The sequence below is a fragment of the Lemur catta genome, chromosome 17 (genome assembly GCF_020740605.2).
Source record: "Lemur catta isolate mLemCat1 chromosome 17, mLemCat1.pri, whole genome shotgun sequence".
Classification (NCBI taxonomy): Eukaryota; Metazoa; Chordata; class Mammalia; order Primates; family Lemuridae; genus Lemur; species Lemur catta.
This window is the reverse complement of record NC_059144.1, coordinates 18,707,314-18,851,492: the sequence shown is the minus strand read 5'-3', so window position 1 is coordinate 18,851,492 and position 144,179 is coordinate 18,707,314.

Here is a 144,179-nt window from a genome sequence, read left to right as displayed (position 1 = left end):
TGAAAGCAATATTTTATAAATAACTATAAATGGATCAATTGATAGAATGGCTGATTGATTAGAATCTAGTTTTTAAAAAATCTCCAAGAAAGATTACAAAGACAGCTTTGGACATGAAATTCAGACTATGTCATCATGTCTACAGCAAAAAAAAAAAAAAAAACAAAGAATAAAGAAAAACATTGAAGCCATTAAGTGCACAAAAATGTTTACAGGTTGTCATCAATATGTTTAATTTTGTAAGAAAAAAAGATCTTTTAAAATACAAAAGAATATTTACCTTTATAATGAGATAGAGTGATAATAAAAATATTTTTAATGTAGTGAAGAACTTAAAAAAGCTGCCAGATTTGAAATTATCTATTTTTCTTTTATAAAGTGACAAATTTTCCAAATTTATTAAACATTTTTTTCTGCTATGAGAGTGCCTTTCAGTATAATGTCATCTGGCAGATAATTAAATAATAATAATGATGCTAATAATAGTAAATAATACATATAATCTCTCACTTCAAGATTAAGGAGACATTTTAAAAATATGGAACAAAATATCTGCTACATGAGTGAATAGATGTTTGGAAACATCTACTTTGTTATAAGATTTTTTTGCTTAAAAACAATATAAATGTATTAATTTCAAGAACTTTCATATTTACATCCCTTAAAATATTTAAGTAGAGCTGTTTATCCTGAATAAAATTCTTCTAAACAAAAGGTTATAGTGGAATTTAAAGTGTTTGCATTAACATATGGGGCAACATCTTCCGATTATTTTCTAAAACCACTAATTGACATTACCGAAGATAGATTTTTCTAGATTGCAATAAAACCTGTTGCATAATTGGTGCATAAAATAAGATGGACAGCAGAGCCTGGGTGCCCTACTTTTGCATTTTGATCTGGGTGTCAATTCCAGTGATCTATTGCTTTGTGACAAACCACCTCTAAACTTTATTGTTATCTCACATGGTTCTGGTGTTTGGCCTCAGCTACACGGTTCTTGCTTAGAGTCTCTGGTTCAGTTGCAATCAGTAGGGTGGAGTTAACTGAAGGGTTCTTGACTGAAACGTCTGATGCATGGTGTGAGGTGGCTGAAATGGCTGGGTGCTGGTCGAGCGTCTCTCTTTCCAAGCAACCACAGAACTAGCTTGGCTCCCTTACAACATGGTGGATTCAGGATACTTGGACTTCTCACATGGTGGTTGGTTTCCCCCAGCAACCAGAGAACCAAAGGACCCAAGTGGAAGCTCTAAATTTTCTTATAACATAGACTTGGAAGGCCCTGAAAGTTGCCTCTGCCACATTCTACCAGTCAAGAAGAACTCTAAGGCCAGCCAGTCTGGGTACAAGAGGAAGGAAATTAGACTCCATCTCTCAATGTAAGGAGCATCAACAGCACACAGAGAGAAGGAACTGAAGACACCATCAACTTCAGCATGAACTGAGATACTGTATCTGAAAGCACCTGCTACTATTCCTGGTATATAGTCAGTTCTTAGATAATGTAAAGAACATGCAGTCAAGTATTTTTTAAAATTTGAGCACAGTTTATGCAGTTATAATGACTGATTCTTTTTCTTATTGGCTTTAAGATATACAGCCTGACAAAGGATTTTTGGTTTTCCTTCTGTTTGGGGAACAGAATACTAACAGGTAATGTTTATTGAGCATTTCTGACATGCTGAGCTCTTTTCACAAATCGTCTAATTTGATCATCTCCACAAACATTTTAGGTAGGTAATCTGTGTAGCTGGAGTCTGAAAATAAGAGTAAGGCTCAGAGAATTTTGTGACATTTCCTGGGTTACATAGCAGATAGGTAGCAAGAAGATAAGAACAATCCAATTTAGTTAATGGCAGCCACTGAGCTTTGAACTGTCATGTATTAGAAAAATCTGTAAAGATAAACAAGTTAAATTACATTTTCTTACCTATTTCATTAATTATAATTTTTAATGTTTACTAATTTTTGAATTATTTTTTATCCTTGTTTATTAAAATATACCACAAAATAAATTTTGCTATATTCTTTCTATGAAATAATACATAACTGTCACAAAGAATGAGGTAGATGCTTATGTATGTTTTGAAAACAAAGTTACAGATACATATAAAGATATATATATACACACATATAAAATATACACATGTGTATGTGTATATATACGCAAAGAAAGAGAACATTTCACAAGATACATCAGAAACTGTTATATGTAGTTAACAATGGGAAATCAGATTCGGATTTTTTGACAGAAAGTAACCATTTTTTTTTTTTTCACTTTATCATCTGGTGCCTTCACAGATGCTGTCCCATCCCTGCTTGTACCCCGTCAGCCATATTCCCTTAGCCCCCTAAGGTTGTCCCCAGCTTTGTCTACAGTCCCCATATACAGTATGTGACTTTATATATATGAATACATAACTGGCTTCTGACCTCAAGTCTCTCGTATCTCTCTTCTCTCTCTCCCCTCTCTCTATCTCTGTGTCTTCCCCACCCCTGCCATCTCTCTCTATATATATTTCCTCCTGCTCTGCTGACTTGGGGCGGATCAGAAGTGTCTGGAAACAAACTTGAACCAACGAGGGACGGCAGTTGTGGGCAGATACCCTGACCTCCCAGTCAGGCAGCTCCAGGGTGCCTCCCCAGTGTCTCGCCAGCCCAGTGGGAAGGAGCACCAGTTGCCCACAGCAGTGTCCCACTCCCCATCCTCCCTATTCGTGTCCCCTTTCCTGCCTCACCCCCCACTCTTTGGCCACGTGTCGTGGGATCACTGCCCAAATTTCTGTTACATCTAGACCCCTATCTCAGCATCTACTTTGGGGAGAACCCAAACGAAGACAAATGATACCTGAACTTTTGCTATGTGTCCACATAACTTTCACTCAAACAAGCAAACAAAATAAATCTCAGTTTCCATTAATAAGATCATCACAAAGTGCTTTAAAGCAGGTTGTAATATCCTTGATGCACGCACTGGGCTGTGGCTGCCGCTCTGAGGACCCCCGCGTCCCACTCCTCCCCACCCCTTCTAGCGATGGAGGTGAAGACATTTCAAGGACCTCAGCTGCGTTTGGGGAAAACTGAGCCCGGGGAGTGTGACGCAGGGCTTGAGGTCAGAAGCCGAGGTCGTATGTATAAAGTCACAGACCGCATACGAGAACTGTAGACGAAGCATCACGCAGGGTCCCTGCGCAGAGGGTCTCTCCACGGAGGCTCCCACGTGCGCGCCTCTCTGTTCCCCACCGGCCACTGCTGTGTGCTTGTCGCCATGCAGGTCCTAAGGGCTGCTTGCCGCGTACGAGCGCTCGGGCTGGGCAGAGAGATCCCGGGATTCATGGTCGGGGTCTAACGCAGCGCCCCGGGGCCCCCGCCCTGGGGAGCCGAGTCGTCCCAAGATTACAAGCCATTTCAGCCCGATCAGGGGTTACGGCCCCTACTTTTTAACATCCTGCTTTTATTTGCAGGCTATGAAGTGTAATAGTTCACCGTTTTGGTTTAAATATCACCATAAAAGTCAGTGAGATGGAACAGGCAGTAAGTAGTTCTTTCACATAGCGTGGCTGAGGCTGGGGGCTGACGTCTTCATTAACCCGCAGAAGCGGCTCGGGAATGCAACGCGGGGTGGGCGCTGCCTGGAGTCTGCATGGGTGGAGCCGAGCCCGGCTCCTTGTGACCCCACGTGCCTCCCTTTGTCGCTTCGTGCCCCTGGTGCTCAGCAAGTTGGAACAGCAGGAAGGAAAAGAGCAGATGAACTTCATAAGAGCGATTCTCAGTGTGTGGATGAAACACCCAGCTTTGGGATAAAAAGTGAAAAACTCCTCTCGGTGCAGATGTGTTTGCCCTGCAAGACACCTCTCGGTACCGTCCTCCAGGCATCACATATTGTGGGTAGTCAAAGTTCCCCATCACAGCGAATAAGCCTTTCCACTAAAATAAATGAATAACTAAATAATAAAAATAAAAGGCATTGGTTAAGGGAAAATGTTAAATGTTAATGTCCTCCATCAAGAATCTGTCCCAGAGGCATAGTATGACAAGAACAACTTTATTCTGCTAATCAGGGTGGCATGACAGTCACTTATTTCAGAGTTCCTGGTGAGATTTTCTGCAGAACACCCATTCTATGGTTTTATTGGAGGGGTGATGGTGGGGGAAAGAGTTTCTCAGTGAAATTATTTGGGAGGAAATGTTAACTGAAGATTTTTCACTATGTAGAATTTAGGATTCAAAGAGCTTAAATATGTTAGTATGTATACAAATTGAACAATAAAATAACTAGGAATATATCTAACCAAGGAGGTGAAAGATCTCTACAAAGAGCACTATGAATCACTGAGGAAGGAAACTGCAGATGACGTAAGCAAATGGAAAAACATGCTCATGGATCAGCAGAAAAAACATTGTTGAAATGTCCATATCACTCAAAACGATTTACAGATTCAATGCAATCCCCATCAAAATACCAATGTCATTTTTTGCAGATCTAGAAAAAATAATTCTACACTTTGTTTGGAACCAGGAAAGAGCCTGAATAGCCAAAGCAACCTTAAGCAAAAGAAACAAATCTGGAGGCATCATTTTACCAGACTTTAAACTACACTACAAGACCATCATAACTAAAACAGCGTGGTACTGGCACAAAAATAGAGACATAGACCGATGGAACAGAGCAGAGATATAAAACCATCCACATATTGCCGTCTGATCTTTGACAAAGTAGACAACAATATACACTGGGGTAAAGAATCCCTGTTCCATAAATGGTTCTGGAAAAACTGGATAGCCACATGTAGAGGATTGAAACAGGATCCACATCTCTCACCATTCACAAAAATTAATTCAAGATGGATAAGAGACTTAAATCTAAGACATGAAACCATAAGAATTCTAGAAGAAAATGTTGGGAAAACTCTTCCAGATATTGCCCTAGGCAAAGAATTTATGAGGAAAACCCAAAGGGAAATCACAGAAACAACAAAAATTAAAAAAATGGGACTTGATTAAAATGAAAACTTCTGCACAGCCAAGGAAACAATCAACAGAGCAAATAGACAACAATATTTTCTCCCTACAGAATGGGAGAAAATATTTACATGCTCTATATCTAATAAAGGGCTAATAACCAGAATCTAATCTAAAAAGAACTCAAGCAAATCAGCAAGAAAAAATTCACGCAACACCATTAAAATGTGGGCAAAAGACACAAACAGAAGCTTTTCAAAAGAAGGTAGACTAATGGCCAATAAACATATGAAAAAATGCTCAGCATCACTAATCATCAGAGAAATGCAAATCAAAACCACAATGAGATATCACCCAACCCCAGTGAAAATGACTTTTATCAAAAAATCCCCAAACAGTAGATGACATCCAAGAGATAATACATATTAAATTCATGACAACCAAAATGGGGCAAGTCCATTCTTTCATATTACTAATTGCAAAACCAACTTAGTTTATAAATAGAGGCAGCTGATTCTGTAGCAGCTCAGATTCTATTCTCAGCAAGGGTGTAACTTGAAGTCACCCTTGGAACTCACTGACCACTTGGAGTTAAAGAAGAGAGCTAATATGGTAGCCTTTATCATCACACACAGAAGATTCAGACCCTCAACCCAACCGTGATAACTGAATACGTGAACACAGCAGAGCCAAGCACTCCAGGGCTTCAATACACGACACCTTTCTATGCTGTTGCAGTCGTTACTCATACACTACGGCTTCTATCTCTTTATGCCAAATGCTTGGCTCCCTACTTCTGAATGATAGGACAAGGGTTGTAACCAAGCCCCAAACACTAAGCTTCCCTAAAAGCAGACCTTGATCACATTTGGTCTGCATGGCCCTATTTCAGATTCATTCTCCTCTAGCCATTTATTGCCTTTAATTCCACTCTCCCTCAAATGGTTCAACAATTTTTCCTTTTCTCCCATTTTTGCTTTCACTTTGTTTTTCAAACTTTACATTTATGTACTGTTGACTCACCCTCTGAAACTATCCCAATATTCCTCTTAGCTGCGGTACCTCCATCACCTGTGTGGATGCCTCCCTGGGCACTCTCTGGTCTGTGCATGGAGACCAGGGAGCTATTTCTTGGCCAGCCACTTACACACACTTCCCAGGATGTTTCTCCAGCATTATTTTAACTGCTACTTTTTCCTTTTTGTCAAGAATAACATTCCTATTGTATGAATAGCAGCAGATCCTCCCCAGAAAAATTCGTAGGGCTCTCACCAGAGGACCATTTTATTGTCCCTTCCCCCAAAGTGTTACCTTTGTGGACACCTGCACCAGTTACTATTTTTCTTTGCACTTGAGGAAGTTTGACTTTCTTACCTTTGAATCATTCCTCCCGAACAGTTAGATGTGCCTTTGGCTTCATAGGTGCAGAGTTAGGATAGTACATGTTCTCAAAGGATTAAGGATTGAATTTGCCACTGTACATCCCCAGGTTACTAGCGTGGGTTGGCTTGTGTCCCCTCCATGTGAGACGTTCTGAAACACATCAAAGTCCTCCAGAATATGAGTGTCGTAGTCCATTTGGGCTGCTATAATGAAATACCTGAGACTGGGTAATTTATAAACACCAGAAATTTGTTTTTCACAGTTCTGGAGGCTGGGAACTCCAAGATTAAGGTAGCTATAGGCTTAGTGTCTGATGGGAGCTTCTCTCTGCTTCCAAGACAGCACCTTGTTTCTGCATCCTCTGGAGGTTAGACTCTGTGTCCTCACATGGTGAACTCGCCCCCTCAAGCCTTTTTGTAAGGCACTAATCACCCCCTAAAGTCCTCACCTCTTAATACTGTTTCACTGGAGATTAAGGCTCAACATGGATTTTAGAGGGACACAAACATTCCACCCGTAGCACATGACTAAGTCTCAGCCTATTCGCACTCCTTCTATATCACAGCACAACAAAGACCTTCTTGAACTGGTGACTTTATGATGGTGATCAACTGTCTCAGACACTAGGACAGAAAAACATCAAGACAGGCAAGGCAGGGCAAAGGGCAGTGGGTGTCCAGAACTTCAAGCAACCACCACAGTCTTCCTCAAGTTAACCTCCTGAGAACTCCCTAGAATGATTAATTTTGTTCCTAGGACACAGTTATCTTTATGGTACTCTCATAACTGATATGCCACCCCATAGAAGTAAATGTTCGACTGCTGATTTGTGGACACTTTATTGCTTGATGTGCTTCCATCTGTACCCATATATTTGTCTGTCTATCTCTCTATTTACTAAATGATTTACCTGTGTACTACTCCAGATGTTTGGGATCGCTGGAAGTCTGAATTCTGATTTACAGAGGGGCTGTTATTTAATTCAACATGATTTAAAGTGTCGCACAATCTGTCTATATTTGGAAATATCTACTCTCCTGGCATCGAACAGACCCAGACACAGCCTAAGGCCTTATGTTTCCTGTTAACTTAACAACCTGCACAAACATCTCTTGTATGTATTATCAACGTGTCTTTAATAGTCTTTGCAATACTTGAAGCAATCTCAGTTTGAATAAGCAAAATTTTGCAGGCTGTGGTATGTAAGGATCCAACTGGCTCACACAACCAAGTAGAATTTCAAAATACACATACTAGCCCAGAACAGTATCTCTCATGCCTTTTAAAGAACACACATGCTTAATTGTTGCATTTGACATGTGTTCAAGAATAATGGTCTGGTAAGGGATCTTTTCATGTTGTTTTTATTTTTGTTTTGACATGGGATGGGGTGTGGGGTTCTATTTAGTAAGACAACTCAGTAAACTACTATAACAACAGTAAACTTTCTTTATTTACTATGGCATATTGTTCTCCACTCTCTCTTGATAAAATATCTGCTACAAATAGTTTCTACAACCCTCCTTGGAGGCTTCCAACAACCACGCAGATGTCTCTATGCACACGATTAGCTGTGGAAAGAATAACTAAGTTAAAGAAGACATTTTGCAGTTACGGGGAAAGACAGACCTGCTTTCTTCAGATAAAAGTATTAAGTTGTGAGTCCCATCGGGGTAGCCTTGGTAAGCTCCCAAGGCCATCGATTCAGACACCCAACGGGTATCATGTCATATCTGCCAAATAAATGAGCTATCAATGAGGAGTAATATGAATGGAGCTAGAAAAAATGGAACAAAGAAACAAGATGGTCAGAATTATTCTTCAGAATGGATAATATCATCCCCAAGATCACTCATTCCCATATTCTCTGAACAAATATTTAATGCCTCACTTAGTTTTTCCTGAATGTTGACACCATGAAAGAAGTGAGGGAAGAGATTCTTGACAACAAGTAGAAATAATTTCTATACCCCAAATGTAGAAGTGACTCTGTAATTTGATTCACTGTTATCTGGTTTATACATCTATTGTTTATGAGCTTGATTATTGTGAGCTGGTTCCAAGAGTTTGTTCATTAGGGGAATAACAACCAATCAAATCAATTTCAGGACATTCAAATCTGGGGAGGCTGTCAGTCGAGGGCCCTTCTTTACTATGACCAATTGGACTCCCTCTCTGGGGGAGTTTGAATCTTGAGTGATTATATAAAAGTTCACAAATCATTGGTATTGGGTATTTCTGGAGGTATCCTGAGACTTTCCATGAGTTGCTGCCACTGCGATCCTCAAGCTGTCCTGGTATTTTTCTGTTCTCCTTAAAGCCTGACAGTTCAGCTTTTTTTCCCTTTCTTTCTTTTTCTTTTTTTTTTTTGGTGAGCTATCCACTATATACTTCAAAAAATGTAGCTTTTTATGTACTTCCATTAGCCTGATTTGGATTGCATTTCTTGCAACTCCAAGAACATAAGTCATTCAGGAGCCAGGAAGCCTTTCCCATCCAGGTACAAATTAAGGTTCAAGGAGGCCACGATGTCTTTAACTGGATTTCAGGACCCAGGGACAGGATAATTAACCTTTTATTAGGGAGGGTATGAGCCTTGTCTCCTCCTTCCCAGGCAGAAACAAACAATCCTCCACCCAAGCCTGACTGAGCAATGCGACTGTCTGAGCGCACACGCATTTGCACAGGAAGGAGCTGCTGGAGCTTGCCCAGCCAACCCTGGCCAGCCCCAAGCGCTGGAGGGCCCAGGAGTAGGGCTCCTGCCTCGCCCTGGGCGGTCGGGTGGAAACACACTGCGTCTACCGCCTGGTTCTGGCAGCAAAAGCAGCACCAGCACCAGGGAGGGTTCGGACTCCAGACCCCCCGAAACCAGGAAATTCCAAGCTAGAGCTAAAATTGTAGCTGCCTCCTCAGTCTCGCTCCCAGCTGGAGGCTCTGCAAGCCCCAGCACAGCGTGTGTCCACACAGCAAGTCACCACGTGGGTTGAATTATGGAGGCACAGAACTGCCGAGGCCAAGGCCCTCCAGGACTCGCCCACCCTCTGAACCCTGGGGCAGAAAGGACCCTTCGCCGTCCGTTTGCTTTAAGACTTGGACTGAGCTGGCTGTTAATTTTCACCGTGGCATCAGAAACAGAAAAAACTAACATTTGTTATTGTGGGCCAGACACTGAACTAGCGATTTAATGAAAATTATCTATCCATTCTTTCCAGCAACACTTTGGTCAAAGTAACATTATCCCCATTTTACAGAGCTTGCCCTGGGTTGCCTGATGTACACGTGCCAGGTTCGGAATTTGAGCCCAGAGCGCTAGTCTCTAAAACCCTAGGTAACTGTTTGATATTTTGTAACTGATGGAATCAAGAGAGAGTTTGAACTGAGGCTAGTCTCAAGTGGCTTTTAAAAATTATAAAACCAGACCGCACCACTATACTTGCTTGATAGAGCCAGGAAATGCTCTCTTCTAAGCCAGGAGATTTTCCTGTCTGTCCTGGCAAAGTCCGTTGTCATTAGTAGGAATGACCAGCTCACAAAGGATATGACTTGGAGGAGAGACCTCTGGATTGAGAAATAGGAATCCAAAGCCAACCCTTAGCTATGTCAGCACAACGTGGGTTCAAATACTTGCCTTCTTTGTGTCTTCAACCGTTTCAGTCATAAGACAAGGCCTAGCAATGTCCCCTGCAACGGCAGTATAGCGTGAAAATAAGGCAAGGACTTACCAAAAGAGGAGAGTTGTCTGCCCCAGTGGGGATAATTTTCTATCACTTATGTTATTTAGACTTGAAAATAAAGGAGGAACTTTAGTTTTGTTATTGTTTTTAAATCCTCTATAAACAATGCAATCTTTCTGACCTGCAGGGATAGGACCCTCCCGAGCCTTCCATGTCTGCGTGCCCCCAGATCAAGGAACTTACCGGAAAAATGCAAGGCTGCTACTAGAAAGAGACTTATAGACCATAAACATCAAATCCATCACTTACAAATCTAGAAATTGATGCCCCTATGAGAGAAGTGACTTGTCTAAGATCACATAGTAAATTAGTGGCACAGTCAAGGCTAAAGCCAATCTTTCTCAACATAAAAAGGAATTGCAGTATAAATACAAAGTGATATTATTCCGGTATCTTATGGCCATAAAATGACCCCAGATATTTTCAAGGAATCCAGGTACTTTAAACTCTCGTACTGGGATGGCATTTACTCTGATGGAGGGAATGCAGGACTTGGATTCCAGAGATTTGTGCTCGAGTCTTTGGGTGCCAACAACCTACTGGGGAAGGAAGACAAGCTATGAACAATTAATTCTCACTGTAAGGTGGAAATGACTGCCCAAGACAGCAACACAAGACATGTCACAAAGCAGCCCATGATGAGTTGTCCCATCAGTGGAACAAGGAGGTGATGCTCTGGGGTGGCAAAGGAGAACCCCCAGTTTGCCTTCTCCATGAACCCGTCCCAGCTCTCCCCATGTCCTTGTGGCTTCCTAAGCCCTTAATCAGTAGCCTAAACAGGTGATTTTCTTGATAATTATATGTTTACAAAACATGATGTTCTGGGGAAAGAATAAGAGATTTGGAGCCAATAGACCTGTGTTTATAGCTCATCTCTGTCATTTGCTTCTTGAATGATCTTGGACAAGTTTCTTTGCCTTTGAGACTGTGCTTTCTCTTCTGCAAAGAGGGAACAACAATTCAGACTTCTCGTGGCTGATTGGGAGTTAAATGAGCAACTACATAGAAAGCACATAGCACCATGTTGAATGCAGAGGAACTTCGTTGTCTTCCATTAGACTGTGAACTCCTTGAGGGTAAGTTTGGGCTGTGTATGATGTGACATCTCTCATGGCTCTTCATAGCATATTGGAAGACATTACTGGTTTCAACTGACTCAAAGCGGCCAGGACAAAGGAGAGGAGAGTCCACCTTGTAACAAAAGAAGAAAGTTAGATTTACACTACCTTTTAATGAGTATTGATCAGAGGGTGAGTTAAGTTTCTTACCAACTCTTCATGGCCTTGGGTCCATAGTGGGGCTCCATCGTCAATCCTGATGCAGAGTAGTGCTAATCACCAAAGAAGAAAAATCACTCCAGCAAACATCTCTGAACCCAGGTGGTCTTACTGGTGACCTCTTTAAAACGTCCATATGATGAGCTCTACAGCATATTTATTTTCACAGGACATATAAACTGATAGAAAACCACGTAGTTTAATAAAATAAACAAGATCCTCATGGCAAAATCTGATAAATTAATCACCTAAAAGAAAACTAACATTTATCATTATAGACAGGAGTGCGCCATAGCAAAATTAGTTAAAAGTATTGAACATCTTATGAAAAGGATTATTTTTATTATTTATTACCATAAAAAGAATGCTTTATCACACACTAAAGAGTTCTGTGTTGGAGGATACACATATATACTAACAAATAACTATATACAGAAATATAGAAACTATTTTCCACATACATATATGTCCCAATATATTTTCCACATTCTGTAGAATTCCCATCATAATCAGAAAATAAATTAATGCTTATTTTCATTTACTAAGATGACCAATATTTTATGTGTGTGTGTGTGTATATATATATTACATTAATTTATTTTCTGATTATGATGGGAATTGAAGAAAATGTGGGAAAAAATACATCAGTTAGGGTCCAAACAGGAGACAAAAACCATATAGCAATTTGAATAGGAAAAGTTTAATACAAAGAATTATTAACTATAACATGGTTTTACCTGCTTAGGTGTAAAGAGAATTCCAGAAAACACAGGCATGGTAGAATAGGAAGCAGCCACTAGCTCTAGGACTGAGACGAAGAACCCAAGGAAGCAACAAATCTGGAAGATGTTCCCCCCTTCCCAGAGCTGAGATCCACATCTGGTGGGTGGTGGTTCTGCTTTGGCCCACTGGATGGTAGAGAAGTCCCCTGAGGTGTGCACCCCTGGGCTTCCGGGGGAAGCTTCCCATGGGAAAATGCCATGCCCCTGGTGGTACTGTGGCTGAAACTCCCTGGAGCTGAGTACAGCTGTGTGTCCCACTGGTCACCTCCCACCAGCTGCCTCCAGCCCCAGAAGCAAGACTCAGTAATAAAAGCAGATGAGAAGCCCAAGTCCAGTGTCTCTCCAGCGCCCTCTACTGACAAAGCATATCACTGTCGGCTGGCAAAGGAGAGGTTCCCCAGTGTCATAAGCAGATCAATGAAGGGTAAATGCGTAGCTGAGAGGCATAGATCGGTAACAGCACCTATAACAAAATATAGGGAAAATGATATAGATCACCAATAAGCTAACAACCAAAAATAAAACCCCATGTTGATATTTCAATAAATATTTTTCTAAAACCTTTATTTACTTGGATGGGAAATGTCTTTACATAGTTTTTTAAATAACTAAGATTATACTTTAAATATAACTTAAACACGTTTCTTTTTTTACTTATCACAACATGTCATGTTTTCATTAAAAATTCTCTTTTATACCATTTTATTGGGTGCATAATATTCCACAGTGGAATATATACCCTTCTATTGTTACGTATTTATATGTTTTTATTTTTTTATTACAGATAATGAATATCTTGGATAAATTATTTAAAATAAAGACTCAGAATAGATTTTCAGGTTTAAAGTTTCAACTATATTTAAGATTTCTACTATATACTTTTAAATTATTGTTTATAATTATAAAACCAACTTACATTTTCACAAAAACATGGGAATGTCCATTCACTACATCCTTTTCAGCAAAGAGCATTATTGTATTTAAATATGTCTTATTAGATTTTTTTAAAACATAACTTAATTCTTACATTTTTGATTACTAGTGAGGTTTGCAATTTTTTACATTTAGTCATCTATTTGAATTCTTGGTGCTTTCATTTTTAATACATGAAAAATAAAAAGTCATTTGTTGAAATACCAAAACAATTAATCAAAATATCAAAGGAGAGAAGTAAACTGATACTTTTAACAATGATAAAGGATGCTTTTAGCATACATAACAAATTCAATAGTTGTGACAATGATGAAAATAAAAAGTTTACATCTTTTATTTCTTAATTTCTTTCATAAAGATACATTATTTCTTATAACCAGGAAATCTACACCTTAAAAATAAAAGGGTGGGCTGGGTGCGGTGGCTCATGCCTGTAATCCTAGCACTCTGGGAGGCCGAGGCGGGCGGATTGTTTGAGCTCAGGAGTTTGAGACCAGCCTGAGCAAGAGCGAGACCCCGTCTCTACTAAAAATAGAAAGAAATTATATGGACAACTAAAAATATACAGAAAAAATTAGCCGGGCTTGGAGACACATGCCTGTAGTCTCAGCTACTTGGGAGGCTGAGGCAGGAGGATTGCTTGAGCCCAGGAGCTTGAGGTTACTGTGAGCTAAAATGACACCACAGCACTCTAGCCTGGGCAACAGAGTGAGACTCTGTCTCAAAAATAAATAAATAAATAAATAAATAAATAAATAAAAATAAAAAGGTGTATTATTCTAAGTTATATCTATGATTATATTTCATGGTTAACACTAGAGATACCCCTGCTAAAAATCAGTAACAAAAGAACAATGTCCACTATTATTAGATAACATTGTTGTGGAAGTTGTGACCAATGTGAAAAGACAAACCAGAAAAAAAAAAAAGAGGTAAACAGGAAGGTAATGAAAAATGAAATTATTATTTTTTCATTATATCAGCAGTCCCCAACTATTTTGGAACCAGAGATGGGTTTCATGGAAAACAATTTTTCCATGGACTGGGGGGGCTGGGGGACAGTGAGGATGGTTTCGGAATGAATCAATGATTCAGTGCACAATTCAAGTGCACTACATTTATTGTGCACTTGATTTCTATTATTAAGTTGCAATATATGATGAAATAATTATACAACTCACCAAAATGCAGAATCTAATGCTGCTGCTGGTCTGACAGGAGGCAGAGCTGAGGCAGGATGTGAGCGATGGGGAGCAGCTGTAAATACAGATGAAGCCTCACTCGCTTGCCCACTGCTCACCTGCTGCTGTGCTGCCTGGTTCCTAACAGACCACAGACCAGTACTGGTCTGCAGCCTGGGAATTGGAGACTGCAGCATCATACAATTCCAATAATAATGCAGAAGGATTTTTGTCTTGAGACAAATTCTAACATCTGTATATATGGATGAATAAGTCACACAACAGAAGAAAATTTCGGAAGACTAATAAGGGCAAAAACTAGGTTGTGGCCAAAAGAAAATTCTGCCAGTATATACTAAGGTTTAACATATATTACATAAAGCATCGCAGTTCACTGGGAAGAGCAGAGTTATTCTATATATTGCTAAGGTGACTTAGTTTAAATAAACAATTTCTCTCCTCTCATACCATATACCAAAAATACATTTTAGATGGATTAAAATGTCAACATAAAAAAAGCAAAAGCAAAAACTGGTATAGCATAGACTTGCTAATTTGTTAAAATCTTGAAGTAAGTGACAAGAAATTGGAAAACTGTAAAGGTAATTGAACAGATTAAATATTTCTCTATATCTTAAATATGCAAATTTAGAGATGTAGAAGGTTATGTATAGTGAAAATATACATGAAGCAATATGGCAGATGGAATAGTTTTCCATTTATTTGGTTAATGACTTAGATAAATCAATAAGAAAAACCTAACACCCTAATAGATAAAATAGCAAAAAACACGAATGGAAGAACTATTCACTAAATATGAACTAGAACCATTAAGCAAAGACGAAGAAATACGTTAAACCCCATGAATAATCACAGAAAACTCTTCCTGAAGCTGGGCATCCGCTTGTGACCAAACTAGATTTTCTTGTTAGAATGATCTGAGTTACTACTCAAATTGGTTTCAGACAATGACAAATTCCTCAAGTCCAAATCATGTTTTACTTCAGATGAGAATGGCTGTAAGTCACAGTTCCTCAAGGGTCTGTGTGTGGGTGAGGGTGACGTGGTGCAGCTCTAAATAGGCGCCGGACAGATGGGAACCACGGGACGACCTTCATCTCTCCCAGGGCAGCCTCCAGCAGAATGGCTTGGATTTGTTTTGAAATGTCTTCTCTGGAGGAGGAGTCCCAAGAGGCATCTCGTAGACTAAACCTCTGGCTCTGCGTGGCATGAGGCCTGCAGCGGCCAGGCCCTGGGAAATGCTCAGGATCCCTGCAGGGGTGGTGAGACCCCAGAGAGGGGACCCAGCTCCAGGCCCACGACTCCTAATTTATGTTTCTACTCCGTCCTCGGTGCTGTCCCTGCTGTGGACAAAGAAGGAGCCGCAGGATTTATTTATGGAAAAGCCTCTCCACTCCCCTCTGCACCCACCTCCTACATTGTTGGAATCGTGGAAAGAATGCGAGTTTTGGAGAATCCCAAGTTCCTTCACTGGGTAAGTTATATGAGTCCGTGAATGTTGACCTTCTCACTTACATTATGGGGTCCACACTTGCTTTCCTTAGGTTCCTGGATTCTTGCGAAAAATATGGTTAATTTAGAGGCAGTCATGCAAGATGGTTGAGGCTCTGAGACATATCAGACTTTCTGTATTCAAATCTGGTTTCTACACTTTTGCATCCTTGAGAAAGTTCACTTCGCTTCTCTGTGCTCAATTTCACCATTTCTAAAATGAAGACTATTGCCTGTAGAATTATTGTGAGAATTAAGTTACATTAACACATGCAAGCGGTATAACAAGGCCTGGAAATAGCATCGTTATTACTAGCACTGCCAGTTCAGAAAGCCCTACTGTTCAAGCATGCTTTCCCATGTTCTCCTGTTAATTCAGTCCTGTCCAACATGTTCTCTTTCCCTGTTCTGCTAAGTAGCATTTTGTATTTTATGTTTATTTTTCCTACATTCCATGCCATCTGATATAATGAATGGCATTTCCCTAGCATAATTCTCATCTACCTGAGGCCCAGGACCACATTCATTCACTCATTCATTTATTCATTCAGCAGATATTTATCCAGCACCTACTATATACCAGGCCTTGTGCTAGGCCCTTGAATACAATCATGACTTGAATTCAGTCTGGATCATTTAAATCCTAATGCTCAAGTTCTAACCTGGAAGTCAGACAAGTAAACAAAGGATTTCAGATCTAAAACAAATATCCGGAAGTAATAAGTAGATACTAAAGCCACGGACAAAGCTCTATGGGAAACAGAGTGGGATGGGATTAGCTCTTGCTATGGGGATTAAGAAGCCTCCGCCAGGTCCTCTGCGCAGGGCACTGAATGTACCCGCAGGGAAGGGGAGGAAGAGTACCCCGGACCACAACAATGGGCAAGGGCATGGAGGTGTGAGCGCGCATGACTTTTTCAGGGGAGGCTGTAAAGGTGACTCTGGCAAAAGTACAGGGTATGTCAGAAAGAATGGCTGCCACCAGTTTTTCCAAACAGAAAAAAAGGCAATGACCAGAAGAGACTTTGAAATTGGGTTAAGGAGCTGGGACATTTTCCTAGAAATTCAGAGTTTTAAACATGTAGTCACTGGGCAGACCTGACCTAGTCAGGTCTGTGGTTTACAGTTTGCACTGAATGTGGGGCACGTGCCACCAATTTAGCTGCAGAACCCACCAAGCCATATTACTGTGTCTTGCACTGAATCCCTTCCCACATACCCTGATGGATTTGAATTTGCAAATTCAAATTAGTCTTAGTGAGTTGCTCAAGGGTTGATACTGGGCAATGACTTCATCCAATCCCTCTGGAGGTCAGCAGGAGAAGCTACCGTATATAATAATAGGGGTGTGAGACTGTAGGTAGAAAGAACAGCCAAGAAATTATCACAATAGGATGAAAAAGAGAGAAAAAATGTGTTTGCAAAGGCATGGAATAACCAAAACTCTCATATGCTGTAACTTCTGGAATGGCCAGTTTGTACAACCACCTTGCAAAACTTTTTAGTAGTTATTTATTAAGCTGAACATCTGCAGACCCTATGACCTGGCAATTTTATCCCCAGATATACGCCCAACAGCTATGGGTATGTGTGTGCACACAAAATCACATTTAAGACTGTTTATAGCAGCATTATTCATAATAACTCCAAAGTGGGTACTACCCCAGTGGATAGAAGATAGTGGATAAATAAATTTTAGTATGTCATTACTATACAACTCCATGCGCTATACTTATGCACTACAACATGGATAAATCTCATAACACAATATTAAGTGAAAGAAGAAAAACTCAAAAAGATATATGCTAAATGAGTCTGTGTATATAAAGTACAAAAACAGGCAAGACTAAAATTTGCTGTCAAATAATGATGACCATTGAGCAGGCAGCAATGTTTGTCTCGAAGAGGGTGACAAGAGGACTTCTGAGAGGCTGGTAATATTCTATTTCTTGATTTGGGTTCTGGTTTCGTGGGTATACTCAGTTTGTAAAAATTCATTGAGTTGGGAACAGTGCATTTATGATATGTGCACTTTTCTGAAGATACTGCAATAAAAATGTGTTTATGAATTTAAAAAATAAGTTGGAAGTTATCACAAATAATGCTATTGTAGTAGAGAAACCGAAAGTTAATGAGTCCTGAACCAGGGGAATAACTGTATTAATTCCTCATTTGCTTATCTATTCATTCATTCAATTTTTATGGGTTTACTATGCATCAAACCCTTTACTCAGTGCTGAGCATACTATGAATAAAAGCTACAGTACATGGAGGAAGGAGATATTAAACAATTAACCAGCTGGGCACGCTGACTCATGCCTATAATCCCAGCACTCTGGAAGGCTGAGGTGGGAGGCTTGCTTGTGGCCAGGAGTTCCACCAACTTGGGCAACATAGTAAGATCCCATCTCTACAAAAACTTAAAAAATTAGCTGGGCATGGTAGTGTGTGTTTGTAGTCCCAGCTACGCAGGAGGCTGAGGCAAGAGGATCACCTGAGCCGAGTAGCTTGAGGTTATGGTGAGTTATGATGGTGCCACTGCATTTCAGCCTAGGGGACAGAACTAGACCCTATCTCTAAAAAAACAAAAAAAATTAACACTCAGCTAAAGTAAGGAAAAGGCAATTAACAAGCAAAGCAAGATGATGAGATACAGCAGAAGTGAGTAGCAGTGAGTGATTTTTTTTGGGGGGAGGCTACTTTAGATGTGGTAGTCACTGGGTCTCAGACTGCTAGGACAAAGTACTTTTGCACAATTATGGTATTAAAACTCATAGGATCCTTGTGTTTCCAAAGCCAGCTGATTTTTCTTCTTACTGATGGTGAAGCACGATTTTGACAATTCTCCTCCAAAAAGGGTGTCACGTGCAACAGTGTGGCATGATCAACAAGTCAATTTGTACCCTGTTGGTACAGCCTGATGATTTGGAGCTCTAGTGTCATTACTGGGCACTGGGAAATGCCTTTTGCTATGTCTTACAAAATACTCAATGGATGCTGTCTGCCACTGCTCGGTTTGTGTTTTACAGAATCCTGAGTTGTTTCCTGCCAAAGTGGACAATATTCCATGGATATCTTGACAGCATATTTAACATGCCCTTCATCTCAACATTTTTCCTTGAATTGTCTTGCTCCCCAGCTCCTAGCATTTCTGAAAATAATTGGTGTTTCTTTGTTAGCAGAACTTTTTCAATAAACTTTAACTTTTGAAATATTTCTTCAAACTTATTTTTTAAAAATCATTAGTATCAATAATTTTGTATTTCACAGTTAGTCCAAACATCTCACCAGCTCGAGTTAGAGAGCTCATTGGAAGAAAAGGTACAGTACACATATTTTTAAAGAAAGACCAACATTCAAATGAAGGTTTTAGCTTTTAATATCATAGAGCCTCTAAAAATAAATGTGCTATATAAATGTAAAATCCTAATCACAATTTTTCATGGCAGAATATGCAGCAAAGACAACTTGAAAATATCTCAGCTTTTCAGAAAGAGCAGTTGCCAGATTTGATTTTGTTTCATCAACAGTGGCCCTCCTGTTTGTCCTTGCATCTCCGAAGCTTACCTATTTTGGGGACCTGGCTTAGGTACTAACACTTCTAGGAAGCCTTTCTTGACAACCTGAGCCAAGAGTGCTTTCCTCCAGCTAAACTGCTGTACCTGTTATTTATTCCTCTCTCACAAGTGACTGTGTGATGGTATGTCTGTCTCCCCAAATGGCTGTGAGTGCCTTGAAAAAATAAACTGTGTCTACATTAGCTCAGCATCTTCTCCAGCAAAGCATCATCACCACTACCGTCATTGCCATCATCATCGTCATCGTCACCTCCACCAGTGAGCACCTACCCTTTGTCAGGATTGAGCACCGTGCTCTAACTGCCTTCATCCTCATCTCATTTAATTCCCCCAACAACGTCATGAAGACGGCATCGTTACTACTCACTCTTTACAGATGAGGACATGGGAGCAGGGAGGGGCTAAATAACTGTCTTCAAATCTTAATGGTAGAACTAAAACCCCAAGGGGCCTGGCTCTAGCATAGGCTCATAGCTGCAGAGACACAGTACCTCTCACCTAGCAGAAAGTAGGCACCATGGAAGTTCGTAAGCATCTATTCGATAAATTGGCCCCAAAGCGTGACAGTGGCTGTGAATTAATTGTGAATCCATCCTCATAAATGTTTTGTGTGAGTTTGAGAAAGCCTGAGAGTCTTCGTTTCCAGACTATCAGTGACCCCCTTGCTGAATTAGGGTCTTTGATATATATTCTAAGACCCCTAGTACCCCTATGAGTATGTCACTCCCTAATCAAATGGTCACATGACCACTGTCCCATATAATGTTCACCCAGCTGCTGGTAGGATTCCCCAAGTGGCATGCGGTGAGGACAGGTGAAATTTCCAGGAGGAAATGGATGCACACATAAGCAGTTGGCAGTGATGTGCTTTTTCCATTCCCTTTATTAACTCCCATTGGCTTCCATCATAAAAATGAAGATACATTCCCATGGGATAAAACATTTGGCCTCACTACTAGACAACAATGACCTGTACAAAGGAAACAAATCCTTTTCAATCAGCTGTTTAGAGGAAAAACGATAATGGATGAGAGGATCTGAAGGAATAATGATGATCATCTTTAGAAAGCCGTGCTGAACTACATAAAACATTAGACAGGAAAGAAAACAGCTTTTAGGGGGGAAAAAGGATAGAGAAAGTAAGCCCATGAGAGGAGCTGAAGCAAACGTGGATATTCATTTATTCATTTACTTTTTTCACTTATTTGTTCATTTATTCAACATATATCACTGACTTGCGTGCATGCACTCTGATATTGGGGAGAGAAGGACAAATTATAAGACAGGCAAGAAGTGAGATCAGGAGGACTTGTGTCTGGGTGGATACGAAAGTGTTATGTAACAGAGTTCTGCTGTGGGCTTTCACCTTTGAGAGTCAGCGTAGCACAGGCTGGGCTGGGATCCTGTCCTACTCACAAGCTGTTACCTTGAGCAAGACAATGAACCTCACTCTGCCTCAGTTTCCCTGTCTACAAAGCAGGAAAGTCTCTGACATCAAAGGCTGTTATAAAGATTAATTGAATTCACATGTGTAAATCATTTAGAAATTTAATGCAAATGCTGTTCTACCATTTGTTATCTGTATGAGGTTAAGCAAAATTAATTCATCCATCTATAAAATGGGCAAGCTGTACATCTCAGGATAATGAAAATTATATATATATGCATCTCTCTCTCTCTCTCTTACACACGCACGCATACATATCCTGAAGGATTTCAGCACATGCCACCCCAAAACATACCTCGCTGGCATATTGACTTTTGAGCTAAAGGCATTTGAAAAACAGATCCAATAAGGGCACTCTGGTCCCCCTTTGTTTTCTTAAAAAACAGAAGATGAAGTTCCCATTTAAGAACTACCCTCCCATTTAAGAACTACCCTCCCTAAACCAGGAAAAAAGAAACATTCTTATCATAGAGGATGAGAAGTTGAGACCAAGAGACTCCTGTATTACAGACAGATCTTGTTGAAATAATTCCTATTTTCCCTTAGCTTCCCATAGATTTTAGTTAATTTTCCACAATTGCCTCTCTGTATTCAACTCAGCATGAAGACATTTAGGGTTTGCCAGTTCTCTAGTTCTTCATTCCCGTGACATTTGGCTCCCGTGTCATGTAAAACTTGCATTAATTAGATTTGTAGGCTTTTCTCCTGCTACCCTGTCTTATGCCAAATCAATTCTGAGACCCTAAGAGAGATGTGAAGTTTTGTTTCCCCCACAACATACAACACATATAAATACACATACATATAAATATATGTTTGTGATCTTTATAGAAATACAGTCAATTCCCTGTAACGGCATTTCCACCAATGATGGACCACATATATGATGGTGGTCCCATAAAATTATAACGGAGCTGTTATTGCCCCTGAAGACCATCCTGGGACAAGATGTGGAGGTGAAAGGCAGTGTTTTTGATGATCCTGACACCCTCTAGGCCTAAGTTAATGAGTGTATTTGTGTCTTAGTTTTTAACAAAAAAGTTTAAAAAGTAAAAAGGTTAATATATAATTTTTTTAAAAAATAGAAAAGAGCTTGTAGAATAAGGATATCAAGAAAGAAAATAATTTTGTATAGCTATACAATGTGTTTGTGTGTTAAGCTAAGTGTTATTATAAAACAGTCCAGAAGTTTTAAAAACTTAAAAATCTTATAAAATAAAAAGTTACTGTAAGCTAAGTTTCATTTCTTATTGAAGAAAATAATAAATTATAAATTTAGTGTAGCCTAAGTGTTCAGTGTTTATAAAGTCTACAGTAGTGCACAGCAATGTCCTAGGCCTTCACATTCACTCACCACTCACTCACTGACTCACCCAGAGAAACTTCCAGTCCTACAAGCTCCAGTCATGGTAAGTGCCCTATACAAATGTACCATTTTTTTATGTTTTATGCTGTATTCTTACTGTACCTTTTCTATGTTTAGACTTGTTTGGATACACAAATACTTAGTAGCATGCTGTCTAGGTATGTAGCCTAGGACATCATACAGCCTAGGTGTGTAGCAGGCTGTACCATCTAGGTTTGTGTCAGTTCACTCTGTGATGTTCTCACAACAACTAAATCACCCCACACATATCTCAGAGTATGTCCCTGTCATTAGGGGACGCGTGACTGCATATGCAGTCCTGACACAGGGCCTTATACTCAGAAAACACCCAAGTAGCTGTATGTTAAGCAATCAGCCAACCTCTATCTAACTATCTGTCTAATTTATATAATTTTTGTTATTTTATTAACACTATTATCTAGTGGGGAATGAGAGAGAAGAAGATAATGACTTTTTTGCACTTTAAAAAAGAAGGATTTGCTGAGCCCCTATCATGTACTAGGCACCGGGGATTTCATAACGAGAAAGGCAGATGGGGCTGGTGCCCCCCGGGGTATGTGGATTTTGGCCAGTCGTTCTGGCTTGTGCAGATGGGATACAGAACATCAGGGGAAAAGGAATTTGGTAGGGAAGTTCATGAGATCAGTTGGGGCATATGAGGGTAACGGGGAGTTGACAGGAAGATGCGCAGATTTGGAACTTGGGGAAGAGAATGAGGTTTATTACAGATTTGGAGGTTAACAGGCGTTGGACTGGGGAGGTCGAGATCTCCCAGATTGAACAAATGAACTGAGAAGCCATAGTAGGTTAAGGATGGGACTCTTGATAACTCTCAATTTTTAAGTTGAAAATAGACAAAAGATGACAATGATGGATACTGAGAAGAGAAAAAACAAAAGGGCAGGAAAGAGGGCCAGGATTCTAGAAAAAATACAGAAAATAGAGAGAAAGGCAGAATAAACAGGGTCATGTGGTTGCAGTCCTAGGACAGCAAAGACATTTTTCTCAGTAGCCAAGAGAGTTGCACAGGTTCAGTTACATACATGTTTCGATAGCAGCTTAAAAGGCCAGACTTCGAGACACTTCCTATGTCACGAGGATCTTGCTGCCTACGGGAATCTCATTTCCTGAAATTTGTGCACTCTCTGCTGCTGACGACTCCTCACGTTACAGTTTGTAAGAGCTCCCTGGCATCTTGTCCCGGCCTCCGCCCCAAGCATCAGGCAGGGCCACAACTGTTATCTCCATTCACAGACGAGGAGGAAATGGGTTCAGAGAGGCTAGATAGTGTGTCTGAGGTCTCGCAGATTTATTGACATCTTGCAACACACTTGCTCTTCTCTACCTGATCCTGGCCTTGGCAAATTGTGTCTTCTGAGAAATATGTTCAGAAATAATGCTCTAGGCAGGATCTTAGAGGGGCATTTTGGATCCACGCAACCAGTGACATATGGAATGTTAACTTCCTTACATCCTTTTGGAAATGAATAAAGAAAGAAAGGGGCAGGAAACTAAACCAGGTACTGGGGCCTTTTCACAGTGATGGAGAGACAGAGGCAGGAAAACACATCCCTCTATGTCATTACAACCCACCGTCTCCTCCTGCCCCCCGAAGACAGAGCGACTGGGTGGCGTTTCCAGGGCGGGCTGGGCAGTCGCCCGGGCTGCGCTCCCTGCACTTCCTCCGTCCAGAGCCCGGTACACGTGCCAGCTCTCGTGTGCGCTGGCATGTTGCTGCTGCTGACTTAGGATTTCAGCCTGGACTCTGGTTCCTGTCCTGTCTTTCAGTACAGACCTTCCCATTTCTGAAGTCAACAGCTTCCCCAAAGCGTGGGGACACGGTATGTCCTATCTCTGATGCCAAACACCAGGAGCTGTCAGGGAGGGCAGAATGGAACAAAATGGAAATGGGCCCACAGAGGCTGAGCTGCAGGAAGCATTTGCATAGGAGCCTTGGAGAGGATGAGGCAAGGGTCTGGAGCTGAGGGTGTCGGGCACAAAAGCCACCGTGTCGGGTGTCCAGCTGGCACCTCATGTTTAAAGTCCAGGTGTATACAAAGGAGGTGAGGTTTGAAATCTGGGCAATCAAGGTAGGGGGTAGGAGAAGTAAGACCAGCCCCTTCCTGAACAGAGACGGTCAGAGGTGGGCAGGGGCAGGCTCCCAGAGCACACTGGAGCGCTGCGCAGTGGACCAGGGCTGCAGCACTGGTGCACGAAGAGAGGTAGGAGGTGGGGGTTGCAGGCTGTGCACCAACACCCAGCTGCAAATGATTCCAAGATTCTGGCGGCAAACTTCTTTCACATCCCACGCCCTCGTGTGCCTGCACGTTTGCTTAGGTCAGGATTGATGACTCGGACTTGGGAGGTCACACGTTAGGAGGCAGGGCCCCAGAGAGGGCAGGGGCCAGAGCAAGCACGGCACCCAGAGCACCTGCTGTCAAATGCAGTGCAGGAGCAGCGAGAGCAGCCTTCTGGAACTCCCAATTCGGTGCATTAAGATGTTTTGAGCTGTCTTGGTCCTGTTTCACAGACTCTTTAAACTAATATGGCAGACATTTGGCCAATCGTGACTCAGTATTCTGAATTATGTTAAATAACTATATCATTTTTCCTCTTAAAAGTTCAGGTTTTAGATAGCTGGCTTCATTCTTTTTAAAAAACCTTTTGATATACATATAGAAATATACATATACACTTAAAGTATATGTATATACATATGGAAGTATAATATACATATAGAAAAGTATAATATGCATTCATAAGTTTAATCAGCACCCAGATCCAGAATTGAAACATACTTTTACCCCAAAAGTCCCTATACTATTTAACCCTTAATTTTAAAAAAAATCTATCTCTTAGCAACTGTGCCAACCCGAAGAATGGCACACTTTCCATACAGATCTGCACAGGGAATTATACCCCATCTCCAGCTTGCCCAAGAAAGCCAGTGGAGATTCACTTTGATTGCACAGCATGGATCCACAGCCCTTAGCAGTGGTTGTTCCACTGTGTGGTCACTCAGAAGTCAGCCCCGTGTCAGACTGAGTGGCCTGAGCCCTTTGGGCTGATCGATGTCCTGCTCATCTTCCTTCTAAGCTCTGAGGAAGCAGCCAGCGTGGAAAGGGTGATTGCCACAACCAGCACTTATTTCTGTCTATGCGCGTTCCATTCGAGAGCCTGGCATCATTTCGTTATAGGGCACGGGCACCTTAGAATTACTAAGAGTCTGCTTTGAGCCCGGAGTCTCTGCTGAGGATTGAGAGGGGGCAGAGAAGAGGTTGCAAATATTCCCCTGAAACTGTTTGCAAGGCTTTCAGTATTTTTCTGGGGAGAATCTCAAAGTTATGCAATATTCCCATACCCTGTCCTTCCCCCTAAAAGGTTAAGAACCTCTCTACTTCATTGTGGGTTATTTGAGGGCAGAGACATTGACACTCTTCAACCTGTATCCACAGTGAGATGTTTTTCTTACATTCCCAGACATCAGCCTGTATAATGAAAAAAAAGGAAATTTGAAGTTAGACACACTGCCCTCCCTCATGTGACTCTGAGTAAGTTTTTCAAACTCTCTGAGCCTTAGTATTTTCATTGGTAGAGTAGCTATAGTAATGCCCACTACTCTCTCTCTCTCTCTCTCTGTCTCTCTCTCCCTCTCTCCCGCCCTCTCTCCCTCCCTCTCTCCCTCCCCCCCTCTCTATCTCTCGCCACCAGAGTGCTTGGATCATGGAAGGATTTCTGCAAAGTCCAGCTACCTCCCCTGTCTTTCTGATACGTTCAGAGCAAGCTGGGATGGGGAAGCAGGTTGAGTCAGGTGATCTGGATATTTCAGACTGACAGTCAATATGAAGTCGAGGCCATGAGATAGTTAACTATACCCAGAATAGCCACAGAACAGCGGCAAGAGCAGGGTGTCCTTGTGGGTCTCTGTGGACTAATAAATAGTCTCACCACCTTCATCCAAGCTCAGCCAGACAACCTCTACAGACAACCCCCTGCAGACAACCGTGGCTGTTCAGAGGGCCCCTGCTGCGAGGCCCTGACCATCCCTGGTGTGCAGGGCAGCAGGCCCATGCTTTACCACCTTAGCGCAGCACAGGTGTGCTGAGAGCACGAGCTTGGTCTGCATCCACCACTGGAAACAGCACAACACTAGGCACAAACACCGATTGAATTTAAAGTTTTAATAATAAAATCCGTGGCTAAGTTTAACCTGAAATTATAAGTAAAATGGTACATAAAAGCCTATATATTTCCCTCTTTCCCCAGAGGAGAGGAGAGGTAGCTTTCACAGACTACCAAATGGTGAGAAATGATCGTGGTGAGCTCTTTGAAAGAGGACTATTCCCTGGTCATCGCTGTATGTCGTTATACACACCAAATACCCGATAGATGTGTGTTTTAGGGGAATCACCAGCCCCTCCTGGTCAATGCCTATTGACTTACAGTTGCTAAATGTCCAGTAAGTTTCTCCGCCTCCCACGTAACAGCGACCTAACTCATCCATAGTCGCAGCCTTGGAGAGAAGTCATTCTTGTCCTGAGCTTCTCCCTAACAGAAGGGGAAGAAAGTACATCAGTTAGCATCTCCTAGAATTGGATTTAGATTCTGAAGTACATAGCCAACAAGATGGCAACTCTAAAAGGTAGAGAGGGCAGAAAATATTGGATCATTTTAAAAGAGATAATGAAATTAAAAACAGCTACCATGGATGAGCACATTTGAAGGACTGAGTATTGGGCAGATGGCTAATTAGGAATAATCTCATTACGTTTTCTCAAGAAGGCAGTAAAATAAGAATTACTTTTATTTCCATGTCTCAGATAGGGAAACTTGGTTGAGAGTGGTCAAGTGACTTGGCCAAGGGTGCAGCCACAGAGCAGCAATCAAGCCTGGACCTGCCTGGTCCCACAGCGTCTGCTGAGAACTGAAAGCAAAAGTATCACGGTCCGGCATCTTGTCACAGCTCAGTGTCAATGATGGTGGCAGAAGCAGACTCCATTATTCTTGATTCCTAAACTCAGTTTCTGCACATTGAGATGATATCTAGATTTCCTTCCAGAGTTATATAGAGAATGCAATTCTGATTTTAAGTCGAATCACACAATGGCTGGGCAAGCTTCCCCCAAACCCTGGCAAAGTTTCCATTGCCCACCAGATGGCATTGAGGAGTGAAACAAAACCCTCCAAGACTGACTGACCTATGTGCCCCATTCCACCAGTGCAGACATGCACTAGCATTTTCCAGAAGGATCTGTTAACAGTTTTGGACCAAGAAAGAAGGGACCTAGTTAGATATATCAATTGCCTGTCATGTGCCAAGTTCTACATTAAGTGCTCTGTGTCCCTTACTCCAAAGCAAAGTCTCAGAAACTCCCTGGGAATTCCCTGGCAGGTGCCGCAGTTACCTGACAATCATGCTTTAGACTAAACTGAATTGGTTTAATCTCCAATTCCTTAGGAGCCCTGGTCACATCTTCTTTACTTCAGTTTACATGTAGCCAGATTGGCACATGGTAGGTGCCCCCCAGTCTGCTGAAGAATTGATGAGTGATGTTTCATACAATACCTTGAATGCTGGCCTTCTCTGGATAAGGGTTGGATAGACTTTACATCTAGAAAATAGTGTGACTGCTCTTGGGAGTGGAGGTGCTGGGAAAGAAATCATGTAACTCCATGAGCCACAGTCTCTACTGTAAAATGGGGGTAACAATAACACAAATTTATGGGAGATGCTGTAATGACAGAGATAAGTATATTTAGTGAAATGCCTAGCACATAGCACCAAGATGGTACTACCAGGGCTGGGTACAGTAGCTCACACCTGCCATTTTAGCACTCTGGGAAGCTGAGGTGGGAGGACTGCTTAAGGCCAGGAGTTTGAGACCAGCCTGGGCAATAGCAATACCCCAACTCTACAGAAAAGAAAAAAAAATTAGCTGGGCATGGTGATGCACACCTGTAGACCCAGCTACTCGGGAAGCCAGGGCAGGAGGATCACTTGAGCCCAGGAGTTTGAGGTTGCAGTAAGCTGTGATGATGCCACTGCACTCTAGTCTGGGTGACAGAATAAGACCCTGTCCCCTTTCCCCCCAAAAAGATACTACTAATAATATTAATATTATGTGCACAACTGTTAATTTATGCATATTATGACCTATGATATGACGAATATGGCTTATACCGACCCCTGTGAGCCAATTGTATGCATCGCTTTCCAACTTTGTGTTCGGTAACTTTGCATTAGCTGCTTGAACTCAGCCATAATGGGGGTTCTTTACACCATGGAAATTGGCAAATTCTGCAAATCAGAGTTGTGATTTTTTTTTCTTCCAGAAAGTCCATTCACCAGTATCCCACTGGTTATGAATATTGAGTATGTCTTGACTTAGGTCCCCTGAGAGCAGTTTCTAACATGAGATTCATACACAAATAAGTTACTAAAGGAGGACTCTCAAACAAAACTTGTATGGGAGCGAGGGAAGCAGTATAGAGCAGGGGAAGAAGCTAGAAAAAGATATGGGCTCAGCTGAAGTCTAGTCTGATGAACCTACAAGGATCCCATCTTGAGGCAAGGGCACCACACTTTTTTATCCTCATATTAGTTGGCCATTGGCTACTGACCAACTTCTGGGGAGAATGTAGTTTCCCAGGCTTTTCTGGGTGAAACAGCTCTGAAGAAGGGTCCAGCTGTGAGTCACTGGCAACCAGTACTGCTGAGACGTGGTATCAACCAGCTCAGTAAAGGGGGTCTGAGCAGGGCACCAACAGCATCTGCTACAATATGGAAACAGATTGTTGTACTAGACATTTGAACTAGAATAGATTTGGGAAGTCACCTCTCTTGTGTGTGTAATCCAATACAGAAGAGTTGTTTATTCAATCATCAAATATTTATTTAGTGTGAGCTACGTTCCTGGTAATGGGATTGATGCCGGAGACAGAAGGGTGAATACAATCATATGTAGGATCCCTACGCTGAAGGAGTTTATATTCCACCTATGGAGACAGACGTTGACCCAGTGCTCCCACAAATAAACTCAAATTTACAACTGTGATGGTACTGTGGAAGGGAAAAGAAACATAGTACTCTTGGATGTAAAGAGAAGGGTTTGGTAGACAAGGAAGCCCCAGGGGGCTTCCCTAAAAATGTGACAACTAAGCAGAGATTGAAGCATGAGCTGGAGCTTGCTAGGTGTGGAATGTATGATCTAGAAGTGGGAGGAACTGGCAGCAGGCAGGAAAGTGACCCTCCCCCTGGATCTAGCTCCAGGACAAGCTTACCTGCGGAGATTTGTCCCTGGGGCCCAACAAGTGTGCTGGCTCTGGGAGGATGGGGAAGTGCAGAGGCAAGGAGAGTTATCTTTGCCCTTCTGAGAACAGTACTTAGAAGGCAGACCAGCTCTTCCCTATTTCTACCGAGATTCTAGAATCCTCTATTTTGAAAACAAGCCTATTTTTATCCTCTTCATATTTTCTCAGATTGGTTACTTTCTGTTTTTCTTTGATGTTTAGAAAAGTGCCTTTTGAAAATCTCTGCCTGATTTAGCTGTGCCAAGAAAAGGGGATGTGTGTCCTTACTAAGTCCTGAAGCTAAAAAGAGGAGAAATGATAGGTTTTATATATGTGTGTGTGTGTGTGTGTGTGTATATTATGTGTGTATATTGCATATATATGTGTGATCTTGTGAGAGCATGTGCATGCACGTCTGTATGCATGTGCATGCTTGAGTATGCCTGTGAGTGCTGCATGGATGCAAGCCTGTGTGGCTGGTGCTTGTGTGTGCACGTGTGTGTGCGTGTGCACATGCGTGTGTCTGCTTTAGCCATCAGGGCTGGGAGGTGGAGAGGGGAGGTGGCGGAGAAGAATGCAGCCTGCACTGGGCAAGTCATGGAGGGAAGAGGAGGAGGGGAAGTGTTCCTTTCTCCTGCTCAGCCCATTATTAAAGAGAAACAACATTCCCAGCAGGAGGCAGAAGGGCAATAAAACCAGTGGCTCCACAATTTATGATGCTAACTGAGATTCCATAGTTTGAAGCAAGACTATCCCCAGAGCATCAAGGTCAACAAGCCAGCAATGCCCTGGCTTCCAAAGAGCTCCCCGGTGCCCACATATTAATCAGCCCATTGCTGAAAATGCACCAATGAGCTCTGCTCTGGAAACATCATTAATAAGCAGGGACAGGCCAAATTGCTAAGAATTCCAGGATAAGGGCAGGAAGGCAAGGAAAAAAATATTTATATACACACATATGTGCGTGTTTACGTATGGGGTGTAGCCTATTATGTATAGTGGGCCATCTATTACAGAGGTCATATATAAGTGTGTCTATTCATTTTCCATATATTTTCTATTATATGAGAAATGTTCAGGCTTTAGAAACTTGCCAGATGGAATTAGAGCAATTGTTCTTCTGCCGAGACTTTGAGAAATTAATGAGGTTCGCACGCAGAGCCATGAGAAAATAGAAATGTTTTTTTTTTTTTTAAAAAGTGCCCTGTTTCCAAAAATACAGCAGCCACAATCCCAGAGAGAGCGATCAGTTTAGTGGCCAATCTCGAGGCCCATCAGTGGCCCCAGCGTATCTTTGGGGTTATTGCAATTCTGAATGGAGCTTTAATCAGCTTAGACCAGCCCGGGTGCCACGGGCCTGCAGGCAAAGGGCATTTTCCTGCAGATCTTCTGGAAACCGGCTCCGCTGCTCTAAATAAATAGATCATTCTCTCTCCAGCTCCATCCTGGAGTGCAGTGCTTAACTTTCTTTTGTGTCTAGGAAAGAAAAAAAAAAGCAATAATAGGAAGGAGACCTATGCTATCTGAACCCCAAAGGGAAGGACGGAGCATTCCCTTTGTACCAAGGCTCTAATATTGTCTAGGAATTTGGACCCCAAATTGGAAATGTCATTCCCAAAAATGTGTTTCTGTTTTAATGTTCTATCACCAAAATTTTTCCTGGATTCTCTGTTCCCATCAGAGACCACCCTGAAAAGGGACTCTGTGCCACTTTTGTCACTCCCCAAGACCCCCTGGGACAAGGCTTTGGCCAATGTGGCGACCTCCCATTCTGATGGAGCCCCACAGAATTCGAGGGGTGGGGGAGGGCGAGCCCAGCACTGGGTCCCCGCCTTGTCAGATGGTCCAGCTGGTCCCAAACAAAACCAAACCACTGCCGCCTCTCGACCTCCCTCTGCTCCACTGTGTGCCTCCAGTTTGGAACAGGAAGGGCTTTTTGTCCGCAGTTACCCCTAAAGGGTGTTTTCCTATTGCTCAACAGCCCTCAGGACCAGAACTGCTGTCTGTTTTGCCAGTTCCTCGGCTCCCTGCAGCCCTGTCTTCTGTTTGAGGCTGCCTCGGAGGGAATGCAGAAAATTGACACCAGGTCATGTTCTGTCTGAAACAGCAGAAAACGGATGGTTCTGAGGCAGACTTTCAAGGGGTGCTTCTTGCTGGCAGTGTAGAGAGGAGGGCATATATAGTCTTTTACATCTGTGTGTATTGACAGAATATGTGGTGCATTTTTTAAATTGCCATTTAATGAGCATGTACTATATACCAGCACACTATGTTAAGTATTTACACCCATCATACAGTATCCTTTGCTGAAATGGAGATTGAAAGGGTAGTTTTCCAAGGTCTAAGAAATGGTGAGTAAAGGAGGGTTTTAATCCAAGTCTATTTGATCCAGAGTGGGTTCTGTGTCCCCATAAGTCCTATTCCAGGGTCATCAAATGTCAGAATTTCCAATAGACATAGAGAAGCTCACCAAACTTTGCCCTTTTGCAGATGGACAATTGACCCTGTCCATTGTTAAGCAGTCGAAAAAAGACCTGAACCCAAGGAATCCAGGCATCTTTGTTCTGTATCTCCATGTGATGAGAAAGACAGGGTTGGGGCCGGAGGAAGGGCCTCCTCCCTCTGCTTCAGTCTTTGCAGAGGATCCTGGCCTTCCTCACTGAGTGGACACAAAAGGCGTCTGCTCTACCAGGGCTACGAGTGTGAGTTCGTTTATTCCATCACCCCAAACACATCCTGGGCAGGAATGATCACCTGAGCTGGGAGCACGACAACTAATCAAAGGATCAAAAGCAGCCTCCATCCAAGAACCAGGCTCAGTATCCAGCCTGAGACCAAGTGCCTTGTCATGGGATCCCGGCAAGGGCCGGTCACTCTGCACACACAGGTGAGCTTAGCACAGCCTCCCGAGCTGAGGTCTCCAGGAACGGATCCCGACTCACAGAGCTTCCTGAGAGAAAGAGACGCCCCGCTCTGGAGCCAAGGGAGCTGGGGAGGACAGCAGCTGCGATTATTGTTTCTCTCTTGATCTTATTAAGGTGAGGGGAGGACCCAGGGTGCTCCTAAAGACTGCTGAGATATGAGGTATGTTCACTGAATGGACGTGTTTTGGTTTTAATTAAAAACATAGACTTTCTGAGTTTAACAAAATGAGCCAGAGCAGGAGAAATCCAGCATCAACCTTCAAAGCAGCTTTGGGGAAACTGAATTTGAGTCCCACCTGACAGTTCCGTGACCTTGAATAAGTTATGTTAGTACGCTGCGCTTTGGTTTCACTATTAACGGGGCTGGCACTTAATAAATAATTCTTGTCGATCTAAATTGTTACCCACGTGGGATTTTCCAACCCAGCTCTTAGCAGAGTCTTTGGCTACCAGGGTGTCTTCATTATTCATATTTCTCCTTAGAAGAAAGAGAAAGAAAAGTGATCTTCACTGAGAATTGACTTTGTACCCAGTACCATGTCAGACACTTTACAGGCATTAATTCAGTCTCATCCTCATTTTGCCATTTCTAGCCCCATATATAGATGAGTTTCAGAGAGGTTGCGAATGTTACCTGCTCTTGAACAGCTTGCCCCTGAAACATTGCAGTTCCAACCCAAATCTACTTGACCTTCCTGTGTGCTCACATTCTCTCTGACCCCTGGCACCACGCTTACACAGTTTGACATTCTCACCCAAAACAAGAGAGGCTTCCTCCTGTGTTCCCAGGCACCCTGCTTTTCCTGCCTCCATCACTTCCAAAGACCCTGCTCACTCAACGGGGCCATTTATTTGTGGATTAATATCTTCACATCCCCTAGCTCACCCATCTCTACCCATCTCAGTCAGAAGGACTGCAGGACACTTCGGCTGTCTCATTCTCACTTAAAGCTAAATCCCTCAAATCTAGCTTGTCCATGAGCCTCTACCTAAGTCCCTGGAGAAGAGCAGGTGCCGGGGATGGTGACTTGAGGCAGCAAACGAGCATGCCTTGTCCCACGCTCCCAATCTGCTTCCCCTCCCGACTTCCCATTTTCTGGTGAATAGAATGATGTTCTATCATTAGCCAAGGCTTCAGGGCCAGTGCTGCAGAAGTCCTCCCCCTGGCCAGGGCCTGGGCTTCAGGAGCTGCCCAGGTGATCCTGGCGTCATCAGTGGTGGGTTCGCTTAGTAGGACGACCATTCAGGAGAGAAAAATGAACTCAGTGGTTGTCTATCAAAAGGCAAGTGGTCATTCATCTATAAAAAGATACTAGTTACTTAGCCTTTCTTGGAAAACGAGCCACCAGGACCTACAGGAGAGAAGACTGAGAAAAAATAACCTCCAGGTGCAAACAGGATGCTTCCCCATTCAGCTCTGCCCTTCCACCTGTAGATCTTTCACGGGGTCTCTCTCTTTCTGCCTCCACTCACACCTAATTCATGTGATGGAGGGTCAAGGACACAGGTTCCAGGGTCATGAGTCCATTGCTTTACTGAGAGACAACATAGCTCAAGGAGTTCTTGAATTTTTAGCATCGGATTTTTTTTTTTTTTTTTCTCTCAGAACAACAGTCTCTGGCTCTGTTTGGCTCTATCCGGTTCTGTCTGGCCACGCTCCATCCTCGGCAGTAACTTCCCCGCTTCAGTTCTCCTTCTCCTTTCCGGAGCCAGTCCCTTGTCCCTTCCCGCTTCTCCTCTGGTTGTTCTAGTGGAGCCCCATGATGTCTGTTCCAGCTGTTTATAATTACCTCCCTCCCTCCGGCGGCCTGGGGTGAGTGACTCAGCACTCTGCCTTGTTTTTGTTGTTTTTTTATTTTTTTAAAAAAGCCAGATATTTGTTTAACATAGTGAGTCCATCCAGTATCACAGCCACTGAATGCTCATTTGTACTTCCCAGGTATAGGCAGTACCTACAGTTCACAAGTCACTTTGTGTAATAGGTTAGATTTTTTTTTTTTTTCCTGAGACAGAGTCTCACTCTGTTGCCCGGGCTAAAGTGCCATAGCATCGGCCTGGCTCAAGCAACCTCAAACTCCTGGGCCCAAGTGATACTCCTGCCTCAGCCTTTTGAGTAGCTTGGACTATAGGCGTGTGCCACCATGCCCAGCTAATTTTTTCTATTTTTAGTTGCCTGGCTAATTTCTTTCTATTTTTAGTAGAGATGGGGTCTTGCTCTTACTGATGCTGGTCTCGAAATCCTGACGCAGGCAATCCTCCCACCTCGGCCTCCCTGAGTGCCAGGATTATAGGCATGAGCGGCAACGCTCGGCCTAGGTTAGATTTTGAAATCAGAAGTAGCTGGATTTGAATTGCACCTCTAGCTTTATGTGCCCATCACTTAGCCTCTCTGAGCCTCAGTTTTCTAACCTGTAAGTAGGGGCTATGGCATGTATTTCACAGGGTGTTTTGGAGATAAAGTGAGAAAATGAACATAAAAGGCCCAATGCAGTTCTTATTCACTGAATTTTTTTTGACACCAAACATATTATTTCTCTTTTTACTCAGATATTCACTCAGCAATTAAGTTGTACAAATTCCTCCTTCTAAATGTCTCTCTTATGCTCCCACTTCTCTTCCATTTCTACTGCTCCTTTTAAATCAAGGCAATAATGCTTATTTCTGAACCTTTGCAATAACCCCCAAGTGATTTTTCAGCTTCGGGTCTTTGTCTTTTTGACACCAGATTAATTTTCTAAATTGCACATTCTATCCCTGCCCCACTGTCAGAACCCACCCCTCCCAGGTCACTCATAGCTGCAGGTCTGAGTCTGCCCCTGTGGATTGAACACCAGCCACCAAGTCCTCTGTGCCAGCCTTGACCAAAGCAGGGGACTCGGGGTTGCCTTCCGGTTAAGCACACCCAAGTCCTGCTGGCAAAAGCTCTCCATTGCCAGAAGATTTCACCCCAATCTCCAGACTTTTCATAATCTTGACACCCCTCTATTCTTCTCTCATTACCTCCCATTTTATCTAGTTTTTTCTTTGCAGCCTGGACCATCTTCTATCTTAAACCAGTGAAATGCCATCAATATGGTATACAAAATATATAACAAATATAAATAAAATAAGATGCCGATACCCATCTCAGACAATGTGAGTATTAAATAAGAAAACAGGCCCAAAGTACCCAGTAACCAACAGAAAGCACTCAAGGGTTACTCATCTTTCTCTTTCCACTTCCATGTTACATTATGTCTATCAGAGCTAAGATAGCGTCCTCACTGTTCCCAGTGTTTTATGTCATCTCTTTACTTCAGCATCCCTTGTTTGTCATGCTGTTTTTTTCCCCACTAACTGTGTATCATGAGTCTTAGACACCAAGGAACATAGTATCAAAATGGGTAATGAAGCGACACTAGAGATAACAAGGAGACATCAATAGAAACATTCGTAGCAGGAGGAGACTTGATCTCACCTTTCTCAGCCCAATATGCCATTGCAAGAAATATACATAGGCTAACATAGAAAATACTTGGGTCTTTTTTTTCTGCAGAGGAATGGGCTCAGTAGCAAAACGCAAAGAAAATATTGGTTTTTTAAAATATCCATGTATCATCTACAAATATCATCCAGATATTAGCCAACAGAGAAAATCTCAGTAAGTTCCAAACTCACAAAGCAATTAAACAACAGATTGCTTTCGTTATTCAGAGTCCAATTCAATTTCTTCCTTTTTTATTAATAGAAAGCCTTCTCCTAGAGTTCTGCATAACATGCACGTGATGACTTCCCTGAAACCCAGTTGGCCTTGACCCTCATTTAGAGGGCTTCCACGGCTCCTATTTAGAAGCCTTTCTTGTGCCTCCTCTTATAATATTGCAAGAACTTTCATTCATCCTTTCATTTAATTCATTTATTGATTTGGTCATTCATTCATTGGTGTGTTCATTCATCCACGTCATACATTCATGACTTTAAGATAAATAACCACCCCAAAGCATCCCTGATCGCTAGTGCTTACTCTAGAAATCATTCCAGATCCACCCCATGGATGGCTTGCCACTTAGCAACTCTGTGCAATCCATCCATATACAACCCAACCTGTTATATAGGTTTTAGAGTGTCAGGAAAAGCAATTTAGGACTCAGGCTTCCTGATGGAGGTGGAAATGGGTTAATGTCATATCTACGATGGTTTTTCAGATGTGAAGAGTACCTTTACCCCAGGCCCACAGGGACCCAAGTCTCCCGTGTGGTCTCTCCTTGCTCACTGAATGATCATCACCAGCCCAGTTGGCCATGGGTTCTTGTGTGGTCTTTCCATGATCCTGTCTCACCTCACCTCACCTGCCTGCCTCCTCTCCTTCAGCTGCTCCTGCTACCCGAGCCAGGACCAGCCATGCCTGGAAGGATCCGGTCCTCTGGGGCTCTGAAAGGTCTCCCAGTATCCTCCCTGTCTGGTCTTCACAGCCCTTCCCTGCTCTGAGACTGAGCATTGCAATACAGCCTTGCCCTTCCTGTGTCAGCCCTAACCAGGCAGTGAGCTCTCAGATGAGGTTTACACTCTAAGGCCTGCCTTGCTTTGCCTGCTGCAGTGTGTCTTCACTCGTTTGGCAAAAAATTCACTATTGCCTCCTAAGTGCCACTTGGTGTTAACAATCTTGACTTCAGAGATGAATAAGACACAGCACGTGCCCTTTAAAGAATCCTTAGGTTAGTGGGAAAGATAAACTCCTTTGTAAATAAGTCTAATAAACACAATACAACTTGATGGGGCTACGATGAGAAGTTATGCAAGTTCTTGGGCTTCTTCTGCCAGTTAGAAGCCACAGCTGCTCCTAATTCTCACTCATTCTTTCTTTTAAGTGTTTATTGAGAACCTAATACAGTCTAGGCATGGACGATGCAGCAATGGAAACACAGACATGGTCTTCATTCTCACAGAGCTTATAGTCTAGTGGGAGATAAAGACAATAAATGATTAAACACATAATTACAACTTGTGATACATGAATTTATTAATTCTACAGATATTTATTGAGTGCCAACAATGTCCCAGGCACTGTTCTAAACACTGTGACTATAGAAATAAGTCTATATCCAATTCTTGACTTCTTAGACCTTCTAGAGCATGGTCCCCAACCTATGGAGAGTTGTATAATTATCTCATTATATATTACAATGTATTAATAATAGAAATAAAGTGCACAATAAATGTATTGCACTTGAATCATCTTCAAACCATCTCCCCTCATCCCTGGCCTGTGGGAAAATTATCTTCCATGAAGACAGTCCCTGGTGCCCAAAAGGCTGGGGACCGCTGTTCTAGAGAGCAGTAAAGAAACAAGATAAAAAGGTAACAAGGTAACACAGACTGCAGGTTAGTGGTAAACGCTAAGGGGAAAAATGTTCAGCAGGAAATGCTAATAAAGTACTGGAGGAGAGAGAAGGTTGGAAAGGGAAGGGAAGGTGGTCAAGGAATGCCTCCCTGAGCAAGTGCCTTTTGAAAGAGAACCTCAACAAAGTGAGAGAGGGAAGCACAAGCACATCTGGGAGAAGACTATTCCCAGAGAAGAGAATGGCAAGTGCCAAGGTCGGGAGGTGCGAGTGTGTCTGGGTGAAGAAAAGTCCAGCCCAGTGTGGAAGAAGAGCAGGGGGTTATCTAGCAGAGCAGGCAGCAAGCGCCCCTGTGAGGAGATGCCCTTAATCTGGGGTGTCCCCCTGCAGAGCTGTCACCCAGGTTGTGTGAGTGTGTGTTCCATTTTAGATCCCTCCTCCTCACTCCGGCTGGAACTCATTCGTGAGAACCAGCCCGCTCCAGTGATGGACAGCCCCTCCCAGCCCCTCCCAGTCCCTCCACCCAGGGGCCTCTATCCATCATCCTACTGCACACAAGGGTGCCCCCCCTGCCCCCGCCAGCATAATCATGGCCTGGAGATCCCCGATCTCTCTGCTCACGCCCCGACCCCCACAGTCCCCCACTAGGGAGACGAGACTAAATGGGAACCCCTCAGAATTTCCCACATCCATCTGGACAACTGCAACCCCTCTCTCCACCAACTGCCAACTTTCCAGCTGGGCAAGTTCCCTCCATTTTAGTCCTAGCCCCTCTTCCTCTGCCAGACCCCTCGTGCCCCCGAGGTCGAGGTCCCGGCATGGCCTGCAGCTAGTCCTGGCCAAGTCATGACACAGTCACACTTCCCTGAACAAGAAAAAGACAGCGGTATGGTTTCTGGGGACTTGATTATTTATGGGGCTTCAGCCTCCTTGGAAAGCCTACAGAGAAAAATGACAAAAGGAACCTGAGTTATGATGCGCGACCTTCGATTCGCTCTTGCCCTTTACTAGCCGTACGTCTCTAAGAACGTGGACTGCACTGAGCCTCAGTCTTCTTTGTAAACTGGGAATTCCTTTTCTGCTTCACAGCTTTTGAGGGATTCAATAAAATAAATTAATTAAAGTACCTGACACATCATGAGCGTTCTATTGAATGTTTGTTGAGTCTTAAACTTCCATCTTCTCTTTGGTTTATGCCAAATGTTAGCAAACTACAGCCTATAGGCCTCAGAACTGACAGCTGAATATCAAGGACTGAGGTGATATCCCAGGTGGGGAGAAGGACGAGGACAGAGCAGGTAGAGACAGATGCCTGATGGCCTGGTAAGACCACCTGCTAGAAACTAGAAATCCAGGAGTCAGGTGCCCAAAAGTTAAGCTTCTGTTAAACAATCAGGACTAGGTAGATATGAGTCTCCAAAATGATATAACTCCAAAATCATCAAGAGCCAGAGAGTTGGATATACCCAAAATTACTTTGCAAGAAAAAAATAGAGAGATGTCCAAGGAGAACAAGAAGAGAAGAAAATGTGTGTGTGCATGTGCACATGCATGCATAAACATCCACACTCTGTAGTGCAACAAGGAAGCAGTCCGTTTGATTCCTCCACAATGCAAGATTTCGAACATTTCTAAATCAGTTCACACCAATTTTCCTCCCTTAATGACACTATTTCCTAAATCGACTTAATCTAAGAAAATACTTTTTAAATTTTGGAATGGCACATGTATAAAGAGTCTTGCAAAATTATAAATCCAATCACGCAGATTTATACATCACTTTTATTGACAAGATCACAGCCTCATCATATCAGGTTAGCCCCAAATCTTCCAAGACTCCTGATGCCCACATCAAATGATGTATACTGTTGAGCAGCTATCAGTGATTCCTAAAGAAGATGTCTCATGTGAATTAAAGGGATTTTGATTATGAGCCAAGCCACCTGTGGGGAGTGTAGCAAAAGCTGCTACCAACCTTACCCTACATGGATAAAGATATTCATGCCTCAAATCTAGGGCCCCAGCACACACCCCAGGTGTGGCAATACTCAGGAGCAATAGTCCTGTCAAGGAATGCAGATGACTGTTGAGTTGGTTTGCTTGAGCCAAGAAATTGTCTTCAGGAAATAAGGACACCTCCTTGGAAAATAAAGACCTCAACCGAGAGTGCCAAGAATTCTCTTGCTCCCAAAGGAAGCTAAATAGCCAGCCTGGCCCTGGCGACATTTTCAAGCAGGTAACTAAGGCATTCACTAAGAAAAAAAAAATCCATTTCTCATACTGACATGTTCTTTCTCTGGCCTTATTATCACTCCAGACACAGAATGGGGGGGGGGTGCGGAGGGGGGAGCAACAAATGAGCTCCAATGAAGGACCTCCCTAGTCCCAGCACTGGGTCTGGTATAGAATACTTCTCAATAAATTTGCATAAGCTTTCTGGTTGACTATGTTCCACTTTGGGAAAGAAACCAAAGTCATTTATGCATTACCCAATGCTAGTCCTGTGGAGTGTGGTTTCAAACCTTTTTCTACAATATTCTCTTTGCTAACGGGAATTGAATACATGAAAATGTAATAATATTCTGGCAGATGTTTCCTTTTCTGATATTATCTAAACAAATTATGCATTTCAACTTAGAGATCAATCAGACCTATGCTTTCATTTCAGCCTATCTGTCCATCTGTCTGTCTGACAGGCCAGTAGCATGTTTGCATCGTGCCAGCCAAGCCCACTGCAAACCTAGCCATGCCCAGAGGTCAGTTCAACATGCTCAGGGAACTGAGCAAGGAGACTCGGGGTGAGCATGATGGCAGGGGAAATACTGTGGCCAAATGTAGCAAACTTTTTGAAAAGACATCAGATTTCCCACAAGCGTGGGACTCCTCAGCGCAGAGATGGAACATTCCGTGTACCCTCACACATACACGATGCACGCAGGTATCCTCGTGCCTTTGCTGCTGTCAGCCCGAGTGGGCAAAGGACACAAACACCCCCGTGTGAGGGTCCAGCTAATGGCCATAATTTGAGGCTGGTCCTCGGCTTTTCTCATCCTATCAGGCACCACAAACACAGAGGCTGCCAAGAAGAGAGGGGGGAAGGTGAACAGGAAGCAGCAGCCTCTCTTCTCTGTCCTTCTTGTGGGCTTTAGGCCTGATGCTGAAGATGAGAATGGATTAGTTTGCTGAACAGAGCAATGAAAACCCTCCTCCCCAAGGAAGAGAGATGGTCTGCACCAGCTTTCCATGTTCCGCACGCAGCAATTACCTTGAGGAGATGTTGTTTGAGGTCACCTTTGCAAGGGAAGATCCACGAGGCACATGACCCACAGTGCTGACCTGCCTAAAAAGTGTGATCCCTGCCCTTCTTCTTCTTGTAGATGAGTCAGATAGATTCTTCCAATGGCTTCCATGAGGGGGCAACTCTATTCATGACTGATCGTGCTGCACTGAGAGTCCCCAGAGCAAAGTCACTGGGGTAAACTCGCAGCCCAGAGTACGTCTTGCCTGAACATAAACATTTCCCAAGTGTCTACTGTGAGCTCAGAGCAGTGCTGGGTGATTGCACAGGGAGACACCTGTAGTTTCAAGTTCTTTATCTTGATCCTCCCAGCAGGGCGGCCCCTCACATGTGTACTGCAGAACAGTTTTTATTAGGTCCAGAGCTAGGTGCTGGGGGTGACGCGTAAAAACCAAGATGGATAGCTCAGAATCCAATAACGGAAACGGGCATTCCCCAAGTAATCACATCAACTAACGTGCTAGTCCCAAATGAGTCATGTGCTGGGAAGGAGAGGACCAGGGTCCTAAGCAAGTTCCGGGAAGCATACGTAGCACAGCGGTTAAAGTCACGGACCCTGAGATGTCTGCTCCGGTTCCAAGCCCAGCTCTGCCGGCTTTGCTATGAGACCTTGGCCAAATCATATGATCTTTCTGTGCCTCATCTGTAAAACAAGGATCATAATAGCACCTGCATCACGCTGTCATTATAGGATTAAGTGAGGTATCTGTGAAATGCCTAGAATAGAGCACGGTGAGTGTGTCACTGAGGAGCATGCTGCTGTGGAGAGCTGAGAGGGCAGACCATCATTCCCATCTAGCTGATGAGCAGACTGGAGTTCGGGCGAGGACAGTCTACCCTGCAGTCACACGCTCCAGGTCTGGGGGCAGCTACATCTGCTGGCCCCGAGTCTGGCAATCCACTCCCTTCACCCAACTGCCTCCTGCCTTGGCAAAGGCATGTCAGGGAGCCCCAGCCGCAGGCAGGACTTGGCTATCGCCGCCACAGGAGCAGCCCTGGTATCATAACACATCTCTGATTAGAAACATAAACCACCCTTTGGCAGCGTGTCAAGTACATGTCAGAGACCTTAAGGAGCTCCCTCCCCTCACCCCACTTTTCTGCCTTGACTAGAAGACCTAGCCTTACAGGGAAACACACAAGAGCTCGCCCAACAGGTTTCCCCAAAAGCCATGCCAGAGTAGGCAGGCTCCAAGGAGCCCAGGCCTGGGAGGGCTCACTCTTCTGGCTGCCAATGCCCCCTCTGACCCGGGCGCCAGCGGCCTCCCTCGCCTCTTGTCTGAACCTGCTGCCTGGGAGGGGCTGATGTCACCAGCCCTGCCCTCGTAGCTGCAGGCCATCTCAGGCTCCCAGCAGCAGTCACCCACACCAGCTCCGCACAGGCCCTGCCTCCTTCCCGCTGGCATCTCTCCAGGCGTGGCTGAGAGCCCAGCTTGGTAGAGGGATGGCCTGGCCCAGTGGTGAGTGTCCCAACCGGGTAACTTGGCCCAAGCCTGACAAGTAGCATCTGTACTTGTCTAGCCTGGCAGCGAGAGTCTAGCCAAAGAGCGGAGTTCCAAAGCTGGGCCTTCAGAGGACAGAAGATACTCTGGAAACTAGATGACAGGATCAGAAGAGGTCACAAATTCTCCAAGGAGTTATTCTAAGAAGAAATCACACCCAGTTCCCAAACTGTGAGTGTAAATGGCTACTCGGAAAACCATTAGCTGTGCCCACTCTTCCATTTCTAATTAACAGCCTCCTTTTACCCCTGGACTATATTGGGGACATATCATGTTCACATTCTCCTACCATGGGAGCTGTACCCAGAATTGCCTGAGGGCTCCTGAGGACAGCAAAGGTGATGAAAAGGCAGGTGCTTGGCTCAGGGTTGTCAGAACAATCCAGGGACTCCAGAAGGGCGATCAGATTTAGCACCAGAAAAATAAAACAAAACCATAACAATAGCTAATAGCTGTCACTCTGTCTGAAGAACTCTGCAAATATTTTATGCACATGAGCTCACTGAAACCATACAACCACCAGAAAGGTGGATATTGATATTTCCTACTTTATAAATAAGGAAACCTGAGTCTGATGGAAACAAGTGACTTGACCAAGGCTATTCAGATGCAAAGTGGCTGGCTTGGCATTGGAGACCTGATATGCCTAACTCCAGGGCAGACCCTCCTCCAATGAATGGCTCGGGCCACTCCTCCTCCCCGTGGGCTGAAGTGACCTGGTTTTACAAACAGCAGGAACTAACCTCTTTGCTTCTGTTGCCTTTGCCTGGATCTCTAATGCTTTAGTTCCAATACCAGACAGGTCAATTTGACACACCATCCTTTGATGGGATGAAACTGTCCAAATTCTAGTCATTGACAGGGTAATGGGCAGAGTGGGAGTTTTAGAGTCAGACATGGGAATGTTTCCCTGCTGTACAACAAATAGTCTAGGTGGCCTTGCTTATGGCTCATATACTTCTTTGAGCCGCAGACTTATCTGTAAACCAGGGGTCATAATCATTATTGCAGTAACAGGCAGGGCAGAAGTGGGGGCAAGGTGGAATGGACATTGGACATGCAAGGGCGGGCTAGATTGCAAACTTCATGGCAGCAGGAAGCAGTGATAGCTTTTCCCTGCTGTACTTGGAGCACCTAGTCCCCTGTCGGTTGCTGTATTTATAGGATCCAGTCCTCTGCCTCGTAGATACTTCCCTCAATAAATTTCTATTGAAGAATCCAGTTTACAAAATTACTTGCAAGTATACACAAATATACAAGTGTATGGTTACATGCACAACCAGCAAGAAACAAAGTATATGACAAGGAATGGGGCACAAATGTGAGCTAAACAAATGTGAGTATTTAAAACTTGCATAAAATAGGATGCTAGGTTGTCATTAAAAGGGGAGGGTTACTCTATAATCATGTAGAAACATAAGTAGCATATATAATTAGGGTGAGGGGATTTCAGACCAACTTGCATTTATGGCAAAGTGCCTGAAAAAAGGTCAAGAGAAGAATCCATATTAATCTACTAAAAGGGGTTACTTCCACTTGAGATTAAAATTTCCAGAAGGAAAGGTGAGTAGAGAAGGAGGTGCGGTGGCTGGTGAAGGGATATTTTTACTTTTCTGCCTGTGTACTTTTGCATTGCTTCATTTGTTTTGACAAACAGTCTGAGATTCTCTTGTTACATAAAAATTCAATCAAAAGTTTTCTTGCATCTTAATTAAGTGAATAGAAGAATAAATAAACATCTCAAGCCCCAAGCAAAAAGTAGGCCCCATAAATGTTCATCCCCTTTTCTCACTTCACCTAATACTTAACACATCTCTGCATCTCCAAGACCAGAGTAAGGCATTCAAAGATATGCAAAGTATCACTAAAGTTGGTTTTCCCATCAGTGTGTGTGGTCCTGCAAAATCTGAAAGCACCCAGCCTTGTGGAGTTTTCTGCCCGTGTCTTAAAAGGATGCGGAGCCTGCAAGCCCAGCCACTGCTTTGCTCCAGAGCAGAAACAGAAACTTGGATCCTCTGACCAAATGTGCAGTGAAAGAAGTGGGTGTGCTCCTGGGGCATCTGGCTTAGAAATGATTCTCATCTGAGTCCCTGCCATGACCTTGGTGCCAAGGAACATTCATTATTATGGACCTAGTGTCTTACCGAAGAGTCATAACTCCAATTTAGGAAACCTTGAGGCCAGAGAGAGAAACAAAGAAGAGAAAACTGACAAGGCAGGGGATTATTCCCAGAGTCAGTGAACAGTCACTCGGTGAAGCCGGGTCCCCTTACAAATCAGCGTGTCCTCGGTTGTCTGCATTTGTGTATCTGATTAGCCAGAGAGGTGAACAACTTTCATTTCGAGTCCGCGATCTAGACCCAGCCAACTCCAAACAGACTGTGAACTTGGTGGAGGTGACAAAAAGATCAGAAAAGTCAGAAACAAACGTTTAGGAAGCACTTCCTTTGTTTCTGGAACCCCTCTAGATGTTTAATGTAAAGGTCTTGTAGACTTTCAAAAATACCTCCTGATCACCCCCACTTTACAGATTGCTCAGAAAGGTGAAGTGATGGTCCCACAAGGATTTAATAGCAAAACTGGGAAGGAAAATTAGGTTTGACTCCAAAACCTATCCTCCCACAAAACATACCCAAAGCAAGGATACACACACACACACACACACACACACACACATACACAAACTCACCTCTTTTCCTCACTGTAACTACTTGCCCAACCAGACTAGATTATGGAGGGTGATGTTTTCCTCCCAATGCTTCATACCCTCTGGGAAGATTAAAAGACGCAGTGGATGGGACAGGAATGTCACACTGTCGTACATCACACTGATATTAAATTCTTAGATACCTTTGATATTGCATTTGGAGGCCTCCAAATATTCATATTCCTAATCTCCTTATACTAATAGACAGACACTCTTGAATGCTCTGGGTAAGGTTTCAAGCCAGACGTTGGCAGAGGACAAGTCCCTGATCTCTGCTCTTCCCCAAAAGTAGACAGCCTGACCAGCAGCCATGGTGAAACATCAGCAGTAACTACTCTCGCTTTGCTTCTTCTTAGGTACTGTTGGAGCTTAAAAGTTCCTGAAACAGCATCAACTCAAACACCTCAACTTTTAGATGAAGAAACCGCAGACAGAGAAAGGAACTCCCTTCTTAATATTACACCGCAAGTCAGTGGAAGATTCTGGAGTAGCTTGTCCTCCACAGCTCTCTGGCTCTAGGTAATCAAATGTCTTGACAAATAGGCAAACCTACTGTGTGTGTGTGTGTGTGTGTGTGTGTGTGTGTGTTTAAATAGCTCTATCAACGTAGAGGTATAATTTACGTAATGTTGAACTCACTGGTTTTAAGTATGCAATTCAAAGACTTTTTGTAAATCTACAAAATAATACAACCATCACCACCATCTAATTTTAGAATATTTTCATCATCCCCAAAACAAACCTGGAGCCCTGTTCCCACCTCAACCTCAGTAAATTACTAATCTACTTCCTGCATTTATAGATTTGCCTGTTCTGGAGATTTCATATGTGTGGACTCATACAATACATGGTCCCATGTTTCTGGTTTCTTGGCTTCCCATAATGTTTTGAGGTTCATTCAAGTTATTATAAGTATCCACACTCTATCTCTTTTTATGGGCAAATAACTTTCCATTATACAGCTGTACCACATTTTTTTAATCCATTCACCATTTAAGGGATTTTTGGGTTGTTTTTACTTTTTAGCATTTGGATTTTAACACACATCCTAACCCCAAATGACTGGTAATAGCTGCCATGTATATTAAGAATTGTGTGGCTACATCCAAACTCACTGGAAAGAGTGCTCTTAACAATTAATTATTTCCATCACTGGGGAAGAAGTAGAAAATTTGGGCATACATACAAAGTATTACTACACCATTTACAAAGATGTGTTTTCTCATCTTAAATGAAGTAGGTACATGTCTTCCAAGAAAAGAGTTAAAAGGGGCAAGTCATTGCAACTGGGAAGAATCGTGCTCATTTTTTGGTAAAGAACATACCTTTTGTGGTACAATTTATTACTAGCCAATCGGTGGTTGGGGCTTCTTTAGCATATTTTTCTGGAAAGGCAATGGAGCCACACTGTCATGCCCCCTTTGGGCTCTCGGGATTGGCGCCATCTATGTGGCCACAGGTTGGTGAACTCAACCACAGATATCCCTGAGTGAGTAATGAGTGAGCATTCCTGGTGATCATGTCAATAGCCAAGGAGTGTGGGGGAGGCGGGTTAATTTTTTACTTTATTTTTTAAGTAAAAGTAGGAAGCTTTATTCTTTACTTTCCTCATGGGAATAGAAGCATAGACTGAACTGTTTCAAAACTCAGTGAGTTTGCTGTGTCTTTGTATCGTTGGTTGTATGAAAAGAGAGGGGAATTTGAGTGGGCCTGTTGGAAGAATGAAGAAATTGTGATTTGTATGAATCCATCCCAAGCAAAGAATCTGGTGTTACTTTAGGAAAATCTAAAGAAACCATTGTTGTCAGGGGGAAAAAAACAGGTAGAAAAAGAAAAAGGAAAATATCAAAGGATAAAGAGGAAGAGAAAGAGAAGGCAGAAATGGATAAATAAAACCATAAATGTCACACTGGTAGTTTGTTAGCCAAATCCAGCCCAAAACTATGTTTCCATTGTTCCACACTTTCATTTGAAAGAAAATGAATTGGTTCCAATGCTTAAAAATTAGTACACTTTATATATATAAATTTCCAAGTATCCTATTTGCTTTGAAAAAAGAAAGAAATTCTGGCAGATATTTGCTGCAGCAGAATATTAGCTGCTCCCTGTGGATGGAGCATGAATACCCCAATTTGCCACAGTCCTCACCATACCCTATTGTTTGTATTCCATAGCTTCACACGTTTACGTGACTCTCTGTGTCTGCAACACCTGAAATAACTGTATCCATATTGACTCAATCATCCCAGCTCTCCTGCTGGGCCCCTGTGTCATCACCACACCTTTCGGAGGCTGAAATGATAGTTGTAGGGGTTAAGTGACTTGCAAGGTCACCATTGGTAAGAGTCAAAGGTATTTGTCATTGCAATATATCTGCTGTTTTTTCTAGTTTATCATGTTACTTCAACAAGTATAAGTTGATTAAACATAAGCAAAGAAGGGAACAAAAATAAAGGCTAAAACTGAGGTAGAGGGAGAACTGGAGGCTTTTAAGAGAACAGTTTATTAACCAATGCAAAATCAAGCTATAGCACAGACTCTTCCAAAGAGGGGCCGAACACGAGTTGGTTAGACACACATGTTCTTTGCTCGTGTTCTAGAAACAAGTCCAGGCCTCCCAGGCAGAAAACAGTTTTTTTCTTGACTCATCCAGACAGCTCCGAAAAGTATGTGGGAGTTGGCTTAGAAATAAAATGACTTGTTCAAATTAACAAATTTTTCCCAAATAATTCATGGAGAAGGAGACTCGTACCTATCACTCCCAAACTTCACTCAATTAACAAGGTCTCCAGGTAGCTCCAGAAACGGGGTGTAGGCTGAAGTCTGCCCAGTGGTATAACCCATCTCTAACTCAGTCTCTGGAACCTGCCGGGGCTCTATCTTCCATCAGAATTGACTGGGTCGGCACCAGACCCTGGTGCCCACTTCTTTGTCCCTTGACAAAGAACCTGAGATCTCCTCTGAGAGTCACCACGTGTACAGAAATAGAGGAGAGCAGAGAAAACAAGAATTTCTTTTTGCAAGTTCACAGTCTATTTCTAGGGTTGAACAGAAGCCATTAAAACATTCCCATGACTCTGTGCCAAGCCCCCAAATTACTAATGACAGACATGCTGGCTCGAAGGGAGTCGGTGCTGGCAAATATCCCTCTGGTATCTTGTTAACACTAATAACCCCGAGCCTTTCACTGAAAGATCTCAAAGCACAGCCTTAATTGACTCTCCCCCCAACCCTGTCCCTGAAAAAGGTAATTATCATTATATTCCTCAGACAGTTTACACAGGGGTTAAATGGGCAACGTAGGTTGAATGATTTATTCTTGTTTCATATTCCAAGTTGAAAGGAAAAGTCTAAATAATGTCATGACTTGGGGCGAATGCCACCGCATGACTTGCGGAGCCAGTAGGATAGTGGGAGCAGAAGGAGCAAGGGTCTGGTGAGGCTGGTGCCGTGCGGGGTGCCGCTGACCAGTGGCCACAGGACAGGCACCATGTACAGAGGGGCTGACCTGAGCTTATTTTAGCCCAAGGACATTACCCAGAAGTGCCAAGTTCAGGTGAGAAGGAGCAGAGAATCAGAGCCGGAGTCCTAGAAGTGGCAGACCCTCAATATCATGTATATACAATCTGAAGTCAGAGCCCATGCTCAGTAGCTTGGAGGAAAACAAGGCTCTAATTCCCTGGTGGGCGCTGTGGTAAGAGATGGAAGCGTGCACAGGCCCTAAAGAGATAAAGGTTTGTCCCAGTGGAGAACTTGAATGCCAGGCCTGGCATCGGGGGCAGTCACCCCAACCTAGGGCCTAAACCACTGTGGAGACGGGCACCACTCAGCTCGCAAACCTGCTCCTCCTCCTGCAAACCCCTGTTTCAGTAAATGGGGCCTCTCCTCACTCAAGATCCATCACCAAAGCAGAGGGAGTCATGGTCTCCATTTCTATTAGATCCCCAAGTTCTGATGACACAATGTATCTTCCAAACCAGCCTTCTTATCACCATCCCTACCACGGTTGACTCCTTTGAAACCTCATCTTATCTCCCCTGGTTTATTTTAACAGCCTCCTAACTGTTCCTGTTGCTTTCAGACTTTTCCCAAGCCAAACAATTGGGACTGTCCAGAGGACATTCCTGAAACACAGATATAATCATGGTACTTATAAACTCTCCTGATTAAACCTTCAAGTTCCCTTCCACAGGGAAAAGTGCAAAATAAAACTGCCAACCTAGAATTTCATACCAATACAATTATATTTCAAAAATCAGGGTGAAATGATGTTTCTGATGAATAAATGCTGAAATAATTCATTACCAGTACTACAAGAAATATTGAAGGATGTTCTTCAGGCAGAAGAAAAATTATGCCAGATGAGAACTTAGATCTCTAAATAGACATGAAAAACGTTAGAAATGGTATATATGTGAGTATATGTAAAACACTTTCTTTTTCTCACTTTTTCCTTCTTCAAAAGATAAATGTTTAATGCAAAAATAATGCTATCTATAACACATGCATAAATAAAATTGAATGACAGCAAAAGATAAGAGGGGATAAATGGAAGCATATGGTTGTAAGATTCTTACATTATCCATGAAGTGATATAATATTATTTAATGGTAGACTGAGATAAGTCAAAGATGTATATTATATTCCCTAGAGCAATACTAAAAACAAAAGCAAGGAATAGCTACTAAGCCAACAGTTGAAATAATAGAACACTAAAACAATAATTAACAGAAAAGGAGGCAGAAAAAGAAGAAAAATAAAAAACAGATTGTAGATTTAAACATACTGTATCAATAACTACATTAAATTTTATTAATCTTGACACTCCAATTAAAGGACAGATTATCATAGGGGATAAATATAAGACAATACCCAAATATAGGCTAACTACACAAAGCCCACTTTAAATATAAAGTCACAGGTTTAAATTAAGAGGATAAAAATTAAATACCATGCAAGTGCTATGCATAAGCTGGAATGTCTATGTTAGTATTGTGCAATGTAGATATTAGGATAAGCAATGTTATCAGAGATTAAAGTGAGGCATTCCATAATGCAAAACTAGAAAGTACATTGAGAAGACATCACATTTCCAATCTGTGTATGTACCTAATAACAGAGCTTCAACAATGCATGAAGCAAAAGTTGATAGAACTGAAAAGGGAATGAGACAAATCCATAATTATAGTCAGAGATTTCAACACTACTCACTCAGAAATTATTAGAACAAGTCAGCAAGTAATTATTAGACAAGCAGTAAAGATATAGATGACTTGGATAACATTATGAACCAACTTGATCTAAGTGACATCTGTAGAATGTTCTACTCCACAACAAATGAATACACATCCTTTTCAGGTGTACGTGGAAGATTGTATGGTGGTAGTCAGATTATATTGTGGGCCATAAAACAAGTTTCCATAAACTCAAATATCTAAAATCATTCAGAGCATGTTCTCTGAAAAAAATAAAATTAAAAACCAAGAATAGAAACATATGTGAAAAAAAGTCCAAAATTGAGAAATTGAACAACATACACCTATATAACCCATGAGTAAAGGAATAAATCACAAGAAAAATTAGAAAATATTTTGAACTAAATGATAATGACATCAGAAAATATCAAAAATTTGTGGAAAGCAGCTAAATCAGAGAGTAGCAAGAAATGTATATAGTATTAAATGCTTATATTAGAAAATAAAAATGATTCATGCTTTAAAAAGAGCTTACTGGGGGAAAACAAGGAAACAAAAATGGTGTAAAATGAACAACCAGAGCTTCCATCTTAAGTATGAAAGAAGACCAAGTTAAACCCAAAGTGAGTAGAAGTAAGGAAATCATATGCATAAAAGAGGAAGTTGATAAAATAAAAATCAGACAAACAGTAAAGAAAAATCAGTGAAACCAAAGTTGTTTCTTTAAAAATATCAATAAAATTGATAAACACCTAAGTGGACTGATTAAATTTTTAAAAAGAAGAAATAAAGGAATATAATAAACAAGTATAATAAATTTGACAACTTAGCTAAAAGGGAAAAATTCTTTGAAAGATACAAATTACCAAAACTGACTCAAGAAGAAATAGAAAACTTGAACAGCCTCATGTCAAATTTTAAAATAAATTCTTAATTAAAAACATCTGCACAAAGAACACTCCAAGCCAAGAAGACTTCATTTGTGAATTCCAATAAATATTTAAAATATAAATAATTATTCTACACAAAATTTTTTCAAAAAGAGAGTATAGGGAAGAAGATTTTTTCAAATAATTTCATAAGACCAGTTTTACCCTCATGCCCAAACCAGACAAAGATATGGCAAGTAAAGCAAACGTCAGACTGATATTTCTTTAAAAAATTACTTTTGTGCAAAAGACACAAAAATCCTTAATTCATAGTAAATTATGATACATCTATAAAAATGTAGTACATTGTGACAAAGTGGGGATTACCTCAGAGTGTCATGGTTGGTTTAATGTTTGAAAATTATTCACTGTATTTCACTATATGTTCAGGATAAAGTGTGAAAAGCATAAACATATTTGAGCATAAACACATATTTATACATGTGGCAAAATATAACTTTTATGATAAAAACTCTCATAAAACTAGGAATAGAAAGAAATTGCCTCAATGTTACACAGATTATCTATTAAAAATCTACAGCTATTAATAATATCACACTCAATAATGAAAGACTAAATTCTCATCCTCCAAGTTCTGAAAAAAAGAAGGTTGTCAGTTCTCACCACTTCTATTCAATATTGTTAATGAAGTCAAATAAAAAGCATATGGATTATAAAGGATTAAAGCTGCCTTTATTTGCAGACATGATCATTTACATAGAATATCCTAAAGAATCTACATAAAAATTATTAGAACTAACAAGAGATTTTAACAAGGTTGTAGAATACATGTTCAACAATTAAAAATCAGGTTAAATCTATGTATCAGATAAAAACAATTGTAAAATGAAATTAAAAATACAATACCATTTGCATTGTCATCCACATATGAAACCTTTAGGAAAAAAATTTAACAAAATATGTGCAAGTCCTCTAAACCTAAAACCACAATGCAATGCTGAAAGAAATTACAGAAGACCCAAATAAATTGAGAGATATACCATGTCCATGGATTGGAAGACTCAATACTGTTAATGACAATTCTCCCAAAATTGATCTACATATTCAACACCACCCCTAATCAAAATTCTGGCAGGCTACTTTTATAGAAATTGACAAAACATATACTTAAATAAATTAATTTTATTTTTGTAAGTTATACACCAATAAAGTTGATTTTTTAAGTACACAATAAAGGTAAACCCACCAGGAAGTGAGAATAATCTCTGTGGAAAGAAATGAAAGGTCAGGAAGAGCATTATGAATGTAAGCATTTTCCTAAAATAAACTAAACTTTAAAATAGAAGTGATGGATTCCCTTGGGTTAGCAAAATCACATTTCCTGCCACTAAATAGAAGTGAGAGCTAAAGAGATAAGCTAATTTCAGTAATAAAGAAATTAATAATTTTACGTTTTTGCACACCTAAGTATTTTGCCCGTGCAAATTGATATCTGGCCCCTTGTTAATTAGGAGGACATCTATCCCTCACACTTGAGGCATGAAGTTCGCTATGTTCTTGGAAGACCTGGTACCACAAGATTACTTTTGTGGCTATGTAAAGAACTGGAGTTTGGAGCCAAGATTAAATTCTAATATAGAATCACAGTACTTGAAAGGACCTAAAAGATCATTTGTGCCTCTGAATTATACAAATTTTCTATCAAAGGACATTTCAGCCTCGGGGAAATTAGACAGGAGCTCACTGTTTTGAGTGGAAATCCATTCCATTTTCAACATGCTTTCTTATGATTTCTCAATAAATCTGTAGTGCTGAGAAATGAACATATACTCAAACTTTGGTCTGACCTAGGCCAAACACAGGGACTCTTACCTTCCTTGATCTTGATACTATTTATAGTTTATTTTGCCTGGATTTTCTGAGTAACTGAAACAGTCACATTGCCATGTATGGAATTATATATCTCTTACTGCACCAAGATAGGTAAAATATGCCATATTTCATAAATGCAGAGAAGTATACTTCTACTGATGAACTCTCAAGGTGTTTGTTTTAATCTCTTCTTCTCAACTAAGATCCTGTTTTAAGTATAAATTGTTATATAACCTTTCAGTGATATCTGATTGTTTCTTACTGAACACGCAATGATATCTAGCCTCTACTTTTGAAGGAATATCAGCAGGTAAACATGAGAACATTATACGAGAACAAGAAACAAAGCTTCAGGGTGGCCAGGGCACAATAAGAAACCCCACGATCAGTATTGTTGAATGCCAAGATAAGAGGGCTTGTGGAGCACCTGAGCAAATAGGCAAGGATTCCAAGAGGAACGAGCACCCCAGGAGGTTACTTCAGCAGCTGCATCACCCAGAACTTGAGCAATATTTTCTTATTTGAATCTTTAGAGCCATCAAAACACAGCTTCCACCCTAGCTCTAAACTAGTCTCAGAAGGAAGATGATAGGAAAGAGGTGATCTTTGGTCATACAGTGAAGCTGCCTGATATGGTGGTTGATAGAGCCACTTTTAAGGTGTCTCATTTATATGGCTGGAAATTGATGATGACTGTGGGCTGGGAGCTCAGCCAGGGTCATGGATTAGTGGGCTTTGGTTCCTCTCCAGGTGAGCTTCTCCACAGGTGCTTGGGCTTCCTCACAGTCCGTTGCCTGAGTTCCAGGAGCCAGCATCCCTCAAGAACAAAATGGAAATGCATGACATTCTCATGATCTAGCCTCAGAAATCACATAATATCACTTCTACTGGACTCCGTTGGTTGAAACAGTCAGGGAGACGCACTCAGATTCAAGGAGGACAGACATAAATATCACCTCTTGAAGTGGATAGAGTTTAAATGTTCCAGAAGAACCTGTGATGTAGGACATATAATTGCATTCATCTTGGGAAGATACAATCTTCCAGATCAAATAACTTTGAGAACTATTCTCCACCTTTCCGTTTCTCTATGCCTACTATTGTATGATTTTTTTTTTACACATAGAAAACAATACTGTATATCATTATGGATGCATGAATAATGTAATGGAAAAAGGAAAATAATGCTCCCCCCGGACCTTGATTGCAAAAGTTTTTATTTTCTTTTTGTACTCGGTGGTTTGCCTACTACCCTCAATATATGTTCATAGACAAAGTTTTATAAACATCAATTCTTATCATGGAGGGCATAAAACAAGTGACAACAAGAATGTAAATATGTACCATCACCTTACTTCACCAGTGGCAGATTGCTTTTTCCATCTGAATCCAGACTTTGCCTTCAAATTATTCTCAACATATTTTTTCCGTAAAATCACCACCTATCCTTCATGGCTAGCGTGTGTGAAAAAAAAAAATGCTTTTGCCATCCCTAGTATCTTCATCCCTTGATAATGTATCTTCCTGGACCAAAGTGTTAGAAGCAGTACTTTGATCAGAATGTCTATTTTAAATTTTCTATATGTTTGAAATATTTATTATTTAAATAGTAATCAATAAATAGAAAAAGACAAAGATGGAGAAGTGAAGATGAGAAGAAGGAAAGGAAGTGAAGGAAAGGAAGCAAGGAAAGAGAACAGGAGATGAAGAAGAAGAGGATGAAGAAGAGAAAGAAAAGCAAAAGAAGGAGGAAGAGGAAGAAAAAGAAGAAAGGAATGGAGTCCCCAAATTCTAGTAAGAAAAAAATTTCAAAACTCTATTTGGATCTGTGTTGAAACTTGACAGGCTGTTTCTGATTCATTTAGACAAAATAAATGCATGAGCATGGTCCCAAATCTTAAAATCAATCAATAAATAAAATTTTAAAAGATGAAATCTGCCCTACAGATGTCAAATCATACCATCAGTAATTCAGATGTAGAATAAAAATGAGATTATAAATTACTTAAAGTGTGGGGTAAGATTATTAAATAAATATGACATGGATGATTGGTTAAATATTTAGGGGATAGGGTAAGGCAAATATCTCCCCCACACATAACCTATATAATTTACCTAATTTGATTTAAATTGATTAAAATTTAAATATTAAATGTCAAAAGAATTGGCAATGTCATAATAATGCATTTGTTTCATCTCAAGATGAAGGTGCCCAAATAATAAAAGCAATGGGAGAAACCATAAAGAAACTGTTTGAGATATTTAAAAAATTATCATAACACGCAGCACTGATGTGGGTATTGTGAGATTGTGCGATGGGTCCTCTCCTACAATGCTGGTGAGAATAATTGATGAAACCTTTTGGCAATGTGGATTAAAACCTTAAATGGAAACACTATCTTCAAACCAGTGGTTCTACTTTTAAGGATTTAACCTAATAATAATAACCAATGCGCACAAAGTTTTAAGTCCATGCATGTTCATTAACCGATTACTCATAGTATTCTACAGTGGTTAATAATTTACATGCCCAATGATAAAGAATGAAAAATGCTTTCCAAACAATGCTGACTGATGAAAAGAAAATATAAAACAGAAAGTATAATATAGGTCTAATCACATAAATAAAATATATGCAGGTTATGAGTCTATGGACATTATTACTTTTGATTCATTGTTCTTTACAGATCTAAACATTCTACAATTAACAAGAATTATTTTATTTAATCATTTTAATACATTTCAAGTTATTAAATGATGATATATTTATTTGAAGAGTCAAGATATACTTAAAAGAACATAAAACAAGCTAAATGTCCTCCTTCACCCCACTCCCCTATCCCCATTCCCCAGAAATTTACCAGAGTTTCTTATGTGTGCTTTCCAAGACAACTCTATGCAAACACTTAGGTGTCATATATGTACTGAAACATCACATAGATATGTATTTATGTGTATAGTGTGTGTATACATATATACCAAACTACCATAGGAATATGAGCTCCTTGTGTACGAGGACAGTTTTGGGTTTGGGGAATATGATGACTCACTCACAATGATCCCAGCCAGTGGCTGGTGTGGACATAAACACAGATCATTCTGAAAGGCACTAAAATAAAGGTAGAAAGTTAGATTTGGAAACTTAGAGTTGGATGTGCTCCTTTCTCACGAGGAAGTATGAGGTTGGAGGCTGGAGGAGGCTGCAGGTGTAGGAAGGCTTCTTGGAGGAATTGCCTCCCGATTTAAACCCTGCAAAGGGAGATGGGCTCTCTGGGGTGAGAAAATCACAGGTGGAGCTAGAGAAAGGCTATTTCTAACAGAGGGGAGAGGCTAAGCTGGGGAAGTTGAGAACATGATCAGGCCGGGCCTGGAAATGATGGAAAATGTGAGTGAAAGCTAAGACAGGAGAGGTCGTGTAAGGGCATAGCTTAGGGGATTTGGACATGTGGTGCGGATTCTGGATAGTAATCTGTCGATGATGGGAAGCCTGGGGTGGTTCCGAGCAGGACGATACAGCTGCTGGTGGAGTGAAGGGCAATCAAGGAGGCAAAGAGGTGAATTAATCAACTTCGCTCGAAGGGCAGAAGTAGGGCTTCTGTAGTGTGAGTGGAGGAACGGAGAGCAGCATCAGGGACATCATGGATGTCACTCTCAGGAGGGTTAGAAAGCTACAACTGTGCCTGGAACGTCCAGTTCCAAGGGGCATGGTCAGGAAGGGTGGAAATGATAAGAAAGTGGGCTTCACCCCTTTACGTGCTCAGGCATGTGTCCAGTGTGATTAAAACATTTGTTAAATATTTCCTGTTGCTTTGTAACTTCCCCTGTCAGTTTCTCCACCGTCACCCTAAGTCAAAGCCTGGCGGAACCTAAGGGACATTTCTGGGAGAGGATGGAGAATGGTGCCTGGACTCACGCCACCTCAGGGGCATGGAATTTTTACCAGAAAGATGCAGGGATGGCTGGAAAAGCAACACATGTGTCTCCTCCCTTGACCCTGCCAGGGAAAGAAGGGCTGAGAGTGAAACCTGCATACATGGGGTCGTCTCAAGGGCCCCGATTTCCTAAGAGCCTTCAGTCTGCACGGTCTCCACCTGCCACTTCCCACTCTAGATTTTTGCCTGGACTCTTCTAGGGTGGTGGGGCCCAGTCGAAGGGACGGATATAGTTGAGTTTTGATCTTGGCAAAAATAAGTAATGAACTAATTAATTAATTAATTAATTTAAAGACTTATCTGTTCCCACAATGGCCAGCCTGCCCATGAGTTCATGCACATGAGGCGCCTGGTATACGGTGGCATGAAGGAAACACGCCATATGTAGTGGCTATTAATATTTTTGATTTGGTTTCATTTTGGTTCTAAAGGCGTCTGTTCCAGTTTCTCCAACCCTAGACTCCAGCCTAGACCCAGTGCTGTATTTGCCCTGAGAAGGGAGGTGAGCCTTGAGTGACTATTGCTGTCATAAACCTGGGATGGCCTGCACCCAGCGTGGGTCTCTCTGTGGCCACTCCCGCCATGCTGGTGTAGTCCAGGTGACTGGCTTTGACTCAGGCAGGCACCTTTTTTAGAACTAGAGAATTATTCTGACCTTCAATCCACTTGGCTTGGGCCCTGACACCTGTCCGGCCTTAACAGCCTCTGCCCACACACTGATGCCATTCCCCAGGCCAGGCGGCCTGCCCAGAGCCTGACCTCGCTTGACTGCCCCTCCTAGGAGACGCCTGCTGTCCTCTGCAGCCCCTACATCAGACCCTGTTAGATTTATTTCCAGACTGACTCAAGTCGTGGCCACTGTGCCCCTTTCTTGTTATCTATTTAATATAGCACGAGCCCTGTCCCATCCCGGCTGCCTTCCTGTCCCAACAAGTCGGTGTTTTCTGAGTTCCCAGCCTGACCTCATTCAAGGCAGCTTGAGATGGGGAATCTCTGAAATCCAAACTCCCCGCTCTACGGCTGAGAAACTGTGGCTCAGGGAGGGGACGCACATTCTCCCATGCCACGCCCTGAGTGTGTGACAGATGCGAGGTAAAGTCCCAGCCCCTGAGAAACATTTGTCTTGGAATATTGTCACGATTCCAAAGAGCTGCAGCTTCTCTCCTCAGCTTGTCCTCACACAACCTACGAGAGAATGTCTTTCTGAGACCATGCTTAGCAGGTAATGCCTCCTTACAAAATGAGTCAACATCCTCAGATTTAAAAACCCCTTCTCTCCTTCTGGCCTTCAGGAGTTCTCGGATATTATGGTCTGTCGGTAACCTGTGGTGGCTGAAACAGAGAAAAAGAACAATCACTGGAATCCCTGAAGCAGAAAAAAACGTCAGATGCTTCCCTCCAGGTTCTGTGAGCGGCAAAAGCGGGTTTAGGACCAATGTAGCCACTTCACTGTTTCAGTGCTTCACATCCTAGCGTTTTGACAGAGCCTGTTAATGGAGACACAGAAATATTTCACACATTCATAGGAGTCCTCATGGCCACTTCCCAATGCACCAGGCAAGCACATGGGAAGTCTGACCAGCAGGTCTGTGGCCCACTGAGTGCTGGGGTCCTTCCCATTCTGATCTGTGTTTCTGGACTATGTCGCCAGTCCTGGGCATTTCCGTGCATGACCAGATCCTGAATTGAGCCAACATAAAGTGCCAGAAGAATAAGTCCTGGACTTGAAATAATTTTGAGTTCCATTCCCTCCATCTCTTGACACAGTTTCCAATAAATCACATAACCCCTATGGACTGCAACAGTGTCCTGCTCTTAAAATTAAACATAAAATAAATACCAAAGCAAAACTAAAAAAACAAAACAAACAAACAAAAGAAAACCACCTCCGTCAGGCTTTGCCCAGAGATTTCCACCATCCAGCTAAACCAAGTATGTGAAGGTACTTGGTACATTGTAAAAATGTAACAAAAATGTTCAACTTCCTTTTTAATCATGCAATGCAAATCCTCCAAAGATATCAGAAAACAGATGTCCAATGAGGATGGGTCTCAAATGTTCAGTTTCCTCCTCTGTAAAAAAGAAGCAAGAGTAGTGTCACTTCCCAAGGATGTTTGAAGATTTAGGAAGTAATGATAAGCATGTGGTGACCATTTTCAGATGCAAGTCATGTTTTTCAAATATGAACTCTAGAACATTCTTTCCTGCTCCAGCCCATCTTGGGAGGCACTGCAGCCTCTTCGCTGCTCTCCTTAAACGATGAGGTGTGGCCCTTCCCTGGATCAGTCGTGTTTCTGAGACAAGTTGCTGAGATTCCAAGGAGGCTGCTCTAAAGGAGCTAGGTCAATAGAAGGGAACGAACAGGCGAGATACAAGCAGACAGGACTTTTCTGGTTTCACCTTCAGCATGTGACACACAGTGCAAGAGCCTCCTCCCAGTCCCCATCACACCTTCCCACCAAGGAGGCCATCTCGAACCCTGGAAACCCCGCACCACCCAAAGACATCAAGTCTCAAAGTCTGAAGCCAGAGTGGAGACACTAGGAGGCCCCTGGCCAAGCCTTCTAAGATGGAATTTTCTGGCCAGGCATGGCTTCCTCCCCAGACAGTTAGCACTGGGTGTGCCTCCCTCCTTCAGGGGAGGCTGGGCCCACCCACAAGGACACCGAGTCACCAAACAAGCCTAAAGGGACAGTCCGCAGCACAGAACATAGACACACACGGTGGAGGAGGGAGAGAAAAGCCATTCCCAAGAGAAGTGCTCTACCATGGCAAGCAACTAGGACCATTATCTTTCTTAGGTATTTTTTATTTTCCCTGCAAGCAACAAAAGTATCAGCAAATACCTCCAAAGAGAAAAGCCCTAAGTATCAACAACAACAAGATAAAATGGAAAGGAGGAATGTTGGAAATAAACAGCTGAGAAAAGAGATCGGTCCTCCAATAGGGATCACACTTGGGCCCCCCGAGAGGGGACGGCCTGTCAGCAAGAAAGAGGAGATTTTGAGAAGACAGAGAGGCACGGTGGAGAGATTGTTCCAGAATGTGTGAGAAATCCCTCCATCTAACGTCATTCCCTCTTCTCCTAGCCAGGCCCGCGCCCCTGTATATGCATATGTCTGTCTGTCCTTACAACTAAGATGAAATGAAGGGGAGAAGCACTCCTCCCCCAGGACTTTGCCAGCATCCCTGCATAACACTCGCAATAACAACCCATTGCTCATCAGAGATGCTCCGCGAGCCAGCCTGCACCGTGCCTGGGTGACTCTCTGATCCCGCAGCCAGCTCAGGCTGTAATTGCAAACACCCTGCCCCCGGGAAGTGTCAGGTTATGTGAAGACACTCTGGCTTTGCTGGTGACTGTAAAACGCAAGTTCAAGGGGACTTTTTAACATCAGAAGCAAAAATATGAGAGTCAAGAGACAGGTCCCCTGTGCCCTGCGGAGGATCACAGCAGTGATAAGAAGGGGGAGGCAATTGCTCTGAAGGTGAGAAAAATAATGTGAAGGCAGCGGAACAGACACAAGGTAATTACCGCTCAGACACGGTGCAGGCAAAGAGGCCCTTGCTTTTGGGAAAACAAGTGAGCAGACCAAGACAGGAGGAGAGGCCTGGCTCTTGTGAGTCGGGTGAAAAGTCAGGGTGTACTTCCTGATAGGAAGGCAGGCAGAGATAGAAAATAACCCCACAAATGCCTTCGCAGACTTAACAATTTTGTGAGCCAAGTTAGGCATGGGTTTTTCTCAACTTTTCCATTCGGTTTTGGAGAGATAGTGTGCATATGTGTGCATGAGTGAGTGCGAGGGTGTGTGTGCATGCATGTGGAAGTGCATGCACGTGTATGTGCATGTGTGTGTGTGCATGTGTGTGAGTGTATGTGTGAGCATGCATGTGTGAGTATGTGAGTCTGAGTGTGTGAATGTGTGTGTCTGTGTGTAGCGAGGTAGAAGGGACATGAAGACTTGAAAAAAAGGGGTACAAGAAAGAGACATCAAAAATGCTACCTACGATCTGATTCCAACTATATGACATTCTAGGAAAGGCAAAACTATGGAGACAGTAAAATCCTCAGTAGTTGCCAGGAGTTCAGAGAGGGGGAGGGAAGAATGAACAGGCGGAGCTCGGAGGATTTCCTGGGCAGTGAAATTATTCTGTATGATACTGTCACAGTGGATACACACGATTATACACTTGTCAGAACCCACAGAAGGTACAACACATAAGTGAACCCTCGTGCAAACCACATGACATGTTAATATTGGCAACATGATAACGACATGTTAATATTGGCTCATCGGCTGTAACACATGTGCGGCACTAATGCAAGATGCTAAACAGTTGGGGGGCTGTGTGGCAGGGGAAAGAGGGAATACGGGAACTCTCTGTACTTTACACTCAATTTTGCTGTAAACCTAAAACTTTCTAAGAAATAAAGCCTATTAATTTGAGAGAGAGAGAAAGAGAGAGAGAGAGGAGATGTACATGGGAATGTGAGATTAAACATTTAAAGAGCCCCTTCCCATCCCACAAAAAGGTTGACAGCTTTGTAATCGGAGGAAAATTGCATATAGTGTGGCCCAAAAAACACCTTCAGAGTAAAGATCGAGAAGTATCTGGAAGTCAACTTGGGTGTAATCTAATTTCACCAAAATCCAGGAAAATAGCTAAAATTCTCCTACCCCAGCAAGGCAAAGAGAAGGAGTCTCCCATCGTGGCAGGCTTCCTGCACTATCCCTGACGAAAGGCTCGGCCTTGAAAATCCAAATCACACGTGTATGCAGAATAGAGGTGGCCTGGGCGAACAGTCACTGGGGAGGAGCAGACTGATGGCGAGAGTGGGCTCAGCTTCATGAGTCAGAACGTTTCCCCATAAAGGCAACATGATACTAGAATTGTGGGTAAGGTTCTGACATGTTGGGGCCAAGATGTCACCTACCTTGTGCATCGGCACCGCAGAGTCCCTTATAAGAATTATTTCACACATTTAGCATGCATTTATGGGGCTTAGACGATGTGCCAGGCTTTGGCTGCATTCTGCAATTAAAGGATAAATAACTCACTACCCTGCCCTCAAAAAACCAGAGGGAGAGACAGGCATGGAAATAAATAATTAACAATAAAATGTGACCAGTGGCATGACAACAGGATGGACAAGGGAAGGAGAGAACAAAGAAGGAGCCACCTCCGTCCATGGAGTCACAAAGACTGCAGGAGGTGACCTCTCAGATACACCCTAAAAGACAAGGATAAGTTTCCAGAGAAGACGTAGTGGGATGGGCATTCTACATAGAACAGTGTGCTCAAGGCATAGAGTCAGGCAAAGGCTTTCCAGATATTGGAAACAGTGGCAAGTTCCAGTGATCGAAGCATAAGGTGAGTGCATCCTACGTGTGTCGGAATGGCTTTGCTTCCTGCATCTGAAAGACACATGGGAAATAGACACAATAAAAAAAAATTACACACAGGAACAAAATGAATAACGATAGTGGCAAAAAAATAAAGGATTTTATTGTTTTTGCATATTTTGTTTTGTTGTAGTGCTTATTTGTTTGTTCAAGCTGAAAACAAAGATAATCTCTGACATCCAATCTCTGTCAGGTTCTTTTTGAAATGTATTACTTAAATAATGTATATCAGCAGAACAGAAAGCTCAAAATTAGGAAAGAATGACCCAGAATATCAGCAACCTAAAAACCATGCGTTCATATCCCCAAATTCCTTCAAGGCTACAGCCTCACCGGCCCACCCCTTTCTCGGGCGGCTGCACAAATGGAAACAGGATTTGACTGCATTTCAACCGCAGCAGAGCACTTCAGGGGCCCCTGGAGGAGATGTATGAAATGCCTGTCCCTGGAGAACTGAACCTAGAGATTGATTATGTATAAACCTGCCTGAAAGAGAGGCCGGCTATTGTCCACTCTTGAAGTTTTAGATTTGTAGAACAAGGAGAGTTGGTGTATGTCTCTAGCTCATAGATGTTTTAAGTTTTGAATCCAGAGACATAGGACCCTCCCGTGTGCTGGGGGTGGAGTGTGGCTGTCCGTGGAGGGTCTTCAGGAATCCAGGAATCACCTGAAATTGTATGCCTGCATTTTTTGTAGGCATTTTCCAGGTAGAGGGTCCTTTGCTTAGTGCAGAGCTGGTGTGTGATTTCAGTTGGAGGGTTTTCTTAGTTGTTTTCTGTTTACTCACCAGATCTCATTGGATCAACATGTTTCTAACTTATTGTTCTGAAGCCTGGGAACTGAACAAGCCTGACTCCTGGTTCTTGGCAAAGGATAGAGCTTTTTTCCTACGTAGTCCGTCAGAAAGGCCTGCTATTTGTACTTGCAAAACACATCTCCAATGTGTCATGTGTCTCCATCTGGCTCACCGAGGCCCCAGCCAGGCCACCACCATCCTCTCTCCCTACTGCCGATGCCACAGACTTCACATAGGTCTCTTTTGTCCACCCCTTCCTTGCCACAACCTATTTTTCACAGAGCATCTCAAGTAACTTTTTTTAAAATGAAAATTATATCACTACCACACTGGAACTTCTCCAGCGGTTTCTCGTGTTGCCTTCAGTGTAATCCAAGTACCTCAGTGTGGCCCATAAAGCCCTGACCCATTTTCTTTGCACACTTTTACAACCTCAGCGGATGCTCCCTTCACCCTAATCCAGTGAGGCTTCTGAACTGGCCCCACTATTTCCCACCTCAAGGCCCACATGCATATTGTTTTATCTTCCAGAATGTTCTTCTCCCCTTGTCACATAATTAGCCCCTTGCCATCATGTCAGTAGGTCTCAGCTTAAGAATGTCTCCTCCACAGATAGACCCTCATTGACCCTCCTATCCTGATAGGTTCCCATCCTCATCACATTTATTTTTTCTGTTGTAAACCCCACTCGTTTATCACAATAGTTTTTTTTAGAATGCATTTTATGCTAGTTTACTTTTTTTGTCCGTTTCCCGCACTAGACAATAAGCTCCACAGAGGCATAGGCATTGACTTTCCTCTTCACAGTCAGATGCCTGGACCCCGACACAATATCTGCCACATAGTAGGTTGAATGGTTGGATGGACAGAGTAATAGATGAATGGATGGATGAATGAATGAATGAAAAAAGAAAGAAAGAAAGAAGGACGTAAGTGGTCTTCGTGCCCTGAGTTTATGTGTATGGTGAATGTCACCACCCAGGCGTGCTACTCTGCTGGGATGGGCAATGGCGACCAATGGGAACATGAGTCAGAAAGAGTTGAGGTCAATTAGAGGCTGACCATTAGGGGGTGCAGCCTGCAGTCCACACCACCTTGTCCCCATGGCTCAGTGTGCCTAGGTTTAAGCCAAGACAACCTCTACAGCTCGGACTGGAATAAGGGAGGCTGAAGAATGGAGGAAGACTTTCAGACTGAGCACAGCACACCAAGGGCTTAAAAGGAACCTTTGGGAGGTCTTCAGGGGCCCTCCTTGATCAAACTGAGAGTGGTTTTAGATGAGAAAGAGAAGGGCCAAACCATCTTTATCCTGTGGCTTGTACCCCAGTCAGGTCTGCTCCAGTCTGAGAGAAGGAATTCAGGGGCCAGTTCCTGTTAACTTTTATAACTTTCTGCTTTGGGAGGCAGTGTAGTTCATTGGTTAAAACCATGGGCTATTAACCTATGGGTCATGCTCTTAATTCGAACCCCAGCAATTCCACTTAACTGCAATTTCAACCAAAATGACTTCTCCTCTCTGAACCTCAGTCTTCTCATCTATTAAATGGGTATCAAATAGTCCCTCCCTCCTAGAATTTCTATAAAGATTAAGTCATATGATACCATTGGTGTTCCACTCAGTCCCTTGGAACTGTCAAGAAGCTCAAGCTGATTCCCAGCCCTCATGACCTGCATTGATACGCCTGAGGGTTGGTTTGTTTTAAAAGTTTGGGCCAAAATGTAGACAGATCCATTGCTTCTGTGTTTAAGCATGAGAGTGTGTGCGTGTGTGTGTGCGTGTGCACAAGGAGGCACACAGAACCCCAGAAGGAATTACACCCCTAGGAACAAGCTCCAACCAGGGACCCTGGTACGTGGTGTGTAAACACCCCACCTCCCTCACTCCTCAGGCAGGGGCATCCTGCAGCATGTGTGTTGCACAGCATTGCAGACCTTCTCCAAAGGCATTGGTTCTGGTCACTCAATATCTGGCTCAATACTACACTCATTATTGCTGCTTTCATTCCCTTGTATCATTTCCCCACTTCCCTGTCCATGTCACGCTTCCCAAATTAACTACTCGTGTCAGAATCTTGGTGTTGGGATCTATTTCTGGGAGAACACACCCCGAGGCAAAATTCTTAGCATAGTTCCAGGTTCTTTGTAAAACTTCAGTATTTGATGGCTGAGCTATTACTGAATATGGAAGGAGAAGGCTGCCCCTCATCCCAGTGGGAAAGACCTCACTCTGTGCCACCCAAACTCTAACGAAGGGAACACAATGCCTGCCAGAGGGAATAGTCACCCTGGGCTTGCCAGCAAATCCCAGCCCTGTCTGCGTGGATCACCAGGCATGCTGCCTCCTTGTGCTGTGAGCCCGGAGCCTGCTGAGGGAGACCACCAGTGCTCCTCCCTGGCAAAACCCTCCAGCCTCCAGGGAAACCACCTGCAGGACTTGTGGATAAAACTGCCTCTTCATGTGGGGTGAGAAACCTCTTTACCCCACCCTGGCTGCCCAGAACGTGTTTGGCCGGTGGTTGCTCTGTTGCCCCATCAGATGCCAACCAAAGACAAAGCCAGAGCACTTTGTCCAAAACTTGCATTAACAGGGCACAAGCAACTCCCATGAATCTGTCTATGTTTTTCTTTGTCCGTTACCCATTTTGCATCCTCAGAAGTCACTGTCTATAACTTTATCTCCCATAAAGAGAACGGCAGGAGGTTATCATCACTCAAGACACTTCGATTTCACAGGCAGCTTGCAATGGCTGCAGACGCTGAGTCCTGCCCAGCCACCCCGGATATACACTCGTAAGGCTGGTTCCGGGCTGAGTACCTGCAGACACAGGCTCCGTAGAATAAATAAGTTCTTGGCAAACTGCAGCCGCACGTCTCATGGATTTCCCCAATGTTAGTGACAACAGAGCCACAAAACTCTTTGAGCCAACTGGCTGACTCCTGGCCACCATAAGTATTTTCAACGATCGGGGCAAGTGTTTTTCCATAGAGTAAAGGCAAAGACTTGTGTAAAAAGAAAACTGTTCAATTCCTCTATAGTCTGAAAGCATCTCAGCATTTCAGCTTTAATTCTGGTAGTAAAAACATCTCCTGACAGCAAAGACTCCTGACACTTTCCTTTCATAACCAGCTTCCAGATTCTTACCCCTCTCAGCCACTCCCTAAAGAATGTTCCCTGTCCATTTCTCTGTCTGCCCTACAGATTGACAGCATAAATTAAACTGGATCATATTTGACTCACATAAATTTAGCATCTTCTGCATGTCCAGTAATGTGTTGCTTCAAGTATCATATAGTCACTAAGATAGTCGGCTCTGGAGTCAGATTATCTAGCTGCAAATCTGTGTGATGCTTCTTCCTAGCTCTGAGATCTTAGCAAGTTAATTAACCTCTCTGATGCAGTTTTAATAAATGGTTTCAAATCCTTTCCTCCTCTCCCATTGAGAAGTGAAGACTATGTTTCCTTCCCCCAAATCCAAGTGGACTTGTGACTGCTTGAACCCATGGAGTTCCGTAGAAGTGACACTATGTGACTTCCAAGGCTAGATGATAAAAGGTTGTGCAACTTCTGCCTGGTTCTCTAGGAGTACTCACTCTTGGAGTCCCGGGCCATTGTGTAAGAAGGGGGACTATCCTGAGACCACCATGCTGAGTGGCCATGGGTGGCTGCTCCAGACAACAGCTCCAGCTGAGCCTGTCCTCCATCCAGCCCATTGCAGACACCAGGCAGGGGAATAAGAAAGCATCTCACAGGTGAATCCTCAAGCCCAAATCCTTCAAACTCCAGCCGTTCGAGTTACCCCAACTGTTTGAGCAACCCAACTGTTTGAGTCGAAATCCCTGCCAAGGCCCCAGACATCATAGTGGGGAAAAACTGCCCTTTCCAAACTCCTGATTCCCAAAACCCATGAACTTACAAAAATGGATGTTTTATGCTTTGAGGCTGTGTGATTGTTTGTCATACAGCCATAGCTAACCAGAACATTCTCTAAGGCTTAGTTTCCTTATCTATAAAATGGTGCCATAAATGGTGCCTGCCCTGTAGAGGTTTTCCTGAGGGATAAATGATTGCTGTGCACCTGGCTCACCATAAGCACACAGATGCTAGTGATTATTAACATCACCTTCATTGTTTCATTTAATCGAAGAACATATGAGTTAAATTTATTTGATGAAAATCCCCTAGTTAATTGTTGTACAAACTGTCTCTTCTAATTAGATGAATAAGAGATATTCATGAAAAAGATGAGCTCAACTTTTCACGAAAAATAATTTGCCTACAAAGTTGCAGAATTTCATTAGTTTTTTAAAAGGTGCTAATACAGGTTCGGTAAGTGTTTTTGTGGTGGGGCGTGATATCTATGTGCATCTGTCATATTCTTCCTCATGCATAAGCTTACAAATTGATTGACACAGGCATTGCAAGGGGCAAAGGGATAGTGTTTATGTATACACACACACACACACACACACACACACACATACACACACACACACACACAAACAGTAACTGCAGTATGCGAAGTACCCAAAGTGGTAACTGACACTCCCATTATTCAGCCCCGTCGTCCCTTCCAAGCCTAAATGCTTTTATTTTCTCAACCACAGATCGATATGGCTGGCAGGTAAGCGTCTGTCTGCCACATCAGAACAGGGAGACCCTCATGGGTCAGAGGACCTCGGCCCCTCCTGTGGGTCCTCAGGCCCAGCCACGCTGAGCAGGTGTCTGAGCAGTAGGCCAGACCCCGCTTGAGCACCGACCCCTCAGTGCACAAAATCAGATCTGATCCGCCTTGGGAAGATAAATGAGCCGGAGTCCCCCCAGCCCCGGATTTGGTCATCTCTTTATGAGCTCTGAAGGGCCTATTAGCAGATCTGATGAGTGCTGGGGGAGATGAAGTCGGCCTCGAACGACGTTAGCTGGCAGAATCAAATCACTCCCAGCCCCTGGGGAGCAGGAGCCGGCCGGCTCTCAGACGCAGCCTCCTCTGGGCTCCGCTGCCCGTAAGGTTGATATGAACACACAGGTGGGGGGGAGGAAGATAAGCACTTTTTTTTTTCCAGGAGAATCGACTAAGAATTTCCTCATATATCTAATAGCTTCTCCTCAGGCAATTTGATGTCCCTGCTCAGACAGGTGCGCTGTCATTTTCCCCTCTCGGAGTCTCGACTTCAGAGGGGGCTGCACCAGCCCGAGCGGCCGGCTGGAGCCAGCCCCGGTGTCCCCCGCGCCGAGCCTGCGTCCCACGCGGCAAGAATCCGGCGGCCTGGCGGGAACACAGGGCAGGGGAAGGGACGTGCAGCCCGTGGGCAGCTGGGTGACAGTGGGCAGCTGACTCTCTGCAGCCACCGTGAACTCCTCTGTAACGTGGAGCGGCGGGTTCCGTCCTTACATGGCTGTGTGAGGATTAAATGGAATCGCGCATACTCAGTTGATGAGATGCTCATGGAAGGATCCTTCCTTTCCTTTCTCTCCATCAGCGGAGGAGGCAGTCAGTGTTGCTGGACCCCAAGAAAGGGGCATCTGGAAAAGGTAAATAGCAGCCCCAAGGGTTCTACCAGCTTACTAAAGCGACAAAAAGAAAGATAATTGAAGCTAGGGCAAGATTCGGAGGGAAGAAAACATCTTCCTGAAGAAAAGAAAACGACAGGCCTTGTAGTTTACATACCGTGTCTCTACCCCACATCTTGGGGCACGTGCAAGAGACCAAGGAAGACTTAGGTGTGAATCCTGACTTAATAGCTGTGTGACCTTGGCCTGGTCACTTGCCCTCTCTGATCCCCAGTTTCATATCTATAAAATAGGAACAACAGGACCACTTACGTTGAAAGACTGTTGTGAGTTAAGTATGCAAAAGTATCTGAAAGAGTAGCTGACACTTAGGTCACACGCCATAATCATCAGTTACCTTCTTTTCTTATTTCCATCTATGCAATGTGGAGTTGTCTGTCTCTGTGCCTTGCCCCACACCCTCACCTCTCAGTTCTGCAGGTCTGTCCCTGTGATCGCTTGCTTTATTCTTCACCCACGGCGGGGCTACCCTGGCCCTGGCAGCCCTCTCGCTTGGTAATCCCTTCAGCTCTCTGTTATGTAGACAGCTGCCACCATCCTCCCCACATCGTATATTGTGATTGCCCGTCTGACTTCCCTGCTTCACTGCAAGCTCCCTGCAGGTCAGAGACTATCTCTTACTGATTAAATAACAATTTATTCAGGGGTCTTAAATATTTGCTTTTTAAGAAAATTGAGAGACTACTATGTGCCAAGCACCATGCCAAGGAATAGGCGAAGACAGCATGAGACAGACAGGGACCCTGCCCTCTGAGGACTTAACTTCAAGTAGAGCAGGGAGACAAACACCAAAACCAAAATGTAAGTAAACAAAAAAGAAAATTAATGTCTGTAACATGTCCTTCAAAGGATAGAAACCAACAGGCTGAGATGAGAGAAACTGAAGGAAGTCACTTTAGGTGGGACGAGCTTTCAAAAGAGGCTCGATTCATGGAGGACACCACATAAGACACAAAAGATGACATAGAGAACAAAGATGAACCATCTTTGCCAACAGGCAAGAGAAGAGATTGTCTTCAGGCAGAGGGAATAGGATATGCAAAGATCCTGGGGCAGGTGAGAGCTTGGAGGTTCTTGGAGCTGAAAGGAAGTTATCGTACCAAGGTGGAGTGGATGGTAGAGACGGCTATATCTGATAAATACAATAACGGAGACAAGGAATAAATCAATGGGCTCAGTGGGACAAAGTCAAGAGTTTAGCTTAGTGGTTGGCAAACTGTGGCTCTCAGGCCAAGTCTACCCTGCTGCCCATTTTTATAAATAATGCTTTATTAGAACACAGCCACACTCATTCATATAAACATTGTCTATGCTGCTGTCAAGCTAGGATGGCAGACTGAGTCATTGCTACAGACACCTCATGGCCCACAAAATGTACACTGTCTGGCCCCTTACGGAAAGTTTTCTGGCCCCTGGTTTCGATTATGCAACAAGAAGTCATTTCGAAGGGTTTTTAACTGAGGAGGGATGTGATCTGATTAAAGACTCAGAACAGTGCCTAGTGCACACCGGATTCTCAGATGCTTTCGTCGAATGAATGTGTGGATACTTAGATGAATAACGCTTCATTATCCACAACCATATAATATTATCTCCTCTGTTAGTCCTAATAATCGGGGGGGTTACGGGACTGAGTGGGAGCCTCCCATCCATCCGGGCAGACTACGTTTTTCCCCAGTGCTAACAGCTGACGGATACTTAGAAAATTGAATGTTTTATGCAGCTTCAGATTGGAAATAGCAGTGTGGTTTTCACCACAGGGAACCCTCTTAATGTAAATCCAGCCCAATTACACACACGCAGGCAGGCGCCAAATTTGCAGCAAGACTGAGTGTTGCCCGGCAGCCACTGAAGCACACACAGCTCCAGAGAGGGAAGGGAGGTCTGTCGGGGAGGGTGGAGGGGCTGCGGAAGGCACCTCAACCCTGGAGGCTGCTGCTGCGTGTGACTCATGTGTGGAGGGTGCTGGGTGTCTTACAGAGCCTGAAAGAAAAAGGATGAAGTGGCTTATGCAAATGCACAGCAGGCTGTACTCTGCAATTGCAAAATCATGAATAGGGGAAATTGCTGGAAAACCAAAACTAACTTTTGGCCCCCAGAGCCCATTCCTCTGGCCAGTTACAGATGACCAAAGCCTTAGAGAAAAGTTAGAGACTGAGCCTTTATTAAAAAAATAATAATAATAATTGCAATGAACTTTGCATGACACATGCAAGATAAACGTATAAAATGATAAGGCAGAGAGACTGGACACAAGTATTGGGTAAATTAAATATCTACTTTGTGGTCAGGGTCCTATATAACGACCAGCCATGTAGTTGCATCTCTGAACACCAGAGGGTCCTCCCTTTAACACCCTCCTTTCAAAACATGGATGGGGGGACCTTGCCACTACTTGCTTGGTATCCAGGGGTCCTCTGCATTTCTACAAACTTGTATTAGTGTCCTAGGGCTGGCAGAACAGACTACCACCAACTGGGTGGTATAAAACAACAGAACTTTATTATCTCACAGTTCTGGAGGCCAGGGGTCCAAAATCAAGCTGTGGGTAGAGCCATGCTGTCTCTCAAGGTTCTAGGGCAGCATCCTTCCTTGTCTTTTCCTGTGCCTGGTGGTAGCCAGCAATCTTTGGTATTTCTTGGTTTGTAGCTGCGTCACTCCGGTCTCTCCATCATCTCATTGCCTTCTCGCTGTGGGTCTCTGTGTCCAAATTTCCCCTTCCTTATAAAGATTCCAGTTGTTAGACTAAAGTCCACCTTAATCCACCGTGGCTTCCTCTGAACTTGGTTGCATCTGCAAAGACCCTGTTTCCTCATTAAATCACATTCACAGGTGCCGGGAGTTAGGACTTGAGCATATCTTTTTGGGGGACACATTCTTACCCACTGTAGAGTGGCAGTTCGAGGTCCTATGGAAGGACTCTGTGGAAGGAAGAACCCGTGGCCTGAATGTGGCGTTATTCCCAATGGCTAGAGCGGTCACTTGGAGAAAGCAGTCATACTCCTTCTTGTGTGAAGGCTCCGGGTGTAGGTAATCTCAGGTGTCCACTCACAACACAGACCAGAGCTCCAAAGGCTGGAAATGCAACCCAACATAGCTGCTGGCCACCAAAACCACCCTCCTCCCAGAGGACCCTGGCTCAGCCCTCTCTCCCAGCACGTCCGCAAACAAACACCTCTCTCTCTACCTTTTGCCTACTCTGGGTCTCTGGCATTTGGACTCTAGCCTCTAGTCTCCCATCCTCCCCTGTCTATCTGCCTCCCACCCACATCAAATCCCACCCCAATTCTCTTCTTTTCCTTCTGTAGCCTTTGGTTACATGGAAGAGCCTAGATCTGCTCAAAATTTGAGCCCAAACTGGTTACCCTTCATCAAAGGTAGGAAGTGCTCTGTCAATAATAATAATTAATAATAGCTGACTGATCCACATTCCTGGAGTGAAGATGTTTTTCTGCCATCTTTGGGAAGGCCTCTTTCTGCCCAAGAAACATCTGATTAACAGCTTCTAATGTAGCAAACTAAAAAAAAACAGATTGAGAGTCAAAACAATGCAGAATGAAAGTTCCTCTGCCCCTGCAAATCTTTGGTGAGCAGTGTAGTCTGTCCCTAAACTCTGTAATGTCATACCAGCAGGTAGGTAGTTCCCAGATAGGCCTATAACCAAATTTTAAATGGAAACATTCATTCAAGACTCAGGCATCAGATAAAGAAAAAGCCATCTGCATCAGCATGTCTCAAACCATCATGTGCATACTGATCACCTAGGGACTTTGTTAAAATGCAGATTCTGATATAGTAGGTCTTGGATGGGCCTGAGACTCTGCATTTCTAGCAAGGTTCTAGATGACGAGGATGCTGGTCCCCTGGCCACACACCTCTTCCCTTTGGGAAGAGATGATCCTTTTTATAATTGCCTGTCCAGAGGCATGTGTGTTCCAGCCAGGAGAAGGCCAACTGCTGCTCACTCTTAGGTAACATAGGAAATCATCCAAGAGAAGCAAAAATGCATTCTGGAGCCCCGATGGTATCCTATAAATCTACCTTCATCTTGAACAAGTAAGGGTTTATAAATATGTTTATGTCTTCCTAAATTGACACCCGTGCCAACCAAATTTCTTCCCTACATATATCTTTATAAAATACTATGGCTCCAGGAGAAACAGAGATTCTGTAATTTCACAATAGATGCGATTATGGCAGGAAGTGGGAGAAGGCTTCATGCTGAGGTTGGTGCACACTCCATCGCACGTAAGCCTCGCCACAGGCCAGCGGGAAAGCCGACGAAACAGAACCCAAGACAGTTACCTCCAAAATTGGCTCCAAGCCCCAAAATGATTCCACTGAAACACATCGGCCCTCATGGTTTCTGCTGGTGGGTTCCTGACTGGTCTTGTCCTCATCAGTGCTAAGGCCCAAGTTGTCCTCATGGGGACTTACCACGGAGGGAAGCAGAGAGAAGTCTGCACCCCTGCCTGCCCCAAACCTCGGAGCTCACTCACATTAAAACCGGGGCTATCGTAGGGACCACTTCGCAGAGCTGATGGGAGGATTCACTGAGGGGAAACTGCCCTGTAGGCTCACCGCCCATCCGTTGTCCCTCCACCCCACCAGGGAGGCAGAGGAAGGGACAGGCAGGAGCCTGCAATTGCTGGTCCTGGGGTCCCCAGAGATCAGCTGCCCACTCATTTCCTGCATGTGCCAACTTCCTCTCCGCTAAGCCCAGTTACAAGGCTCCTCGCCCATGACAGCAGGACAGGGAGTGGCCGGGGCTGAAAAGAAATGTGACTAACTTCTGAATAAACCATGAGGGTGCTGGGATTAGGATCCCGCCCGCCTCCCGTAACTCCCTGACCTTTTATGAGTGGGGGTGGAGGGGAGTGACCCCCCCAGGGAGTGCTTTAAGTGTATCTGAGGTACCCTAAAGTGCGACTACCTTCAAAACCTGCACATGATGGGATTTTCTGCTTAAGACCTCAGCTCTTAAGGCTTAGAACGTTGGTACTACCCTTCCCGGGTATATAATCTGGGGCAAAGCTCTTAGCCTCCCTGTGCCACCATTTCCTCATCTGTAAACCTCATGAAGTTATTGTAAGGGGCAAATAAATGTATGTATTGCACCTACTTAAGTCTTGGGCTCATAGCAAGCACTTAATAAATAACAGCAAGTATTATCATTTATTTCTTATCATTGTTATTGGCAGTTCCCCTGCTCTTATAGCTTATTTCTCACAACCTTTTTCCATAACCTTTCCTTAATAACAGGGCTTAGAGAATGAAACATTGTTTGACACTATAGCTTTCTTTTTTTCTTCGTTCCCCCCAGGAAGTATAGTCAGGATCCCAGGATTGTCAAATGGTGTAGCCAGTTGATTAACCAGGTTAATCTTGGACGGAATAACAGTCAGGTCTGATCTTAAGTACCAAATCGGATAGGAAGATGATATGTTCCAGGAACATGGTGTTGAGAAAGATTCTGAGGTCCTACCTGGGCTCAATGGCCCAAAACAAATCTGATTGATGGGTGATGTTTGACATGGCTACATGGGAAATTGGCAAGAAAGGACTGTGTCACTCATTTGCTTTCCATATGTGGGAGACAGAGCACTGTCTTGGAGTGAAAAGAGTTGGATTCAAATCCTATATCTGCCCTTGAACAGGTGGTGTGGCCTCGGACAAGTTACCTGACACCCTGGGTCTTGATCTCTTCATTTTTACGAGCAGCGGCTGCTCTGATTATGTTGTGAGACTAAATCACACCACTGAGTTTTAGACACAGAATAAGAACTCACGATATCAACACCCTCCCTCTCCCCACTCCCCTCATCCCCTTCCCCTTTTGTCCCTCTTCCTCTCTCTTCTCTTCCTCTGCATTTCTTTCTCCCTTTCTGCTTTCTTAGCACTGGCCAATCCTCCCATTCCTTCTGTCCTTGCTTTCTCTGCTGACCCTTCCCCATAAAATTTCCACGTGCACCACAGTATTTCAGCCCTTGCTCCAGAGCACGTGTGTTGACCCCCAGTTCTGAATCTATAAGATCAGAGAGTCATATCACCTTGAAAGTGTCATTCCCTAAGCAACCTTGCACCCAAAAAGTAAGTTTGGTAAAGCTTAACCCCTCAAAGCCTCGGTTAGCTTTTCCGGAAAAGGGATAACTACCTTCAACTACCTTCACTGACTAAGCTCCTTCTACAAGCCAGCCCTGTTTTGGTTACTGAGGGTACAGAAATGAAAGAGATCATCTTGTGCTGAGTATATGGACTAACTAAATTACTTTAGGGGCAGGATTCCTAGAGAACGTCACAGCTAAACTGAACCTTAAAATTTATTTCAGCAGAGCAGGGAGATAGTACATGTATTCAAGGCACACGGACCCCCAAGCATAAGAGCATGGAATCTCAGAGGAGTGTTCATTCTAATACCACCGCTTCCCCCTTGAAGTGCCTTCTTCCCACTTCTAAGACCGTCCTGCCCTTGATCTTTATCCTATTTCCTGAATACCCTCTATGCCTCCATCCTATGATCCAGGCTTGTACCATGCACCCCTGGCCATCTCTCCCAGCATGAGCTACCCAGCCTGTGTCCCAGAATCTCTGGTCTAACTGCCACATAATCCACCAACCCAGCCCAGTGGATTTCAAAGACTAACCCAAAGGGAACACCCACATCAGAATCACTTGGGGAGCTTATTAAAAATACAGTGTCCAGGGCCCCACCCACGATTTACTGAATCAGAATGGGGAGGGATGAGAAAAAGGAGTTTTCACATGTCCCCTCACTGACTCCACTGTACGCTCAAGGTTAAGAACTACAGACCCCATCCTTCCTAAGGCAAGATGAGTCAATAACACCTTATCCTTCCTGAGAATTTATTGGGCACCTTCTATAAAATAGGCATTCTGCAAGAAGTATTCACATGCATCACATCTTTTAAAGTGATTGTGTTATTAATTTGTGCACTGGTACGAGCCAGGTTCAAACATTCCTAAACGTAATTCTCCCAACAACTGCACTGAACAACTGCATTGAGTAAGAAGGAACTCTATAAGCAGAACTTCTTCTCAAATAGTTTAAAGCTGAAAAAAACAACATAAATAGCTCTGGTGTGTGCATATCTTATACCCCAGAGACTGAGCTTATGGACTGATCCATCCAGTCTGAGCAAAGAGCAAAGGAGAAGGAAATTCACCCACAGCGATGGGGACTGGACAGGCACAAAAGGACTCAGATGTTGTCCCCTCAACTCTCGTATCATCCTGCATGCCTGTGTCTTTGACAAATGAAATAGTCAGAAAATGACAGAGAACCCCCTCCGTGGGTAAGACATGGGACTGGTCAGTGTTGAGGACAGCAGGGAGCGTGCAGCACTGTCCCTGGAGTGCTGGCCTGGCGGGCTCTGCTGCAGGGGTCCTTGGGAGGAAAGAAGCCTGGTAAGTGGCTGTCCTCCGCTGCAGGCTGCCTGCTGGTCACACTCCCGGGGGAGGGTCAGGGAGACCCCAGAGATGCCAGGATATCACTGCCCCACTGGGGTTTCTAACCAACCCACAAGGGGCGGTCTGTAATCCTGGCTGCGCTCCTCCCCTGGGAGGGCCTAGTTGGTCCCTGTGTGGTGTCCCCGCCTCTCCTTCAGGTCTGGGAACCCAGCAGCATGGGCAGTGGAGTGGCCCAGACCAGCAGGAGGGCTGTGAAATGGGGAGCCTGGGTCAAATCCGACAAGCAGAATCCCCCCTGCCCCTCCATGGGGCACAGCCCTCCCTGCTGGGGCTTCCTGCCAGCAGCGCCCTTCCTGCTGCTCGGGGCACTTGTGGACCCTCCACACTGGAAGCTTCCACTTGCTCCCATCACAGGCCTGGCTGGGCCCCACTTGTGGGTGTCAGGCCAAGCCAGGCTTGGCACAATGAGCCTGGAGCCACCCCTGTCCCTTTGGTGAAGGGAAGCGCCCAAGGCCCATATGATGAGCTCCCATTGGTTCCCACCAGGCACTTGGCAGCTAGCAGATTGAAAACAGCAACTGGACAATGTTTCCTGAGCACTTACTATACAGCCCAGGCCTGGGCAAAGCCAGTGACCTGGATTATCTCTTTTAAGCTGTTCTCCAGGCAGCAGCCTGCGTGAGCTTATTGAAACACTAAACTGAACATACAACCCCCTTGCTTAAAACACTCTGATGAATCCCCACTATGTGTAGATAGAGACCTTCATCCTTGGCAAGGCCTCTGAGGCCATCCAGGCCCCTGCAGTCCCGCAGCCCTGCCTGCCACCCTACTCTCCGGCAGTGCCCACCTCCTCGACGTTACTTGCATTCATTGCCAGCTGATGAGGGGACTTGGCAGGGCTGGGTGTGGGCTCGTGCTTGCTCTGAGAAGGTGGTAGAGTGTGTGGGCTGTCTCTGATACTGACTGGCTGTCCCCACCTCCTTGGTTGTCATCCAGGGTGGAAAACACGAGGCAGCCACTTATTATTCACTGTGACTTCACACACACGGCACAGACACACACCCAGAACACTGCTTGCTCATTCAGCTTTTAAGTGTCTTCAGTGTTGTTCATCCTGTAAATTGCCAGAAATTCCTACTGGATTCTCCCAATTAGTATAGTCCCCTTGTATCCATAGTATCCGCAGCTTGCTGGCCAACGGAAAAGCCCACTCGTCTGCATTAAAAGGGCTCTTGCTGTCCGGGATCCAGAGGCAACTTGCCCTGGAGGAAATACAGCAATGCCCGCTCTCTCCTGCACAGTAAGTGCTTTCAGTCCAGCAGCCTGGTGAGATACCAGACAGTCCAGAGTCTTCTGTGATGCCCATTTAACAGATGCGAAAAGCGTAGCTCCGGGATAGGAAACAACCTGCCCAAGGTCCTATGGGCAAGAAGCAACAGAACTGTGCTTTGCAGGTACATGGGGTCTGGGCTGGAGAGGCTGTGCATGAGGGCTGAGGTTGCAAACCCGAGCCCCACCCTCCTGGAGCACTGCAGGGTCCACCACCCTGTCCAGGGGTGATGGGTTACCACCCAGCCTTGGCTAAATATGAAGGAGCATCCCAATCTTTTCCCCAGAAAACTCTATACCATCAGGTAGGGTTCTCATCTTTCTTCTATGCTTCAAGTTGTGAGTTTAGGGTCCCCAGCCACGTCTATGAACTGACACCCTCATGACTGAATCTGCCCTCTCTACTCAGCCCCGATGACTCCAGACGGAGTTGCAGTGAGCAGCCGGCGAGCTTACACAGGGGCTTCCCCACACGGCGTTTCCCAGATTAGCTCCTCACGTCCACTGCTGCGGGGCCTGTGGTCTAGTGCACCCCCTTGCCCTCAGATTCTTGCCCCGGGGGTCACTGTCTGAGCCCTTCCCCTGCACTCACTGCCATCACCTGCAGCCCTGCGTCTCCTCGCTGCCTGTTCACCTGGGCGGCGTCACCCAGGACCTGGAAGATTCCTGGGCCCCACTCCAAGATGCTTTTCTTAATAGTATATATTTAAGGGGCACAACTGGATGCTTTGATATACATATGTATATGTAGTGAAATGATTTCTACAGTCAAGCAAATGAACGGATTCATCATCTCACATACTTTTGTGTGTAATAAAAGTATCTAACATCTACTCTCTGTGAGGTTGGTGCTGTCATTCAGATTCTACAAGGAGGGACACTGAGGCAAAAGCACAATGTGGAGACTGTGCTGCTGATGAATGGCGGAGCCGGGCCTCAGCCCCAGCCCCTCTCTACTGCAGGGACATTGTGAAGGCGTCACGCTGAGAGCTGGAGACAGTGGTCGTAAAACGGCTGATGACAACCAAAGACCTTGACTCTTCTGCGGTGCATATTCAGTCCCTGAGGTCCCCTCTTTGCCTGCGGCATATGCATGACTCTAAGCCAAGCCTTTGACCCAGGGTCACCCTGGTCTAAACCTCAGTGTCATCACCGTAAGTGTGGGATCCGTTCTCCACTTAAATTTACAGACTTGCTTTGCACTCACACAGAAACGCAGTCAGAAATGACCCCCACACCAGCCATCCATCAGAAATCTGTGTGCAATCCCTCTTTATTATAGGGAAGGAAGGGTTGGCCAGAGAGGCGGGGGAAAGCAGAGGCAGGAGAGGAGAAATTAATTTGATGTCAGGTTTCAGTTGTTGAGTTACTAATCTAATCAGTGACAACTTACCCTTTTAGAAGTATGGCTTGGCTTTCCAAAAATTAGAAATATCCTCTTTTTCCAAAAGGCTGTTGGAGAGGAGATAATTACCCCAATACAATCTGTGCTTATTCTCGGAGTTGTGTTGTTTTTTTTTTTTTTTTCTTTTAAACACGACAACATTTCCTACATGTGTTCAGTGAAGCTGAAAATGCTATTTTGATAATGGGCCCACAGAACGTTTAACAGGCCTGGATGACAATGTGAGACTTTCTTAAGGAAAAAGGAGGCAGTGAAAAGCTATTATAGGAGTCATTAATGGGGACGGGGAGGTCTGCCGGAGACATCGCTGCAATTCTCAGTTTTGCTGTTTTCTTAATAAGGCTCTTTGGAGATCAGATCGGAAGTGTGATCTCCGCAAAACCCAGGGCCCTCAGCCCTGTCTTTGCTCAACCTGACCCTCCCAGGTCCAAGGTCAACCCCCCCATTTGATAAAGATTGACTGAGTACCTACCATGGGTTAATTTTTCCATCATGTGCTGGCAGTGAGTTAAAAACAATCTTTGTCCCTACACTTTACAGCCCCAAGACAGGCAGGCAAGAAAGGAGAGCTGCAATCCCACGTGACGGGGTCTGTGATGGGGTAGTGCAGTGCTCTGTGGGAGCAGAGAGTGGGGAGCAACTAAAGGTCCTGGTCTTGGAAGATGAGTAGGATTCTCCCAGCATGAGAAACCAAGTCTCATTAATCTGGCTTCATTCCCATCCTCATCCCTGAACTGAGCCCAGAAGTATGGAATACGCTATGATTGGCCACATGGTTATATACCTATCCTTGGAAATGACAGTGAAGTCAACCCCAGGAAAATTCATCCACTGAAAGTAGGGGAGAGGTGGTTCCCCAAGAAAGTAGGGGAGAAGTCCTGTTACAAGAAGCAGGGGGAATACATGCTGAACAGGCTAAACTAGCAGCTGGCCACTAAGCAGGTAGCCAGTTACTACCCCCAACAGAGGTCATGCCCTCTTCCAGCTCTACAAATACAGGAATCCACAACTCCTGGAACTTGGCCCCAAAGGGAGTTACTCTCAGTCAAGTCACTCTCAATAAGCCCCTGTTTCCTAAATCAAAGGTCCCACTTCTTCCCAGGATCAAGGGGAACATCTCTTAGAGTCATGCACTTGGCTGTTCTTCCAGGGGGAAGGAGAGGTGAAAATTATCTTGTCATTCTCTCTGGTTTCCTGAAATTAAAAAAAAAAAAAAAAAATACAAAATGGAGTATCTCAAGAAACTTTGCAGGTACATCAATAACAGCAATCCAGAGAAAAAATACTACTCTGGAGAAGAATATAGAGTTCTAGAAGCCCCGAGAAAAGTACAATTAATTTTGCTAAGACATGAGTGAGGAATCAAGTACACTCACAGAGAAGAGGTCATGGTAGCAGCTAGGATTTAATCCTTAGAGAAATGAATCACAATAAATGGTCCAGGTTCAGAGAATTGATTATTCATATTCAAAGTACTGTCACACACGTGACTCCATTTAACGGTCTAAAGAAACCTGAGAAGTAGGCAAGGTTGCTATTTGGTGAAGAGAAAACCTGTAGCCCCAAGAAGTAAAGTAAATTCCAATTCCAAGGGGCAGAAAGGGAAACTCTAACCAAGGGGGTTCATTAGTGTCTGTTGTTTTGAAGGGATCCAATGAGGTGGAAACCACTGCATTATCCAACCAGTTGATGTCAGAGTTTCTCTGAAGGAGGTAACTGCCTTTGTGTGGGAAAATCTTGATAAGTCCCTTGTTGGCTCTGACAGCTCCTTGAGGTAGGGAGGTTGTCTTGCTTGGGGCGAGGGAGGAATGTATTGACTTCGCTCAGATAGTGAGGAGGGAAGAAGAGAGGCTGGAGAAGAAAGAGGGAGAAGGAAGAGCGTAAAAGGGAGAAAGCAAAGCAGCCCAAGATAGCTCGTAAAGCTTTATGATGCGTACCAGTCATTAGGAGAATGGGGATGCTCTTATTCCTCTAAATTAGTTTACAGTCCTGTGATGGGAACCCTTCCTCCATTCTGAATTTGATGAAAGCACATGGTTGAGTTTTCTTTGTGGTTGTTTTGGTTTGTATGTCAGTTGATTTTGTTTGGTAAAGAGAACTGAAGAGGCTGGGTCTGACGTCTAAGTCAGTGTGGTTCAGAGCAAAGATTGCACATTCGACAGCAGGAGGCCGTGAGTCAAACATATTATGAAAATTCAGGGAGATCTTCAAGCAAGCCGTGGAAGAGGGGGTTTGAGGCCATCTCACCCCAATCCCAAGGGGCTGGGAGGCTCTGGCTGACCATGGGGTTACAAAAATAAAAGATGAAGAATGAATGAATTACTGTTAGTTCAAGGTCCTTTCCACTGCAATAGAAAGTATCTTTTGACAAATTTGGGTAACTTTTATCTTTCTTTTCAGATGTCAGGCTTCTTAGCACCTTTAAATTTATGCATATAATCATATGCGAAACACCTTCTTCATTCAGAAACGATTCTTGTATTATTCTATTTTTTTATACCAGTGGGCTTTCTACAGCAGTATTTAAAAAAAAAAAAAAAAAAAACTTACTGTGACATCTCTGACCATTTAGCGTGTGTCCTTAAGCCCTGCAGACCTGGAGAAAATTAGGAAGATGGAAAAGCTACAAGTGGAGGTTGAGAGAAGGAAGATTTTAAAAGAGACTGGGAAGAAAGTGGGCTTTGATTTCACAGGGCAGAGATGTAAAAGCCCAGCCCCTGACCTCCACGTAGGCAGAAATCCTATCTGTCTTATTCATCCTTACGTCCCCAGCACCCAGGAAAGTGGCTGATAAAACGCATAGGTACTCAATAAATATTTGTCAAGTGAATAAATGAGTGAACTCAGAGTTCTGTGAATTAAGTATATGACTATATGAGTCTATGACTCATATTGATGAAGAAACTGTCCCTCCAAGCATCCAGGTGGATTTCTCCAAGTCACAGAATCCCAGAGCCAGGATAGGAGTTCAAGTGGGTTTGGCTGCATGGCCTGCACCACTTTCAGTCACACACACTGCTCTCTCTCCCTCCTTCAAGATCCATGCTTCCTATTGCCCTTGTCCCCAGCTTTCTGTTTGCAGTGATCTAATCCTCAGCCCACTGCAAGACTTAAACCAGTAGTTTTCCACCATTGAAGGCATTAGAATCACACATAGAGCCAGACAAATGTGCAGTTTTCTGGGACTCATCTCCAGAAATTTTGATTTCACAGAGGGCTCCATACTGAAAAATATTGATTTTATGGGCCAGAGTGAGACTTGGGAGTCTGTGGGCTTAACCTGGGTCCATTACATGCCTAATCCCTTCATGGAAGGGCAATTTTGGTGGTCAACTCACATACTTGCAAATCCCCTTTCACTTTTTCATCGCTTATACCCTGCCCTGACTATACTTGGTCTTACAGAAAGCTGGATATGAACAACTCAACCCCACATCAACGCAACTTGAAGCTTTAAAATAGGTTTTCCCCACTCCCTGGAGATCATATAGATTTTGAGCTGACCATATTTGAACTAGGTTTAGCCAGGCTAAAGAGTAGAAAGAGGTGTCCGTCTCTCCCAAGGGACAAAAATTCTATGCCCCACGCTCAGGGTCAGAAGACTGGAGTCTGCATTGCTTTTGAGGGCTGATGCAACACCAAGGCCATTGCCTTCCATGAGAGCACCCCCTCTATCTGCCTGACCTGAAGCCAGATGCATTGGCACAGACTTCACTGGGGTTAGAATCAATGTCTTTTCCTGTCCTCTATAGGAGAAATGCACATGACCTCTTTATAAAGACCCAGAAGTGTATCTGTCATTTTTTTTTATTTAAAAAAAAAGAATAGAGAGAAGAAAAGAAAATGTATTTCTTCATAAGGAACTGCATGACTGTGTGACACATCTCGCTGTTGTGAAATCCAAGCTACTGTCATAAAACATCCAGAAAAAAAAAGGGAAGAGAGGGACAAGGTGGTCTGAAGAGGAAGCACTGGCTATGTATTTGCATTTCTATGGAAACACCCTTGGGCTGACATGGCCTTGGTCCTCTGTGGTCAGAGGGACATAAAGTCAGGTGCCTGGCAGCTGGTCAGAGGCTGCTGCAGCAGCAGTTTGCAAGGGACAGAATGGCACAAGAGAACAGACTCCAAATGCCTTCAAACCTTACATCAACAGGGACCAGGAACTCACAGTTCTCTCTCTCCACATGTTCAACTAATCCTGTGGCAGTCTGTGCCCATGTGCACTTGCGAGTGGACACTCTTTGCTATTTTCTCCCTCCCCCAAAAAGCATTGTGCCGAAGGACGTGAGATGCAGACATCAGAGAGAGATGATGATGGACTGCTCTAATACCAGTGACTCAAAGATATGAAGAATAGTGTTTTATGAGCATTGAAGGAATCAGGTAGAGTTAACTCCAGCAATGCAAGAATGGTTACACATTGGCAATCTCAATCATATAGATTAGTAGATAAAAGAAGAAGAAAAATAAAACCGTAAGATTACTTTGAGAACTGATGAAGAACAGCTGATGAGAGCCAATACTCATTCCTGATTAAGAAATAAACAAATAAACCTTATAAAAGTAAAAATAAGAAAAATTTTAACCATGATAATGCTATTAGAATTTTACAACAAAATCATACCTAATAATAAAATATCAGAATTATTCCCACTGAGGGAAAACAGGAGAGGACATAGACTGACATCATTATGGTTTATCATTGCTCTGGAAGTCCTACTACCCACAAAAAGATAAGGAAAAAAAGATACTCATTCATAAGCAATGACTAAAATTGTCCCTATTTGCAGATGAATGTATCTGCATAAAAATCAAAGAGACTTAACTAAAAAAATTAATGAGATATTAAGAAAAATAGAAAGATACAAGTTTAATATACATACATGTTGAATGTCTACTGTGTGCCTTTGTACCATGGTATATCATTTTAATCCTTGCTACACACTAGCAATGTAGGTATAACCTTCTATTCCTACAGATGACACAACTTGGGCCAAGAGAGATTCAGTACCTTACTCAAAGCCATGCAGCTTCTAGCTGCTAGAATGTGAACCCAGGTATGACCCAGGTATGGACCCAGGTATGGGCTAGACAACTCACATTCACTAGCCCAACCTGAGTATTGCTGTTAATATATTACTATATAATAATATTAATAATATTGGTAAAGTACTCTTTAGTGAGTATTTCCTATGTGCTACGCATTGCACCATGAATGAATGAATGATCTCTGTCTCCCCAGAGACCAGCAGATGTTCCTCAGTTTCCATATTCAACGTATGTTTCATCAATAAATCAAACTTTAACATTATCAAATTTCTTGCTTTCTTTAAATACAATATTATATTTAATATATTATATTTATATATTAATATTAACAAATCATATAATCCATGAGCAGAGAGGCATGTCATTTGGAATCAGAATTGATCAAAAAAGGAAGGAACTAAAATGTATATGGAGAGTGATATCAGCAAGATGACAAAGTAGTACTTTCCAATGTTGCTCCCCTTGTAGAAATATCAATTTGAAACAATTATCCATACATGAAAATACCTTCATAAGAACTAAGGAAACCGAATGAGAGATTGCAACACCTGTGAGTAGCACAGAAATAAGAAAAGATGTTTTGAAGAGGGTAGGAAGGAAAATTTTACATTATCTGAGTCATCTCTCCCATAAGCCTGGGCAGAACAACCTGGAGAGATACCTCCACATGTGAGAAGGAAAGGAAAGGAAGAACCTGACTTTGCTGCAGACCCCGGCATCAGGCCTTCCCCACTGAAACCCAGCACCAGGCGAGACCCCACAATCTCTGGCCAGCACCCATGGACTGAGCCTCTAGGCCTATCCCACCATCAGGCTAGTCCCTACGGCCCCAAGCTCCAGGCCAGTCTCCACAGTGCCAGGTTCTAGGCTAACACCTGAGAATCCATCTTCCAGGTTTTCCCCAATGCCAGGTCAGTACTCACAGACCTCAGCTCTAGGTTGGCCCTTGAAGCCCCAGGCATCAAGCCAGTACCCACAGCCCCAGGCTCCATGGCAGCCCCCAGGGCTGCAGGCTCCAAGATCAGCCACTGTAGTCCCAGACTCTAGGCCAGCCCCTGTGGCCCCAGGCAATATATTGGCACTTGCAGACCCAGGATCCAAGCTCACACCTGCAGACACACCTTCCAGGCCCAACCAAGCTCCAGGCCAGCCCCTAAGGACTCAAAATTTCAGGATCATCCCATGAACCCAGGTGCTAGGCCATCCCAACATAAGGCCAGCCCATAAGGCCTCAGGCCCAAGGACCACCACAGCACAGGTTGGATATTGTGGACCCAGGATCCAAGCTCAACCCCACAGACTCAGGCTCCACACAGGCCCCTGTGGACCCAGGTTCCAGGCCTGCACACATGCTAACCCAGGGGACCGGACCAGCCTGCCCTATGACTCCAGCAGCAACACACCCATGGACCCCACCAGACAGCCCACCCACAATCTCTAGACTGGCTGAATGGTGAAGGGCTTTCCCAGCCATAGCCAATCAGTAAAAACTAGGATAGTTTCCTACTTTTTCAAATGCACAGATATAAACACATGACCACATGGATCAGAAATAATAAGGGAAACATGACACCACCAAAGAACCAAAATAAAGCACCAGCAACTGACCCTAAAGAAATGTAGATCCATGACTACTCAATACAAAATTCCAAATAATTGTCTTAAAGAAGCTTAGTGAGCTACAAGAAAACTCATAGAGACAAATGTAATCAACAAAACAATACATGAACAAATTTGAAGTTCAGCCAATAAATGGAAACCAGAAAAGTGAACGAAATAGAAATTCTGGAATTAAAGAACACAATGTCTAAATAGGAAAATTTCATAGAAAGCTTCAAAAGCAGACTCAATCAAACAGAGGGAAAAAATGAGATAAAGACAGGTCATTTGAGATTACCTAGTCAAAGAAACAAAAAGAAAAAAAAAAGAGTGAAGAAAGCCTATAGGAATTATGGGACACCATCAAGTGAAACAGTACACACATTGTGGGATTCTCAGAAAGAGCAGAGAAACAGAAAGAGGAAGAAAACTTATTTGAAAAAAATAATGATAGAAAACTTACCAATTCTGGAAAAGGAAATAAATATCTAGAATCTTGAAGCACAAAGAACCTCAAATAGATTAGTTATAAAGAGTTATTCACTGAGACATATTGTAATCAAATTCTCAAAAGTCAAATATAAGAAAGAATTTGGAAAGCAGCAAGAGAAAAGGAACTTGCCACATACAATAGAATCTTGATAAGACTCTTAGTAGATTTCTCAGCAGAAACTCTGCAGGCCAGAAGAGAGTAGGGTGATATATTCAAAATGCTGATAGAAAACAACTGTCAATCAAGAATATTATACCTAGCAAGACTGTCCTTCAGAAATGAAGGAGAGATAAATACTTTCCCAGACAAACAAAAGCTCTGGGATTTCATCATTAGTAGATGGTCCTTATAAGAAATGCTAAAGACAGTTTTCATGTTGTTAGTCAGCACAAAAACATATGAAACTAACATTAAAACATATAAAAGCATAAAACTCACTGTAAAGATAAGACTACAGTCAAATTCAGAATATGCTAATACTGTAATGATAAATAAATCACTTTTAATTTTAATATAAAAATTAAAAGAAAAAAGTATTAAAAATCACTATAGTGACAATAACTTGGAATGGATACATGATATATAAAAGATATACATTGTGATATTAGTAACATAGGATGTAGGGGGAAGAGAGGTTAAAACATAGAGTTTTTGTATGTGGTCAAAGTGAAGTTGTTATCAGCCAGATTGTTATAACTATTATATAATATGTTTTATGTAAGCTTTATGTTAACCACAAATAAAATGCCTTTAGCAGATACACAAAAGAGAAAGAGAAAAAAAAACAAAGCATACCACTAAAAAAAATTTATCAGATTGCAAAAGAAGGCAGCAAGACAGGAAAAATGGAACAAAGAAACTACAAAACAGTCAGAAAACAATTAACAAAATGGCAGTAGTAAGTCCTTACCTATTTATAATTACTTTAAATGTAAATGAATTAAATTCATCAATCAAAAAACACAGAGTGGATAAATAGATTTTTAAAAAAATAAACAAGATCCAACTACATGCTGCCTATAAGAGATTCACTTTAGCTTTATAAACACACATAAGCTGAAAATAAAAGGATGAGTAAAAAATGTTCCATGTAAATAGTAACCAAAAAAGAGCAAAATTTACTATTCTTATATCGGACAAAATACATTTTAGTCAAAAACTGTCACAAGAGAAAAAGAAGATCAATGGCAAAGGGGTCAAATTACCAAAAGGATATACAATTGTAAATATACATGCACCCAACATAACAGCACCTAAATATATAAAGTAAATATTAACAGAACTGAAGGGAGAAATAGATGGCAATACAGAAATAGTAGGGAACTTCTATGTCTCACTTTCAATAATGGATAGATCATCCAAAAGAAAATCAATAAGGAAACAGCAGACTTGAACAATGCTATAGACCAAATGGATCTAACAAATACATACAAAATATTTCATACAACAGCAATACAAGACACATTATTTTCAAGGGTACCTGGAATCTTCTTCAGGGTAAATCATATGTTAGGCCACAAAACAAGTCTTAAAAAATTTCAAGGAGATTTAAATCATATCAAGTATCTTTCTCAACCACAAATTGTATGAAACTAGAAATCAATAACAAGAGGAAAATTGGAAAATTCACAAATATGTTGAAACTAAATAACACACTCATGAACAATCAACAGGTCAAAGAAGAAATTAAAAAAAAATCTTAAATAAAAATTTAAATACAACATACCAAAACTTAAGGGATGCAGCAAAAATGGTCCTAAAAAAAAAGTTTATAGTGACAAACTCCTACATTAAGAAAAAAAAAATTAAATATAAAACTTAACTTTACATCTCAAAGAACAAGATAAAAAATAACAAACTAAGCCTAAATTCAGAAGAATGAAGGAAATAGTAAAGACCAGAACATAAATAAATTAAATATAAACTACAAAAACAGAAAAGATAAATGAAATTGAGTTGATTTTTCAAAAAGGTATTCAAAATTTACAACCTTTAGCTAGACTCTAAAAGAGAAGATTCAAAGAAATAAAATTGAAAATGAAAAAAGATATATTAAAATTAATACCACAGATACAGAAAAGATCATAAGACACTACTATAACACTTATATGCCAATGCATAGGATAACCTAAACAAAACAATACATTTCTAGAAACGTATCTATCATGATTGAATCATGAAGAAATGGAAAATCTGAACACATCAATATTAAGAAAAGCAATTGAATCAGTAATCCAAAAAATTCTTAACAATAACAACAACAACAACAAAAAGCCCAGGACCTGATGGCTTCACTGGTGAATTCTACCAAACATTTAAAGAAAAATTAAAGTCAGTCCTTCTTAAACTCTTCCAAAAAGTTAAAGAGAAAGCTTTTCCTGTAAGATCAGAAACAAGAGCAAGATGCCTACTCTCACCACTTCTGTTGAAGATAATACTAGAAGTTCTATTTAGAGTAACTAGGCAAGATAAAGAAATAAAATGCATCTAAATTAGAAGGAAAGAAATTAAATTGACCCAGTTTGTAGATAACAAAATTTTGTATATAGAAAACCCTAAAGACTCCGCCAAAAATATTAGGACTGATAAACAAATTCAGTAAAGTTGCAGGATACAAAATCAACATACAAAAATCCATAGCATTTCTATATACTAACAACAAACTCTCCAAAATAGAAATCCCATTTAAAAAGCACCAAAAAATAAAATACTTAGTAAGAAATTTAACAAGTGAAAAGAATCTATATGCTGAAAACTATAAAATAGTAAAGAAAAATTAAAAATAAGAATTAAAGATGCAAATAGATGGGAAGATACTGTGTTCATAGATAGAAAGAATTAATATTATTATAATGTTCACATTACCCAAAGTGATCTAAAAATTCAATGTAATTCCTATAAAAATTCCAATGAAATTTTTCACAGAAATAGAAAAGAAAATTCTAAAATTTGCATGGAACTACAAAATGGCCCAAAAGGCCAAGTAATCTTGAACAAAAAGAAAAAAGGTGGAGGTATCTCATTACCATATTTCAAACTGTACTACAAAGCCATAGTAATGAAAACAGCATGGTACTGATATAAAACAGACATATAGATTCATGGAACAAAATAGAAAGCCCAGCAATAAATTCACACATTTACAGTCAATTGATCTTTTACAAAGGTGCCAAGAACACACAATGGATAAAAGATAGTTTCTTCAATAAATGGTACTGGAAAAATTGGATATCCACATGCAGAAGAATGATATTGGACTTGTATCTCACACCATACACAAAAATCAACTAAAAATGACATAAAGACTCAACTGTAAGAATTGAAACTGTCAAACAACTAGAAGAAAACTTAGGTGAAATTTCCATGACATTGATCTGGGCAGTGATTTCTTGGATATGACCCCAAAACTCATGCAACAAAAATAAAAATAGACAAATGGGATTGCATCAAACTAAAAAGCTTTTGCACAGCAAAAGAAACAATCAACACAGTAAAGATTCCACCTACAGAATGGGAGAAAATATTTGCAAACCATACATTGGAAATGGGAGAAAATATTTGCATGCTACCCATCCAGTAAAGGGCTGATAACAAGAATTTATATAGAACTTAAGAAAATTAACAAGAAAAAATCAAACAACCCCATTAAAAAGTGGACAAAGGACATGAACAGAAACTTTTCAAAAGAGGACAGAATAATGGCCAGCAAACATATAAAGAAGTGCTCAACATCTCTAATCATCAGGGAAATGCAAATCAAAACTCCAGTGAGATATCACCTAGCTCCAGTGAGAACGGCCTTTATCAAAAAGTCCCAGCGGTGCTTTTCTCTGGAAATAATAGCCTTTTGGGTTCCCTGTCCATATATGACCAGATCATGTAATTTAGGGATGAGAAGCAGAATGGAATATCTACTGTGGAGTAGTACTTGGAAGATTGTTTCTCTCAGGAACTAGAGACATGAGCCTGTGCCTGTCCAAGAAGTAGCTGGTTACTTTTCCTACTCAGCCGTGCCGACCAGTGAGATAGGTTAACAAACAGGCCAACCCAGAAAAGTTAGGATAGGGAGAGGAAGGAAATAGTTATCCCCAGGGCTGCGGTGAGCCTGTATCAAATGTGCCCTATTTATTTGGCAAGTTCTGCTGATAAACAACCTTGTCTGCTCTCCCCTGCTAGAGAATTCCTGATATGAACTGTCGAACATCCACATCCTTCCTGTAATCCGCCTCCTGTGTGAAGCAGAGATTTCTTCTGGAACTAAAGCCTGCCTCGCCAGCTCGGCTGCCAGGTTGGCATTAGAATAGTGGAATCTTGTAACCCTCCCAGAGAGATGCCACCGCGTCGTGCTGGGTCTGCTGTTTCCAGCAAAACAAGCCCATGTGTGGTTCAATGCCTTCCCTGGCATGTCCGGGAGCAGGAAGAAGGGGTCCTCCTGCCAGATTGTCCGGTTTTACTCTCTTCCCTTCTCTGGGGAATTTTAGCTCACTGAGCCTGGTACCTTACATTCAGGATGACCAGGGCTATTCTATGAAAAGAGAAGGTTCAAGAAAACAGAAGGCATGTTGGTGCAGAGAACAATCTCTGGGTGCTTGGCCATAAAACCTTGTGAGGGCACAGTATGTCTGTAGAAAAGTCTACACTGGCAAATACTTCTTGTTGAGCAATTTATTTCTAGCCGTTGATGATTTCCAGCTCCACACAATGGATCTGTCTAGAGAGGAAGGCAGGGCCCCTCCTCTAAAAGCCCCATTAAAAGACTTTGGGATGCACACCCTCTCCCCCAAAAACACATGCCAGATACATATATGTGGCTATTTTTCTGATGATAGGCTAACACCCACAGGCCTCATGACAGTTCTACCTTCCCAGATAGACTTTGCTCTCAGAGAATCAGGGTTGATAATAAAAAATCAGGGTGGGGTGGAGACCAGATGGAGTCTGTTTCTACAGTATGAGTGTGGTTCATTCATTCATTTATTCATGCAGTCACTAAGGCAACAAATATTTATTAAACATCCACTGGTGAGCAAGACCAGCATCCGTTCAGCACAATGAGGGTTATAATAAGGAATGCAGAATTGGTGTTGGACGACAGAGGCAAGTGTCTAATCTAACCTAGCTGCGGGGAATCAGGGACAGCATCCCCACAGGGGTAACACCCGAGCTGAGATCTGAACGATGAGTAAAAACCTAGGGGCTGGATCTGAGGACTGGAAGAAGTTCCAGGTGGCAACAGGGTAGCAGTTGCTGCACTAGGAAAGGTCTTATTAACTCTGCAAAGTAGGTTCTACACCAGATTGAGCCCAGCAGGGAGTCACCAGGGTATTTTACATACGAAATTGAATGAAAAAAAATGTGTATGTCTAAAAAGGCCTCCCTGGCTGCAGTGAGGAGAACTGCTAGGACGGGTGATCTAGATGCCAGGGAGCCTGTTCAGATGCATCTGCAGGGACCTGAGACAAAGACAATGGGAGGCACAACTATGTGGTCCACGGAATGGAGGGAACTAGATGGATTGTGATTTATTTAGGAGATACGATTAAAAATGAAACTTAGGCGTATGTAATTATTGCCATTGTAGATGGTGTGGTAGGCTGAATCATAGCCCGCCAAAGATGTTGGCATCCTAATCCCTGGAATCTATGAATATATTTTATGTGGCAAAGAGATCTTGAAGATACATTTCAGTTGAGGACCTTGAGATAGGGAGATTATCCGAGATTATCCAGTCTGGCCCAATCTAATCACAGCGTCCTTCTGAAGAGGGAGGCAAGAGAGTCAGAGACAAATGAGAAATATTTAAAGATTCTTTACTGTTGGCTTTGAAGATGAAGAGGTCAGGAGTCAAGGAAACCGTGTGGCTTCTAGGAATTAGAAAAGGCAATGAAACATTCTCCTCTAGAGCCCCAGAAAGAACACAGCCCTGCCAATCCATTTTGGACTTCTAACCTCCAGAACTGGAAGATAATACATTTTTGTTGTTTTCAGCCACTAAGTTTGTGGCAATTTGTTACAATGAAGTAGGAAACTAATACCTATGGGGAAACTAAGTCCTGGTCCCTCAAAGTATTTAGTAATTATGTGTTTAATTAGTGCATGAATAAGGCTTAGAGAGGTACAGTGGGTGCTCTAAAGTAACAAGGCGTCTAAGTCCTCAAGCTCACACTGAAAGTTGGAGATGGTCCTTGAGTGATAACAGTGGTTAACTCAACATACGGAACTTGGGGACAGGAGGAGAAGGGAGACTGACTTTTCACGATAGCTCTTTATACCACCTGAATTTGTTACCCATGTGTACATATTGCCTGTTTAAGAGAAAAGTTAATGACCCTTGCCTTTAAATCTGAGGGATAAGACAGGTGTATAGATCAAAATGAAAAAGAAAGTATCAGTCATCTGATTGCCACATCTGAAAGTAGACATTACAACAACTCAGTATTTTTAGATATGCTCAATTAGTTAAATCTGAATTCCAGTGCCTATCTGCACAAGCTACCATCCACCCACACTCTTTCTCTTCCCCATCAAAAGTTCCAGCTCTAAGAATAGTTTACATCGCTACCACTCAGTCCCTTCTGAACCCCATGAAATTTTACATATACTCTGCCCCAAACAAAATGTTAAGCTGCTTGTCCTCACAGGGAAATGGGGCATCATCCCAGAATTGTGAAATGAAGATGACTTAATCAGACAGTTGTGCTCATGTTAGATTCTTATTTATAGGCACTGTTTAAGTGCAGAACCTCAGATATCTTGAGTATGTTTCAGGTGATAGATGTGGTTGTTACGTATAAACCTATATTAGGCAGCTCTTGCCACAAAGATGCTAAGTAATAAACCACCCCCAGACTCAGTGCCTTCCAACTCAACTACTATTCTCACATACTTAAATTTACAGGTTGCCTGTGTTCCATTGATTTAGAACTGGCTCCACTGGATGGTTCTGCTTGAAGGTACAGGACAATTGAGCTTGGATCCAGCCTCATCCGGAGGCCCAGGATGAATGGGTACATTCTTTCCTGCTGTTGGCAGAAGCTCAAAGGACAACTCCAACCACACAAACACAATATCCAATAGCACTCCATTGGCCCAAGCAAGTCACACAACCAATCCCAATGTCAAGGGGTGACAAAGTACATTCTGCCCACCGTGAGGCCATAGCAAGGGTGTGGCCATACATTAATACTAGAGGGAGTGAAGATTGGGAACAATAATTTAACCTACTACAACATCAATCCACCTGGAGTGAATAACAAGTAACAATTCTTCCTCAGCCCTCCTGCCACAAAAACCACACCAGGAATTTACACAAGCCATGAAGACTATGACCTATCTTTGTAGTCGGAGTTCTAACTCAGTAGTCTGGAAAAAAAGCTTGTGAGTGTCATTAACCCCCTGACATTACAAGTAAACATTCATAGGCACATGGGTATATACATTTTCTGGTGAGAGAGTACAAAACTTTTACCAGATTCTCAATAAGAATTTCAGAGCTACTTCTCTAGGTAGCCACATATTCACAAGCCAGGAGCGGCTCTTTGGCACTGCAGCAAGACACAGTCACGATGCTAAGCTCCCCATCTGCGGTTTTCAATCTATTTAATCGGTCAGAAAGCATTTGGCCTCAATTGTCAGGGTTGAGATTGGCTCTCTGCACTTCCACAAATATTCAGGTAAGTTAGTTTACTGGAACCAGTTTGTGCCATAATCCCCCTCCCCAAGACTCCAATCAGAGCACTTCAGCCTAAATGTCACCTCCCCAGACCAGTCTTCCCTGATCACCTAAGTGGATACAGCTCTGCCCACCCCAGTCACTTCCCTGTCCCATCACCCCTATTATTTCCTAGGTCTTATCTAATTTATGTATTAGTTACTTGTTTTCTGTCCCCTCCCTCTAGAATGCAAGCTCCGTGTCCTAATTTGTCTTGTCCCCAATTATAACATAGTGCCTGACATATAGTAAAAGCTTAATAAATATGTTTAATTTATGAAATGAATGAATAAATGCATATATGCATCCCTGGGAAATGCTAGATACACCTGACCATGTATTGTGGAGTTCATGGACCTCTGAGAATGCCCCACCAGAGTGGTTGTGGGAGTTCTGTAAGAGTGTGTGTTAAAATGTGCATGCATGGTAGGTGGGAGAGGAGGGAATTCAGGTAGTTTAACCATCTGTGCTTTGTTCCTCACTTGACGGATGAGTGATTGGCTTCCAGTGGAAAAGGCATTTCTTCACCTGGTGATGAACACAGCCACAGGCTGCTTGCAGTCATGGAGAGAGGTAATTTCTGCATCACTGGTCTGCTGTGGGCTCCCAAGAGTGTGGGGGCCCTGTGTGGGGTGGGTACCTGGCCAAAGCCACATGTGTCAGAACCTGTCAACACCACAAATAGGTTCAGGCAGCAAAAGGATCTGCAGAGGGTACACATGGCCCACAGCTGGGACCAGGTTGCATTCACCGCGCTGAGGGGAGACGAGGGACTAGAAGGCCAGAGACGCAGGGGCCTCACAGGTCTCCGTTCTCCAGTCCGACAGAGAAGACTTGTGCAAAACTGTGCAACTGGAGATTGCCTTGGGTATTGGAGACACCCGGGGCTGGGTTCTTAGGCCCACTTCTCCACCTTGAGTAGGTTACTTAATCTCTCTAAGCCTCAGTTTTCAAATGGGAATAATACTACTTTCATCATTACGAGGATTAAATACGATAAAATATGCAAAATATCAGTAGTGTTTGGCACTGAGTAAAGCCTTCAATAAATGTTAGTTCCTTCTTTTCCAATAGTATCCTCTTTCAGTACTCTTATTTACATTTAAGAATTGCTTAAATGCCTTTTTATCTAACAATATATTCTTCTCCATCCATCCATCCATCGCTCCATCCATTCATCCATCCATGTCCATCCATCTATCTATTCAGTCAGTTGGAAAGAAATTGGCCTCAAGGGGCAATTTTGGCCCCCAGGAGACATTGGCAAAGTCTAGAGACATTTTTCCTTGTCACAACTTGGGGTGGGGGTGCTACCAGTATCTAGTGGGTAGAGGCCAAGGGTGCTGCTAAATATCTTACACCCCACCCTATCTCCCACAACAAAGAGTTTTCCAGCTCAAAATGTCAACAGTGCCAAGATTGAAAAACCCTGTTCTAGACCCAGAGACAGATGTATCTGCACACACACATCCACAGCATGGTTGGATCCAAGGGTCATCTTGGTTAGCCGACCCTCTAAACTCTGCTCATGGATGTCCAGATACCAGGCCTCAGTCTTATTCTAGAATTTTCTATCTTTCAACAGTTTTGACAAATATTTGCCAGACGACTTCTTATGAAGGCAACACTTCCATATCCATCCTCTCATTTAGGGAGTGTTGCAAAACCTCATCTGACTAATGAGGAAGCTGCGACTCGGAGAAGTTAAGTCATTTGCCAAAGTTACGCCGCTAGAAATTGCAGATGTGGGGTCAGGCCAAGTCTCACTGAATTGTGCTCAGATGTCTTTCTTCTGGCCACCGGCCCTTCATGTTCTTACCTTGGTTTTCTCTGTCTGGAGAGCCCGAAGCTGACTTCACTGTATGTCAGCGCTTAAAAGAGCCCTCTTGTTCATTCAGCTGCCCTAGACTAAGATGCAAACAGCACCACCCCAAGCATAAATGCTTGCTGCTGCTGCAGCTCCTGCAGAAGCTTCTATCCCTCAGTGTGTCGTCATCCCTTCTTTGCACTTGCACTTGCACAATTTGGAGCAGTTCCATATCTTTTCTCCTAACCCTAATGTCCGTCACTCTGGAAAAAGTCATCTATAGCCCTCCAAGCTTCGGGAGGAGAGAAGACTTTCCTGGGTTGATATCCCTAGGAGAACCCCTTGCCCCAGGCCCCCAACACCCTAGCACCTTCTTTCCAGAGGTGTTGCCCTGATTGTGCAACGAGACATCTATACTGCAGCTGAAGCGACACCAAAAGTCCACCTGCCACAGGGAGCCATTGTTGCTCCCAGTCCCACCGAGTAAATCTTTAACTCTTTCCCACCTGCATGTGCAAGTAACACAGCCGAGTACACAGGACAAAATAAGGGCACAGTTAATCTTTCAGGTTAATCTTGAAAATAAGCAAACAAACAATAAATGAACAATACATACATACGTATCAATAACCTGAAAGTATTGCTATTCTTAGTGTATTTGCATTTTATGAATAACAGATGGACTTTTTATTGAATCCATCCATTCATTCAACAAATAGTTACTGAGCTTCTATGAAGTGCTAAGTCCTGTGCTAGAGGCAAAAGACAAAGCCATGTGCAAAGAATGGCAAGACCCCAGCCTCAGAGAGCTTACAGTTCAGTGGCAGATATGGACTTTGGTCAAGTCCTTTTGAATACACAATTACGAAACGGAATAAGAGGTTTGAGAAAACATCCTGGAGGCTCTGAGTATGTTTATCAGGGGGACCTCACTGGATCTGGCCAGGGCTGGGCAAGGAAGTCTTCTCTAAGGAAAGGACTTGAGGGAACCAAGCCTAAAATTCTCCAATGTGAGCAAATTCATGATCTGATGCAGTTGACAACAGTGGCATTGCAAGTAAGGGCATCACCCTCCTGGAGGGTCACATATCCCACCTGTTGTCAGTGACACTCTTTGTGTCAGCAGAGCTGGGCTGAATTTCCAGTTAGCCAGGAGCAGTAGCTTAGAGCAGCGATCCTCACACCTTTTGCTTACTTACTTGCCAAAAGAACTGTGGAAAGTTTGATGACTCCTGGTGAAGGATATCATTTCTGGAACATTGCAAATATTGAAATTGTTCAACAAAACTATAAAACACTCTTTAAAATGTAGTTGATAGTAATTAATTTCATACCCACTATCATCCATTAAAAAAATGACCATGCTTCCTGCAAAAAAGAGATATTTTACCGGTGTCACAAAATTTTAGAGAAATTTAAGCTCAGGTAACGTATTCTGACATGGAAAAATCTTTTATTGATTATACTTATCTGCTACAAAAATATGCACATAAATTGACTTTTAAATTTACTTTTTAATTCCTAGGACTATATAGTTCTAAGTATTAAAAAGAACTTCTATATGACAGTATTATCATTATTACTAAGCCACAGATTAAAGCAAGATAGATATATTACCAGTTTTGATAAATATTTATTAAGCAGAAATAATCCAATTGTATTGGAAATGTATCTCTTAATGAGATGGATCCATGAGGCTGTTTATGTTTCTAAAGATGATTATGACCAATTACATGGAAGAAAGAGGGTTAAGTATTGATTTCATTTTTGTGTGTGTATATGTATTTGTTTCTATAGATATTAAATGCTCAGAAAATTTGTTAACAAAATAGATATGTAGAAATGGAAGCTTCTTTTTTAACCATTGCTACTCAGATCATTATTGCAACTGAGTTGTGTAACAAAAGTGACATAGTGATCTAATACCAAAAGCTTTTTAATGTTTTGAATTATTCCTTTGTTTGATGCCCTGGAAGTTTTTCATGTTAGTATAATGCACAGTAATAAAATCCCCAATGGGTAAAAGGATGTCTTTTTTTGTGTTTCATGGGAAATGAGAGATTATTAAATAAAAAGGAGAACTTCAAGGGGTCTTATCAGTTAGCTCAATTTTTAAAAATAATTCATATGAATTATTCTTGAATACCAGAGTGCAGTTCCTAAATTTTTTGTGTGTGCTATATACAATGTGGTGGCCACATGTACCATATATATGTAAGTCTAGCCTGTATTATTACCTTTCTCCATCACTTTTAAGTTCTAGATAATACAACAATACAATAAATCAAAAAAATAGTTCATATGAAAGTTGACGATTCGAAAACAAATTTCTCTGAGGATCTCTTGGAAAATATTTATAAATAGTCAGTGTATATATGTCCCAGTTTAATGACCACTGGCTTTGAGGATCATTTCACTTCTCCATTAATCACAAAAGTTACTGAAAGCCAAGCCCCAGAAAGAAGCACAAATCCATAAAAGGGTGAACCAGCCAGCCTAGAGGAGAATAGGACTGTCACCTCCCCCATTCTAGACCCCAGACCTTGTTTTATGCAACCTAAAATCTTGAATTGACTCTTTGCAGCCCTTTCACACTGAACTCCAGCCCCTGATGTTTCCTTCCTCTCAGTGTTATTTTAGTCACTTCTCCCAAATCCTGTTGTTGAACATTTGTCTTTCTAGTCCCAGAACAGGACTTCACAGTTATACCTGAGCCCCAAAGGAATCCTACATCTAGAGAGACAGTGAGGTGAACCTGGGTCTCCTTCCCTTTTCACTCTGACCCCAAACCTGCAGCAGCTGTGGGTTCTCCCCATTGAGTCCCAAAGCCCACTGCCTACTCTTCTTACCACTGGCTTGCGTATGTCTATCAGAGCTGACCACTTTCAACATTGTTTCCAAACTATGAAATATAAAAACTAAGATCCTAAGGTGCTGTAATTATTATCTCTATTTGTCTCTTTATATATATATATTTATACATCTCTACCCATCACTTTATAGGTATATGCCAGATGTGAGTTTGCATTTTTCTGCTCCATAAGTGGTAGATAAAATTGATCAAAGCCCCATTGCACATCCAGTGAAAGTCCAGAGCTCTGTAAAATTCTAACAACTTCCTGGGGACCTCTCCTATCTCCCTTCAGGCTCTGAGCTCCCACTTAAGCTGAACTCTTCAGTTTGGGTCAACCATACTCCATTAGTGTTTTACCACATTCATTCTGCATCAACCCACATAACTTTTTAAAATTCTCATCTAATTAAACGTGTGTGGCTGTATCAAAATTCTTAGTGATAGTTTTGGGATGATGTAGGGATTTACATTACAGCAACATAAACAGCTTAAAGTTGAATTGGTCTAGCTCCTAAAAATTACAAAATTTCTAAAACTTGAACCCCAGGGTCCTGCTTTATCAGTTGACCTATTTTTTTTTTTTTTTTTTTTTTTTTGAGACAGAGGCTCGCTCTGTTGCCCGGGCTAGAGTGAGTGCCGTGGTGTCAGCCTAGCTCACAGCAACCTCAAACTCCTGGGCTTAAGCGATCCTACTGCCTCAGCCTCCTGAGTAGCTGGGACTACAGGCATGCGCCACCATGCCCGGCTAATTTTTTCTATATATATTTTTAGTTGGCCAGATAATTTCTTTCTATTTTTTAGTAGAGATGGGGTCTCACCCTTGCTGAGGCTGGTCTTGAACTCCTGACCTCGAGCGATCCACCCGCCTCGGCCTCCCAGAGTGGTAGGATTACAGGCGTGAGCCACCGCGCCCGGCTGGTTGACCTATTTTTTGCCTTGACATATTTCTTTCCTTATTCTCTCTTTCCAAACCAAATTATTGATCTCCCCTTTCTTTAGTGATGGCCTTGGATGCTGATGATCTATACATTTGGGTTTTATCTTCTCCCTGAAAAACCTCCCCAGATCTTCTTCCTTTCTGAAGCAGAATACTGGTGCAAGCTGCTCTAGTAATAAATATTTTCACTCCATTACATATAATATGATTGTATGACTTGAAATGGTGCATATGATATATTTTATAATACAACATAACACAGCATAATATCTTTGAGAGTTAATCATCATAAATCCATAATTAATGATTTATAGCCTCAAGTGAATATGTACCTTAATAATAATTATTATGAAATACATATTTGACTACTGAAAGTCCCTTTTGGATAATGTGATTTTATGGGGTTCAATTGCTTTGGTGTTTTAGAAAATATGAGAAAAATATCAAATTCATGAAATATGGATAAATATTTTGATAAAATAATACATTGTAGAATAAGTCCGAGATGCCCTGGGTTGTAGAAGGGGGGAAGAGGATGTAATCCGTTTTGTTTCCTGCAAAATTTCTTAGAGTCCTTATTGTGTCACATGAGGATTTTTATAAATTTCCATGATATGATACACAAAGTTTCCCAAACATGTTTGACCACAGAACACTTTTACCCAGAGCATCCCACCAACTGGTATTCTGCAAAACACTTTTCAAAAAACATAGTAGCTGGAGAATGCCTCAAGTTGTCTTCACTTCTAAATGCCTTGGGATCCTCAGGCCCTACCTCAACTTGTTAGCTAATCCTATTTCTTGGCAAGAACACCCTTTGTTCCCTCTTCTACCTTCAAGTTATCCTCTCCAGCCACCTCCAGGGCAAAAGAATTTTGTCCAAGTTTCAGTGGTTTAGATTGACAACCTCAGTGTACTAAAAGCCCACTTAAAATGTGAAGACCCATTGAATAACTTTGTGAGACATTTGAATTGAATTGAATTGAATAATTTGAGTTCGTTATGGTCAAGAATCGAGTCATATTCAACTTTGTACATTACAGTTGCCAGCTTATGGTAAGCACTTAATAAACAATTGTTAATGAATGAATAGTAACCTGCATGCAGCAGGTACTCTATAAACTGTGGCTCTTTTCACCCTTCTAAAACAGAAGATGAGACGTTACATTAAGTATGTATAATGTAGTTCAGGGGCTAATTGTATGGAACTTACTGTAAAGATTCATTGTGCTCATGGTCCTCACGCACCATTGAGTGAGTCTTTGCGCTTTGTGAACCTCAAAGCCGTATAGGACAACATTCTGATACTTCCACTGCTTTCTGATTTCTTAGAAATGGCATTGACCTTTGAGTTGTTTACACCCAGTACAAATTCTAGGTAAATGATTCAGGATAATCCTTCTCCATTTTTTTTTCCACAAGTTCATGACCAATTAGAATGAGGAGATTGAGAGTGGAACTGAGGAAGTAAAAATGTAACTTGAACATCTGAATAAAACCACTCTAGTTTCTAAATGCATTGACTCTCCTTGAGTTACAGTAAAGAGAGAAAAAAAACCCATCTCAGAAACTGCTGTGTGTGCACAATTGTACCTTGGAGCCCTCCACATCAAGAAAGTCATGCAAGGCATGCGATGCAGTTCCCAGAAAAGGCTGCACAACAGAATGGGTTGACCTGGGCCACTGACATGTGCCCCCTTCCAGGTCGACAGCTGGTTGTTGGAGTTTCTTCTTCTCTGGTCTGCTCTGAGAAGCATTTTGTTCTTGAACAGAAAATGTCTAAGCAAGGAATACCTGTCCTGACTGCTTAGTGTCAGGTCTTGGGGCAGAGATGGAGATCACTGTCACTTCCCCACCAAGCTATCAGGAAGGACAGCATCCACCACACTGGCTCTTACTGTCTTCCCTGGAAAGCCAAGCCACATCTTCTAATGGCTCATTCCCATCTTTGGCCATCTTTGGCCAGTTGATATGGCCATGCTCATGGGAGGTTGTAAAAGGAAAATAATGCAATTCCCTGAGGATCTTGGACCTTACTACTACACAAAGAGAGCTATTGAGACCTAGACCTGCTCTTCAGATCCATTGCACCTGGGCTTTCTTCTCCTTTAGCTTTGTCTAAGAAGCAATGTACAAGAATACAAAGTTTGGTGAAATAGATCTTGTTTCAAGTACAGTTTCCACCATTTTCCAGGAGAGCCTAGCATGTTTTAGGAACAGTGATCAGCAATACATTTACAAAGGTGAATAAGGAAAAGCTCTTCTCTTGAACTGCTTCCAATCTAGTAGGAAAGGAAGCAATGTGGAAAATGTTCTACAATATATCGTGATAAGGACATTTCTAAGAAAGACAAGAATTTGGGTTAACCTCACCTGTGGTACTCAGGGGAGCTGGAACAAGACGGGAATTCCTTAAGTGGGTTTTGAGTATGAATATGTGTTTAAGTTAGGGTTGGTTGTACTATTCTATAGGAACAAAAAGTCTCCAAATCTAAATGGATGAACACAATATAATTTTATTTCCTCATTATGCAAATGTTTATAGTCAGGCAGCTCTACTGGGTAGCTCTTCTTTGCACAGTGACTTAATATCCTGAGCCACATCAATTTACTGGTTCCACTGTTCCTTAGGACCTCAGAATTCTTCTTCTGGATCTTCATTGATTATCTTCGTCTTCACAAGGAGAAATGATACAGAATATAGACAATCTCTCAAGAGCTTTTAGGGGTTACCCAAGGATTGCCTTACATCAACACTATCTACATCACACTAGCCAGAAACACCCACACGGCTCCACTAAACAGCAACGGAAGCTGGGAAAGGTAGTTTTTCTGTATTCTCAGGGGAGTAGAGAAGTGGGTTTAATTAATTCATAGTATAGATTATGCCAAAATACCATTTACCAAGAAGCAAGGAAAAGGCATTTCCTGCAAAAGGGATGGGGATCTAGGTTTGGAAATATAGGATGAGTGGTTCCTCAATGGGAACACCAGGCAGAACAGAGCCTTTCAAGAAAAAATAGATTTGAAAATCAGTAAGGAAAATTAAAGGCAGAGCTGAGATTTTGTAGAAAAGGGTTGTAAAGAGTGAAGTGGAAATTTGGTCTTGGAGTCAGCTGGGGTACAAGCTGGGACATCCCACTGGGGCTAGTTCTTTCCTAGTTCATGCACATTTGGCTTCCATTCCCTGCAAAAGGGACTAGTCCCCAGACAAGCTCCCACAAAGGATGGTTTCAAACCTATTTAAAACCATGAGCCACTCTTTTCTTTTCCTTTCATATGTCCAGACAGACCCCAATGTCAGAGCCTGACAGGCTGTCAGGTGGGTCTGGGGCTGGCTCCTCAGTGCAGGAGCCTTCACTACCACCCTGAGCCCTTGAAAACTGCCCCCAATTGTGCAGTGGGGAGGCCTGGAGTGCACAGTCCAGGACTCAAGGGTAAAGATGGTTTCCAAATGAATCTTAGATGTTGGGTTCTGAGAAAGAAACTTTTAAGATCAATAGAGGCATGGTCTGAAATATAGATTGGGGCCTTCACAGGTGAACTCTTCAGAAGAAGATGCGGGCCATGACAACTAAACTTGATACCTACACTCTATCTTCTCTCTCATTTTTGTTGGCTTTGAGATCAGAAATGTTGACTGTCTGTCCAAAGGCATGAATTATTTTTTTAGTTTAAATGATTATTGACTTTAATTTTTTTGATAATACAAACTTATTACAAAACAACAAACCATACTTTATATGCTGGTAGGGTACTTTTATACTTTACAAAAAAACAGCAATATTTATTAACAATTCAAAATAAAAAATAAAGCTTTAAAGAAACTGTCTTTAATTGATCCTTCATGTTAATAGGAATGTTGTCACCTAAAATTCTTCTTAAACTGCCCACAGGGGCAACTCTCCCATCCACCATTTTTCAGTCTTTCTTAATTTCTTGGTTGATCAAATAGTTATTGAAGGCCTACCCTGAGCCTAGCACTAGCCTATTGCAGGGAATAAGAGAGAGCAAAATAGATGTAGTCCCCATCCTCACAGAACTTAGGTGCAGAAGAGTGTTTCTGGAAGCATGGTTCAATATGTTAGCCAGTCTGGCTCCATGGTTGTGGTGTGAGGTCCAGGAACTTACATTTTCAGCAGCTCTCCAGGGTATATGGATGCACATTGCATTGCAATCTGAGAACCACTGGGCTAGTAGAACGTGGATGTCAAAAATATGGATAATTCATTGCCCAGAAAAAGCATGGCAGATATATATGATGGTTCCAAATCAGGAGTTTAGGTCACGAATGGGCAGTGATCCAGACTGATTGAACTAGACTGACCATCATGCACAGTCCTACAGTGTAATTATAAGTCTACCTTGATTCATGTGCAGATCAGAGTTACCACGGAAATGGTGAGGATGCTTCTTTCACGGAAAGCAGCGTCTTTGCAGTTATTGGACTCTGGCGGATGTTTATAGCAGGCTACATCCTTTGGGTAATCTAGTGAACACGTTTTCAAGAATTTTGATGCAGGAATGTTAACCCCAACTTCTATGAATATCTGCCAACCGTGACTTCTTTGTGCCCTGGCAAATGTCAGGAGGACTTAGACTCTTTAGCACCAAGATTTCCAGAGAAAGAGACAGTGAACTGCTGAGGATTAGGGTCAACTTCCTGCCAGAAGCTGAAGCCTTGCCTTGAAATATGTAGCTAGAAGAATTGTTTTTCTTTCTCTGTTTGGTCGAGATCAAAGCTAAATGTGCAGAAGAGATTAAGACCTAAAGTGTATCCTGAGCACATTCTGCAGAAAGGTCTAGGTGAGAGAGAACTGTGTTATTTCCACATTTAAATAACACTGCTTAGCATAGGAGCATAAAGCCAGGTGGGAATTCACTTCCAGGATTCAGGCAATTAGGTAAATTGAATGAATACCCTGTTTGTCAGCTATGTAATATTCAGATGGCAACTATCAGTTTTTAATCACCCTCCAACCTTTTAAAGATATGTGTTTCTAATGACTAATTATAGATGCTATTCCATAAAGTGCTGAAGGTCTGCATAAACCTCTACTAGATAATATTATTAATAAATATTTGAATGAGTGAGTGAATGAATGCTTGAGAAAATAAAATTAAAAGACTGGAAATTTGTTTTCAAAAAATCTCTGAAATGTTAAATAATGATCACAAACCCAGTATTTTTTTTCCATACTAGCTTATAGTCTTTGTTTATACATATTGTTAGCAAGATTTTTTTATTATAGTATTTCATTTTTTACTGACATCAATTTAGGCAGGAGAAAAGGTTAATGTTTCTAGACTCTGGGAAAATAAATATTGATTTCCACAAGCAGGTTTAATTGATAGCCTGATAATAAGGGAAAAAAATTATTTAAAAAACTTCAAATTCAAAATTCTAAAATCACAGATGTCTGATGGCACAGAAACAGGCAGCCCAAAATACCACAAGTAGCTTTGAGGACATCACACACGAAAATAACTAATATTCATACTAACTTCAGGTTATCAAGGCAGTTTTATGTTAGGCCCATATATTCTAGTGAGAGGTGTATAATATAATTAACGTTTCCTCCATGGTTATTTTTTAAAGTTTTGGTACTCTATGGGATTGGCTTCCATCATGTGTAAAATTCACTTGGCTGTAAAACCTCTTTCCCAGATGACTAAGGTTGCAAGATGTAGCAAATAAAAGTACATGACGCCCAATTAAATTTGAATTTCACATAAACAACTAATTGTTTTTTGATATAAATATATCATTTGCAGTATTTGAGATGCAATTATACTAAAAAAATTTTTGTTTTTTTCAAAATTTAAATTTAACTGGATGTCATGTACTTCATTTGGCAACCCTACCAGTGACTCAAAAGAAACCCAGGATTGTATCTCAGAGTTAGTACATTCTGGAATTACTACACTTAAGAAAGCCTGGCTAATTCTATGAGTCAGTCCCACATAGCTTTTCAGAAGAAATCTAAAACTAGAGGACAAAATGACCTCCTAATTACAGACCACTGTCTTCCTCTAAAATTCTCCAGTCAAGTGAGATGAAAGCTTGAGATAGATCTGCAGGAGGTATGCAAATAAAAATGATAAGCTCTAGGGGAGTAGGTTTTAAGGAGTAAATTAAAGCACTAGGGCCCCTTGCAAAATCACCCCCCAGGTGAGTTCTGTGGTAAGGCCTTTGACTTTTATATTTTTATTGAAGGACAGAGAATCATGACACTCATTACTAATTTTGCCACTGAATGTTGTTGGGAACCTTGTACTCTGTTTCTATTCCTCAGTTCCTAGGCTTAGACAGCTGCTCCTTTCTCTGCAAGCCTCCAGTTTAGTCCTAATTTCATGATTTTATAGCTATCTTTCTGTATAGTTCTTCCACTAAATTCTTTGAGGGACAGGGATGTATCTCAATTTGAATTCCAAGTGGTAGAACATTGCCTGGCATGCAGTGAATACACAGTATGTGTTTGAATGGATCCAAGAGTGTATGGATGGATGGATGGATGGATGGACGATATAGTTGGAAATATTATATTGTGCTTATAGAGAGCTAGAATGTTAGCTTATACTTGTACAAGAATATTCATAGTCACTTTATTCATATTTTCCAAGTCTTAAAAAAGCCAATTTTTCTACAATAGAAGAATGGATAAACAGATTGGTATATTAACCCAATGGAATTCTAATTGACAATAAAAAGGAATGAGCTACTGTTAGAGTCAGTACACACAACATGGATAAACTTCAAAAATATTATGTTGAGTAACAGAATATATACAAGAGTACATAATATATGACTCCACTTTTGTGAAGATCTAAACAGACAAAACTAACTTAGGGTGGAAAAACTTAAGAACAAAGTTTTTCTGGGAGGTGGGAGGGGGTGGGGATTGACTGGGAAGGGGCTGAGGGAACCTTCTAGATGGTGGTATGTTCTATACTGACAATGATTTGGGTTGAATAGGTCAGCGGTCCCCAACCTTTTTGGCACCAGGGACCAGTTTCATGGAAGACAATTTTTCCATGGATGGGGGTTGGGGTGGGGGGATGATTTCCAACAAATTCTCAAAAGAAGCACATAACCTAGATCCCTCGCATGCACAGTTTACAGTACATACCGCTGGTCTGACAGGAGGTGGAGCTCAGGAGGTGATGCGAGCCATGGGGAGCAGCTGTAGGAGCTGTAACTACAAATGAAGCTCCACTCACTCGCCTGCCACTCACCTCCTGCTGTGCCGCGTGGCTCTTAACAGGCCATGGACCAGTACCCATCTGTGGCCTGGAGGTTAGGGACAACAGAAATAGGTGTATGCATTTGTCAAAGTCAATAAATACACACGTGAGATTTGTGTGTTTCATTGTAAGTAAACTTTACCTAATAAGAAGAAAAAAATATAAGCAAATACTGAATTCTGGCTACATGCAAAAGTGTTTAGTGGTGATGTAATGATGTCTGCAATTTACTGGGAAGTGTATCCGAAAAATAAATTGGATCGATGGCTGGATAGAGGGATATGAGATAAGGCAGAGACAGTGAAATGCTAACATAAAATCCAGGTAGTGGGTATGCAGACGTTCACTGTCAAATCCTCTTAATGTTGCTATATGTTTAAAATTTTTCAAAATAAAATGTTGAGGTGAAAAGGAACTTCTCGTTCACAGAACTGTGAGAGGGATGCGCACTGCTAGGAACACTGAGCTTCCCTGAGGATATTTGAGACCTTTCTCACGGTGAGCAAATTACCTCCCAGGCTTTCTGAGGAATCCCTCCTTCTCTACCCAGATCCCCAGAAACCATTTGATCACACTGGGCACAACTGGAGAAAATGCTACTCAGGTGATTTTTCATCACCTCAGCCATTCCAGCACTTTCTCCCTTGGAAACACTGCCTGTTTATTTAAAAGTAGGGAGAACAGCCCATCCACAGGACTCCAGTTCCTTCTCTGGCACCCACTGGTCTCTCTCGGCTGGTGTCTGGCTGAGGGAGGCCGTGTCAGGGTCGATAACAGGTCAATTAGAGACGCCTGACTCCGGGGGCTCAGGCCGGGCTCAGCTGCTCTCTGCCACAGAAGTGTGTGCCTGAAGATCACTGTCCCCGACACAAGTCTGCAGCTGCCGAAGGAGAGGATTTACTCGGGTGAAATTTAGGCCCAAGGGGAACTCGAGCATCATGCCCACAATTAGAAGTGACATGTGACCCGGGATTAAAAAACTGGCTGCCAGAGAAAGGAGTGAGCTGATTCTTTTTGAGTTGCTCTGACTTAAGAAAACTGCCTTTGTCATTCCTCTGTGAAAGGTCTAGAAAGTTTTCAGTTTGACCAGTTAAAACACCAAAAAGAAAAGTGAAGGTACGGAATCCCTTTAAAAAAAAAAAAATGTCACCGGCATCCTAGAAAGGGAAGAGTGAAGGCTAAAGAACTCAATCTGGAAATGTTTGGGCCCCGTGGGCTTCTACTTGGAGACTCTGTCCACAGATGGAAGGTGGTAGGGTAGTGCGTTGCCCATCACTGGAGGTATGCAAACCGACACTGGACAAGAATATGTGGGGTCACTGAAGACAATCAAAGAATAGAGTGGTGTTATGGGCTGAAACACATCCCCCCTAAAATTCATACACGGAAGTCCCAATCCCTAGTATCTCAGAATGTGACCATATATGAAGATAAGGTCTTTAAAGAGGTGATTAAGTCGAAATGACACTGTTAGGATGGGGCCCTAGCTCCATATGACTGATGTCCTTATAAAAAGAGGGACAGACACCAGGAGGGGGTGTGTACAGGGGGATGACCAAGTGAAGAGGCAGCAGGAGAGTGGCCATATGCAAGCCAACTAGATAGGCCTCCGAGGAGACCAACTCTGCCCGCACTGTGATATTGGACATCCAGCCTCCGGAACTGTGAGAAAATAAATTTCAGTTGGGTAAGCCACCCAGACTGGGGTATTGTTATGGCAGCCCTAGCAAACGAATACACCCTCTGAAAACCCCTGGCCAACACATTATCCATCTTCTTAACATCAAAGCTTTACTCTCACCATGGTTCTCCAACTGCAATGGGCACCCAAGTCACATGGAGAGCTGTTGAAAATGTAGATTCCTGGACCTCAGTCTGCAACCATGAAGCCAGACTCACTGACATCTCAAACCAGAAATACCCTTTAAGAAACACCCTTCTGGACCTGAGTCCCTGAGGACGGGGGCTATGTCAGTCTTACACCCTCTTGTTCCCTGCACCAGCCTAGCACTTGGCTCAGGGTGGGCCCACAATAAATACGCACAAGTGGGGCTTGGAGTAGAAGGTTTTCCAAGTTCCATCCTTAAATGTAAGTTACATGGGGGCAAGCTCTTCAGCTTGTTCCCAACAGTATTCCAAATGCCCATAATTGTCCTTGACGGGTGTTAGGCACTCAATAAATAATTGTTGAATGAATGAATCTTATAAGGCACCCTAGAGGACTCTGTATTAGTGAGATTTCACTGCCAAGAACAAAGCCATTTTAACTTACATGCTGGCCCTTCAAATTGTTTTATTACATTTACTGTAGCATCTAATTATTTTACGATTTGATTTTAGATATTTGGAAAATACAGGCATTGAGAGAGAAAGTTAAAGTCTTCTGAAATCCCAGCCCTAAGATATATCTATTGTGAATATTTTGGTTCATTTTCTTCATTCATAAAAATATAGACTTAGATAAGTTCAAAAGACATGTAAATGCAATCTTTTTTTCTTTTTTTCACAGAATATTATATTTTCCCATTTTATTACATATTTTTTTCAAACAGGATCTTTAACAAATGCATATTATTCTATCATCCAAAATTTAATTTAAATATAATGGAAAAAAATGAAAGAAATCTACATGTCCAAAAAACATCAATTTTTGAAAATGCATTTAGGGAGGCTAAATATGTTTTTATGTTTTTATGGGCTATTTGAATATCTCCTTCTTTTATGATTTTTTTATTGTTTTATGCTTAGAAAATGTTTCCCTACACTCCAATCAGTTAATGAATCACTTCCACTTTAGGAGTATTTCAATTACCAAAATAATACATGCTCATGATAGAAAGTTTAAAACTATATGAACCTGAAAGAATAAAAACATTATCTGTAATACCCTAATCTTTTATTGCATTTCTTCCCATCAATTTGCAGTGTATATTTTTACATATTTGTTAACATACAGTACCTATAAAATTTTATGTGCTAATTTTAAATTTATTTGTATGATTATAAAAGGAACATCTGATCATTGTATAAAATCTGGAGACTCCACAGTACTACACGGAGAAAAATTAAAAAAAGAAAAACAAACTTAAAATCCAATCCCCCAGGCAGAAAGACGTAGGCTATTTCCACTGTGTATTTCTGGTGTCTCTTAGGAGTTGTCAAATCCAAAATGAACATAATTGAGAGTACCATTCAGTAGGTGAAATGGTGAAATGTAACATACTAGATGTAATAGTCATGTAACATGCAACACAGAAACGAATGCCCAGTTCTCTGCTTAGCATATATAGATCCTGAGCCAGGAATCAAGCAGAAGCTCAAAGCTAAAGTTTCTTCCTTATGTCAGGCACAAGAGTTTTTCTGTTGCAGGTAGGTGAACGTGTCCTGCCTGCTAGGCATTATTCTCAAGTTAGCGTAATAGTTCTATGGTTAACTAAATATCCTCCTAGATTTTGACAATAGCTTCATTGTTGTAGCAGATTTCATCAATGCCTTGCCCATATCCTTTGTACTCAACGTTAATCATACAACAAACACCTGAGACTCCAATTTTTGCCTAAAGACTGTTATGACTGCAGGACCATGCTTGATCTGCACATAGAGAAAGCCAGAAGTGTTTTCCCTGTTTATTAGGTGAACAAAGACCTCATCACTGTCCCCTAGGATGGGACAACTCTGGAGTATGTTCTACACCAGCTCCCAGAGGTTCCCAACAGAAATAAACCCCAGTTTCCTAGAGAAGTTACCCCTTCATTCACACGCCTTGTATTGGCTTCCTTCCCTTCCCTCACGTTTTTTCTACTGCCTGATTTGTACTTCCTGGAATCAATTCCCAAATAAACTACTTGCACCTAAATCCCAGTCTCAATTTTTGGGCTGCCCAAAGTAAAACAGCTATTATCTTTATTATTGTTTAGTAGTTACGTGTTTTGTGTCTATCTTTGATTTCGTAGGCATTTCCACTAAGTGTATTTGTGATAATAAAAACAACATAGTCATCCTAGAATATTTTGAAAAAACGAAAAAAGTCAAGAAAAAAATATAAAAGTCACCTTGTAAGCCACAGTTAACATTTTGGTATTTGTGGTATATTTCTCTCCAGTACTTCTACTCTCTCTTGTTCTCCATTCTCCTACCTATTTTTGAGAAAAGTAGGAAGAGACTGCCTCAGGGACAATTACTTCAATGTCATTTATGCCAGACACATTCTTTTGATATTTGGCACGAGGCTGCTTTGTGTGTGCTTTACTAAAGCTTTACAAGCTTTACTAAACATACTTTGGCATAACTCATGACTCTGGAGAACCAGGAGAGTACTAGGCTCAGTGAACTGTTTGACATAGCACAACCACTGACTACGCCCCAACTTATTTCTAGAAACGGCATCAGAGTCTTGCCTCTATTTCTGGATGGGAAAACAGACAAGCATGGCTTTCATAAGTGGGAGGCATTTCAAAGGCCATTTCCTCCCTTCTTGACCTTGTCGGTTCATTCCTGCTTTGTTTCTGGAAAAGTCTGTCTTCTTTATGACCACGCTGCATTCTCTGACAACAAGGTGATGCTGTCTGGCTGGCAACTTGAAATGGAGTAATTTTTAAACCTGCATCATAGTAATGAGAGTAGCTCATTTTTGAGCTTATAACTAATTCAAAAGCAATTGAAATCTCCCAAGGAGAGTACACTGTAGTGGGAAGCAATCCCCCAGGCCCCAGAGGGAGGCCATGAGACAGGCTAAGTCCAGCAGGTGAGGTGCAGGCAGGCACACAGGCTCCAGGAAGAGGGAGAGCCCAAAATAGAACGGGAACATAGAGTCAATCATCATCATCCCACAGTCAGGCTACTTGATTGACTCCCTTAAAAGTCCATGTTTCCACAAAACAAGTTAACTCTAATGCATTGCACTAATTAGAAACAGGGCTCATACATTTGTCAATCAACAAACATCAACAGAATGCCATTTAAGTGCAGAGCACTCTGCTATGCACTAGTAAACACAGGAGAACAAAACCACACTCTAAAGTTTTGAGCAGCCCACAGTGGTTTCTTTAGACATTTTCTGAGAGACTTCAGTGTGTTTGGGACAACATTAAGCACGCTTCTCCGGACAATCTTGAGACTTCATGAAGATGTACAAACATACAATAATAGTTACAACTAAGTATGTGTCATTAACCAAATATATGGAAAAAAAATGGCTCTATCAAAGTAAATGTGTGATGACTTCCACAAAAAGAAGATGCTATCGAATGACATTATTCCCAAAAGCTATGGAGGGTGGTGAAATACTGACTGATTTTGGAATTCAGACCATCCTCATGGCTGGCTCACTGCTCCAAAGAAAAGAAGGGCAGCTTTCACTGCTCAGCTCTCTGTCTTAATCTAGACTTAAGAAGTCAAAATAAATAATCTCGAGAGCTAGGCTTTTAAGAAAGAGAAAAGGATATTCTTAGACCTGCTTAAGCTAGATGTTTTTATAAAGGCATTAAAGTTGAAAAACTAATCATACCGTAGATCATGGGAAGGGACAGTCACAGATATCATGCAAAGGAAATGTCTCCACACGGGAAGGGTTAAGCCACCCTGCTGGACAGGGGCAATAGAAAGTAAAGAATAAAGAAAGGGTTAAAGACTATCACCTCCCTCCCCGTTCCTGAGGGAGTGGAGTAAACCCCAGTGGGCAAGAGTTGAAACATCCAGGTGGGTATGCAGACATCACTCAGCCAATGCCAAGGGGAAGCATCAACTCTCTGCTGCATCTGCATGTTCTTAGCAAGGAGGTGAGACCGGAAGAGTAGAATCTGGCTGTGAGGAGAGAAGAACAATGACTGAGTCACTAACCAGAGAGATAGAGACAGAGAGATATATCAAGTTTTAAATAGATTATTTATCTTATAAATATTTTTATTTGGCAAGATCAAGCATTTTGCACCGAAAGAGGACTTGTGGTTTAAAAGCGAGAGAGATCAGTTAAAGAAAATAAAGGCAGTTGTATTCACTTCAAGATAAGAAATGAGTTATTTAAAAACAAAATTAGAAAGTTAGAGGGGTTGGTAAAATAGAGACCTCTTTGGCGGTATTATGATAAGGGAATCTTGAAGTATCTGGATACTCAACCCAACAAAAAATATCTTCCTTTGGGTTCACTAAAGGACAAGAGTGCTTGGGACGGTAGCAATACATGGGAAGCACATTTCATGCTGGGACTTTGCCTAAAACCACAAAACAGAGAAGTGTATTGACCTGTGCTGAACCAGAGGGAGAAAACTTTTTCGGAAATGATTAGCTCCAACTGGTTTCACACCTAAACGTTACACTGGGATACAACAAAAGGCTAAGAAGCCTGAGAATTCCTAAGAGAACATGCATCAGTCTCTAGTGCCTCAGGCCGAGTTAGGCCAGGGAGGTGCTGTCGGGCTGCCAGGTGAGAGGCAGAGGGAGAGAAGGCCGTGAGGGTGAGAACACCAAGCCTCTCTCCCATGAAGGTAGCAGATGGGCCGTAACCAAACTCCTGATGCAGAGAAGAGTAAGAAAGCCATGCCCACTTTCTCTAACTCATTCATACACAATGATTCCACGCACCACCGTTTCCAAACATGGCTCCAACAGTTCATCCTGGGCTCCTTTGTGTTATGAATGTGAAGTTCTTCCTATCAAGAAGTGAAGTCTGTTTCCCCTTCCCTTGAGTCCGGTTGGCCTTGTGATGGCTTTGACCAACAGAACTTAGGTACAAGTCATGCTGTGTATGATCCCAGCCCAAGTCTCAATGGACCTTGCATTTCCTGGCTTTGTGCCTTTGAACCTCTGCCCTGAGACCACCACGCAGGCCACCAGGCTAGTGTACTAGAGGTGAGAGTCCACGTGGAGATAAACCAGATCGTACCAGATGACAGTCGACACCAGCTGCCAGACCTAAGAATGAGGCCATCTTGTATCTTCCAGCACAGCCGACCCTCCAGCTGAAGGCAGCCACTGTGCAAGCCTAGTTGAAGCCAGCAGAGGAACTGACCAGCCAATCCACACGATCTCAAGAAGAAATAAATTGTGGTTGTTTTAAGTCACTAAGTTTAAAGTGGTTTGTTATGCAGGAATAGATCAATAAAACAACTATCAAATGTGGCCTGTTGCTTGTATCTGACCCATGTGATCAGCATACTGGGTTCCAAAGAACAATAGTGGGTGCAACGACAGAGGTACGAAGATGGATGGGGTAGGATGAAGCAGCAGCGGCCACCACCTGGGAGGTCGAGCAGGGACAGTGTCAGGATTAACTCGTAGGTGCTGATAACCAGGCTTTGCCCTAGAGCGATAGCTCAGTTTTCCTTTTCACTTTGGAGAGTGCAGAGAATGGGGCACTAGCCTGGCAGTTGGAATCTTTGAGTCCTACTCACTCACCTTGACCTTTAGATGACGTAAGCCACCTGTGCCTCGGAGCGCTCCACTGCCGTGCCCGTCCCACAGCAAAGGCTGCCGCAGGATCCAACGAGAAACACGACTTGGGAAACTCTGCAGCATGATGCAAACGTGAGACACAGCTGTAAATTAGATCCAATGCTATTAATTAGATCCATTGCCATTTACTGAGTACACAGCCCCCTCAAATTATGTGATGGGATAAAAGGAAACATTTTATGGCTGGAAGTCGTCAGTACTAGCATCTCACAAGTATAGGCCTTCACAGAAAGGGTGTGTCCAGCATTGGAACCCAGAGCAAAAGAGCAAGTTGTCCCAAAAAGATCCCTAAGGCACAGAAAACAAGAAAGTGCATAAAAACATGAAACGTCTAAGCCTCCTGTCCTCACTTCCAGATCTACAAAACCGGAGAACATAGAGCAGCATTTACAGCGCTCTCCTCATGCTCTGGAGATGATGGAAAACGAATAGAATTAGCCATCACTCGTCATATGCCATGTGCCAGATACTCTAGGAGTATATTTTCTATCTGTACTCTTCATTTTTCCTTTCAACCGTCCTGTGGAATTATATTAATAGAAAAGGACACTGATTTTCAAGGAGATGAGCCATATTATGAGATTCAAAGGAGGAAGATGGTGGGATTATAAAAATTTCTACAGATGACAGAGAATATGAGATGGTTTCAAAGGATAGGTAAAATTTTAAGTGGAAGAATACTTAAGAAAAACTCATGCTATGCAGGAAACAAGCATGGGGTATGAAGTGATCAAACAGGACGTTCGGGAGGGCACGGTTTGGCTGGAGCAGAACTGTGCGGGGAGCGTAGTGGGAGATGAGATTAGAACACGGGCTGAGACTCTCAATCAGTCAGGATTCAACCAGAGACGTGGACCCAGTAGGATATACACGGACTTATGCAGGGAAGCGGCTCATGCCATTGTGGAAGCTGACCGAGCAGTCTCTGTAAGGCTGTTTTTGCATGATGCTATTGCAGGCTAGAACTCTTACAACTCAACAGCTAAAAAATAAATAACCTGATTTTAAAATGGGCAGATTATCTGAGTAGACATTTCTCCCAAGAAGATAAATGATGATCAATAAACACATGAAAAGACTCTGAACATCAGCGGTTATCAGGGGATGCAAATCAAAACCACTTCACCACTGGGATGGCTAAAATCACAAAGACAGAGAGTAACGGGTGCTCACCAGGGTGTGGAGACACCAGAACCCTCTTGCCTTGCTGGTGGGAATGTAAAATGGAGCAGTCACTTTGAAATCAGTTTGGCAGCTCCTCAAAATGAGTTATCACACGACCCGGCAATTCCACTCCTAGGAACATACCAAAAAGAATTGAAAGCGTATATATAGGTCCACACAAACACCTGTACAAAGGTGTTCACAGTGGCTTTATTCATAATAGCCAAAAAGTAGAAACTATGCAAATGAAAGAGTACACAGATGTGGCATATTCGTGCAACAGACTATAACTTGGCAACAAAAAGGAATCAAGTCCTGATACATGCTACAACATGGATGAACCTTGAAAACATTATGCTAAGGTTAAAGAAGCCAGGCAGTAAAGGCCACATGTTGTATGATGCCATTTACATGAAATGTCCAGAATAAACAAACCCATAGAAACAGAAAGTAGATTAGTATAATAATTGCCTGAGATTGGCAGTGTGGGGAGGAAAGGGAGGGAGGGTGAAACAAAGTATGTTTTTGGGGTGATATAATGGTCTAAATTTGATTGTAGTGATGGTTACACAACTCTGTGAATATACTAATAGATCAATAAATTATACATTTTCTATGTGTGAAATTGTATGTTATATGAATTAAATCTAAATAATCTGTTTAAAAAAAAGGGCAGGTATGTGCTGGAACCCCATGAAGATGGAGTGAGACCTTGTCCTCTCTTGTTGCTTCTGACCTTGGTGACAAAGGAATCCTGCAGGAGCTGGAGCTAAGTCCACACACCCGGCCCAGGAGCCAGAGAAGCCGAAGGAGGGTCCAGGGCAGGTAGGGCAATTCAGGCCCAGACATGCCAACAATGTGAATCAGCAGATCACCCACGCTGTGGGTGTGCTACGAAATGACAGCCACTCTTCTTCTTCCCTCCAAATCTCACAAGACCATCCCTAGTGGCTCACCCTAACTGGAAACATAAAAAAGGGAATTCTAGGAAATGTATTCCAGCCTAACCAAGTCGACACATTACAAAACCATTAAAGACTCTATTGTTGAGAGCTTTGAAGGCAGGAGGAGACATTCCTCAGTGGGAATCTACAAAGTGTTAAGAGGAGGGTAGTAAAATACTCTAAACTGAGCTTTGGGAAAAGGGAAAATAACTTGTAGAGGCAGGAAGACAAGCTGAGAGTCTGTTGCATAAGTGAGAGTCAGTGAAAGCCTGACAGGAAAGAGAGAAGGAGGGAGAGAAGGGGGAGAGACAGAAAGAGAGGCAGGAGGTAGATCAGTCCCACCCCTCGGTGTAATATAGAGACTGCATTGCTATATTAAAGATAAGGGATGAGGCAAAGAAAGGATAGAGGTAACTGAATTTTTAAAGCTCTCATGAGAATGAGAAGGTGGGGTTACCATTAACAGAGAGCAATCCAGAAAAGAAAGCAAGTTTGGGCAAAAGGGATGATGAAATTGCAGATGCTTCTGGAACTTATAGGTGACCCATCTGGAAGTCAAAAATTAGGAGAAAAACCAGAAGTTGGAGATACAGTCTCTGAATCAGCCTCCTTGGTGGTCACGGGCCAACGGTTCAGATCACCAAGAGGGAAAGGACGCAGAGAGAGGAGGGCAGGTCACCGCAAGCCTGAGAGGAGCACGCAGAGACATGGCAGGATAACCAGGACGTGGACATTCAGACATCAGATGCTGACGTGTCAAGAAGAGCTACGTAATCACTTCCAAAGTGAAGGCAGGACCAGCGATAGACTATGGTCGTAACACCAGCTAGGTTGGGTCCAACAAACGCTGTAGAATAAGAGGTGGCATTTTTGATCAAGACTTCCATTAAAGAGTTGAGCTCAGAGATCCACAAATACAAAGTGGGTAGACAAGGTGAGTAAGCTAGGGCAAGCGTTATGTCAACGGGAAAGAAGCCAAACTCTGTAAAATAATTTAAAGAGGTTTATTCTGAGCCAAATGTGAGGACCATGACCCAGAGCCGCACTCAAGAAGGCTTGAGCAACTGGCCTCGCTGTGGCTGGGTTACAGTTTGGTTTTATACATTTCAGGGAGATGGGGTTACAGGTAAAGTCATACATCAATACATGGAAGGCATACATTGGTTTGGCCCAAAAAGGTGGCCCATCTCGAAGCAGGGGCTTACAGGTTATAGGTGGGTTTAAAGACTCTTTGACTTGAAATTTGTTAAAGACATGAAGCTTTTGTCAAAGGCTTGGAATGTTTTAAGATAAGTCTATTAATCAGGACAAGCTACTGAATATATTTGTCATACAAATTGAGGATCTGCAGGTTTGTCTTGCATGGCCTTAGGCCTGTTATGAGTTACAAAGGATATCTCCAAGAAAGGAGGGGTGCGTGATGAGGCATGTCTGAACTCCCTCCTCGTGGCAGGCAATTTAGTTTTAGAATATCCCCTTGTCCATTCAGTCAGCTGGTTGGGGGAAGCCTTAAGATTTTATTTTAGTTCACAGTTACTCCAAAAGCAGAGAGAAATATGTTCTAATAGGTGATTTTGTTGACGTTACCCATTAACCACGCTTTCATTCACCATACTGAGGTTTTTGAAGGACACTTAATGAGGGATTTAGAGCGAGTTTTTGACAGCAATGATGCCAGCAACTTTGAAGATGTTAGACAGAAAACACAAGTTGCAAAAGGGACAGTTATACTGAGAGTCTTAGGGAGCTGCGGGGTGCCGTTGTAGACCGGAGGAATGTTGGATACGGCAGCAGGAATCAGAAGGGATGGAAGGGAGGACAAAGCTAGGATGACGTCATCTCATTCTGGAAAGACATTGTGGACTCACTGGGGAAGCTGATGAGGCTGCAAAGGTGAGAAACCTGGGAAGGTGTCAGTGTGTGTGGCATTCCTGCTTGTGCTTGTCATCCACCGGGGGAAGGTATGACTCACCACTGGCCAGGAGAGCTTGAAGTCGTCTTCTCTTCAAGGAAAAGACACATTGCTGATGAAATCATTCCCCCTTTCCTGATACTGTCCCCTCCATTTCTCTAGAAATGATATATTAATTGATTTTTAATCATTTTCATTTCTCAAAGTTAATTACCTCTGAAGGTGCCATCATGGCCAGATCACTCTGCCTGCCTGTATATGCGAGTGTGTGTGTCTATATGTATGTGGGTGTGTGTATGTGTGTGGGTGGAGACACATATGTGGACACACAACCGTGATCATTTGTGATTGGCTTTCTTGGTCAAAGATTGCATTGTTACAGTCCCAATACTACATGTAAATATAGTTGAGAACAAGCCTTCCGTACAGAAAAAAGAAAAAAAAATCCTGAAAAATGTCTTCATGTTCATGTCTGGGATAAAATTCCCACATTTCCTAAGTTGCTAACACATTTAGTGTCTCAGTAATATTTTCATGGCAAAATTGGGCCAAAAGAAAAGCCTGTTCCTTTTATTAGTTAGGTCCAAACAACTTAATGAGTATTTATGTCCTAACAACTTAGCAGCCATTGAAAAAAATAATTCACACAGGTTCCAAGGGGCTCCCCCACCACCTACCTCACCTGCCTCCCAATTGCCACACATCTCTACCCTAAGCATCCTCCCAGCCCTGTCCCTTCAAGACACTGCTCAAGAATCCCCTGCCTGCCATGGCCTCCCTCCACCCTGCTAAGAGAACTGTTCACGCCTTCCTCTGCTTTCCCAAAGGACTCTGCCCCTGTCCTTAACATGCAGCATCGCAGTTACTCACTGGTGAGAGACTGCATACCTTCAAGTGAGAGAACATGTTTAATTCATGGCTCCTTCCTCAGCTCCTAATGGGGTCTGCCACCTTCTAGGTGCTTACCACATGTTTATTCATGGAATGAATGATTGATGCCACCAAATTCACCAAACGACTTTGAAGTGACAATGTAAGAGAACTGTAGGTGCCAGCCTACATATAAATGCACAGCCATATATACATATGCAAGTCTACGTATACACATGCATTTATATGCCTGCTAACATGAGCATCTGCCTACACCACAGCTGCCCGAACAGTGGTTCTGGGTCCTCTCCCTGGGAAGAACACAGAGAAATTAAGCAACTCGCTCAAGGTCACACAGAATTAGGATTCAAACTCAGACTAATTAACTCCAAAGGCCATGTTCTCTGCCTCTCATTCCCCCAGGCTAAAGGTCTTAGGAATGTGTGTACAATCAGGAAGTCCTTCCCCAAATAAGTAGAGTGACGTGCTTCTAATTTATTTACCTGATCCTCACTCCCCTGCCTAATTCTCTTTACACTACCCAGCATTATAAAATCTATGAATTCAATAAATTCAGCAAATTGGCATGTAACACACTCCCTTTGTCCCAGGTATTGGTACTAATCTGAGCAGAACGTGGCCTTTGCCACGGCTGAGAAGGGAAGACAGAGGCATGGAGCCTGCCAGAGGACAATACACAAGGTCTTGGAGGAGCATGAATTAGGACGGAGCAATTCATGCTGAGAAGATCATGAAGGCCTCGGAGGAGTAGGATGTTAGGGCCCTGGAAAGCTCGATTCCCATTCAAACCAGCCAGATAAAACTCATTCTGAAAGAAGTAGTCCAATCCTGAATGATGCTGGTGTATTTGAGTCAACACCATACTGCTCTGAGAGTAGGAGACCAGGAGTCCTCCCAGATCTGCCCAAGTTTTGGGCCAACCATTTCCCAGCCCTGTGCCTCAGTTTCCCCCTCTGCAGATGCTCCATGGAGCATGCTGGACTAGATAGACTATCTTTAGCTGCGAAACCTCAGCTCATTCTATGTTATATGATAAAATATTCATAACAGTTCTCCAAAAATAAGGAGAAAGCATAGAATTTAAAGTAGACACAGTTATTTTAATTTTTGGCAAAAGAACCCAGAGACTTAAAGGAAGAGGCCGATGGCCACAGAACCCACAGATATAGAGCCTTTCAGCCCTTATCCATCCCCCCCCTTCCGGAATAGCAGAGCGAAACCCTCAGTGCTCCCTGCTGCTCCTCCTCATACTCTGAACTTACCCCTGTGCTCAGCAATGGCAAATATCGCCAGGCACCTGCACCGCGCCTGCCATTGTGCTAGACATGTTGCTTTGTTTCATCTTCTTAACAACACTATAAAGACAGGATTATCACTCCACCCTGAGAAAAACAGACTCAGAGAAGTTAAGGCACTTGCTTAAAGTCACACAGCAAAAGTCAGTTGAGAATGCAGATCCATATCATCCTACATTTAATCTTCTCTCTGCCTTGGCAAGTAACTGGCTGTGACAGTGGGCAGTAGGGTAGAGAGGCAGCACGAGAAATGAGGCAGTAATAACCGGCATCCTGAGACCAAGCCCAGGGAATCTGAAGATCTTATTATCTCAGAGCTTCCCAGCATAGCCATCCCCTGTTCAAAGCACAGCATATGGACTTGTTAAATGTTTAACTTATTTTAAAAAGAAGGGAACTTAGATTAGTAATTCATTTCCATGCCTGTTTGCTGCTGCCTTGCCTTCTCTCAGCTGCTGCCTACAGCTGTTTCTTGCCCTCTCCCATCCTTCGAATTTGCTCAAGAAAAATGCTTTCCCTGGATATACACACCACGAGCAAGGCAGCTCCTGTCTTTTTTGAGCCTGGGATAAAGTATGCCGAGCATCACATTTTCATCCCCCAGTTTGCTGAACCAGCCATTCAAGATGCCCAAGCAGCAGGCATCAGTTTAGGGCTTCCGAGAAGCGGGAGTCAAGATGAAATTAGATGTGCGAGAGATATATTGGGTGAATGACCTGTAAAGGATAAAAGGGAGAGAAAGCAGAAGATTGAAGGGAACCTTCAGACTGCAGCGCAAGTCTGACGCTGTGAAGACAGAAGGAAGGAAGGAGTAGATCGCACGTGTGCACCAACTGGGCTCTGTCAGCAAACTACACTCCTCCTAGCAGCTCCTTTATTAATAGGAAATATAAGAAACACACTGCTACAGCTGCCACACTGTAGTAACTTCTCCGAAACTTGTGCAGTGCAAGCAGATCCCTACACTCCAGGTAGATGACCGATTATCTGGAGAAAATGGTTGTGTTCTGCAGTGTCTGCCCCAAGAGGCACTGGGGGTTATTCTGACACCTGAGTCCACCAAGGAAAACCAGGGTGTCTCCTGAGGGTCGCCTGTCTTTCATATTAATGCCAGACAGTATCGACAGGATAGTAGAAAGGAGGTTCTGTTGCCCTTAGTGAGTGTAATTTTGCAAACACGAAGGAAGGAAGGAGAGAAGGAAGGGAGGGAGGGAGGAAGAGAGAGAAAGAAAGAAAGATGCTCACTAATATTGGTTGAAGGAGTGAAGCATCTCCATATTTCAGCTACTAGCCTCTCTTTTTTAATTCTGAAGATATTGCTCCATTTTATTAATTTTTATTTCAAAATATTAAGGGGGTACAAATGTTTTTGTTACATGGATACCTGGTATAAGGCTTAAGTCTGGACTTTTAGTGTGTCTATCACCAGAATAGTGTTTATATTCTTCAAACAAATAAATGTAGACTTAGCCTCTGTTTTAACGTCTTCCAGTCAAGCCATTCATTCAGCAAGCGCCTATGGCACCCACTGTGTGCCAGGTATTATCCTGGGTGTCAGAGATGCTGAGATACGTGTACACAGTTCCGCCCTCAAGAGGTGAATACTTTAGTGGGAAGACAATTAGAGTAAACAGAAGTGTGAGCAACCATTTACTTTGCAAGTGCTCTGGTAGCAGGATGCACAAGCCACTGTGATGATTGCTATGGTGAGCACGTGACCTGTTGCAAGGAACATAAAACCCAACTCAGATTGGCTTAAATGGGGGGATACTGCTTCCCCCACATGATCTCTTGGAACAAAGCTTTATTTTCCTCTCTTTCTGTGTTCAGGAAGGTCATCTGCTGCCTAAATATTTCTCTTTCTTACAGAACCTTCATATTCATGCACCAGCTCCCCTATTTTTTTTCTGCCAAGTCTACTAATGCTGCGACTTCAGTGGTCTCCTTCCTGGAGGGTGTGAGCAGCTGACTGACCACCCTGGGTCCTCTAGAGCACCCTCATGCCACCTCAACCAAGTCTGTGCTTCAGGTTTGGAATTAATAACGTCCCACTCTCTGGTATCAAGCTCTCTATCATTTGAGAGAGCTGTAAATAATAAAAAAAAATTTAACACAAAGTGGTTTTTGCTATAAAGATGATATGGGGTGAATAACGAAGGTCTTGCTGTGGGGAGGTATTGGTTTGATTCAGCAGCTCAACAATGCCATCATTTCCGTCGCTCTTCTGGTTACCGTGGTGTTGGTTTCATCCTAAGGCAGGTTGTGCTTCATGGGCGTGAGATGTCTGCTAACAACTACCAAAGGTTCATGCTTCCTTAGGCCACATCCAGAGACAGGGAGAGCATGTTATTACATTAAATAAAAGGCTCTCTGAAAAATACAAGGAAGTACAAGTCCAGAAATTCCTAAAAAACAAAACAAAACAAAACAAAAGTCTTTTCACATTTTATTAGTCCAAATGGGACCATGTGCCCAGCCCTGAACCAATCACCATGGCCAGGAAATGTGGTTTTATTAATTAAAATTGCCCTGAACCATGTACAAAAGTTCAGTCTTCTTCCCACAAAACATGTAGATTTGAATAGGAGAGGTGTTGATCTAAATAAAAATTAAGGTTTTTATAAAAATGGATGCTGGAGAGACAGCAGCAATTTCCAAGGCAATGATAATAGTGATGACGACAGCAAGGACTCACTGCACCCAGCCATGCATGAGGTCTGGCTCCCAGTTCACGATCACTACAATGGACGTATCTCTGCTCTCAGCACGTCCCCAAGAAATCCAGCCAGAGAAGCATGAGCCTGGCCCCTCTGCAAGACTCCAGCTGAAACACAAACACAGCCCGGCTCAACTGAGTCTCCTCCCACCCCTTCCCCATCTCTGAACACCCTTATTTCACTGCTGTGTTTGCTTAAAGCGTGGGGCAGACAAAATTACTGAATATAGGCAAGATCTTGAAAAGATCCCCAAAGGTCTTTTTACTCAAACAGAAATTATTTGTTCTAATGAGCCCACTCATCCCCTCCTGACCTTGGAGCTTAATTAATTTTATACAAGAAAAGTGTGGGGTGCCTGTGACCCCTGCTGTTGGAGACATTCCCGTTTAAAGGTTACTGCCTCCCTCAGCAGGGACCTAACTACAGACTGGCTGTCAGGGCTCTGTAAACCTGGCACTGGGGCCAGGAAAACTGGACTTTCTGAAGCAGCTGGGGAAGAAACAGAAAATGGGGTCCCACCTAAGCCAGAGTGGCCTCCTTGGCTCAGAATTGTCATTGCATCACTAGAGCTTTCAAAGAAACCACAGGTAAGCAGAGTCCACCTGGGACATCCCATCTCCACCTCCTTTCCCTTGGCTGACTCCTCTTAACCCTTCAGTTCTCACCTTGGCTACCTCTTCTTTCAGGATGTCTTCTGGGCTCTTCCCTCCACCTTACAGATTGGGCAAGCTCTTCTGGCCTTTGTCACACTCATGACCCTTTTTCTCCCTACTGTGTATTTAACCTATGTGAGCAAAATGGCTTGATTACTTGTCTATGTCCCCCACTCGATTGCAGATGCCTTAAGAATAAAAATAGACTCTATTTTATGTTCAACTATATCCTTGGCTCTTTAAAGGCTCAACATTTACCATGGAAGGAAGGGCTAGAAGGAGATAAGTGGGTAGACAGACACCCGGGGAAGAGGGTCTTGTTTATCCTCTTCTCATTTACATAGCAAATATTTATTGAGCAGCTACTGCACAGCAGGCTGAAAACAGAACTGTGTAAAAAGAGATCCCTATTTTTTATGGACTTTATGGTTTAACTACTAGAAAGTTGTTTTATTGCCAGTAAATACAAGGGAGTCTAAAATCTGAAATGATCAAAGTTTTTAATAGCATTAACTCACCAATAAGTTTGACCTTTAATTGAAGCCAAAACTCAGTGTTTTGATCCCTTTTCAAGGATAGGAAGATGCTTAGTGTTAGGGCTGGTGACTTTCTTGCCCTCCAGGTAGAGGGAAGCTGGATATGCTGAAAGCTCCTTGGCACCTGAAGCCAAGATAAGGAAGGTGATGAAATCATGATACACCCAAGACATCACCACCAGGGGAGCAGAGATTAGAGGCATCCAATTACAGGGAGCCCCTGACTCATGCTTCTTCCTGGTTCCCTGTCTCAGAGCCAGCTGCAAGGTTGCTCTTGGAAGTACATCTGTAAAGATGATTGATATTCAATTAGCAAAAGACCCAATAACATCTTTCTGAAAGCACAACTCTGGTGATGTTCCCTTCCAACCAGTAATATTACTTCAGTGGCTTCTTGTTACTACTAGGCAGAGAACTGAAACCCTTAAGTGGTCTTACAAATTCTTCCATAACCTGGATGTTGTCTGCTTATCTCAGGAGTCTTCTCGTTTTCTGGAGGAGTCAATGGCACACACCATATACCCTGTTACCTTGGACCTTTGAACATGTATTGCCTCTGCCTTAAATACTCTCCCACTTCCACCTCTGCATTCATTTGATCCAGTTAATGTGTTCATCTTTCAGATAGAAGCTCAAGCATCATTGCCCTACACCATCCTTCCTTTACACCCTAGACCAATCAATTCTCCTTATTATTTACTTTATTAGCACCATGAGCAACCTCTCTGTAGCACTTTAACACAGCTGTAATGCTATATATTTGAAGAATGTCTGTCTGTCCCTGAGGGTAGGGATGATGTCTTTTATGTTCCTTTTCATTATTCTCCCTTTATTCATTGATTCCCTTGGAGCCTAGAGCTGTGCCTGGCATTGAGTAGATCATTAATAATGGGTTGCTTAATAAATCCATGAATAAGAATTGGGAGTTCAATGCTCACATGTGGAATAGCACAGCCCGGCAAGACAGGCTACCTAGAGTTCCATTCAGAGAGAAAAGTTGAGGAGGACTTCAGGATGAGTGTCCAGTCCACTGCACACGAGAAGCAGGACCTGAGAACAGACAGTGATGATAAAGACCACTCAGGCCTGAGTGGGCAGAGAACTCCACCCGCAACCATAAAAGCTAGTGGGGAGTTTCCTGGGTTCCGTTCTGGATGTTGAAAAAGGACGCTTGCGGTACACAGTTGCAGCTCTTAAACATCTGCCAGTAATGTCCTAAAGCTAAGAGAGCTGTAAGTAAGTTGAGTGACGCAGACCATACTTCTGAAAACTAGTAAGGGAGGGTAAGACCAGTGAGGGGAGATCACCTTCCCTTCAAGGAGACTAGTTTTGCTAATGACATTGAAGTCACAGTCGTGGGAGTCCCTTCCAGGCTGCCAAGACTCAGGGCAGCTGGGCTGACAGGTTGAATGTATAGAGGCTTGGATTTCATGAGTGAAGACAAAAACCTTTGTGGACCTCAGATGGGAGGAGGAGACTCTCTTCTCACCCATAACAACTATAGTGATACTAAATACCACTTACTGAGCATCTACTGTGTGCCAGCTATGTTAAAACTTTACTTTTCATCCCCAAAACAGCTCTAGAAGTTCATTTTATGATCTTAATCTTATAAATAAGGAAGCAGAGGCTCAGAGAGGTTAGATGACTTGCCCAGGATGCCACAGCTGCTAAGTGATAGAGCCAGGACTCCAAAGTGGCCTGTGCTTGTGGCCTTGCTCCTTCACTCACAGAACTGGCTCTGGGGTCTGCCCAGGAAAGCGGATGAACTTTTCCATTGCATCCTTAACTAGAAATAAATTACATGGAAATCGCAACCTACTTTTTACCAGGTAGTAAAGGCCTGAGGTACATTCCCAAAGCACTGTGTTTTCTTCCTCCCCAATTCCCTTTGAAGTTAGTGGGAAGTCAGCACCTGGGGGCTGCAGAGCATCACAGAGAGTCTGTGTGTCCATCTGGATTTCATGGTATCCGTATTTTTAATAAAAAAAAATCTGGGATCGATCTCTATCTATCTATCGTTTCCCTGTTTAATAAGGTGGCATTAAATAATTTTCTAATTCAATGAAGGAAATTAAACTTTCTATATGTAAAGTAGGTCAAAATAGCTGTTTTAATTATTTAAGTAATATCCAAAGAGGCAAACATCAAAAGAAGCTCAAGTTGCAACACAAAGAAAGAAAAAAAAAATCTTTAGAATCAGCAGCTTTTCTAAGGCAAACAAGATGGTCTCAGACACATGCACAAGCTAAGTTTAAGGCTTTCTTTTTTCAAAAGAATTGCAATTTTATTGATGACAAGATCATTTAATAATGCCACTACATGTCCACGGCATACTCTTACCAATCCAGCATTCCCATCATATTTATATACAGGCTGCTTATTATCATGTGGTTTCAATGAGGAAAAATCAATTAATTGGAAGCCTGGACATTAATGGGAAGGACTGAGATAGTGATGAGTTTTCCTCCACCTAAGCATGGCTGGCTATGCTGATGGTTGGCTCCTTTGGAATTCTTGCCCCTCTGGGATACAGCAAGAGAATTAGGGAACCTTTTTTCCCATTAAATGCTAACTCCCTACATTCTGCACCATTTCCTTGGCATGAAATCTCCCTCTCTCTGACTTCCCTCTTGTAACCTATGAGTACTTCCGTGGCCCTAGAAGTCCTTTCTTGAGTCAAAGCTTTTCTAGCTTTTAATCCTTTTCTTTTCTCCTTTGCTGAAGCATCAGGCACTGTGCTGAGCACTGAGGAATAAGAACACAAATAGAACATCTCTCAAGAATCCTACAGAACCCAAATGACTATGGCATAATCCAAGTAATCATAGATGCATATCCAGGGCTACAAGAATACAAGGAAACTGAAGACATCCTCACTGGGGATATCACATTGAGCTTGGATCTCATGGGAAGAAAATAAACTGGAGTTTATAGTAGGAAAGAAGGCATTGCAGACAATGGAGGCACTATGTGCAAAGGCACAGAGAGGTGACCACGGCATATTCATGCAAGAAAATATTGGGTTTAAATAAGTCTGTCTCCTTAGGAATAACCAGAAGTGTGACTGGAAATGTATATTGTGGCCTTCTACATAATTCTGGGTCTTGATTTTATCTAGAGGGCTTGTGTTGACTAAGGGTGATTGGTCATCACTCCATGAAGTCTTGTACACAGAGCTTTGTGAGTTAGTAAACAGTGGGGTTGATTAGCAATGTCTGCCATGGGCATGGTATGAGAGGACTAGATGTCCTTTACTCTGTGTAGTTGCCGACTATGCCTTCAGGAACTAGGAAACCAATGGAAATTTTGGACCAAGGAGGTATAAGATCAGATTTATGTTTTGGGTGGACAACTCTGACAGTAATATGGTATATGAAACTACTTCCACATTCCACCCAGGTATAGCAGTCTGGATCTGTGTGGTGGGCAGTCCTATGCATAAGAACCAAATGTGACCTGTGGTGATCTAGTGACCTAAAGGATGAAATGATCCCCTCCTATATGCTCACACATGCACGTACACAGACACACACAAACACGCATACACATGCATGCACCCTTACATACACACACAATACTCAATAGTGGAGTAGGAACAGAATAATGACAATAAAAGCTCCCATTCCAAAGAGGGAACAATGAGAAACATATGCACATTTAGGGACCCCCTCCACTCCCAAGAGCTCTTCAAACAAGTACAGAGACATGAGGAGTGAAGTGCACTTGAAGAATTAAGAGACGTGTCTTTGAAGGGCTTGCCCACTGCAGCATCAAGAGGATCACTCCTAATAACTCTGCATACGCTTTCTCTGGTGATAGGTCAGATTTTAAGTCCATTGAAATTTTGCAGAAGAAAGAGTTCTTTTTTCTCCAAAACATCACACTGGTCCCTGAAATTAATCTATCCCAGCCCCTTTTCCCTTTTCCTACCTTGCTATTCTACTTTGTAGCCTAAATATGGCTGCAAAATAAGATTATTTCCTCCATCAAGCTTTAAGTTAAACCACCTGTAATAATTCTCTCTCTCTCTCTTTTTCTCAAAAAGAGGAGAAGGAGGAGGAAGAAGAGGAGGAGGAAGCCACTGCCACCCTCAAACGTCCTGTTACACACTTTACATTCATTGTCTTATTTAGAAAGTGTTCAGGCCTCAGACCTTCATTCCTCAAAGACACGGAGCCTGCACTGGATTGTACTGGTGCATCATGACTACTGGGGGCAGATGTCAACATACATTCCCCAGGAGTCCGCACAGCTTTGAAACCATAACAGGAGCAGGCATCTTACCACCAGCAAGGCTACTGGGTTCTAGGGATCAGAGACATACAAAGCAGGTATCCTCACCGGCCACCCTGCCTCTGAAATGCATGCCCTTCCATCCACGGACAACTCCAGCCCTCCCCAGGGCTCATGCTCCTTCACAAAAGGCCCCTTATCCTCTCCAAGTAAACAGCTGGCGTTTCTGTTCAGACTCTCCATACATTTGACAGTTTAAGAAAGGTTAGTAAGACTTATTCTTCCATGCACAAGCCAGTTCTCCCGCTCACATTTCCACAGAAGCATGCAGATGACCTCATGGTTAGTGAGGAAGGTGAGCTCAAGTTTCAGAGTCTAATGATGTCTGAAGCAGGAGCGAGGAGCAGGTGTTGTGGCTGTCCGAGGCATGGGAAGCTGCAGCTTGTTCCAGGGTCCTCAAAGAGCCTGCACGGGGGCTTTCCAGGATCGGAGACCAGAATCCACACGGGTCAAAGACTGCCCCAATCTCATATATCTTTGTAGTTTCGGGGGTTGGAATACTTCACTTCCCAGAAAGATAGATCATGTGAAAGCTTCTCAGTAAGTTTTAAACAAACGAATGAATGAATGAACGAATGAATGAACGAATCCAATTGTTTCCCCATCCACTATAAGCACAAATTACCTCTTCCTTGGAGACAACCTGATGTTGAAATTTTTGAGGTCAGGCAACCCCTGTGAATCCTAGTTTTGGTCATTTACTAGCAAATGACTTTATTCTCTCTGAACTTTCTCCCTCATCTGAATGAAGAGGATTATAATCTCCATCTCAAAGGCCATTGTGAACATTGGAAGGGCTAATTTGTAAAAACCGGCACACAGGGGCTCAGTTGATGCTAGTTTCCCTTCCCTCTTTGTCTTCTCCTTCTGTGTTATCTAGTCCTTAATTCCTGGTACCACCCAGCCAAGGTCAGTGCCATGGGATCCTATGTTCGTTTCTGAGTAGCAGAGGCTGTACCATAGAGCCCCAAAGATCACAGGCTCTGAAAGCCAAATGTTTCCACTTAAATACCAGTTCCATCCCTTACTAGCTGTGTGACCTTGGGTAAATTGCTTCACCTCTCTGAATACTTGCTTCCACATCTGAAAAATGAAGATAACAATAGTACTTTGGAAGGGATTTTGTGCACAAGTGTAGAGTTTAGAACATTTCAATAAGGATAACCAGTAGAATGTCATGCATGTAAATCTCCTCTACTTGAAATTTGAACTTCTCCAGCCAAGAACCGGGTTTTCTATCTCTCATGCCCACAACTGGTATTTGTCACCCTACCTGACTCCTTAGACACACTCTGCTATTTAGGCTGGGGATGGTTTGTTCTTCCTACCCCAAGCCGCTCACCACCCCTTCTTCCCAGACCCCAGAGGACTTGGGGTCTTTCTGAGCAGGCCAACTGGAAAGTGCAGCAGCACCGCAACACATAGCAAGCCTAGGAGGCCCCTCTGCAGAATCCTGGGCCTTAGGGACGCGCACGGGGAGGGCTTCCTGCAACACACTCTCCTCCACTTGACAGATCAGGTCAATTTCATGTGGAATTCATGAGATTTTTATCTTGGTAACAACACCTGAACCCTACCTGGCCTCCCCTGTTTTTCTATATGGTTTTATGACCAGGAGTGGGGGGATTGAATGTGTGCAGAAGGGCTCATGAAGGTTTATTAAATGCTTGCCAACTTTCACTGCTTCTCCCAGGCCTGTAAACAGCTCCTCCATCCTTCTTTCCAAGGCAGTAAAACCTAGAGGGAGGGGAGCCCTGAGACCCTGGGGTGAGGGTGGGTCTGCTCCCAGCGTGGGGCTGAAATCCAGGATGAGGCCACAGCAGCCCCTTCCCCTGCTCCATCGTCCATGGGAGGGGAGTAAGGGGGGACGCCATGGTGCTGGCCTGCTGGAAGCCCAGAAAGCCTGAGCCCCCTCAGCTTGTGTGTAAAAGCCTGAGAAGGGGGGATCTCAGAGAGGCTCGGGGCAACATGAGGACCCAAGAGGAGTCCTGGGAAGCTCTGCAGCCGGAGTCCTGCATGAGGAGAAAGGCAGTGGAGAGCAGGGCAGGGGAGAGGTTACAATGAGCCACAATGACATGTCCTGATGGGGGCTCTGCTGCTCACCAGGTAAGGGGCCCTGAGCAAGTGACCTAACTCGCAGCCTGTTTCCTCGTCTGTATGTGGGGAAAATGAGATATTGGGATGAATGCATGAGACGATTAATATAAAGCAACTAATACTGCGCCAAGAATGACATGACAAATCATTACTTAAAGTGTGATTTGAGCACACAGGTCCTGAAGAATCATTAACACAAAGCCATGTGGCCTTAATGATAGTGATCAGAGAAGTTACCGCCCTGCATGCCTGTCTTGGTGATAGGCTGGCCACCTTCTTGCAGAGCCCAGAGGAAGGCACAGCCAGACAAAGCCCTCAAGGATGCCAGTGAACATCAATGATGCTAAGAAGACAGGCTAGCAGGCTGTCCGGGAGTTGGCATCTGAGGGATCCACCTGTCACTGTACCACCAGCTTCCTCTTCCGCCCTGTGCCCAGTGTCAGGTGGCCCTGACTTTGCTCAGTTAGCATCCTGAGCCCAGAGCCAGCAGTGCCTGGGCCTATGGCTAGGATGCACTTGTGGCTTATAAACTGGTGGCATGCCCAACAGCATGTGACACACAGTAGCAAGGAGGAATATAGAGGCTCACACCTGGGCCCCAAAACACCTGTGCAGGGAGAAATGGGACCTGTGTTTTAAGGGTAGTGTCAGAGCTCCCAGTCATCCATGATTTCTTTTATGATCTTTGACTGAATTAGGACTTTTTACCTCCAGTCCAGTTAAATTTTCATTTGTGGAGCATGTGAACAGAACTACATTTCATCCCCAACATTTAAAGGATTCTATAACAGATCGCAGATGTACTCTTTTTGGAAAAGTTGTATAGATATATGCACCCTGCCCAACTGAAAGGTGAAACTAAAGCCAGAACTGAAAAGTTGATATAAAAAGGCTGCTAACAAGTCCTGAAATCAATCAAAATACAGGTAAGACTAAGTCATTATTTCAAGCTTAGTTATAAAACCATATACCAAAGTCAAAATTATTTTTGAAAGAGTTAGAATTTAAAGTAAATAACAACAATGATAATAATAATTGTATTCCAAAATTTTGTATCTAAAATTCCAGAACCTGCTAAAAAACCTGCAAAGTGGAAGAGGAAAGTGGGAAGATAGTAAAGAAAGTAAAAGTGTGCCAGCATATTTAAGATAAACAGGAAGAGCTAAGTTTAATGCACATACATTGTCAAAAAACAATAATAATAAAGAATATAAAGGCACTAAAAATATCCAACAAAAAGAAAGAAACCAGGGAAAAGCTAAGGACATGTTAAAATAAATTTTAAATCAAGGTGATAGAAAAATGAATATAACAGTCACATTAATGATTTTAGATATAAATGTAAAATATATAAAAACAAAGATTCTTAAATTCAACCAGAATCAAAATTTTAAACAGTCATGAAAATTTTTAAAAATGAATTTTTAGTTAAAAATAAAATTAAAAAGTAAACAAAAGTCACAATATTACTATCAGACAAAAGATCAACTGGAATAGAGAAATCCACTTTCTAACACTAAAAGCTCAAGCCATGAAGAGAAAGAAGAAAAAGACACAAGGAATAATCATAAAAAGTTAACTGTTCATCACTCCGTTTTTAAACTAAAGGTGATTTTTATTTTTTTCTTTTAGTTTATCTGCATTTTTTACATTTACTTCAATGCACATAAGGAGAAAAAGAATTATAACACTTTCCCTTTACTGCCTTCCTCATTCTCAAATAAGCTAATACAAGTCAGGTGTCACCTCTTCATAGGAGAGTCCCTGCATTACAAGCCCACTCCCAAATGGACCCAACTAGTACCCTTCTCAGGGATGTGCTACGCCAGCTCCTATAAACTGAGAGCAGAGTGTGCACATCTCTTCCCAACTCTGTGTGCAGGAACATCAGGTTGGTAGCTTGAAATCTGCCAAGGTGGAAGTATTTACACCATGGTAATCAGCAACTACCTATCAAGGGCTCTCCCACCTAGAGGTGGTTGTTAAGTATTTAATAGCACACCACAGTTTATGTTCCTAGAAACCTGTACATGTCCTTCTATAGTTTTTATCACCTGGTACTACAATGTTTAACTTGTTTTTTTCCCTGCCACTAAGATATTCCTGAACACTTAAGAGGTAAGATATTTCATCTGTTATCTCTTAGTCACGTGACAGAACCTAGCACATAGTTGGTGCAAAAAAGAGAGGAGAAAGAAGAAAGGAACAGAGGATCCAAAGAGGAGACAGAGGGAGAAAAAGAGGGAAGTCTCCCTCACCATTCATTGGCGACCAAGTATTGAGAAAGGACACCATAAACATAAAGTACTTAAAAAGTGTACCTATTCGGTTCCTACCCCCTTTCAAAATGTATTGGAATAGCTTCCAAAAAAAATTCATTTTGCTCTTATAGACTACCTTTGATACCTTAAGATATCTCTTAGGTAGTGATTTATACAAATGTTGTGCTTATTAAGTTTATACACCATATGTCACCATTAGTATAAACCCCTTTTCATGAATATGTAGACCCAAGCCAGAAGCAGCAGCAGAGGCCAAGGAATCTAATGAAATTAAACAAAACAAACCAGAAAACAGTAGCTAGCTCAACTCGTTTAGCCAGTTTTTCTGATACACCCAGATACAACCACTGAGGTGTTAATTGCATTGTCCTATTCAAGTCCCTTCAGGTTGTATGCGCCAGTGTGTGTATGGCAATGCTGCTTAGAGGAGAAAAGGAAATGGAAACCACTAATTATTGAGAAGCTACTGGATTCACTCATTGGCTCAGCAAATATTGACACAACAATGTGCCAGGCACTGGCCCAGCTCCTGGGGGGATAGATGGATGAGATAAACTTTTAGGGTAGACAATCTATGGGAGGAATGAGACCAGAGAGAAGGAATAAGAAACATACAAACAACATAATTACAGATTGAATAAGGAATGAAACAAAGTGCTAGGAAACGCTGTAAAGGGAGAAGAGTGTATATATTTAGGAGGAGCAGGAGAGATTTCTCTAAGGAGGTGACATTTAAGGGAATGCATGAACTAAAGGGTGACAAGAAGTTGTTCATGCAAAGGGTCAGAAGAGAAGCATTCTCAGCAAAGGAAACAGAAGGGCAAAGACCTTAAGGTGGAAAAGAACTCAGAACATTCAGAGAACACAAGGAGGTCTTTGTGGCTGGAGGAGTAGAGCAAGAATGAGTATGGGAGATGAAGTTGGAGAAGCAGACAGGTACAAGGCATGCAGGGCATGATACAGAGTTTAGATTTGAAAGTAAGTACAAAAGGGAACAACTGAAGCACTTGAAGCAGCAGAGAGACATGAGCTGGCTTCAATAAAACTTTTCCTTTGAGTATTGCATGGAGAGTAGACTAAACGGGGGTTGAATAAAACCAGGGAGACCAGTTGAACTGCTGTGTGAACTTCCTTTCATCATATTCTAGTAGTCAGAGGCAAGAAAAGAATTTAGTGCATGCTCACTGAATCCACTACAAAGTTTTCAGATGTGGGATTCATTTGTCCAAAGGAAACATTTGATATCTTCACACCTTTCTCATACTTCTGGCTGTGAAATCTTGAGCAAATTACATCATCTCTCAGAACCTCAGCGTCTTCATTTGTAAAAGAAGTTTAGCTGAATCTTTTAGAGTATCCAGTAAATGCTATACTCCTTGGTTTCTTGGAAAGGAAAATGACTCAGATCTGCTGGAAATAGACCAGGTAGCTCCAGGCAGTTCCCTGGGCCAGAGAACAGCCAAGCTTGGGTAGAGCCTGAAAGGGGCCAGGGTGGAGACCCAGAGAGGCTTGGGTACCTGATTATACAGTGCAAAGTTCCACATCCCAGGCTGCAAACCTTCAGTTCAGGAATGTGGCTTGGGTGGGGCTTGCTAGTGATGGAAACAGCAGAGAGAAAACTAGGAGGCACTGGAAGAAAAAAATACAAATGAATACTTAAATAATTGTGGGTAGGGAAACAAAGCAGAGGCAGAAAGCATAAAGGCAAGCATTGATAGAATTTATTTTGTGAAACATCCAAGGTTATCCTACTAATCAAAAATAAAATCATGAATAACCCAATTCAAATGGGCAAAAGACATGAACAGGCATTTCCTAGAAGAAAGAGTAGCCAATGAAGATGTCAAACAGTATTAGTGATCAGGGAAATACAAATCAAGGCAACTATGATCTAGAATTTTATATACACTCAACTGGAAAAAACTGAAAGTTTATAATACTAAATTATGGAGAGGATTTAGATCTACAGATGTCTTACACACTTATGGTGGAGCATAACATGGTATTACCACTTTAGAAAATAATTGAGTAGCGTCTTATAATATTAAACATTTATATAGTCTATGATCCAGCAATTTCACTCCTAGATGTTAATTATACACATCTATTAGGACATGTGGCCAGGAATATTAGAGCCATGCTGTTCACATTAGCAAAAATCTAGAAACCACTCAAATGCCCATCAATGAGAAAGTGGATCAGTAAAAATGGTATATTTATACAATGGAATATCATACATCTGTCAAAGTGAATGAGGCTGAATAACATAACAAGCGACCATGTGGATAAATCATAGCAAAATGAGATTAAGTGAAAAAAAGTACCAAAAGTTTGCATACAAGTCTGTTAGGCTATTGGAAAAGTTCTATAACTTGGCATGGGAGGTAGTTACATGGGTGTTTATGCAAGTAAAAGTTCATTGAACTGTATAATTAATGTTTCGTGTACCTTATTATATGTACATTACAAATTAGTAATAATTTTTTTTCAAAATGCATACCCTTTTTATGAAGTCACAGATCACAAAATTTGTAAAACCTCTCTTTTAATACTAAAATCCACTTTTACTTGACAAAGGTAAATAAAAATGGATTTAGGATGATGGTGACCTCAGAGGAGAGGAGGTGGGGATGAATTGAAGGAAGAGGAACAACCATGTTTACAAGTAGTTTATTGTGACAGCTAAATTGGGGGAGGTAGTTTACAGATGTCTACTGCATAATTAAAATAACTAACTAAAAAAATAACAAACACAAATACAACAACTAAATAAAAGGAGGCTGTGACGTTTAATTTTACATGTCAGCTTGCCTTGGCCACAGGGTGCCCAGATATTTGGCTGAACATTATTTCTCGTGTGTCTGGGAGGCTGTTTCTAGATGAGATTGACATTGGAATCAGCAAACTGAGTAAAGAAGATTGCCCTCCTCGATGCAGGCAGGCCTCATCTAATTCACTGAAGGCCTGAACAGAATGAAGGCTGAGTACGAAAGGATTCTCTCTCTGCCAGATTGTCCTCAAGCTGGAACATGAGTCTTCTCCTACCTTTAGCTTCAGAATGGAGCTACACCATCAGCTCTGCTGATTGTCATCTTACCAACTGCAGATCCCAGGATTTCTCAGCCTCCATAATCATGTGAGCCAATTCCTTATTTATATAAATGTATAGAGATATAGATTAATAGAGAGAAATATATTTTTACACGCTCTGTATATATATGTTTATCTGTTTGGATAGAGATATAGGTACAGATAGATATATATGCCATGTAGATAAGTATAAATAGATAGACATGGAGATTCATAGATGTGGAGATATGTACAGACATATATACATATATGCATATATGTGGAGATATATATCGAGAGGAGATATATATATATAATGTTTCTCCAGAGAATCCAGGCTAATACAGAGGCTATGTAAGAAAACAAGTGTTAGGACCAAGAATCATGATTAATCAATTCTGTGTACCTGAGATCTTAAAAGAAAAGAAAAGGAAAGAAAGAAAAGAAGAAAGAAAAAAAGGTATATTTTTCTTAGGAAACAAAAACAGAATGAAAATTCTAAATCAAATGATAAACTTAGCATCAGCACTTTAATATTTATAACAAAGTCAGTTAATACTCTCAACATGTGATGAGGAATTCCAAATCAAGAAGGAAAAAGCAGACACTTCAATTGATATAACATGTAAAATAAACAAAATTTAAAAAAATAAAACATAAACTGCAAAGACAAAATGTTAAAACTTACTTGGAAACAAAGCTAAAATATCTTTTTCACATATATCTGAATATTGGGAGCCATGTTTCTCACTGTCGTAGCAGTTTACAAACATAAAAATGGAAAGAGTAGTGAGTGCACCAAGAAGGCCTAAAAGGCCTCCACACCCACAGCATTCAGTCTTGGCTTCTAAATACGATTAAAAGGAGTGAGGACTCCTTGGAAAACAGCAGACTACAGGGATGGGCAGGCAAAATAGAAGATTACTCTGAAACATCACATTGCAATAGAAAAGAAGACAGTGTTCAAAGAATGACGGGGCACATCACAAAGACATGGAAGCCAGCTTGAAGGGATGCTCACTAGCAACATCTGAGACAATGTGAGCATCAAAACTGGATTATAACCCTGGAAATAAAATAAGAGTCTATAAGTCTGTGATAATGTAAATAAATAATCAGTTAATAAATTAAAGAGAAGAGAAAGGTCTTCTTTCAGCATATTTCCAATTCGTAAATGTAGGAAGAATAATGGAGTTGGAAAATCATCAATGAATGCTAGAACTAGAGGTTGAATGAGAAACAGTGTATTTGCATAGTCTCAAAGTATTTACCTACAAATGGAAAACCAGTAACTTTATGGTGGAGAAATCAGGTAGACATCCCCAGAACTAAGTAATCAAAGTTAATACCTCTGAAAAATGAACAAATACACATCATGTGTCTCCTGATATACTGTCCCAAGAAGGACACAACATTATTTCTTTGATTTTTCTACCAAAAATGCATAGCCTAAATCTAATCATGAAGAAACATCCGACAAACCCAACTTGAGGGGCAATCTATAAAATATATGGCTCGTACCCTTCCTAAATATCAACATCATAAAAATACCAAGAAAGGCAAAGAAACAGTTCCAGAATAAAGAGAACCAATGAGACATGACAACTAATATGGTGAGTGATTGAGCATTAAATCCTGGATGGGAAAAAACCAAATCATTAAAAAGAATATTAAACAATACAAACAATATGATAAAATAAGAATATGGTCTGTGGATTAAATAACTATATTGTATTAGTGTTAAATTTTCTAATTTTGATAATCACAGTGTGGTTAAGAGAATGTCTTTGTTCTTAAGAAATATCCTTTCAATTATTTAGCAATGGGACACAATGTTTCCAAATTTACTTGTATATGATTTGGGTGGGGAGGGAACATCATATAAAAGACAGAATTAGAGATAGAAATAGGCTGGGTATGGTGGCTCACACTGTAATCCCAGCACTTTGGGAGGCCAAGGCAGGAGGATCACTTGAGGCCATGAGTTCAAGACAAGCCTGGGCAACATAGCAAGACCCCATCTCTACAAAAACTTAAAAAAATAACCAGGCATGATGGGGCGCACCTATAGTGCTAGCTACTCGGGAGGCTGAGACAGGAGCCTCACTTGAGCCCAGGAGTTTGAGGCTGCAGTAAGGTTTTATCATGCCATTGCACTCCAGCCTTGGCTACACAGCAAGACTCTGTCTCTAAAACAAAAAAGTAAAAATAAAAAATTGAGAGAAATAGAAGTGTTATGTAGAGAAAGAAAGGCATATATAATGCTTATATACACATACATGTACAATAAATGAAGAAAAGTAGAAAAGGGAAGCAATTGGTGAATTTGTACAAAAGGCGTACAGGAGTTTCTTATAGTATTACTGCAAAATAAAAAGTTGCTTTATAATATATACATACACATACATACAAATGACTATACCCAAAGTAGGTGGGAAATCAAGGAAGTAGATACTATAATATACTACTAGTGGGCAAAATAAATGTTGGTATTATTTTTCCAAATGTGGACAATTTGGCAATGCATATCAGAACCATATAACTTTGACACAGCAATATAGAAAAATGAACATGGAGGCACATAAATTCAGAGCTATGAATATCATAGTGATGGAAATCTGGGAACAACCCCAATGACCAATAATAGGAAACCAATTGAACAAATTGTGGAACATCCATTTAGTAGAATAAAGGTGCAATCCTTAAAAGATTTAGTGCAGAAAGCTATTTTATTACATGATAATTTTTCTACAATATTTTAAGTGAGAAAAGTTAGTAACAAAAAAAACTGAAGGATGTGTAATTTGAGCCAAATTTTGCAAAATATAATTACATGTTATGGCAGATGACGACCTTATTGGCCCTAGTTCTTGACTCCTTTTTGAATTTATGCCCTTTACCCGTGACTTCATAGTCAGTCATGGGATTGCTTTGACCAATACAGTAGGGTGAAAATGCAGGTGTGCCCATTCGGACCTTAGGTCATAAGAGCCCTCACGTTCTCACTGGTTCTCTTGCATTTCTGCCCATCTACATGAGAGGTATATAACTGGGTTTGCGACTTTCATTTCCAGGAGGAGAATGAGATCTGTGTGGAGCGGAGCAGAGCTGTCCCGCCAAGTCCAGCTCAGATCGGCTACCACCAGCAGCCCCTTAGATATAGCAGAATAAGTGATTGCTGCATTAAGGCCTGAGACGGGGGCGGCAGCATGTTTCTGGCAAAAGCTGATTGCTATGTATGTGAAGTACATACCCCAAAGTCTTCCCAAGGGCTACCTCTGGGTTGCATTGTTACAGATGATTTCTACTTTCTTTTCATTTTGTTCATCTATATTTTCAAAATATTTGAAATGTACATGCATTGCTCTTATAAGAAAAAAATGAGGAAGCAGAAAAATGATGAAAAAAGTAATTATGAGCTCAAATTCGGTGGATCACGAAAGAGTCCTAGAAAATGAGTTTCAACACTCAAAGAAATAGAATAGCTTCTATTTATTGAATGTCCACTGTAACCCGGGCACTTTAATAAGTGCCCCTCTCTTTTTTGGAGGGGGGTGCTTCACTTTTCACAAAGCAATAAAGTTAGATAAGATTATTTCCATTTTATAATTGAGAAAAACTGAGATCTCTGCAAGCCAAGTAACATGCCTAGAGTTACTCAGCTGTAAAGCGTCGGAGCTGATATTCAAACACGGGTCTACCTGACATGAATTCATCATCTGTGGTTGATACAGGGATCTCCCAGATCCCTGGTCCAGCCAGAATTCTACTGTTGACCTCAGGAGCTTAGCTCTCTATTTTGAGTTACATGAGGTCCTGAATGGGCAGCATTGTTTTGTTGCTGCACATTACATACTCACCTCCAATAAGGTAGTAGTAGATTAAAGAGAGCCACGAATTCTTTGCTACTTTTCCCACTCATAGGTGGAGTCTAATTCCTCTCCCTTTGAATCTGGGCTGGCCTTAGTGACTTGACTGTCCAATAGAACGCTGTAGAAAAGAAGTCTTGGGTTTGTGTGATGTCCTAAGAAACCTCTGAGCTTCCACCTGACCTCTTCAAACCCCATCACAGTGCTCTGAGGAATTCCAACCAGCTCCTTGGAGAATCCCACTAGAAGAGAATTGAGTCCCCCAGCTGACAAACCTTGGCCAGCTCTGAGCACCAACACACCAGCCTTGTGAGTGAACCATCTTGGAAGTGAATCCTCCCACCCAGTTTGAGCTGCCTTGGCTGATGGTATGAAGCAGAGAGGAGCTGACTCACCAAGCCTTGCCTCAATTGCTGATGCATTTGCAAAATGAAAAATTGCTGTTGTTTGAAGCCACTAAGGTTTGTGTCATTTGCTATGTAGCAATAGGTGACTGCAATAGTGAGTATCCTTTGTTAAGTGACGAAGGGAGGGAGGAAGGAAGGAAAAGAGGGAGGGAGGTAGAGAGGGAGAAGGGAAGAAGTATTTGTCACTTCATTCCATGGAGAAAATTGCATAAATGGGTAAAATTCTCTTAGTGAGCAAATGCACCCCAACTCCTGGGCCTCAGTGACCCCCTGGGCAGAGAAGGGTGCAGTTTGGGCTCTGTGTCAGGCTTCTCTGAGCTGTTCTCCTTGTCACCAGCAAGATTAAATTGGTAAAAAGACTGAAGTGACTGATGAAAACCCGCACTTGTCCAGGCGACTGCAAGAGCGATATCTACAGCAGAGAGGCAGAAGTTTTATTTATGCACTTTCTTGTGTATTTATTTATTCTGTCAAAGGCATTTTCAAACTTGTCATTCCTAACTCCAAGGAATTTTACATCCATTTTGGAATTTCAATCACCGTGTCACTGAATGGTGGAGATGATGTAGGGGCAGCCAAGCTCCTTTGAGCAGCATAAATCTCATGGCCTTGGCCTCCAGGTAAGCTAGTCCCTGGGGACCTACTGCCAGAAACATTCAACCAAAGGAAGCTGGACCCCGGCCATGAAGTGGCACTCTTGTGCAAGATCCTCATCTCAATGGTGGCTTGCTTCTTGCCCTTGAATTATGATAAAATCCTAATATGATAGACTCTCCTTTCATAGCCCCTAACTTCTAGTGTGGTAAATGGACCCTAAGAGTCCGTCTGGTCCAGATACCTGACTCTAGGCTGAGAAACAAATAAAAGTTTCAGGACAACCAGCATGTCAGTCACTTGTATGTTGTTCTTAGGCCCATTCCCCACTCTTCCTCTGCTCAGTTCTGCTCAGTTCTGCATTGTATAAGGCTGAGTCCTTCAGATTGCATGCCCCAAATTCCTCTAAACTGGCTTCTGGTTAGGGTTGGCCAACCCTCATCAGAGGTACTGGTAGGAGACTAGAGGGAAGGGGGAAGGGAGAAGCTGGAGTACTCCCCATCACTCTTTTTTTAAGGCCAGAGATTGGATCTCTTCCACAGTTCCCATTGGTGCAGGTGGCCCTAGCTCCCAGGTTTCCAGGCTCTGTTAGCTCCACCTCCTCCCTCTTACACATGTGTGCAATGTCTAAGCTATTGATATTTTAGTAGTGATATTCTGGCACCAACACTCAGGTGTTTACCATTGTTTCCTTAGCTTCTTCTAATCCAGATTGAACCCTTCAAATTCCCGTACTTCAGAGTTGCTAGGATATCTTACAGATATCTCAGAGAAAGCTTCTTCACTCTACCCTTCTTCAGCCTGGTGCAATTGCACATTCTTCCCACCCATGAACCCAGCTCTCCCATTGAAACCCATAAGGTCAGCAGGCTTGGATCCAAGTTCTTTGGGCCAGCACTTATTTAGTTCTCAAAATGTCCCATTTTAGAGTGTAAGTCTCCTTCTGTGGGTAAGCAACTCCCCACCAATTTACATGAGCCCCCGAAGCTTTGGGACTGCAATGTGTGATTTTATCAGCAGCACCTGTCATCATCAGGCATAGAAAGGAAGTCCCACCCCCATCCACTCTTCCCCACCCACCCACCCATCCATCCATCATTCAACCCCTCATTGATTCAAATGATCTTATGAATGCAGTGTAGAGACTTGGGGAACAGAAAAAAATGGAGTTAAAATACACTTCATCACTTTTTATTTAACTGTGTGGACTTGGCAAATTACTTACATTTCTGAATCTTAGTTCACTTTCCATAAAATGGAGATATAAATATCTACCTCATAGGATTATTCTGAGGATTAAAAATTATGATGTGTGATGTTCCTGCACTTAATAAATGGTAGTCATTCTGTTATCCTCATAAGCATCTATTCCTTGGGTATCTCATGCATACCTGGCTCCGTGCTGGGTAGTGAAACCCCAGAGCTGCTCAAGATGGCCCGGGACAGTCTTAGACTGTCAACAAACAGAATGAAATAAATCATTTGCTTACTCCAAATCTCAGTTTTCTACTCTGTAAAACAGGGTGGGTAATGATACTTACCCGTTTGGGGCTATTGTGAGGAATAAGTCAGACAGTTCCTATGAAGTGCCTAGCATAGGACCTGGAACATAGCTAGCACTAAATAAGTGTTTGAGGTGATGATAACGATGGAGGAGGAAGAGGAGGAGACAATAAGCAATTCATAGGTGGCTGTGCCTGGAAGTGACTCTAGATCAACCCTGAAAATTCTCATGACGCAGTCTGTCCAGCCTCTGTGATCCAAGCGATGCCGAAGACCCATGGGACGCAGAATCCACAAACACAGACCTGGCCTGATTTCCACGAAAAGCAAAGTCACATGAGATTGAGCCAGTCACGGATAGACCACCAGTAGGGAGTGCTGATCCTTTGCATGGCAAGTGCCAAGATCTAGCCCTCTGTAGACCTGGGCCCTTTCTGTGAAAAGGCAAAGATATCACAGCCCAGACCCAGCTTACGGTAACACAGCAAGACTGGATTTGATAACGTCTACAGAGCGCTTTGGACTCCTTGGAGAGCAGCCGTCTATAAATAGCAGGTGGTGGTATTATTATTAATCAGGCCAACCTCTTATTGAAGCTAATTGCTACTGATGCCAATGGGACATTTATCGGGGTGTAGCCAAGGAATCAGGCTCTATAGCAGCAACTCATTATTTATTCATCAGTAGATGAGCAGCCAGGAAAGAAACGCGTCTCATAAAGAGCAGTGGTATTTATTGTCTACAGGAAGGCCCCAAAAGTAAAAAAAAAAAAAAAAAAAAAAAAAAAAATCATCTGTTTTCCTGGCCATAAAGACTTGGGTTCCACTGCCACCTCCAGCTCTGACTGGGTACATGATAATAAGCTGAGTTATCTAACTTTTCTGAGCCTCAGTTTCCTCATCTGTACAAGAGAAATGATAGTTCCTACCTTGGGGGCTGAGAAGATGAAACGAGGTAACGAATGCTCAGGCCCAGGTCCACTGCCAGGCATGAGAGAACTGGCAGCTTCCAAGGCCCTTTTCAGATGCTGAGTGCTTGTCACTTGCCACCATAAACTAAACTGTTCTGTCTACGCCACCCTTGGCCTTATCAAGTCTGGGCTTTTGTAACAAAGAAAATGGGTCCAGCTTTCAGGCCAAATAACGAACAGGGAGCTGTCTCAACAGAAATCCAGTATGAGATATGCATTGTACTCTCTTCCTCACTCCTCTTTGGATAAGGTTGAATATCCACTTCGTAATTCTCCGTCCAGCAATGAATCCAACCAATAAGGAAAGACTGTAGCCAATGCCAGACGTTTCTGCTGCCTGAACTCTGGACAGTAACTGCCCTCCTCACCCGACTCCTCGTTTGCCGGTGATTGGCGAGAAGAACTGGCTCACGTGTTCGGACTGCCCAGTGAGTGGGAGACAAAAGCCACGATGAGAGACTGCCTTCTATCTGCATAAACTATAAAGCTGCCCCCAGATAAACACTGTTGGCCCATCCTCTGTGAGGAACTGTAGGTCACCACATCACCACATTACGTGACACACTCCCTGGGACTCAGCAGAGCACAGCTGAAAAAAAAAAAAATAGAAGAAGGACAAGGAAGAAGAGGAGAAACACTGGGAGGAAAAGAAAAAGAGGAAAAAAAAGAAAGGAAACCACCTGACCAGAAGACCACAGTATTAGTTGCTGTTATAACAAAAACCTCAAACTTCGACTTTTTGAACAACACAAATTTAGTACCTTGCAGTTCTGTAAGTTACAAGTCCAACATGG